Here is a 144,179-nt window from a genome sequence, read left to right as displayed (position 1 = left end):
CATAGCGTTTGCGGATGTTGCTTGCATATACAGGTTCGGTGCCACTAGCAGCATTCCGGCGTACCTCCGTCCCATACGTGGTCAATGTTTCCACTAGGTCTACTTTCCACGGATAAATCCATGCCGACGGTTACTCAAAGTAAAGCGCTTTAGAAGCCATATAAAAAAGGTGACAACCACTACCCTTAACCGTGTCCTACACTTTCCTAACTACTACCTTAGATTAATAATACATGTAGATGGCACATTCCCTGGGCTAAGGATGCTAGTGATGTGAGGCAACCATGACGAGCCCGAATAGCATGTGACATTGGGCAAAAAGTGGCGGCGTTTGAAAATTGTAATGATCAATTAAACCGTTTTAGTGGATAGAAGGTGCACAAATAATAATAGCAACTGCTTATGTTTGCGTGTATGAATATGATATACGTGTGTATAAATAAGTCGACGATCCTGGGGTATTTTCCTGATCAAATATTCTTTATTTGAAAGAAGTTATTTTTTCAGTCATTTATGTGAATTCGATGGTTCCTGGTTCTACTTTGGAAATGCCCGGTCATTTAATAATTAATGTTTGTATATTTTTACTGTACTGCCAGTTTCAATGCATAGGAGATATCATCAGATATAATACAATATCTTGAGGATATTACATAAGAATCGAAACCAGTGATATAGTTTAGTTTTGAGGATTTATACAAAGGATTTTGGGATTAGTATTTTATCTCCGAATGTATAGCATTGTATTGAGTGCACCTTTTTTATTTGGTATCTATCCATTTTAACAATTAATTGATCATTACAATTTTCAAACACCGCCATCTTTCGCCTTATGTCACGTGATATTATGGCTCCTCATGTTTGCCTTCCGTCACACGGTCGACGGTATGTGCTGTCCATTCATATTTAAAAAAAAACAAAACTTGGACAAAAGGCTCACGTTAAGCGCCGCAATGCGCTAATGGAGTAATTTCAGATAAATTGCCAAGTTATACCATGCTGTGATGTACTTTATTTTGTGTTTTAATCGTGTTTTTACTGATATAATTTAGAGCACCTTGAATGTTAATTTTCAACAGTAGAGTATTAGTTCACTGCTATCGAGCAGTCTACCCGTCCCGTTTCTGGTATGAACCTAAAAGCTTTTCTCACCGAAATGGTTTTATTTGTTGAATAACATTCTCTATTTTCCCAAAAATGAGGCCAAGTAATAGTACATGGTAATTTATATGTAGCATTTATTAAAGGTTAATTTTGTTTCAGGATTTTTAGCAGATATAACAGCAGTAAAATGGTGGGTGTAAAAAGACGTGTTGATGATATTATAAAGTCGGCGGAGGATAATCGGTTGTACCGGGGACTTATTCTTGAAAACAAGATGAAGGTACTCCTTGTGAGTGACATTGGTACAGACAAATCTGCCGCTTCTATTGATGTCAACATCGGTAAGAAATCTTGTTTTGTAAATGACTCTTGATGACGTAAATTGACTCTTTGAATCGGACCTTATCTTGTTTAGAGGCGTCTTAAGTCTTAGCAAATGTTTTGTTACTTGTGCAGACCATTTGTATTGCGTGTACTGGAAGAGTATAGACTATCTGAGGTAGAAGAGTGAGGGTTTCATGATCACTTACAAAATTTATTTTTGGATACCGTATCAAGACATCTTGTTAAGAAATGAATTTCTGAAAAAGTATTTTCAATCCCTAATTTATTCTGAAGCTAAATGTAACTCGTAGTCATATAGTGTTTTGTTATTAGGAAATATATCTATATTCAGTCTTTGTTCATTGAAAACCTTGTTATTCAAAGATATATTTCTTTGTAGCAAAACAATATTTAACAGTACAACAATCCTCTCTTTATCACCGCATATTTTTCCTCCCTTCATTCTGTCCAACATCCCTATCCTTTCCCTGTCCTTTCCTCATTTGCCTAACACCTCAACCCTCTATCACTGTCTTCCACATCCCACTGCCAATCAATATGCTTTGTATCCATTTTTCCTATTTCCTAATGATTTCTCCCAACAATCCCCTCATATCTCCCACCATGCCCATTACTTGCTCACTTGTTTTTCTTTGTATCCATTGCAGCTTTTCCTTCCTTCTCCAAACCTATATTTCAAAAGACTCCAATCTACACTTATCTTCCTGTTTCAACAACCATATTTCCGCACTGTACAAAACCATGCTTCACATCAAAGTCTTAACCAATTGTTGCTAACATCCTTACTGAATTTCCCTGTCAACAAATCCCTTGTCCTGGTAAAAGCTTCTTTACGAAATTCAATTCTTCATCTTATGTCTTTACTGGATTGACATCCTCCATCTAAAACCCTGCCAAGATATGTATAATGCTCCACCCGCTGTAGTTTTTTCCCTCCTCTTTTAATGTTTAAATTAGCCTTCCTCTTTCTCGAAAACCTCATAACCATTGTCAATCCAATTCTAGAATTTCTATTTAATTTGTAGGACACATGAGTGATCCACCAGAGCTACCAGGATTGGCTCATTTTTGTGAGCACATGCTGTTTCTAGGAACTGAAAAGTACCCATCAGAGAATGAGTATAGCAAATTTCTATCAGAGCATGGTGGAAACTGTAATGCTTGTACCTCCTCTGATCACACAACATATTACTTTGATGTGGTTCCTGAACATCTCGATGGTGCTTTGGATAGGTAAGAAATTGAAATTTGTTTAGTGCATTATGTGCAAGACTATAAAAAAATTAAAATGAAAATTCTCTCCATTCAACAAATTAACCTTTATAGAGTATTGGGGCTTGCAATGAAACAAATGTTCCCAGAATGTTTAGCCTTCTTAGAAAATGAAGATAATGGAAAAAGATTGAGTTAATTAGTTCAGGGGAATGCATTATTTTTTAAAGTCTCTGGTTGAACAGTCCCTGGATATAGTTGGGTGTGCTGCCATTTATGGGATGGGTAGAAAGAGGAGCCTACTTGTGATTGAGGTGGAGGGGAAGCTGACCTTGATTTGTTTCCATAAATTGTGATCTATAAAGGTGTGGTAGTGTCTGGAAGCTGTGGGAATACTGCTAATAGCGTCATTCACCCTAATACTGCTGAATTGCTTAAGAGCAAGCAGCTCAGGGTTGCAGTGTTCTCCATCCCTTTTCTTTCAAAATTAAGGAGGGAAGTATGTGAAATCATAGCATGTTGGAAATACTTTAAAGCATTCGCCCGTAAATGATTCATCCATCTACTGGAGACATTTGATGTAGAAAGACATAAGCATGCCTAATATTGTGATTGCTAGTATTTCTGTTTGGCTCACATGGGCAATAAATGTAATTTGTGACAATTGACAATCTAATTAAATTTTTTTGTGCAATGGGATTATCCAAATCTATATCTTATAATGAATGGCATTTGGGAGCAATGACATTCCACTTTCTTATTTTTGAAGCCGATTTTACTACTTTGTTTTTCTAGTCTATCATTTTGATATGATGTTACACCTTATTTCTGCTCCACAGTAATGTATTGTTTTATTTTTAGTATATAATTTTCTATCGTGTAAGTTGATTTAGATGCTGCAATTTCTTGTGTTATGAGTCTACTTCTTCAAGATTAAAGTTTTTCTTGACTTAGCTCTTTTGAGTAATTCATATTTTTTCTATTTGTACACATTTACATCTTATTTTAATGAAGAGAGAAAAATAAAACTTTTATTGCATAAGTGATTGTTGATTGTAATGCTGATCATAATAAAAAATGAATGATAAACTTAGCTAGGGCTAATATAAAATAATTGTTAAAGGATAACTTCGAGATTTTTTAAACTTCAGGGTGCGGCACTTATCTCCGGACAAATTGAAATTTGTCCCGAGATGAGCGCCAAGGCAAGGAAGCGTCATTCAAGGAAACACTCAGGGGCTGATTTTAGAGGAATTTTGCAAAATTTCGCAAATTTGCAAAATTTGAAGAATGTCATGGAACAGTGGATGGTAACTGTGGCCTCGGGGAGACAATATGTCTTTCAACAGGATGCTGCACCAGCTCATATGGGTCATTTAGTCCAAAACTGGCTCTCAGATAGCATTGAAATTTGTTGTCTCAGGCGTAACTTTGTGGAATTTGCATAACATATTGAAATGTAATGAAATAATTGACTTTGTAATTCCACACACTTTATTTAAAAACACACGACCCAGGTTTCGACGTTGAACGTCATCATCAGGTGGTCCTCATAGAAGCACGCTGGCTATATATACCTTCTGATCATAGGAGGGGGGGGTTGGTCAGAGAGGGAGGTCGGAGGGGTAAAAAGGTTACAATGTAGCTGGGAAGAAAAGAGAATTACATTTTTGATTTAGAAGAGTGGTAGGTCTAGGAGTGGGGAGTGGGAGGGATACAAAATTTCGTTGGCAAGATCATCTTTCCAACGGACACATTTCAAAATTTCTAACTGCTCCAAAGCATCGAGCCTTTGACCTTTTTCTTCAAAATGAATAATTTTTGTCACAAAGTCACTTTTGTGATCACTTTCGATGAGGTGTTTTGCAAAGAGGGATGTTATGTTCTTATTTTTTACACATGTTTGGTGTTCTTTAATCCTTTCTTTAAATTTCCGTCCTGTTTGTCCAATATACTTTGTGCTACAATCCGAGCACTTTAACTCATACACTCCACTCCTCTCGTTTTCGGGGACTTTGTCTTTAGTGTGAGAGATCAGGTTCTTAAGGCATGAACGACTGTAAAAGGCACATTTAATTTTTTCTTTAGGTAAACTTTTAATTACTTTTTGAGAAATAGTCCCAAGATATAGTATTCTCCGCCATTTGGCAGTGGGATCTTTTACATGTTCGGGGTTGTAAATGTGGCTTAAGGCTATTTTTGTAAGTTTATTCCGGTAAAGTTTATTTATTAGATCTTCTGAATACCCATTGTTTACTGCTAACGTTTTAATTACATTAAGTTCCTTATTTACATTGAATTTTGACATAGGGATAGCGGTCAAACGGTGGATCATTGCATGAAATGCCGAAAGCTTTTGGGTGAAGCAATGCCTTGAAGAGGAATTAATTAATTGGTCTGTATACATTTCTTTCCTAAAAATGGAATACTGTAACCCATCTTTGTCTTTAGAAATGGATAGGTCGAGGAAATTCAGGGAACCTTTTTCCTCTTTTTCACACGTGAATTGTACATTAGAATTGATAGAATTTAGATGTGCTAGAAACTGATCTAGTTGCCTATCAGAACCTGTCCACACACAGAAGACATCGTCTACATATCTTAACCAACAAAATACATTATTAATGAGAGGGTAGGCTGAGGAGAACAAAACTTTTTCAAAATTGTCCATATACATATCGGCCAGGAGTGGGGACAAGGGCGAGCCCATGGCTAAACCATTGGGTTGTTGGAAATAGGTACCTGTAATGTAATGTAATGTAAAAATGTAATTCTCTTTTCTTCCCAGCTACATTGTAACCTTTTTACCCCTCCGACCTCCCTCTCTGACCAACCCCCCCCTCCTATGATCAGAAGGTATATATAGCCAGCGTGCTTCTATGAGGACCACCTGATGATGACGTTCAACGTCGAAACCTGGGTCGTGTGTTTTTAAATAAAGTGTGTGGAATTACAAAGTCAATTATTTCATTACATTTCAATAAGCATTGAAATGTTCGGGTCAAAGGAGTTCTGTACCCTGAATAGCCTGGACTTGAACCCCTTCGACTGTTATGTTTACAGCATAGTCGAAAGAGTTACCAATAAGACGAGGCACCCTAATGTTGCATCTCTACGCAATGCTATTGTAACAGCATTCACGAATATGGACAGCGCTGTTTTGAAGAGTGCGTGCGATCGATTCAGGGCAAGATTGGATGTGGTCATTACAGTTGAAGGGGGTTACATTGAGTAATGTTCCTCTTGACAGATAGCAGCACTAATTGAATGTAAAAGGATTTTCATTTGTATTTAAAAAAAATACATATACAACAAAAATATAAACAACAAAAGTTCCATTTGTCCAGATTTCACTGCCATACGCTATATATCACTATTTCATTTTTTTGTCATTATTTTAAATTAAAACAAATTTTTTCTCATGTAAGTCTAGGTGTACCATTATTTTAGCAAAGTAAGGTACATCATAAACTATCCAATGGCACCAAAATGTTCTTCTCCTATATCAATGACAAAATACTCCTCTTCCGATAGCAGTGATCCTTTTTTCTGAGGAAACTGAATTCATGCAGAGGGATAACTTACAAAAATGATGCAAGTACTCAATAGTATCAATTCAATTTCTTGTAATTGCTAATATTCAGGGGGTACTTTACCATTTCTATATTAAGAAGTTCTGTGCCCACCAGTAAAAATCTCTGTAGTTTTAAAGCGGTTTTGGGAAATTTGACTTATGGTAACCTTCACAGAATTGCAGGAGATGTCGTGAAAGTAACTTTTTTATGGAGTCATCTGCTAACATGCATTCAAACACAGGATTTTCAAGATGTAAAAATCATTTGCCTTGACGAGGATCTCTCTTATTAATTTCTGAAAATTCTGCATTTTATGGTAGCCATGATAAATATTTATGAGATGCTGCCTAAAAAACAGAAAGTTAGAACAATGTGGGCTCATGTTGAACAGTAAATGAGTCTATAACATTTATAGTGTCAAATATAGCTAAATTGGGAGTATATAATGTGTTTCAAAAGGAAATCAATAGCCTGACAAGAACTAGTTCCCCGAAGCTGTCCAGAACTGATGGAGATGTTACATGCAAATAATAATAGGAGATTTTATAAGGTTATATACTTATGTTGTACTACTAGAAACTTAAAGAAATTGGTAAAATCATATTGAATGAATGTTCAATTTGCTTGGGAGTCAGGGGTGGTAGGAGGCCAGAATGGAATAAATGTTTTCTGCTGCTGAGACTGCAAGATATGTCATACGTATACTACAGTCCTAATAAATGAAAAAGAAAAACTTTGTTCCAATCCACCACTTTATTTCAGGTACAACTAGTTTCGACGCTACGGCGTCATCCTCAGGTACAAAGTTTAAAGTCACAATCATTGTATATATACCCTCTTCAAGAAAGGGTGGGGGAGTTGTGGGAAGAGGGGGCGGGGAGGGGAGTACGGGGGTAGGTACGAAGGAATGTGGGAGAGGGTAGGAAAAACCAGGAAAAGCGTTAGTGAGCGGGGGGGATCGGAAGGTGGGTTAAGAAAGGGGAAAATTTCGTTGGTCGGTTTACTTTGAGTCAGTGGCTAATGGGGATAAAGGTACGGGATAGGAGTCAATGGGAGTTTTGGGAAAGTCAATGGGGGAAGGGATTAGAGGTTCTGTTTTTCTGTTATTGCTAGGAGGCTTCCAGGAGAGGTGATACGTTCTCAAACAGAATGTCATTGAGTAAAGGATGTTTCTTCATTGTTCTCCGGATCTCCAACTCTTCCTTCTTGTCCATCCTCCTCCCTTTTTCTTCACGATGTAGAATTTTGGGGATGAAAACACTGGTGTGATTTTCCTCCCACAGGTGTTTGGCAAAGTCGGATTGGGTCTATTCAGTAGGAAGTGGAATGCGGATAATCTACTTAATATTCCCCTCTCGATAGGAAAATTTAACGAGGAATTGGTGACAATCAAATCTATAGCAACTACAAATGGCTACAGTGAAAAAATGGTGGACAAAATGCTCGGCAATAAACGCTCCATAAGAGCCCAACGGCTACTTTACAATTCAGGGAAAACTGTTAAGGAAAAACTTAAGTGGGTAAAATTGCCCTATTATGGTGTCCCGTCGGAAAAAATTAGCAAATTGTTCCCGAAAGACAAATTCAGAGTTGCTTTCTTCAACAAACAAAATATAAAAATGTTCATAAATAAAACTAAAGATAAAGTTGAGCCACTGGAAAATAGTGGGATATATGAAATGGTTTGCGGGGATGGCAGTGCGAGGTACATCGGGCAGAGTGGTCGAGCGGTGTGGACAAGAGCGGAGGAACACAAGAGGTGCTACAAGTAGTGTAACCTCGCCCAATCCCACTTTGCCAAACACCTGTGGGAGGAAAATCACACCAGTGATTTCATCCCCAAAATTCTACATCGTGAAGAAAAAGGGAGGAGGATGGACAAGAAGGAAGAGTTGGAGATCCGGAGAACAATGAAGAAACATCCTTTACTCAATGACATTCTGTTTGAGAACGTATCACCTCTCCTGGAAGCCTCCCTAGCAATAACAGAAAAACAGAACCTCTAATCCCTTCCCCCATTGACTTTCACAAAACTCCCATTGACTCCTAACCCGTACCTTTATCCCCATTAGCCACTGACTCAAAGTAAACCGACCAACGAAATTTTCTCTTTCTTAACCCACCTTCCAATCCCCTCCGCTCACTAACGCTTTTCCTAGTTTTTCCTACCCTCTCCCACATTCCTTCGTACCTACCCCCGTACTCCCCTCCCCGCCCCCTCTTCCCACAACTCCCCCACCCTTTCTTGAAGAGGGTATAGATGCAATGATTGTGACTTTAAACTTTGTACCTGAGGATGACGCCGTAGCATCAAAACTAGTTGTACCTGAAATAAAGTGATGGATTGGAACAAAGTTTTTCTTTTTCATTTATTAAAATGAACTTCCACAAAGTTGAGGCTGAAACTATTGAGATAACTACAGTCCTATTTAAATATGCCATACAGTGTCAATGTACGTAAGTGTCAGCATACATACATGTGCATAGATATGTGTGCATACATACTTAAGTGCCATTATTGATATGAGTAGCAGAAGGATTGTTCTTTGATGGTAATACGGGAAACTTATAAATTCTAATCCCAGACTTCACTATGCCCTTCAAAACCTGAAACAGAATGTTTCCATGTTTTTTAAACAAACAACACTCAATGGTAATTTTTTCCACTAGTGTCAAACAGTGATGCTTACAATGCAAAAACAGGAGAGTGTGGCATTACCTGACATGTTAAAGCCGCAATTATGTTATGGAAGAGTTTTCATGGATGTTTTATGACAAGGTGTTCACAACTCATAAGATGAGAAGCACACCATAGTGTCCGCAGGCATTAAAAACTTGGAAAACTCCTTGAAAAATGTCAGAAATCTCTTTCATTTTAAGATTCTTTTGGTTTATTTCTAGATTTTACCTAATTTTTTGTTGTAGTATGGAGTGATGCTGGGGCTATCATTGTAGAAATTGTAAACTCAATGAGTCCTGTTATGTTTTGTCGAGACATCATATTTCTGCCCTTAAAATTAAGAAGGTAAATATTTTTGGATATGAGCTCCATGTTACGAGAAAAGAAAGCATTCAACGTCTGTTGGATAATATACCACGTTGACATTGTGTGATACTTTTCCATCTACCCATGAGCGAATCCATTCTCCAACTCTTTTGAATTCAAATTCTCCCTTTTGTTCTTGAGGATTGGCTCAGACTGACTGCATTGGGAAAACCATTAGGAGCCACAGTGCCGCTCCTGATAAACTGATGCCAAGGAAGAAGGGGAACTCCTCTATGGTCTCACTTTTAGATAGGGCTGGGCAGTCAGTGCACAAACCTCCAATGCCTCTTATCATTTTCCTGCCCTACTCTTGGTCTCTGATTCATACTCATATTTTTTTTACTATCTAACTCATTTAAATGGAGTGATTAATTACAGAAATGTAGGATGTATTAACAAATAATAAATCAAAGAAATGGAAAAATTCTATTGTGAAAGTATGTTCAAAGTGAGAAATTTTTGTTCAATGCCAGTGGATGAAAATATAGAATAAGCTGTTGCGCACTCACTCTTTGTGATGAGCATATGAAGAATTTGCCCTCAGGCAGAGAATAGCTTAAATCAGATCCCTCTTGATGATGCCCTCAAGTATGTGGTTGGCATAATTGCCCTAGGCTGCAATCTGTGGGAGAAGAAAGGGCAAAGGAATGTGAACAAGGATAAAAAATCACAGAAAAATTGTATGCACACCACCCTTTGGGTTTGTGGAACACAGTGACCCTTGTGAGTCAAAATCACAGATGCACTCTGGGCTTGCAAAGAGGAACACCTACATAAGTAACCTGTTGATCATATTTAATGAATATAAAAGGGGAAGATAAAAGTGTTTGAAAAAGTTGTATGTATTCTCTCACTCATGTTTTTGTAGCATAGTGACCCCTCTGAGTCGCAATCACGTATGCACTTAGGGTTTGCTAAGAGAAATTTGTATGCTAGTGACCAACCAATCATATATAAATCAATTAGAAAATGAAAGTAATAAACAAAACACTAATGTAGATGTGTGCACATGCTCCATCTGCACTAACAATTTCCAGTCACACACATAAACTAGGTTTGCAAGGACTACTCTCTTGGCAGTGACCCACCAAGTAGTCCATCAGTCACATCAAAACACTTAAATGCACAAGAACACCCCAAAGAAGGGGAAATATGGCTACACTCATCAAGTTATCTTTCTATAGTTCCTCTTTATTCTGAGGTATCTATGACCTTACCTTTGCCAACTGCCTGGTGTCCACCTCCAAAGACCCTTTCTCCTTTCCTGTGCCTAACAGTTTCCTCCTTCCATTACCTCTGGGCTACCAAAGACCTCTCACACGTACATGTACATAATACCCTGCAAGGGCATGGGGTGTTAGGTCACTACCCATGAACTAAATGAGAACCCCAGGTGTAATCTATTTGCCATTCCGAATTGATGTCACAATGGAATACTATGATTAGTAATTTTACTAATTTAAATGATACAATTATCAGCATTTATCAATATAAATTAAATTAATTAGTTTAGCAAAAGTTGGTAGTGTACATGGCAAGAAAATAATGAAATGCCTGATAAAATTACATATTTGAAAATAGAAATCCCTTTTTATTACCATAAGTTTGTCTTAATAAATTTTTAGCGTTAAATTTTTTTTAGGTGATCACTTGTAAATTGGGATAAACAATTTGTATGAATTACTACAGTAAAAATAATAATGTAAGCCCAAAAAATAGATACTCAAATCACCTCTTTTAATAATTCTGCAAACTTAAAAGGTAGTTGCAAATTTCCTGGACAATATGCAATGGTGCGCTAAAATAACTGTACTTACCATAAGAGCAGGTTAAGTTATCAAATATTAAAATAGCTATTATTAAATTTTGAAATTAGAGCAACTTGAGTACTAACTATATACATCTACGCCCTTCTCTACACCCTTTGTTCCATACTTGTCTTTCCAAATATCTTGTGGTCTTCCAGCTATGGGTCCACCCTTCAGCTTAAGCGGTTAGGAAGGAGGGCGGTGGGTAACATCTGATTACTGCAAAGATGCCCCTAAATGGAGGGCATTGGGAATAGGACAGGCTGATGAGCATACAAGGAACTGCATTTGTAACAATTACGCAAGCATTTCAGCAGTGTTAAGGGAAAACTATAAAATTCAAAGTTGGCCTAGTGGGAATTCCTAAGATGTACATATACTTTACCAAACATGGAATGTAACTCATTCATTTCCATAAGACTAGTAATTCCTCAAATTTTGTTTGTGCAAGGTTGTACCATGGTGGAATCAAACCCCCATGTTCAGGGAAATGTTACTCTGTTTATAATGGTTCAAAGAGTAACTATCTTTTTATATTTTTCTCAATATTTGATTTAACTATGTATTAAATTGATGAATTGAAAATATTTTATTGTAAACAATTAATCAATTACAGCAGATTTAAAACAAATAATTTAATATTAATGCATTTTATAATAAATTTTTTCAACAAAAATTTACCAATATTTAATTTTACTAACAACTTACCCGACTCTTGGATAATTCAACTAAAAGACAAGAAATAGCTCTTGCTTTGGTCAGACCCATCACCACAGCCTACATGCTAAAAATTATCCTACCATCTTGAGTGTTAATGGGTTTTCTAGAGAAGAGATTACTGTTTGATGAAACATCTGTCTCTCCTCTGCGTATATGTATATACAGTTGCATATTGTTTAGAATTCAAGGTATGATTTTACATTGAATTATTATTTTCATGAAGAATTATTGTTCTCTTTTACAGGTTTGCCCAATTTTTTCTTGCACCATTATTCACTGAAAGTGCCACTGATCGGGAAGTGAATGCTGTTCATTCAGAGCATGAAAAGAATCTCCCAAATGACTCCTGGAGGCTTGACCAATTAGAAAAATCCACATCCAAAAAGGATCACGATTTCAACAAGTTTGGAATTGGTTAGTCACTTCATTGCTCTATTTATTTCATTTTCCTAATGTAAGAAAGTTTGGTGGATTATAATTTTGGAGAATGTCAGTTATTACAATCTGTTCCTTTCTCGTATACAGGCAACAAACAAACTTTGGACACAATACCCAAAGCTAAAGGTATCAATGTTCGTGAAGAACTGTTAAAGTTTCATGAAAAATGGTACTCATCCAATATAATGGCATTAGCTGTGTTAGGTAAAGGTAGGTTCAAGGCTTGTATAGACTTAATGTATGCATATTGCTTTATGTGTGATGACTTATGCTGTTTTTTTATCTGGCAGAAAGTTTGGATGAACTGGAGAAAATGGTGGTACCCCTTTTCTCCAATGTGAAAAACAAGAATGTTGTGTCTCCATCCTGGACAGAGCATCCTTTGGGACCAGAGCAACTTAAAATGAAGGGATATGTTGTGCCTGTCAAAGATTTCCGTAATTTAAGCATCTCATTTCCTATACCAGACCTACATGAATACTACAAATCTGGGGTAATTAGTGTGATGCCTTGCCTCGTTATAGTTTTAAAAAATCACATACTTAAGAAGGAGCTGAGGGTGATGAAAGAGGGTGGCTCGGGACTCAAACCCGGGCCCTCTGATCATTAGTCAAATGCTCTACCTCTGGACTACCGCAACCCCTGTTTTAGATATCTAGGTCCAGAAATTATTGCATTTTCACATGCAATTTAAGGTGGTGATTGTCAGATAATGTATTCAATTATTCTATGTTCCAATAGAAAAAATGTCTCGAATGTCCTCCTACAAATCACAATCAATGATACCATCTCATCTGTATGTTTTCAAAGCACCTGATCGTCAAGCATTAGTCTTCTTCTCCAAAAACTGCCAAATAATGTTGTTAAAACAGCCATGTTTACAACCTGCAATGATTAGCAGCTAGGGTAGAGTAAAATATGTAGCTAAGTCACTGAAGCATAAAGAAACAATTTTACTTCCGTGATATTGGATTTCCACAAAGTTAAGCCTGAAACCATAGGTTGCATGTAGCTAAGTATTTGATTTTGAGGAAAATTAATCAAAGGCATTATTTTTTGTCCGTTCTCAGCATGATAAGATTTTCTTGCAAATGAAAAGAAAATCTTCAATTTATTTCAAAATATTTTACAGTCATGAAACTAGCCATTATGAGTATAGAACTTCAGTGAAAAAATTCATTGTGGTCCTCATTTCATGAAAAATAAATAAATTAAGACTTTCAGGTGTCTTAATGGAAGGGTATTAATCACCTTGAAATGTGCATTTATCCGTTAAATAAGTAATGCATGAGTGGAGGAGTATCCAATGCCCAAGAAACCCGGCAGTGTTGAATATTTTTCAGAGGTATCTCGATCCCTACTTGAGGTGCTTTGTGGAGGGCACTTTGAGTGAGTACGCCGTCCGTCGGATGGGACGTTAAACTGCGGACCCCTTGGCGCCTTTTGTAAAGAGTAGGCTAATGCCGACGCCGGGTTTCTCTCCACCCTTCTTCCTTTCCTGTCCATCCCCTATGGTGCAAATGACCTTAGCTGTCGGTCGCCTCCCCTCAAAACTACTACTACTACTTGTGAATAAATGTCAACTTGGGACAATTTCTCTGGACAACCCTCTGCCTGTATTAGCTGGTGTAAATTTCTATGGTGAAACCTCACCATGAAAATATTGGCAACCAAGACATTCCTATTGTTTTAGTGACCATGGCATTGGCTCGTTGACTTGTATGTAACTCTTCATACGATTCATTGGTTTATTTTCTCGCAAGATTTTCCTGGAATGTTATGAAGTATAAAGGTAATCAAGGGGTGATCTCATCCACCATTTGCATCAGTAAATTGGTACAGTTGGCAACGTTGAGAATGATCTGTTGGTCATAGCAGCATCACTCCCACCTCCTGGCAGCAGAGCCATCCGATTGGTTTTTAGCATGAACCAGAGATATTTGAAGCAATAATAATAGACCTTATCAGTCATTGAATAAAAAAAATACGTGTTGCTATTGCAATGCAGACTATTTCAGCATCAGTAATATTAGAATACACTGGCATGTGTTAAGATGAAATTGAGTTATAAACATATTAGTTATTGTTTGGATACTTGCAGTTAATAAAGTGTTTACCATATTAACTTCAGATTGAAGGTTATTATAACAATTTCGTAGGTCACATTTCCTTAAATAAAATCCTCTGCCATGGTCACATATATCTTATGCATATTGTCCAAGGTTGCTCTAACAAAATGAGAAGCTAAAGCCTTTTAAATCTCTTAGTGAAATGATTTGACAAAATTTATAACAGTTGACAAATGGAAATACAATCCCTAACACATCATCAAAATGGCTGCTGGAAGCCTGGCAGTGAAAATTGACTGTTTAAATTCACTTTAAAATAAAAACTTAGCTTTCTTGTTTTCCATTATTTCTATTCATTTCCAAATTGCTAGCCTTATGTTCTAACTATTCCAAAAAATCCAGTTCAATGCTCTTTGAAGTGGGAAACTACCTTATTTTTAATTTTTTTATGAACTTAGTGGTACTACTTAATATTATTCAATAATGTACGTTTGGTATTTTGAATTCTTCACACTCATTTTTGTTTTTTTTATCATGATCTGATTGCTAGTTCTTAAAACCTGATGCAGTGCTATGAGCATTATTGAGAACTTTATTGTAATATCTTATTCCTTTAATAACAGCTATATTTTTTTCAATTTAATCTGCATTTTTAACACATAAATGTGAGATAGATATTAAATAGGACCCTTAATTGAATACAATTTAAAATGCCCTTGCTTCATCAAAATCCTTCAGATAGTCCGCTGTAGACCAAGAAGGGCAATGATTTCTTGTGTGCTTACAAATTTTTAAATTCATGTATATTGCCTCCTGTTGTACCAAGGTAACAATTAGCTGTGCATATTTTTCTATGTGCAAATTTTCCTCTTCTTCATTACAGCCTGGGCACTATCTCAGCCATCTCTTTGGACATGAAGGACCAGGAAGCCTATTGTCTGCGCTGCGTGCTCAAGGATGGTGCAATAGTCTTATTGGTGGGACGCGTACAGCTGCTCGTGGATTTGGTTTCTTTGGTATCAATGTTGATCTCACAGAAGAAGGAATTGACCATGTTGATGACATTGTGAAATTAGTTTTTCAGGTTGGTGATGTTATTATTAGGTGTAGTCTATTAGGGTAGATTTTTGTTGAACCCAGGTATTACTCATTACTGCACTTAAAGAACTTTGCCTAGCAACCCACTAAGTACCCTTAGTGTTCATGATACATTTTAAATTAATTCATTTTCTCTGCCTTGTGTATGGTAAATCTCCTTCAATTTCAACGTAGTCTTTACCTTCTCCCCTATGCCTGGCTTTCCCAGCATTCTCCCCATAAATGCTGTAGAGATAACTATTCTACATTGTACTTATGTAAAGTCTTACACTTTTTTCGAATTGTTTTAGTCCCACAACCATTTTCATGTTTTATAATCATTAAACTTTTCCCAAGCCACAGTCTTTTTAATGAAAATATGTACTCAGTTACTGGAGAGCATGATAATTGGATAGTTGCACCAAAATATTACGCTTACCAATTATGTTATCAACATTTAAGTGGCAGAGCTCAGCTAATATATTTATTTTTTAATCCTTTTGAATTAACACTACATCATAGTGAAGTCATAAACAAAATTGATTGGTTTCACAGCAATGGCCCACCAAACTGAGCTGTAATGGAAATTGTTTCTTACAAATTTTGCCTGCTTAGTCCATGATTATCTCTTGGAGATACCAATGTTCTTACTGATTATACTTTAAGTTGCTCTGACTGATGGCATTCAATGATTTCATCAGTGCAAATATGATACGTTCCTTTAATTCCATTTTTGCCTTCCTTTTTCAATCTGCATATTTTATGAATATCAAATTGTCTAATACATTACAAAATCAGGTGATTAGTTGACAATGAACAAAATTTAGGCCTAGGTGTGTCAAATCTTATCATTTCTCATTTCAGTTGATAATAGAAACAAAAGTGCAAGATTTACTACATCAATACCTGTTATCACATTGACTCATTTACATGTACATGATGTGTAATCGTAGAGTCCCTTCACAAATGCATGGGTCGTTGAATAAGTACTTGGGGAAAAGAGAACAACTATTTTTGGTAGTTTTTTTATTTTTCAATTTAATCCCCTTTTAGCTTTGTGCACTTTTCCTGGTGATTTTCCAACTTTTTTTTAAGCTATCCAAAATGAAGGATTTGGGAAGTCTTAAAATAGGCCTCCGTGTTGATGATGACTTCCTCATCAACATGAATCGTTTTCTGTCTAGGCTTTTCTTTCAAATTTAGAAATTAAAACAAATCACTAAGGACCATGTCTGATGAATATGGTAGATTTTATAATAATTTCAAATGCAATTCCACAATTTATGCCATCAAAACTGCACAGCTGTACACTGGTACATTGTCGTGATGGAATAGAATATTTTTCTTGATTTCTTTGATCAAGCTGTGCAATAAAGATGCATACTACTCTCCATTTATCGTTTTTCCTCATTGCAAGTAATTGATATTGATAATTCCGCATGAATCCCAAAAAAACTGTGGTCATTACTTTGTCAGCTAATTTCATTGTCTTTGCCTTCTTTTCCACTGGATCGCCTTTAGAAACCCACATGTTCTGACTGTTCCTTTGTTAAGGAGTGTAAGTGTGTTCATGTTTTGTCCACAGTAAGAATGCAGAAAGTCATTAGGATTGTGATGGAAAAGTGCCAAACCAGTCTCCGAATCAACCAGGCGAATGTATTTATTCTCCAGTGAGAGTATACATGGCGCCATGTTGTTGAGATTTTTTTCACACCCATTTTTGCATGAAAAATTGAAGACTCTGTGCCTTACAATATGGCCTTAACAGTTTTCTGAACTTTTATTTGTCGATCACTCAAAACTATCTTTGATTTTGTCAATCGTTTTGGAGGTTGTAACTTCCACTGTACGTCCTGATCTATGCTCATCATTTGTGGATGTGCGGCCACGTTTAAACTTATTTACCCAATTGTATTCATGCAAATTGGGAGTATATGCGCCATGAACTTCATCCTAATTGGCTTTGATCTCTTTCTGCATTAACCCTTTAAAATAGACGTGTTAAATCACTCCACGAAACTAATTTTTTTCATTTTTCTAAATAAGCAGAAGTTTGTTGCTTAAATTGGCTATGAAAGTGAAACCACTAGATGGATATAGCTGAAACTTTATCAGTAGTCTAGTGCGAGATAAGGCTTACTAAAAGAAAACTTTTCCGATTCTATGAGCAATATCTCTTGGATTTTCTTTTATTGATCAACCTGTATAATAAATGAGAAAAAAAGGTACTGAAAAAGGAAATTCATTAAAACTGTTGGAGTCATAAATTTTGAGCAATATATGTTGCTATGTGCCATCTGGCACTCAAATTGCTGCTTCTTTTCTTACCAGCTATGAAAAGCGTCCTTAAAAAGAGAACATCACCCAAGGATTCCGAGTTAATCCTGAACATAGATATACTTAAGACTCTATTTAATATCAGTTATTAAAGACTGTATTAAGTGTTCTTACGTATTGTATGTAGTTAGAAAAATTGTTTCATCTGTTATCGTTTGTTTTGAACCACGAAACATTTTTTATAATAGTTTTTGAGATTCAACCCATATTTTATTTCATCCCTGTTACTGATTATTATGCGAGTTGGAATTTGAAGGGAGGGAGTTGATTTATGATGAGAACATTATGATTAAAAATTCATCAATAATTTCTTAAATTTTTTATTTCAGTATGTAAATTTGCTGAAAAAAGAAGGGCCAAAGCAATGGATTTTTGAAGAATATAGAGACATCATCACCATGCACTTTCGCTTCAATGATAAAGAAACACCAAGAAGCTATGTTTCAAGTTTGGTTCACAGCCTTCAGGTAAGAAGTTAGAAAACATTTTAATTATTGTAATTTTTCTCTTATCCCTGAATTCTCCAAAGATCAGAATGTAGCTAGAGAAAGTAGGTAGCAAATTTGTCTTTGTATTGATTTGCTGATGATAAGATTTAGAGATGTATATGTTTTGAATTTTGTGTTTCTGTACTGTGTCTTTAATTGATTAAACTATAGTTTGGGTACTGCCATCACATGATGGTTCCTGAATCAGTTAATCTACAATGTTGGGGAAGTTGTTTTGATAACCAGTCACAGTAATCATCCTGATGGCTGGTCATAAGGGGTGAATTCCTTTGTCTGTACCACCTGTGGTTTCCTAGGAATATAAGGTCCCCAAAAATCACAGAGCCTGGGATTGGAATGGTGCGGTGGCTAACGTACTGGCTTCCCACCCACAGGGCAGGGGTTTGAACCCCAGAGGTGGCAGATATTTTTCAGTGGTACCTCGATCCCCACTTGAGGTGCTTTGTGGAGGGCACTTTGAGTGAGTACGCCGTCCATTGGATGGAACGTTAAGCTGCGGACCCCTTGGTGGCTTGCTTTCGTTAAGAGTAGGCTAATGTGGATGCTGGGTTTCTCTCCTCCGTTCATCCTTTCCTGTCAATCCCTAATGGTGCAAATGACCTTAGCTCTTGGATACCTCCCCTAAAAACTACTAATTGGGTGGGTTTCCAGGTGGATCAACTGGAATCAAACCCTCCAGTCAGCTCCACTCCCTGGACTACCATGTCCCTCATGTTTTGATAAAACATGAAAAAATCATGAGTAATTGAGGTTTTTTTAGCATTGAGTTAGAATTCTGTATTTCATGATATTGTAGATAAACATTCCATCACGTTTCTCTTGCAGGATTATCCTCTGGAAGAAGTGCTCTCAGGAGGCTACCTTATCAGTAGGTGGCGTCCACACCTTATTGAGATGGTTCTTGGTTACATCAATCCAGAAAACATTAGGTAAATATCAAATCTACTACATCTCTACACTGTATCCTCAGCAGTTTCGCTGTGATTGTACCCTAATGCAATGCTCTGATTCAAGTGGCAATCAAACTTCATAGTTATTGCTGATGTGTAACTGAATAAGTGTAATGATACACGTACAACTAAAAATTGTTGTAGAATATCAATGAGGAAAGCTGGACAGTGAAGATTAAAATAATTGTTTGGCCTCTTGTTGATGCAGTCAAAAATGCTTTTTATTTCGTAATGATGAAAAATTGCTCTTTGACTTCTTCTCTGAAAAACTGTTAAAGAACCTGAAGGGACACAAATTGATTATTTATTCATGAAAAAATAAATGCATGTGAAAAAGGCCTCTATATTTCTTTCCAAGTGTGAGTACTTTCAACTTGCATTGTAATGGAAAATTAGCATTTTGCTCTGTATTTTGTTTGCGCTTGAAATTATGTTCCTTTATTTGATTTTAGATAGGTTATGGTGGCCTGTGTCTAGCCTTATCATGTCCCTTCACCCAAAATGGAATTATTTTGGACATAATTTTTTACTGCATGCTATTACAGCTTTTTTCTATAGGGTAAATTTTTGATCAACAGAGCTGAAATAATTGCTCTTATGTTAAAGTGAGTTAAGGGATTGTTTTTGTTACTTCTTTTTGTTTGGGTTAATGTTTAAACAATGGAGAATAAATGCATTTATTCAAAGTAGGATGACTATAATTGTTGTGTACCCCTTTACAAATATTTAATTGCCTATTATTGAACAGGGTTGCTGTTGTTGGCAAAAAATTTGAATCGATTGCCACCGAAGAGGAAAAGTGGTACGGAACAAAGTACAAGCTTGAAAAAATTCCTGAAGAAACTATCCAGGTAAATTAACTATTTAGGTTGTAATAAGTGTTAATTTGAACTCTTGAGACTTACATGAGGTTACCACTTCAGCTCAGAAATCCAGGCTGATTTATCCAATTATGGTATTTGAGCAGTTGAGTCAACATTTTTTTTCCTTAACGCAAGGGAGAAAATTCTGTGTTGGGAGATAAATCTTGAGTATGAGTACATACTACAATTATTTACAGGAAATGAAAGAATGCTAACTGTTAGAGTGTAATGTAAAGTATTAACAATTGGCTTAAACCAAATTCCCCCTACAAATGTAATGATCAAATTGTAGAGTATCATAATAGTTAAAATGAGAAAGGGAATAATTAAATGATCTATGAATTTTTCAAAATTACCATAATGACATATTCTGGGGTGAGACTAATGAAAGGAAAATTGCCCATCCAGATTTGAGAAGTGATTATTTCAAGCTGTTAGTTTCATTACAGGTTTGCTGCAGGGAAACTTATATTTCAAAGTCAACAAATAAGATGACCATAGTTCTCTTACAAAATGAGGAAAAAAGAATATGTGATTACATTGGGTGGATTATTGGCAAATAATAAACATGCATACGAGGGTAATCCCAGAAGTACCCGACCCAACAAAGAAAACACAAACAGTTTGGAAAAAATGTATTTATTTTTCAACATCTCATTTCAGCTCTACACACTTTTCCCTGTAATGTTCAATAAGTTTGATAGCCTTTTTATAATAAGAACTGTGTTGCTCCTCAAAATAGCCATTAACTGCCGACATCACTTCTTCAAAGTAGGAATATCTTTGACCACTGAGCCATTTTTTCAAGTTTGCGAGTGGAAAATAATCGGAGGGGGCTAAATCTGGCGAATAGAGTGCTTGAGGCAGCAATTCAAACTTTAATTCATGACTTTTGGCCATTGTAATAATAGATTTTTGAGCTGGTGCATTGTTTTGATGGAACAACACTTTCTTCTTAGTCAAATGCGGCCGTGTTTGCTTGATTTCTTTGCTCAAACGTTGCAATAAGTTCGCCTAATACTCACCCTTGATAGTTTTTCCTTTTTAAAGATAGTCAATGAAAATTATCCCACCTGCATCCCAAAAAACCGATGCCTTGAACTTGCCAGCAGATGAAACAGCCTTCGCCTTCTTAGGACCCACTTCTCCCTTTTGAATCCATTGTTTTGGTTATTCTTTTGTCTCGGGTGTGAAGTAATGGACCCATGTTTCATCCATGGTTATGAATTCAAAATGCAAAAATTCAGCTTAGTTGCTCTGAAACTTATTAAACACTCAACTGAAACATCTTCACGACACTGGTTTTGCTCGAGTGTGAGCAAACGCGGCACCCATCTTGCGCACAGCTTTCTCATGTCCAAATGTTCAGTTAATATGCGATGTGCTGCACTTTTTGAAATGCCTTCTATGTCTGCTAACTCTTGCTTTTTCAGTTGACCATCATCCAATATCACTTTGTGGATTTTCGTCACCTCATTTGGTCGACCAATGCGATTCTCGTCTTGACAGCTCATATGGCCTTGTTTAAACTCTAGTACCCAATATTTTACTGTTGCAGAGAGGCTGTTCGATCTATGGTCAACTGAGTATATAGAAGCTACTGAATTAACTTGCAAGTTGAAATTTGCCACTCCACATTGTTATGTATATACCTTCTGCCACTTAATGGCATGATTTGATACTGTTTTGCATTCCCATTATATGGCATTAGCCTGAGAACTTTTGGATTGCACCTTGCATAGCATTGATATTATTTCAGAAATTTATGGTTAGCTATATTAAACACTTAGCCTAGATCTATGAATAACCCAGCAGCATCATTATTATCATCCAAAGTATTTCATACATATCCTATCATCAATATCATACAGTTGCCCTGTATATCCCTTGTTAATGAGAAAAATGAATCATTGATAGACTTACATTTCCGGGAGCCCAATTGATGGTTGTTTGGTATGGATGAATTAAAAAAAAAACAATTTGACCTTGAATGTGTTGCTATCTCCAGCATTTTTGAGGTCCTGATAGTAGAGTAAATATGTAGACCTATGGTTTTATAGTGTTTAGTAAAATCGAAAATTCTCTTCCTCATGGCCTGTCTCATGTGGCAGTTGAAGAAAATGTTATTTGTACTACAGTTAATAGCAATTAAAAATTCCAGGGCCTTTCAAAATATATTACAACTGTAATATTATTGTGATAATTGGCCTACAATTGTGAGGTCATCAAATGCTACTTTTGAGTTTAATGACGTACAGTAAACTCTCGATTATCGCTGTGAGGAGTATCCATTTTGTGGATTATCTCTACTCCTAGCACATGTAAATTTAAATTAAATTACTGTCATAAAGATAATTAAATGCTTTGAAACTTAAATATACTCTTTTTAAAATGCAAGTTTTTACTGCCTTTCCTCTGCTTTCTCAAAAGTTTTTCATTTTACAAAATCAAAAGTTTTCAATAGTATTTAATTCTTAAATTGAAATATTTTTGGACACTCCACACTTTCCCATTATTGTTTCACTTGCATTCATTAGCCCTGAGCATTCCATATTCTCCTTGAAAGTGAGCAAATACTTAGTTTTATTATGCAACATGAAAGTCATTAACTACTGCACTGGATTATTTAAATCAGTATATCATATGACGAATATGAAATATGTTAACAATCCTTTTTTTTTTATTCGTCCTTTGCCAGTCATTTGTTTTTTCCTGGCTATGGGGTTGGTTTATATTTCTGAGGAAAATACGTTCTACTATTTTCACGTTATAATATTTCTACACTCTTGTAATACTATAATTGCACCCTTATAGAAATGGCTGAAAATAGAATACTTCCCAATTGCTAAAACACTGGAATAAATCATCCAGAATGTCAGGGGAGAGTTTCTGTATAAATATCACACCCAGATTTTCTTTGTATTTCTGTTTCCTTGTCATTCAATTATCTGTGCTTCATCGTGCATCTATTAGCACAGATAATTGAGAGTTTACTGTGTATCTCAACACACTAATTTTATTTGTGTAAATATGTAAAGATATTTTCCTTGAAAATTGTGTCTGTATTGAAAAAGATAAATTTACAGTCTAAATAACAAAGTGTTTCCTTATAGTAAGCATATTTGGTATAGTATTAATCATTGTCATTTTTCATTACAGGAATGGTCTCGGGATGATTTATGTGAGAAGCTGAAATTGCCTCCAAAAAATGAATTCATTCCTACTGGCTTTGACCTCTTGTCTAGGGATATAAATGTAAGTTGTACCAGTAGAGAGCAGATTATCTTGTTGAAAGTTCTATTTCTACCACTTAAATCATTATTTATGATCACAACCTGTATGTATGTATTGCAAATTTATTCAATTTTTTTTACCCAAGTAATGTGCATGATGATTTTCCTTTTATTATAAATGAAATATAGTGGAAGCCTGATATAATGAGAGTCTTTGTATTAGTAATAACCAAGGTATAGTTTATTGCCTCAGGATTTATGTGTGAAATAAATTGAGCATAGCAAGGCCTATGTATTGCATCGCTAGTGGTCCTTAATTATTTAGTGATTCAAACTCTGTCTGAACCTGGAAATCATAAAATTCTTCTATCTTTATTTTAGGGGTAAGCGCACATTTTTAACTCTCTACTGCTACCAGTTTGTATTTTCTGGGATAAAATACTTTTATGGCTTGTTTGTTTTCTTCAGAACAGTATTTCATTTAGTCTGTGGCACTGTTAATGCTATGCTATTACCCAAAGGCCAAGTGTCTAATTTCTGAATTAGTATGAAGCCTATAACATAAAAAGTAAGCCATAATATAATTAAGGCTAGTTTGAAAATGGTGCTAAATGTCCTTGGCAGAATTAATTGTCCATTTTCAATGTTTCTTATCTGAATACTTTCGTAGCTAACATGTCTCTTGGAAAAGAAAATTGAGTGATTTCTCAATTGAAACAAAAATTCATATGAAAAAAATTGTAATCCACCTGATCACTTGTGAAATAATGTATAATTTGTTTTTCAGGATCCTTCAACCCCTTTCATTATTCAAGATACACCACTGTCGAGAGTATGGTTCAAGCAAGACGATGAATTTCTCTTGCCCAAGGCAAATATTAGTTTTGAATTTGCAAGGTAACTTTAATTTGTTACATAATTGTAACAATAATAATAATAATAAAAGTAATAATAATAATAATAATTGTTGGTTTAACTCTTATTGGCATTTATATTTCTATTTTTAAGATCCTTAATAGGTTCTACTGACTTATTTATATTAGGTGCTCAAAAGCTATTTTATTGTAATTCGGAAGGCTTTATCTCACAGTGGAGGAAATATGACATTGATTAAATATTCCGACAAAATGGCTTTAGGTGTCTTTTCCATTTAAGTGTTTTTGCGAAATTACATTACAAGAATTATGGTAACCACCGTAAGAAACAAATAATTAATAGCAATATAAACTAAAACAAAACAGACACATCTTACAATGCTTCTTATTGGAAATTGATGTATCCCAACAAAAACTAATGTAAAGTTATAGACTCCTTAGAAACACCATTGATCGGATAAATCCAAATTAAGTTTCACTAATTACCTTTCATTCAAGTCAAAAACCCTTCAGAACCTTGGCTTATGATGAAATAAAACATCAGTTTTACTTGCTGTAATTGATATTTGATAGAAAAAAGTATTTTAAATTAATGTATTGATAGTTTGTTGAAAACAAATGAACTGTTTCTACTAAAATGCACTTGTCAAAGAGCCAAACTAAACTTTTACTAATATGCATTCCTGTGATGATGACTTCTTTACATCATTCAAACATAAATATTCCTTTTTATTTTTCAATCTATATAACTCCCGTCTTCAGTAGTAGTTATTGACACTCATTGGCATATGTTGAACCTAGTGATATATGAAAGGCTAATCCACAGTATGGCTGGGAGTAGCAATACAGATCACTCTTGTGAATCTTCTTAGTATATCTATTACTTGAGAGGTGATATCCTTACGATTACTCGTTATCGTAGGTAAATGTTGAAACTACCTTTCCATCCAAATATTTTTCCGTGTACTAATGAAACTGAGAAAATAATCTATAAATTTTGCAAGTAGGTCATTTTTCTCTGCTTCATTTCTGAGGTTCAGAGGTCAATAGGAAAAATATTTTGGATTCAAGCATGAAAAGATCCTTATCATTTCCAAAAGACAACATTTCCCATAGTGTGTATTTCCCATATGAATAGTGAAATTAGTGACATCATTATCGCTGCCTTTGCTTTTGGTAATGAGAATTTCTTTCATCGTTTGTACTTTCTCCACTCCTCCAGTTATTCTTTTTGTCCTCTCATTGCTGAGGAGTTGGCATCAAATAGAGAGGGTATAACTACAGGTAAAACTAAGTGGGAATTAGGCCAGGAGTTTTTCTGAAAGGGGCCATTGCACTGCCCTTAAATTGGGTCAATTGAATTTTTCTCTCTGCCTATGTGACAGACACCTTGACCTTTCATGTCAGCCTATTCATGGATGGGCTTCCATATGCTTCACAAATTGTCTCCATCTGAGGGTGGGATGGCTACAAGGGTTGAAGGAACATTTTAGGATCCCAGGTGGTTGAATGGGTTGACAGAATTTGTTGACAGAAGTTGATGGTGAGGTGGGTTCACGGAATTAAAAAGTATGTAATCTTTTCCATGCTGGCATATAAAAATTGTGAATTGTGAATGAGGACTAAATCTACCGTATGAAATATTTTTTTCTTCAACATGGCATCTCCTCTACAATGATATCTGATACTCTCCATCTTGGGCACCCTTTCCTAGTTGATGGCATGAGGTGGAACTATGTAGAAAGATTGTTAAATTGAAGAATTTAAAAGTTGTGGAATAGCCTTGTTATTATTGTGTATTGGAGACAAAGGGTAATTGACTTAATACATGTCAATCGAGACTCCTGTCCAAGGTTAGAACTCGAGGAAAATTTAGTAATAAAAAGTTGATATCAATTCGCAAGAGAAAACTTATATGTATTTTGTCGAGAAAACAACAGCTCCTTCATGTTGACAGGCTGAGGTCGTATTGTTGATTGATGATTCTTTTTTATGAGTATTTGAAATGAGAAAAAGTAAATTGGGCCATGATTTATGTTTGCACGGAAAGATACCTCCTCAAATTTTTAGTTTGAATCACAATTTTTTATTGAGTTCAAAATGTGTTTTATGCTAATGTTCACCCTGCCCTAATTGAAATACCATAAATAGTATGAACTGGGGGGTGAGAAACTCAGATAGGAGTTTCTGCATAGCGGATAATCACGTTAGAGGTATTTGATGGAGTGCCATTTTGATTTGCCAGCAAATTTTATTTCTCAGGTGAGTAATAAGTATAACAGTTTTGTGTTGAAAATTGCATCATTTCACATCATGATAGCCTCCTGAAAGGAATTTTTTCATAATATGCCTCAATGATGGCTTGAGTCTGCTGGTCTGTACTTATAATTATCTTCCAAATTGATGATACATTTCATATTTGCCCGCAGGTGTTGATATTTTGATACTCCTTTCTATTAACAAAAGTTGTTTTTGATTTATGAAGCGATTCTTGAATCTGCAACACACAAAAAATTCCAAAAAGTATTTTGAGTTATTCCAAGCTAGAAATTATTCTTCCCTAAAAGTGTTGACTGTTGTTTGTCTGGCCCTTAATTCAAGTTCAATTCTGGTGGCATAGACTCATGTAAACATTAACTTGCCCTAATTGATATTGAGTGCATTTTTGAATGTATGAAAGCTAATAAGTCTACTTCAGCCATTTTAAAAGTTCACAATTTGTGGATCCTGATCTGTTAAAACTGCATTCAGCCTTTCATAGGTCATATAATACTGTGCCATGCAGGCCAATTTTCCATTGGTAACAGTGGGATTTACATAATGACTATCCTCATGAATTCCAGAAAGTAATTAAAAATAAATCGTTGAAAGACTAATCAAAAGTCTTTTATGACAGGATCAGATGTAAACAAAAGAATTTTTTCTCTGTTCATGAATTAGTTTCATTTAAAGTTATTTTTCATCCATTATTGCCAATATAGAGCATGTGAGAAATTGAACTCAAAATATCTCGAGTATCCATCCACCAGAGAAGAAATTTCTTTGTTTTTAAAATAATGAGGATGATCTTTTGGTACTTTTTGCAGAGGAAAATGTCTCCTTCAAATAATGTGAGATGTGACTCTTGATCTGTGAATAATTTGCATTTGACTGACTGAACATGTGTTTTTTCTGCGTCTGCCCTCTCAGTCCCCTGGCCTACTTGGATCCATTGCACAGCAACATGATGCATATGTTTGTCCACTTGTTCAAAGATGCTCTGAATGAGTATGCGTATGCTGCAGAGTTGGCAGGTCTCAAGTGGGAACTCAACAACACAAAATATGGAATGATTGTAAGTATGACTGTCTCTGGATTTATTAAGACGAAGTTGCTGGTTGAAAGAATGTTTGGATACAAATCAAATATCTTCAAATGATGATGCTCCAGTGCTGCAATATCAGAAATAGGCAATTTTCATTAATTCTCCTTGCAGTAGTGCTCTATAATTGATGTGTGTCTATTCTTGCTGTTATATATTATTCATTAATTTTGTCAACTACAAAATATGTCTGCTGTATGTATCATTTAAAACAAACAGATGTTTGATCTTTTAATACAGTGAAAGGATTTGAAAAAATTGGTGGCACCTCTCGGATGGTTTTTCTACGTTATTATACACATTAAAAATAGCTTTGATCCCACCAGTTCTTAATATTAGAACTGAAAACAATATCAAAATGAAAAACATTGGTTGGGGAATTGATATATGTGTTAAGTTTGGTGGTTTTCACCTCTTAATGACTTGCAGGAGATCATATGCAGAGCATCAAAGATGTAAGGAATGAGCTCTCCTGTCTGCCCTCCTCAGCCCTTGCCCACCCTCCCTCCCACCCACTCCTCTCCTTTCACTGATGATTTTGGCTATTTCATAAAACCTGATAATATCTGAGTAAATTCTAACTGTAAGGTACATGACAAAATATCTTACAGATGCATATAGTAGTAATATTATAGTCTAGTAACTATATACATAAGCATCCTTACTCATCATTGCAACTTTTGATAAACATTTATTGGTGAGCTTTCTAGGCCAAGTTACAAGCATTAAACAGCAGGTAGGTACCATTTTTATTATGCAATGGTTTAACAAAGATTTAGAAGCATTGTCATATCTTCCTAGGTTGGGTGCACATTTGGATTATAATTTACTTGTCATGAGATGTAACTTAAAATCCAAAGGATTTGGAGGGTTAGGAGAGAACCAAAATGGATTCATGAGGGTTTACCCGGAGTATATAAAGAGGAAGGAGTACAATAAAATACTTCATAAATACATGGCCTCTTCAATAAGTCCTTAAGAAAATATAGAAAACAAATTATTTGGATAGATTTATTTTATTTTAAAATTTAATTTACTTTTAGATTGATACTTATCCCAGCATTTTCTCCAACTTGTTTGAGCTATCCAAATAGTAGGATTTAGAAAGTCCTCAAATTAAGAATCTGAGTTTATGATGACCTCCTTATTTGAAGTGAATATTTTTCCCCTGAGCTATTTTTTCAAGTTAAGCATTTTAGAGAATTCACTGGGGGTCAAATCTGGTGGGATATCTGGTGAGCAAACTCTTTCTCACTTCGACTTGTGTTGTCGTGACAATTCACCTTCAGTACACTGAAGAGGGCTACTTTGTGGCTGAAATATGCATATTCGTAGTAGCCTTCCTTATCCCTTTCCTTATCACCTTTTACTCCATCCTTGAATTGTGACGTTAGCCAACTAATCTCATTTGTACTTTGTTTAGAAAGGTTAACTGTTTATGACTATTGGAGTTTTTTATTTATTCAATGAGTACACTGTGCCTTGCAGTATGCCTGTGGCCTCAACTATTTTGTGAACTTTTATTCGTCAATCACTCAAAATCATATCATGGATTTCAATCATTGCTCATGTCCAAGATGAGCATCATTCAAGACATGAACAATGCTCATAATTTGCGGATATTTGGCCATGTTTAAACTTATTTACCTAATTTTATGCATGCAAATTGGGAGCATATAGTATGTGCCATGAACTTCATCCAAATAGGCTTTGATCTCTTTCTGCGTTAAACCTTCAAAATAAAAGTGTTAAATTGCTCCACGAAACTCATTTTTTTCATTTTTCTAAATAAACAAACGTTTTTTGCTTCAATTGACCATGAAAACGAAACCATATGATGGATATAGCTGAAACTTTAACAGCAGTCTAGCAAGAGATGAGACTCTCTAAAAGCATACATTTTCTGATACTATTGAGTTTGGATTTTCTAAGGTATTATTGAACAACCCATGTATCATGGAGCTAACACATTGTGTATTTGATAGGTTTTTATGTATTTTTGTGCTATTATTAGTACAAATTTAGGAACATAGCTTAGTTTCAGAGTCTTAATCATTTAATTGATGTCCTTATTTTGCAGCTAGGTATTGTGGGTTACAACAGCAAGCAGCATGTATTGTTGGACAAAATAATGGAAAAAATGACAAATTTCCAAATTGATCCTAAGAGATTTACTATCATGAAGGAGAATGTAAGTATATTGGTATAATTAAGATTTAAAGTAAACTTAGTGAAATTAAAGTGCACCCAAATTTTTTGTTGTTTTTGTTAATGACATTGATTTATTTAATAGTAAAATCCTTAATAAATTCAATTTTCAAATGAAGAAGTATGAATTTTTGAATGAATCAGATGCAGAAATACCTTAAGACCAATAGTGGTTTCTTGTTATGACATTTTTGAAGGGACCTGAAATTCTAAATGTACTTTCCAAGAAAACATGTCACCTATGTTTGACCTTCCATGGCAAGATGCAATCATAATCTAGGTATCATAACTTAAGAATATGCAATTTATGATGTACTAGTTTATTACTGTTCATTAAAACATGTATAGTCCATCTGAAACCTGCATTTAATAGGTAGGATGCCTAGAATGAATTAAGATGCCCAAAAAATATCATTGAATATAATTCACTTAGCAGAACACATTTGGTGTTGACAGGAGCTTTAAGAAGTAGCAGAACTTCCTGCAGGTTTTATGTTTGTATTCAACTAAAAAAAAATAATAACATCACACTGTACTGTTGTATGTATTGCTCTGAGGAGATAATACTCTACTGCTGCTGTCAGTATGTTTCAAATGGCAATTTTTGTACTTTTCTCAAAGGGGTTAATTTTTTCTTTAGATCAGGAGGATTTTCTTCAGTATATATTTGTCTTGTAGCAATGTATTTCTTCCTGGTTGATATTATTCACTTGTCTCACTTCCAACAACAAATTCTTGTGTTCACATTTCTTCGATAACACTGTCTCCAAAATCTTCGAAGCAATAATTACTATAATGCATATTAAGTTGGCATTACCAAAAAAAATAGGGAATTTATATGTTAGTGATTTTTCCTTTTTCTTTTCATACCCTAACTGTTTTTCACACTTTTTGCATCTCTTTACGAAATGAAATATCGTTTGATGAAATTTTGATTTTTTTATGCATAAAAGTTTCTTACTTATGCTCATCATTGATTTTACTGCTGGGTTGTTAACTTATGCATGGTCAGCTTTTAACGTAGGTCTTTCATCGAATGTATGAAAGAGGTAACCGAAGCATGATAGTTGTAATTATGTACATGCTGAGACAGACTCTAAAAGAATGAGAATGAATGGTGCTGGCCAAGAATGTCCTTTGATCGTCCACTGTTGTAGTAAAAAGTCATTATGGTAAAGACTCCGTGGAGAATTGCTCAAAGGTTAACCCTGAAAAGTTAGACAAATATGGGTTGAAATATATATGTATGTTTTTGATTCCTTTAGCCAGACTTAGCAGTATGTCCATTTATTTTATTTTGGAAAAATATGATTTCACTGAGTTATATGTGGGTTGTATTAATTTGTTATGTAGTTTGTTATTTTATGAATCCTTCACTAATTGTATCTATCATGCTGACAATTATCTTGTTATACAGTATATCAGGAGTTTGAAAAATTTTGAAGCTGAGCAACCCTATCAGCATGCTGTGTATTACCTGGCAGTACTTTTGGTGGAGCAAGCCTGGACAAAAATGGAGTTATTGGCTGCAACTGAAGGTATATATATCTCTATCTTGAGAATAAAATTGATATGCATATATAGTAATATCATGATTCTGTCTTGCTGATTGGGGTGTGTAAAAAGCAGTTTAAAAAAAACATATTTTGATTAAAATTGATGAGAAGTGTAAGATTTTAATGGAAATTGTGGTCCCATAATGGCATCTTTTGCCAAAGAGAGAAAATTGATTCATAAATGCATTATTTGCAGCTAAAATTATATTTTGGACATTATCCGTTCTCTCTCTCCACCTAGCATCACCCTTAACAAAAAGTTTCATCCATCCTAATGTCATTACCACTAGCTGGATAGACACTAGTTTTAAATGGTTGAATCAACATTATGTACCAGTGTCACTGTTAAATATCATCACCAGTATCATGTGTGAAGGTATGAGCATCAAGTGTTTACTAGTGATTAGCTTCTGTCTTGTATATCATAAAAAATGTTGGTCTCTGTCACATGAAGGCAGTGACATCCTAGTTCCAAGATCAAAGTTCTGTGTATACAACTTCCTCTTTCCCTCACTTTTTCAGGGGTGCAGTATGATGTAGACATGCCCCCCCTCCCCTTGGGGGCTTTAGTCTAATTTTTGACATCTCCCCAACTACTTAGTCTACTTCTTTAGATTTCATGGCCCATGAAAAAATGGACAATTAATTAAGTAATGGATATCATCTCAAAGCAGAAAAAATTTCCCACATTGTGTGTTAACTACTATTATCAATTCCATTTAACTTAAGCGCCTGGTATAGTTTTTGTGTCTGATGGACTTTTTGAGGTGGTGATGGAAGCCTTACTGGAGCTTCACCCGGCCAGTCAGAGGGAGGATGGCTAATTTGTAGGGTGGTGCTAATTTGTAGGGTGGTTTCCCATGGTCTTGTCAGACCCTTGTAGTGTCACGTGTCTCCAAGGCTCTAGTAGTGAGTGCTTAGGATTGTGTGGGTCAGGATACTGAGGTGTCTTCCATGTTATTCTACGAGGTATTTAAAGTTTGACACTTTGGATGAGTGTGAGATGAACATCAGAATGTTTCAGACTATGCTGTCACCCTATGGTCCCAAGTTCAAACTATTAATGAAGAACCAAGAAAATTAGTAAGCACTTGTATGATAGCTAAGCACAATATTTTTACCACCTCATGTTAAAATGTTTACCGTTTCATCTTCAAGGATAATGTCACTCTTGGGTGCCTGTAAATTATTTGCCTCCACCACTCTCTAAAAGTGTGCCTCTCTAGGAAAATTATGTGCAATTAAGTGTTCGATTCCTAAATGTTTTGTCTTCTGCTGCATTTTGAATTTACTGAGCTTAGCAAATAACATTTACTAAATATTTGGACCTGTGGAAAATTTGCATATTGGCACTCGGTTGTAAGGTCACTTTTAACGAGGAAATGATAAGGTAAAACAAAGATGTGTCGAACAAATAAAGGAGGAATTTGATAAAATATGAGGATATCCACATTGCCTTTTAGATTTTTTATAATATATAGAATAGACAACAGGAATCATTGTAATCATTACTTACTGAAATAATCAATCTTGTAATTTGTTGCGTAAAAAGATTGTGGGAAGGATAGATAAACTAGTTTTTCCTCAAAATTCTTGAATTTATTACTGAAAACTAAAACTCTTCATTACGAATGTTTAACTTCCTGTTTTAATGGCGTTTTCCTTCCTTTTCTCCATTGTGGAATATTGTGTAGCGTTAGAAAGCCATTCCATTTTAATCTGCTATTCCCCTGGTTGATTACCTCTGTTCATTGCAAAAGGAAGTATGAACTCCCGAATATCCATCTTCAAGATCTAGTGAAAAATGCAAAATATGTCCTCCATTGTTCATGATTACAGCATTACTCAGTGAGATAACTTGTTGGTAACTGTTTCAGTTAACAAATAAAGGTGTGATGGTTTTGAATTTTCTTGTGGGATTTGCGTCAATCCAGTGGACTTTGAAATATAATAATTTTTTGCAATGTTAAGCTGCTGATATCTTGACTTAAAAGTTATTGCCGTAACACAATTGTCCTGCAAGGTTTGACCTTTAATACAAATTATTATGATAAAAACATACATTATTTATCTTCTTTAATGCAGCAGTGGGGTAAATCACAGAGCCTGCTGCATTTTTTTCTAGTCAGGTATTATGGTGCCCTTAAGGATATTCATGATACTGATTGATACTGCATAGAGCACCTGCACTCTAAAGATGTTGAACTTCATTTCATTGTTTCTCTATTATCCTGTATCATACATTTTCAAGAACCGCTCACTCACTCTCTTGCCCATAAAGTCTTCTCTGCACACACACTTACTGAGCTGGGAAAAACTAGACACTTTGAAATAGAAATAACTGGATTTTCAATAAAATAGAAATTAATTCATTTGATTCTAATTTTCAAAGAATGAAAAAGTAGTAATTTGAAGGAACAAAAAGTGTTGGCATAATGAAACTCGACTCTGCTCACAAGTGTATGTATATTTGATTCCATATATGTGTGCTTGCATTTCAGCTGGCTAGGTTTATGATAGCACATGATGGTAATCAGGAAATTTTTTTTTGCTTTCCATTTAATTAAATGGAAGTAATCTCTGCTAATTTTTAATCTGTTAAATGCTCGTTTTCATACACTTTTCAATGAATCATGATAACAGTTATGGTAACATTTGATAAAAACATTAATTTTTATAATTCATAGTAATTCTAGCATTGCTTTTATGAGCAGCTTTTTCCATTAAGTTATTAAGTACTTAATACGTTTTTAAGTTGTTGAATCAGCACAAACATTGAATGAGCTCTTTTGAATGTTTTTTGATTGATCCTTGACTGATCTAATAATAATCTCAGTACTTATGACTGCTGGTGAAGTTTCTGTCTGAAAATCAACTCTCTATCAAAATGATTATTAAGCACAGAACCGGTACCTGTTATTTAAACTTAACTCATTAACTTAAAGGAAAATTTAACCTGATGTAAAATAGTGCTTGGTATGCAATACTACGCCAAATATATTTCTTCATTCAATAAAAAATTAATGGTATGAGTTAGAGACATTAAAAAATGGAAAATGTATAATTTAAGATACACCTGAATTGATCTGCTTCTGTTGAGATTTTTGAAAGAACCATTATTTACATTTGTATAGTTGAATCCATGTTTCCTTGAAGAGTCAAAATTGCATTATATGAAATTATTTTAGCAAATTATATGACTTCAAATGAGACATTCATGCAATACCATAAAAGATAGCTGGGACGACTATTACACTTGTGTAATTTTAAATTTTATGCTGAATCAGGCTAATGATAAGATAAAATTCAGGATTGTTTGTATTGTGTGAGGCATTGTAAATTATGGTTCGTTATGATTTTTTCATCTGTGCATAAAAATATTTCTCTTTTCTAGAGCTCACCATGGAAAGGGTCGAGGCATTCATTCCACAGATATTATCCAACATGCACATTGAGTGTTTCATTCATGGGAATGTTGACAAGACAGTAAGTTTATGGTCATGAGTGATGGGATAAATGATAAATTCCATGGGTGTGGAATATATTGGCTCAAATAATTTGATGTTAATTTCCTCAATATGGACCATGAACAGTGACATTGACACTATATTTTATGTGAAAAATTGGTATTGGCATGTCTCATGGAGCATTTCGGTGAATTTATTTATAAATATTACACGATGGGTGGGTTTGGCAATTAATTTACGTCAGTAAGTTGCAGGTGTTGTGTCTGTTTGTATAGTTATAATAGTAATCATTTTATTTGTCCAGCGATTTGTGTACAGTATACACCAGAAAATTTCAAATCCAATAGATTTTTAGTTCTTTTATATGCTGATAAAACATTTCCAAACATATAACTTGAGAAGAAATCATTTTTAAAAAAATTTTAATTTGCACGAGAATGCATATAAGAAACTTGAGAGAGTAGCTCCTTTCTTTTCATGGAAAGGGAGGACTGCTTAGTCTTCAAATTGCAATATTTTGCTTGGGTAACACCCTTGTATATACAAAGAGCTAACAACAGATTAACCCTAGTTGTCCTTGAAGCTCTCAAGACTCTGTGAGGTAATGGAATGATAGATGCATGGGAAACTAAGACTATAGTTTCAAATTTTTTAATGCACTTGCATCTGTTAAACTTTAATTGATTGTTCATTCACCAGGCCAGGGAAATTCTATTTTTAAAGTGGACTACACCGATGATAACAGAGAATTAAGGCTGCTGTATGTGACCAATGGGTTATCATTTGTGGCCCAATTGGCCCAATGCACACCACAGAGAGGGTAGAGGCCTGGTGGGAGACATTTTAGAGCTTGATATATTTATAGTTTTGAGGTCCCTCCATCACTGACTGGACAGGTATAGAGATGCAATTCCAAGTTGAAAATAATAGACTGTGGCAGAAGTTCCCCTACATATATTCTGTCACTGTCCATACTCATGTTTTGAAATACATGCACTGAAGATGTTGCTGAATGGGTAATGCCATTGATACAAACCTGTTCTTAATGCATTTCATAATATTTGGGATTGTACTATATTTGAGTCAATGTGGTATCAGTGATTGATATAGTAAATCTTGCGTTTTTCTTTCTATTACAAATTGAAGTTGGAAATGGCTTACTTTTGTTGATTGTTAACTATTCACCTGATTTTGTGATGTTAGAGACCATTTGGTATTCATAAAATATGTAGATTGAAAAGGGAATGCAAAAATGCAACTAAAGGAATGTAGCAATATTGCTACTATTATTATAGCTGTACTATCATATTAATACTATTCAGCCATATTTTGAGATGATTTCTGGTCCCATCTTAATAAATAAATTAATAGGTTTAAATTAAGCTTTTAGTTCAAGTGGTCAAAGTAGTACCATTCACCAACTGGAAAGACTTTTAATAATGACTGAATATGACTATTGTGTAAGTTTTATTAGTAATGATTCCAAATTTTAGTCCTCTTCTCTGACTAATTGGGTGTTCTTATATTTTTAATAGAAAGCCTTGAACCTGATCCACCTTGTGGAGGAACGGCTGAGTTCTTCTGTGACCATATGACCATTACTGCCCCGCCAGCTGCTTCGAAATAGAGAGCTCCAGCTGGTGGATGGTGAGACAACATTTAATCTCTTTACTATGCTGCCTTTGTCCCATCAGTTTTGTTCGGTAACGATGGGGTTGTGTTCATAATCATTATGCTGTTTTTATGTATTTCATTTTGAATGACTCCCCTGAAAAAAGTAATGCCGATTTTAGTAATATAAGGATATACAGTAAGGTTAAGTCACCACCTAAATAGCTCTTTGGGTACGATATCATAAAACCATTTTGTGAGGAATATTTTTTTTATAAATTAAGATTTTTAGAATTCCCCATTTTACTGTAAATCAATGTATCAAATCATATTTTTGCATATAACTCCACCACTGTATAATATGGAGCCATGAATTATGGCTCATGTTGAAGCTTTGACCCTGAGTTAATAAAATTAATAATAAACAATTGAGAACATTTAAATTTTTTATGAAAATTAATGTTTTACTTTTTTTAAGTAAAATTTCTCAAGTGCTCCACTGTCAATTAATTGAAGCATTTTTTGAAGAATTAGTTTACTTTAAACTGAAAAAAGATATATCTTGGAAATTCTTATATAAAAGGGTAAAAAAATATTTCAAATAATTTTTAACCTATCCAACATGCCTGGCTTCACCCTGGCATACTCGTCAGTGCTCATGGGTTAGGGGCATTACTAAATATTGTTTGACCCTAGTATTCCAAAGAAACTGTGGGAGTTGCCGCAACATTGTTGCATTGACCCTAGTATATTTTGGGAAGTATTATGAGGTATGAAACAGGAGGGTCAAGAGAAAATTTGGTACAAATTTGTCAAATGAGTTGGAATGACCCATCTGTAACCTGATCTGCTGCCACAATTTCATGACTTTTTGGATTTTGAGAATTGCATAATGTAAATCAACATCTCTGATATATGATAATGTCTCACATATTCTGATTTATGATAATGTCTCCCTTTCTAATATGCATCAATTGAAGATTAATGCATTATTTTATTTTTTGTTTTCTAGATTGCCATTTTGTGTATGAAGTTGAAAACAGCTTGCACTTGAGCTCGTGCACAGAAGTGTATTACCAATGCACCTTGCAGTCCACGGAAACAAACATGCTGCTTGAATTGTTGGTGCAGATCATCAGTGAGCCTTGCTTTAATATTCTTCGGACAAAAGTGAGCTCATCTGTGCTTTTTTCATTTCCTTTTATTCCTTGGTTGTGTTGAATTCTGCTGTCACAGATTTACCTAGCAAGTGAAGAGCTGGGTGTTGTCATTCATAGGCTTTTTCTTAAAACCCCTGACTACTGGAAATCCCTGATTTACGCATTTAATTTGTTCAGCATAGGCTGCATTAGTTGAAATTTGTGTCAAAAGTCAAAAATTACTCTTGTTATAATGGTAGAGGCAGAGAAATTTGGGGAATATTTTGTGGCAAAGTTGATGCAGAACACTGTCTAATTCAAGAACTCTCATGCATCTCCTTTATTTGTGAATAAACAATTTAATTGCTCATAGAAATGCTGTTTATTCATTGCTATTCATGGTATGTAGCCTGTAAATGAAATCCAAGAGAGGTATCTGTCAGCATGGTATTTCCAAATTCACAGGCAGTAGTAATTATCATATATCACAGTATGTCATGTGACTTTTACACAGCAAGATGGCCACCCACCCTTGGTATCAGCTGCTGAAGTAGTGAAAGGTTGTAATGCGCTCTTGGCCTTCCATTGATCCTAGATAATCATATCGTTATCTATACACTTGGCTAGTTGTGGATGGATGGATCCTGGCACTACACATACTGTGCTCTAAAGCCCCGGCTTAAAAAGCAAAATATCTTTAAACTTCATACTACAGCAACTACATTTAACTCTGCATACTTTCTGCCTTCCTTAAAGTCATGCACCCCTATTTTTTTCCTCCTCCTACTTTGCTTGCCCAACATTTTTGTCCTCTAAAACTGTCTTTATCACCCCATCTCCTCTTACATTGTCTGTATCCATTAATTCTGCCTTATTTGAATTTCTTCCCACGACTATCTCCCTTCTCCTGTACCATGTCTAGAACTATATTTGTATTCCTTTCCATCCATTTCTCTCCACATTCTTATCTCAGATGCCTCCAGTCTATTCCTATTCTCTTGCCTCAATGACCTAGCTTTCAAACTGTACAAAACTATACTCTACCTAATATCTTTCACCAGCCTTTTCTTTTAGTCTTTACTCAAAGCTCATGTTATAAACTTCTACCTCTGTAAATGCATCTTTACATAATGCAATCCTTCTTCTAATTTCCATACTACTCAACCTACCCTCTGCTCCATATTCTGGATGGTTCCAAACGAAGACTATAAAAGGTGACTCATGTTCTGAAAAGCAATTTTCATGATGCAGATGATGCTGTGTTTTCATAGAATAGTAAGACTTCTGAGTAATAATGATTTTTACTTTTCATAGAATAGTAAAAATCATTATTGCTCAGAAGTCTTACACATTGCCTTATAGCCCTGATACCATTCATTGTATTTCCCTAATTGATGAAAACCAATGGAAGTTATGAATTTTTTAAATTGTTGTCATCTGCCAGTCCATTAGTTAAGTTTCACAGATCTTGATTAATTTTCAGGAGCAGCTTGGTTATATTGTCTTTAGTGGGCTAAGAAGATCAAATGGTGTGCAAGGACTGCGTGTTATTGTCCAATCTGTGAGGCACCCTAAGTATGTGGATCAAAGAGTTGAGGCTTTCCTTGCTGCGATGGGCGTAAGTGGTGGAGATGTCATTATGATTTTCTGGCCATTATATTAATGTACTAGACGGAATGAGTGGCTTCATCTTAAGAATCATCATATTTTCAGTGTCTCCTGAAAGATATGGCTGAGGATGAGTTTGAGCGCCACAAGGAGGCATTGGCAGCACAGAGGCTTGAGAAACCAAAAAAACTGGTTGCCTTAACAGCTCGATATTGGTCAGAAATACTTTCACAACAATACAACTTTAACAGGGCTGAAATAGAAGTTGCATACCTTAAGACTCTCACCAAAGATGATGTCATCAAATTCTTTGAGGTATGTTTCAATTCATGTACCATGTGGGATTAACTTATTAAGAATTCCTGAAGATGAATGGATGGAATTTCTAGAATCAGTAAACTATGCATCCATATTGTTGAATATAAAGTTTTTGTATTTGGTAAACCATTGGCTTTATCTGATTTTTAACTCAAAGAGGCTAAAGAATACTCATTCATGCCATGGAAAAAAGGTACTCAATCAGTAGTATCAACTGCCTTCTTATTAATTATTGTTAAAATTCACATGTTATGTTTTATATTTCAGGAGTATGTGTGCATTCATGCTCCACATCGCCATAAGATAGCCGTGCATGTCTTATCAACAGCTGAAGGTGGTGCTGGAAAGGATCCAGAGGCAGAAAATTATAAGGATCCATCGGATGGGTTGATGCCTCCTCCAAAAACAAAATCTGTTAGTATAACTTTTCTTGTTCACCGTGGGGAAACAAATAACATGCATTCTTAATATTGTTTTACCAAATCTGCTATACCCTTAGTCTTGCTGATGAGACTTGTCACAATGTGCAATAGAAGTTTAATGATAGCGTGCTCATTAACATTAGGTGTTCAGTTTTTCCTTTCACTAGGATATAAGGAAAGCATTACTACTCTTCTCGATCTTGTTTATCTTTTGCTGCTTTATTTAAAATAGTCGCTGAGGAAAAATGTATAGTCCACAATGTATTTTAAACCATTATTTTTGGTTAATCAAAGATATGATTACTAGTATTGATTTTATAATCTTGAGATGGTGTTGTAACATTTGGGAAGTAAATTATCGGATATGGTGTTTAAAAGTATGCATAATAATAATGCATTTATTTGCCAGGAGATTTGGTGCATATTCACATGTACACAAATATAGGACCTGTCAGATCATTAATTATGGTTTTTTCATGTGCAATTGAAAAGAGTGTCTTGTTTCTTGGTAAAGTTGCATTTGAATAGCTGTTGGAGAGACCTTGACAATTACTTTAACGGAGTCAAATTAAATTGCAAGATTGCATCTACTACAATCAATCAATGTGATGGATTAATGTTTTTGATATTCAACTTTATAAAAATACATATCTGTAAGATAGTACCTGGATAATCATTGTCAGTTATTACTCTAAACATTATTAATGTCATAGCCATTGGTTTTACATAAGTGAACAACAGTACTAGTGGAATCTTAACGTGTATTTTAAATTTGTGTGCTTCTTTCATGGCCTGATGCACTTTTATATGAATATTCATTAGTATTTCTAATAGTGTAATACAAAATTTAATATTGCCTAGATTATGGTTAAATGTGCATGTTGTATGTTAGAAATTTCTTAAGGCTTAAGAGTGTGGAACTCTCAATCTGCTGTTCCAACTTTGATTTTTCAGAGAGAAAAAAATGATGCACCATGGTGACATTAAATTTACCATTTCCGTTAACTCAGTAACTAAAACAAATGCGATGCTTATTTATTAACTGTATATATTTACAAAATATGCTGAAAAATAATCCTAGATTGACTAAGCAATATATTGCCAAAAAAACTAGTTTTTGTTGTGACTGTCATCATTGAAGCTCAGTTGTGTCAAATATGGAATTCCTCCATTTATTGGAGCTTTTACAAACCTTAGTAAAAAAAATTACTTGATCTGGGCATCCTCATGCCCTTGATAATGCATCAAAATCTTTGTGACTTTTTACATTGTGGTTTGTAAATGTGTCAAGTAATTAATTTTAATGGATGATCATTAAGTTGCAAAGGAGCCAGTCTTATATTTTCAAAATTCTACTGCTCACCAAGTTGAATGACCCATTCCACTTAAAAGGAGAATAATTGAATTAATTTTGCATCTACTGCGTAAAGATGGGGTAGTCCAGTGGGTAGTGCTGGACTACTTACCGGAAGGCCTGGGTTTGATTCCCAGAAATGCCTCTGGGCACCCTCAGCTTCTTCCATGCTGTTTGATATTTTCGGGTATCTAATCTTCCTGGGAAACCATTAGTATCCCAGGAAAAGGAACTGGCTGCCCTTATAACGGTGATGTGTAAAATTCCAAGAAACTGCAGGCAATGCCAAATCAGTAACTTTTAAAGGAGTCATCCGCTAATATGCATTTCAATGCAACAATTTCAGTGTAAAAATCATTCGCCTTGACCAGGATCCCAGTCAAGGTGAATGATTTTTACCCTATGAAATTGTTGCATTGAAATGTATATTAGCGAATGAAATGCACATTAGTGGATGACTCTTATAAGTTACTGTTGTGGCATCTCCCACAGTTTGGAATTTATCAAAGGTAAACTTTACACCCGATTGGGCTTAGTATTAGGTGAGCTCAACCCTCACCTATCAAACCAACCTTTGGGTTGATAACTGTTGTTGGTTAGGACAGTTCGGTAGATTTAATAAAGTAAAGGAAATATTCGTATTTCTTTCTCTTCTCAATCTTTCCTTATAATTATGTTCGCTATTATGAATTATAATAAATTCATCTGTAATACATGCAAGTGCTCATAAACAAATCTATCTCACTATTCCAATGGTAATTTTTTTTCTAATGATTATTTTATAAAGCCATATAAATCAAATACTTGAAATATAAAATGAACGAGGTAGAAATACTACCGTTGTTCTGCAATACTTTATTGAAACCTTCTAATGGTAATATTTCCTCTCTTTCTTTCAGGCTTCGGTCATTGAAAACATAACAAATTTCAAAAGTAGCCAAGGGATGTTTCCATTGGTGCAACCATATATTAATATTAGTCCAAAAGGTGCCAAGTCAAAACTATGAAAATATTTGCACTAGCCACACAGCTAATATTAATTATGAGACAGTAATGAAAATGGTAGTGCATTGGTTTTAAAAGTTTTTATCACCTGAAGTTGGACTTCCAGGTGCTCTGTTGAGGTAAGACAGTCATCTTGTATGGATGAAACATTTGATGCTGAGTGTATCACGTTCATGGTGTGTTGTGTTTGCCCAATGTTACTTGGGAGGTGGAACTATTCCATATCCAACATATGGAAAATACAAAGTGACTACAAATTCACAAATGCAGGATTAATTTTAAAGCTTCATTTTTTAAGAAGTAGTATGAAAATGTATGTTTTTCTGGATGAGTGCATGCGTAAGACTTTGGAGGTGTGCATATTTTTAAAGCAATAACTATAATCCAGGAATGAAGATTCGTCAATCAAAAATCATCAATTCATCATTAAAAAATTGGTCTCAAAACTTCATTGCAGCTCTAAATTATAAATTGAGCATCCTAAAAGTCTATAAGCCTCAAGGTCTATGTCAGGGACTTGTCATTTTAGGTTCAATGATATTTAAAAAGAAGAATGCCTTGAATGTTTTATTTAGAAATCAAGTATTATGTTGTGTGATAAATTTTGCATCAATCAAGAGTGAAGTAGCGGCTAATCTCTTTCATTTTACAAAATAAAATCATTTGCAAATGTATATTTCTTGAGTTTGACATGATACCTGTGGCTGTAGAAAATGTCCCAATGATTTAGAAATGAGCAACTGTTTATGTAATTGAATAACTGCTGAATTTTTGTTATAATGATTTACATTAGCTTTTAGTGGGATTGGTGAAGGAGATCAGTATTGAAATTGAATTAATTGTACCAAATGCACTAGGTAATTAGTTTTATTGGAATGTGAAAATTGAAATGTGATTGTGATGAATTTACTCTAAAATACACATAATTGAAAGCTAGGTGCCTGTGATTTCATGCCACCAATAAATTCAGGGTTAAAATATTATTAAGAAAGATGTGCTAAGCTTACTGTTTTAAAACATTAATATTTAGTTTAATTTTATTGATGTGGTGTGGTTAACAATGATTTTGATAAATTAATTGAAATTCAAGGGTTGGATTTGCCAACTTGGCTGTTTTATTTTTGTTCAGAGCAGTCCTTTGGGTATTCTTGTGTATAACTGAATCAACTGATTTATTTAAAGTGTTAATAAAGTTGGCTGTTTTTGTTCAAGCTGGTTATTTAATCTGAACCTTAGTTCAGTTGACTAATGAATAGTATAATAGAAATTACAGTGACCTTCAAAAGATCGTACAAAAAGGGAGTATTGCCTTGTATGTTTCATATTATTACTTTCTATTTTTACGTAGGTATTCATCATTGCTAGAAAGAGTTTCATGCGGACAACATGTAAGGCAATGCCTTTTTAATTTCTGGTTCTTTGACTGGATTTGTGTGTACACAGTTCCTGCCTATTCATCAGGTTATGTTCTTGAAAATTACAAAAAATAGAGAACTGCGGCAAAGAAAACCAATCAGAGAGGAGTTGGATTATGTTTAAATTTGACAAGGCTCTCCTGATGACAGAAATATCCCTCTTCCCACGTTCAACATCCTGACTGTTTTTAGATGTGCGATCTTAAGCAAATTATATTTGATGTTCCAAAAACATGTACAGAAGGTTTGTCTGTTTCTATGTCTCATTATTTCATTTGAAATATATTGGCTGTTTGGAAAACAACATTTAGCCCCAGTCATCTTAGGGTATGTTTTTCAAATCCATTTATTAGCTTTTTTTATATTAATTTTGCACAAATTAAAAGGTTTTCCCAAAATTAATAATAACAGAGATTCTACAAGGAACCTAAAAAATTAATTTTAATTATCATTTTTCATTTTATTGCTTTAATTTTGAATTTTTTGCTTCTGATGGATGGTAAATCTTGACTAAGTTTTTTTTGTTATACTTCCTGTGATAATTTTTTTTGTCTTTAGACTATTATGTTTCATTTTTGTTCTTGCTTCCCAGAGATGATCACTGAAACTACAATGAATGACTAGCCTTATTATCTATCTAGGTAATTCAGCTGGCTAACTGCTAACTGAAAATTCACAGATTCGAGCCCTGCATTAGGCATTAAAACTATAGAAGCATGCGCATATAGCTAAAGTTTAAATGTCTTTGGGAAATGAGTGTAAAAATACAAAGCCTAAATAATTCAACAAGGTCTTTTACCATTCAGATTGGATGTGACGAGTCGGAGGATTGGATTGAAGAGTGAGGAGTCAGGGAGGTGGGGACTAAGCGGGGAACTATTAAAAGCCCATAGAAACAGAGAAATTAAAGAAATGGAGAGGTAATAATAGGGAGGGGAATTTGAGAGGATGGTGGCAGGTAGCTCGTATCCTGGTGGTGGGAAGAAGGGAAGATAGAAGGGTGAAGTGGGTGAGGGACATGGAGGGGATTGAGGCAGGTTGAGGAATGAGTTATAAGTTATTCTTAGAAGAACATTATCATATTATCAGGGAAGGGTTGTTCGACACAAACTGAGAGTTGAGGGTAGGGCATGGTGAGATGGGAAATATGCAAAGGGTGGAGCCAGTAGGAGAGAGGGAGTTTTACTGTTTGCTGTAGATGCTTAGCTAAGAGTGATGTTTCATCAGAAGTCCTCCAGCATCTTTCATGTTCTTTTATTTTAGTCTTGAAACTTCTTCCAGTCTGGCCAATATAGCACATATCACAAGAATTGCACTTTACTTGGTTAATGCCAGATTGTAAAGGGGTTTTCGTTTGTATTTGTTGCGGCAAAGGATTTTTCCCAGAGTATGCGGATTATAAAATGATATATTAAACTTTCTTTGATTACTCTTCTTGGCAATCTTATTGGTAAGATCACCTACAAACAATAGACGACACCACTTTTTGGGGCTTTACTTGTGTGGGAGCAAGGAAGTATAACTGTGAAAAAGCCTTAAATTTTAATTTTTTCTTTAAGAGATTTTTTTTCTTTAAGAGACTGGTGACAATGTTTACACAATAGCCATTGGATACTGCTATTGATTTTATGGTGTCCAGCTCATGGTTGAAATATTTATAGGCAGGGGTAAATTAACAACTCATTGTATCACTGAATGGAAGACTTGACAGTTTCTGGATGGTAGGGTGGCAGGAATCGGCTGGGATGATCACATCACTGTAGCATGGTTTCCTGGTTATGCCAAAAGTATGTTTATCATCTATGATAGTTATGGCAAAGTCAAGAAAGTCCAACTCTTTCCTGGATTCGATTTCCATGTTGAACTTAATTTTGGGGTGTTGGGCATTAAAAGATTGAGTAAACCATCTAGTTGTCTTATACTTCCAGTTCAGTGGCAGATGATGTCATCCACAGAGCGATACCAGTAGAAAATATTAGTTAGGATATGATGGCCAGAATTGAATAATTGTGATTCTAAAGTGTCCATAAATATTTCTGCTAATAGTGGGGACAGAGGAGATCCCATTGCTAAGCTGTCCATTTGATGATAGAACACATTGAATAAAAAATTATTCTGGTATGCACACAGTGCCATGAGTGGATGGAGTTGTTTTCTAAACACCGGGTTCATGCTGAAGTCTCTCAGCAAATCCTTTGTGAGTAAAAAATTTTTTTGAATAGGCACAGTAGTAAATAAAATTTTTACGTTTAAGGGAACTAGTTTGGAGTTGGAAGGCAAAGAGAGATGGTGAAGATTACCTGTTAAGTTAATGAATTCTTAAAGCTATATTTTGCTGAAAAACTATTGGATTGTCTAAAGATGGTATTCAGTTTGGAGGCTAATTTTTTATGATGGTCAGCCTATGCATGATACCACTGGGCGAACAGGTGTTCCATCTTTATGAATTTTTGGGAGGCCATAAAATATAAGAGGTAGAGGATTCATTTGTTGTAACTTCCTCTTTTCACTTTCTGAGAACAATTTAGAGCAGTCAGATAAAGCTGTTTTTACACTTTTTTGGAACCTAGCAGTTGGGTCACGAGGTAGGATTGCAAAGAATCTGTCAACACATTGTCACATTTTTCAATATAGGAAGATTTGTTTAAGATTATTATGCTGTTCCCTTTATCTGCTTTAGAGATGATCAGGTTTTCTTTTCCTATTATCTGCTTGATAGATGTTAACACATTGTTATATTGTAGGTCTGCTTTCTTGAGATGGGACATGTCTCGGTTGTCAAGATAGGAGGAGATAATATCTGCAATATTTTGTTTAATGCCTGCATGTTCACCATGGAGGGCGACTTCACAGTCCACTATTAAAGATTTTAAAGGGCATTGTGTCCGAGGCTGAGTATGGTCAAACTTCAAGCCTTTTTGTAGTAGTTCAAACTCAGAGCTGTTAAAGGAAGAATCAGATAAGTTGACTACTTTAGGATGAAACTTATATAACTTTTGAGATCACACTTGGGAGAATGAGTTGCGCTTTCCTGCTCAGACTGAAAATATTGTAGTTTTTTCTATATAACGGAACTTTTTTTGGAGGAGGCAGTACTTAACAAAGATTTAACATGGTCATAAAGAGAGTGCAACTGAGTGATGTGGAGAGAGGAAGGTATACATTATTCTTTTGTCTGAAACTGTAAAGGCACTGTTCCAAGACCCTTTGTAATGAATCCTTCTTAGATAAAAATGAGCAGCTGATGAGCAATTGTAAAGACCTTCACTGAAATCCATGTCATTGTGAGAGCTATTTAAAGATTATTTTTGGCATCAGGTACAATACTTCATTTCAAATCTTAGGAACGCAATTTATTAATACCATAAAATCAAAGTTTTACCAGTTGCGGGAACATGAATTAAATTCTTTCACTGATCCACAATTGATTATTTTTGTTCATATTTCCATAAGGTGAACAGCAAAACAGCTTACAAACTGGAGGAGAGCCAATTTGGGGAAATAAAAACAAAATCCCACTGTCCAAGATGTTAATGGAAAGACACTAATGGAAGATGAAATGCTGTGCAGATATGGAAGAAATGCATTCAAGTATTCTACCAAGGCCCCAAACCACTTGAAAGTGACTTAATTAAAGAAGAAATTGTGATAGGAGAAGGCAAACGAAAACCATAGACACTGGGAAGCGAATTTGACAGAGCCATGAAAGACTTGAAGAACAACAAGCTACCAGAAGTTGACAGAATAAATGGAGAAATAATCAGACATTTGGGGTCAAAGCAAATGAATACCCTTTTTGGAATAATCAAAGATGGCAATGACAGAAAGGACTTTATGAAGAGTGTGAAGATTGCTGTACTGAAGAAGCCACAAACAGATGAATGCAAAGAACACAGAGAATTGGAGCCTGATGTCTCCCATATTGTAAATACTTACTCGGATAATTAGCTGAAGAATAGAATGAAAGATAGAAGAAAACCATTTGGAAAACCAATTTGGAATCAGGAAAAGCTGGTAAGTAAGAGAGGTAATTTTATTGATTTATAAGACAGTTGATTGGAGAATGGTTTCTTAATTTTGACCCATGGCTGTGAGTATTACAGTGAATTAGTCAAAGGTGTATCAGGAGCAACATCTCTATTTACTGCCATAACATTTTAACACGATTGATCATAATGAAAAGGTGAAGGAATGGCATGCTTTAATTTATAGGTTGAGCCACATTTTAAGCCATACGAGTAATGTCGAGGGATTAAACTAATAATAATATATCATCGCTGGGAGAATAAAATTCCTTAAAAATAGTTATTACAACTACCAAACAACATTACATTTATGTTGCTGAATTCAATGGCAGGAGAGTCTGAGACCAAATTAAGATGAAATAACCTAAAAATAACTTAAGCATTTATATGAAGTAGCCAAAAGTTGATTAATGAGTGGCATTGTTCAGCTGAAGTACCTTCAATTTTCTTTTGATGTCTGTTCCAATGAAGTTTTAGGTAAAGTTATGTAATCATTTTTACATCAAACTGTACCCGCAAAGCATGTGAAAGGCCTGAAAAGCAGGTACAAAGAATGCTCTTGCTCTATCTACTCATGGTGTAGGCTTTGGTTTACAAGGCATAGGAAAAACTATAAATCCAGGAAACTTTGGACCATATCATCATCATCTTTTTTCCTGTAGGTCTTATAGAATGTTTTTAAAACAGGCCATTTTTGTATGATCGTGTCCAGCTTTCAAATTATTGTTTAGGTAGAATTCTTTATTCATTTTAGTATTCTATTTATTTCTTTGCTGTTTTGTCGTATAGTATAACATCTTTCCTTGAATCGTACTCAGTATTTTCATTTAATTTGAATTCAATAAATGTTTTGTCACTATATTTTCTGTCATACCTTCTGGGGTATATTTAACCACTAGCCCTATTACTGGTGCATAGATTCTCCCTCTGCAATATGCCTACAAACTGCCAGTCTTTGAATGAGAGTAAGTTTCCTGAAATGACTTGCAATGAAGCTTGTTGGACTTTGCACATGTTGAAAGGGAACTGATTGAAGTGCATGCATGCATGTATGATATTTGCCTTTAGTTGTTGTTGGAGATGGCTTTTCTTAATGCAGTCTTATTTCTTGTATAATTAAAACGATATCCTCAAACACCCAAACTCTGAAGTTTACTGAAGTGCAAATACTACAGGGCATGTAAGTTAATTTTGAAACACGATAGGCACCTGCATTTTGTGGTGAAGACTTTTTTATAATCCCACATAGACCATGACTACATTTTTACTAAAGGGAAATCATGAGCTACAGTGTGTCAGTTTGATTTTATATCATTTAAATCTTAAAATAAACAAGAACGACCTTAAACAATGCGGTTCAAGAACCTAGCCATTCAAAACCTTCTCGGGGTCCTCGATCTTGGCTTGTTTTCTTCCGGACCACTCTTTCTTTCCGCGGGGCCATTAATTTACGTCTCCCTCTACACTTCCGCAAGCGTTCATTTGCCCTTGTTTCTCAACGAATGGTCTACTTTTAGTTTTTGGCTCTGTTCCCTTCCGGAAGTAATGCCGACGTGGGGATCAGCTTAAGATCTTAGCGCGCAAAGGGGAGCCTACCGCGTTTTTCGTGAACGACCAGGCTCACGCTGCGAGGGGTTTCCCGTTAACAGGGATCGCCGGAGGAGATTGACTAAAATATTCAGGTGGTATTTTCTAAGTCTTTCTCATGCATAACGCAATCATCCCGTTTTCGTTCTTTCGGCTATGCATAATTTCGATGGTATTGTACATCGTGGATTGTTGGAGTATTCCGCCGACAACAGCTCAGCTCCCGAAAGTAGAGGTGAAACCGGCGATTCCCCGAGGCATCAACCTACCAGCGAACGAAAGTGCGGGTCACGTCTTAGAAACTCACCATACCACGTGCCAGATAACTACGGAGGAGTTAGTGGCTACCGCACAAGCGACGGCGACCAGAGTTCTTACCGGCTTATGCAACTCAAGTGAGTTTCCATCATTTCCCTTGCTAAGCCACTATTTTCCGTAGTGCTATTGAAAGTATTTGCTGTAGTCATCCTTTAAAGTGCGGCACACGAGTGATACATAATATTAATGTTTTTAAAACAATTATTTAATAATATTTTACTACGTGAAATTCTTGACTAATTCCAACTTGCTCATGAAATTCCGCAATTGTTACAACAATCCCAATTTACTGACGAACAATTTATTTTATTTTAAAATTTTGCATATGAAGGATTTTCCTTAAAATGCAAAACATGAATCAATTCCCTTCCCTTCCTCATGGGGAGTAGCTCATGGAATATATAAACCATCTGCCACTGACTCTGTATCAGTTCTGTGAATCCAATTATAAAACAATCGGATGGAAAAGGTTAATTTATTTTGTCACCCTGAAAAAAAATCCTTTAATTCTGGAGATATCCAGTGTTGCACTTATGTGGTGGAATACTTATAATGCACTTGTCCCAATAATTAATGGAAAACGTAGTCTAAGTATACAATGACCTTACACTATTTATGCTTCCAGATGAACTCCTATCAAACAAAATAAATTTGAGCATTCAGTGTTTATAGTAAGGGCAGTAAATAAATATATATCTAAAATTTGAAAGTATTAGAATTTTAAGTGGTAACTTAACTAGAAAGGAAAACGCTATGCCTTTCATAAATTTTACAGTACCTAAAACAAATTGATAATTAAAGTGTACAGTGGGATTTTTATTTATTATTCATGTAAGAGGTTCGCGGTGTCCCTAAAGTTGTATTTCTAGCCGAAGGGATCGGGTTCGATTTCCGTACACGCTTCTCTGCTCCACCCAAGCGTGATTGTTCGGGTAACGGATCTTCTTGGGAAACTATAGGAGACACAGTGAAAGGGACTGGCCCCCTTCTTACTCTGATGTATGAATTTCACACCCCGTTGGGCGTAGTATTGGGTGAACTCTACCATCACCTACCAAACCGACTTTCGGGGTGATTGCAGTGTTTATAGTTTTTATTTAATCATGGAACTCCTTTAATGACAATTCTATGATAACTGCAAATGGTTTACGCTAAATGTTTTGAGGTTTTTAACGATAGTCGAATGCGTTCAATGATATTACTCCCTCATCTTTTAAGTTTCACTGAAAGGGAAGGAATCTCTTTGCTAAAAGTGTTTCGAAATAATTTATGAGTCCACGTTTGGTCGAAGACAGGTATAAAAAAATGCTTATCACTACTGCATTAGGACTACATAATTACAATATTAACACACATGGGTCAACGTTTAATTTGTTTTTTCACATTATTTTATTTTTTTTCTGCAAATATGTATGTTTTCGTTCCATGAATAATCGCCTTTGTCAATTTTAGTGATGCTTTGAATGATAGAACAGAAGAGAACATTACTTGGACAGGTGACTATTAATGAACTCCGCCTTCATTAAAACCTAATCTCAGGAAAGTTCTCCAGTTCAATAAATTATTGAACCTGAAATACGCGTGGGCATGCGAACATTGCAAAAAATGGAGCCCTAGGTTAATAAAATCGACATTTCAGGAAACCCATAATTATAAATCAAACATCTTGCCGACATTTTATAGGAAAAAATAGTCAAAGAGTTTTCCGTGGAAAATAAAGAGTTACATTAATGATACGGTACTTAATTAATCACGATTTACGGCCTTAAAAAATTGAACATTTACCAATTATAAGATAATTATGCCAAAGTTAATTTCAGTGGACAAGATATGTAATCAAAACAGAAAGCAGGAAGAGACAGGAAAAAGTTCTTTTTCGAAATATCGAATAATAGAAATCATGATGACTCGTCGTAAATAGAATTTTTCAGGATACCCGTAGAAAACAATTTGTTTAACAATACATATATTTTCTTGTTTTTTTCTCCTTCAGGAGAGATGGAAGACAGGTTCAAGGCCCTCGAGGTGCAGATATCAAATCTTTTGAATGTTCTTAAGGCAACGCTTGCCGACCTGGAAGGAAAAATTTCGAATCAAAATGAAGTCCTCCGTGTTCGACCGAGAAGAGTTCAAGTCCAGCCGAGAGCTGGTGACTACATCGCTTCCTGCGCCACCGGGGGTCAGTGTCCAATGGAAGGAGGCGGGACCTCTCAGGAGTTCTTACTCAACACCGAGAAAGGAAAAGCCTCAGGCCATGAAAGTGAAGGTGTGTCGATTGATTCAGAAGTAGGACCTCGAGAAGAAGAAATATCACGGTTCAACAACACCGTCCACATGGAACCTTTTCCTGATACACCGATCAAAAATGCTGCTATTTTACCGTTGAGGGTGTTCAGTTACTATTGGCGCATCCATGGAATAGCAGCGAAGATCAACAGCTGGGAATCGCGTCGATCGTTGCGTTCTCCCTCTTTTTATACCACCCCTGGTGGTTACAGAATGTACCTTCTAGCGTTTCCTAGACAAAACTACGAGAACTTGTACGTTCACGTGGGGATAACTTCGGGAATGAACGATGGAAGTCTCCAATGGCCCTTCCCACTGAAACATAGGATACAGTTACTCGATCAAGTTAAGGTGATGAGCAACAGTAGTAAAAAGAGATTTCCATTTCCGTCCAGGCCCGTAACTCCCGTGGACTTGTCTTCCCGCTTATGGAACCCTGCGCTAATGTGTAGTGCTTCGGTTTGGAGAAGACCCATTGCGGGTGACAGTACGGAATGCGTCGGCCTGGGCTTTCCGCACGACGTCCTCAAATCACGTAACTATATCCACGACGACAGCATTGTAGTCAAACTTACGGTTTACTTAGGGTAGACTGAGGAGTATCAACAAATAATGGAAAAGTGTGAAATTCATTTGCGAACAGAATGTATCCTACGTTTCAAATATCGTAAGGCATTTTTTTGTGTGAACTTAATCGTGAATTGTAATCTGTGATGACTTTGAGGATCAGGAGTTCGTTTCCGTGGCAGCCAAAAATGCGGAAATCAGCGGAATCCGGACCCTAGTAGAAAGAAGGAAATTAGTTCGTTCACAACTGTCCAAGGTCAATGTACTCGCTCTTTTCATTTCATAATCACTGTTGTTATTGTGAGGGATAATTTTTTGTATTTGCATTTTTCGCGCTTTTAAGCCTGAGCAGATGAAAAAAATTCAAATTGAGAAAATGTTTGAAATTATTCTTGGAATTACTCCGTCGGTGGTTAAGAGATTTATCCTATATTCATAACTCAAGCAGAATGCTTTAGTGCTTAGAATACTCCGAAGAAGAAGAGTGTAAACCCAAGATACCTTGTTAATACTATTATATAGATCTCGTAGACTTGGCAGTTTTACTTATGCAGGTATTCGCCTCTCGAAATTCCAAAATTATATTAGTGTATGGTAAAGGTGCATTTTATTCATAAAGATCGACGAATAGAGAAAAAACAGCTTTCCTAAACATCTAACCATAGTAATTTATGGCGTAGTAAAAAAGAAATGTTGCATGAGCTAGGTCATTAGAAATAATTGTAGGCATAATGATAAAATATATCTTCTAATGACTACCCAAATGTCATCATATTTCATACTATCCAAACAAACTGAAGTCACCCAGCCATGAATATATATACATAAAGAATATCGATGAATTAAAGAGAATTAATAATTCTGCGGTTACATGCAGAATGAAATCAGCCGCTCTTAGATATTAAAATCGAAACGAAGATATTTACGGGGCCTATTAAAGTCTTCCAACTGAAAATCGGTATTGAAATAGATGTACTGGTTATGGAATCGTAAAAAGCTGGATGGTCGCAGAACTGACCTTGGTTTTGTTGCGCGTTATCTTCTCGTCTTATCATATCTGTAACCCGGTGAATGCAATTATATTTCTTTTAATTACTATATACATTCACAAAAAATGCAGTAATCAATCCTATGATGAGGTAAGTATTCTCAAAGTCATGTCATTATGTTTCCTGTTGTCATTGTTTCGTCTCGATGTTGAATAAATTTATTTTCTACGGAAATGAAAGGATATAATTAATCCAATCATGCAAACTCATTATTATTACTTTGGTTTTTGGCCCATTCTCCTCGAATTCAAACCGCACGTTGGTTACTGTAGTGGTAGTAGATGTCCAAGTTGTGAAATGAAAGCTAACTACTTCTGTTTCGAGTGATAAGCAACGGATAGGGTTTATAAGGGATTCTAAAGAATTTGGAGCAGCTGTTTTCTATAATAATACAATTAGTAACAGCTTTTCAGCCTAAAGTACCGTTATTCAATTTAAATATCAACGGAGTAGGAAAGTACGCATCGTTGTTACAAGTGCTAAGGATACGGCTGTCCCACCTTCTCATTCGTGGTTGCCTCGATAAGGGGAAGCCCTAAAAAATTGCAGCATTGCATAGTAAGAAGGGTCATAAAATTGCAAATCGTGAAGACCCTTTAAACCCAAATGGTCACAGCACCTAAATCGTAATAGGATATGGATACGACTTTTTATCAAGGTAAATTACTGTGACAATTTTGAATGATGGTATTGTATTTGTTTATAGATCGCACTATAAAATAGATGACGGCCGTACAAGAAAGAGTAAAATGACATTTAAATGGCCATTTTCAAGACTACTGGCATTTTAAAAAATTATCAGCTTGTAGTATGGCACTAAAAACTCAATAAAGTTGCGTGCTTCGCTGAATATACTTTCCGTGCTTGCCAGAAGGTAAATATCAATCACGCTTAACTTCCAGAAATCTCACTTTTGATGAAATTAGAGTTAATTGCATGGTAAATGCATATTAGATTGAATATATGCATCTTACTAGTAACAGCTTTGGAACGCCTACAGTATCAATGTAAGTTTCGACCTTTCGCTTTACGGGTCAAATTCATCCTTCACTTCGGAATCACATTAAAAATCTCGCTGTGCTTCTTATCTCCCTCCTAGGGTCATCGCGTGAACTCATATTCCATTCAAACGGTCTTTACTAATAAGTCTGTAGTAATTATAGGTCCTAATAGTGAAGGAATACTAGATTGCTGTTACAAATACATGAAAAAATTGACGATGTACTAATGTTTCAAGTCGAAAAAGCACGCATATTATATTAAACTAAGAAAGTGAAAATTTGAGTACTTCCATCCATGATGCTTGCCTGATTCCGGGCGAATGATTCCCAACTTATTCTTAAGCAAGCAGAGAGATGGCCATGCATTGGGGGAGTTGTCGATTCCCGATGTTACTAGTGACTTTGGCAATGACTGGTTTCTTCGGGGATGTTTTTGGCAACCCCATGCCCAAACATGTGCAGCAAATTCGGGCCACAAACCAGACGCATTCGTCGATCAATGACCCGCAAGGCGGGAAGTTGGATCCAGCCGCTCGGGAAAATACACACGTGAAGTCGAGGGCGGATATTCTCGGTGGGACTCTGAAAAGGTTGCTGAGGAAGCTTAAGGAAGCCGATGACCCCAGACTGGAATTAGTGTTCCTCGTTGACTCCTCTGCCAGTGTTGGAGCCGAACATTTTTTCAACGAAATACGGTAAGATGTCATACAAAATGGGACGAATTTCCCAAATATGCCAATGATGATAGCTCGCAGTTCTTCTGATTTTTTCCTCCATTGTACCGATTCCATTTATTATATAAAACGAGCATTTTTTGAAATAAACATTGTGCGATATAAGCTCGAAAAATGGCAAAAATTGTCAACGTTCTCAGAAAATATAGAATAAGAATTCAAGCAAGAATCTGGTGTTTTACACTGGTTGAAAAGAAAAATTAATAGCAGGTATATATCGAAATCAAGTCAAAATTAATTCAGCAGGAAAATGTAATACAGTCAAAATGATGGCAGTACCATATTAGTAATCAGGGAATTTATTAATGAACTTATATCCTTTTTATTAAGCGTGAAACAAAAAGGAAACCTAAAAGAGCACAGGTGCCTTTTCACATTTCAGAAAAGTTTTAAGCAATTTTACCAGAAGAACAATCTTAGAAATAATTGTCTTACAGGCCTGGAATTACGGACATGCAGAATAAAACAAATTGACAAAATCTTCAGGGTTAGGGTTAATCAGATATCCCACTTACCCAAAAAACTTTCCCATTCCCTAGCTAAGATATATCAATGCTAAATTTATTCCCTGGGAAATAAGGGCTCTTGATAAGGGAGGTGAAGTTACAAGTGGGTGCCACTGCCATTGTTAACAAATAAAAAACCACTACTTTTTCCCAATTTTTCTATTCCAAAATCATAGCTGTTTTCACACTGAGGATGGATCATTACCATAATTAATATATATTAAAAAGTTCCACCCAATGACAAGACTGCCATTATTCCATAAACCCACTGGCTACACTAACTACAATTTGGCAAATATGAGTTTCAATGTCTGGCTGTTATAAATCTTAGTTAAAGCACCGTTTAGTTTCAGGCTTAACTTTATGGAAACTTTCCATTTTGTAGAAAAATGACAATAAACAATTGTGATTTCCCCTATAGTATACGTTAAGCATTTTTAATGCCAATAGATTCTGTCAAAAGTTGTTCCACAACTACAGGAATGCTCCTGCATAAGAGGTTGTCTGAATTGAAGCTAGTTTCAATGGATATAAAAAAATATTGGGTGATATGCTTAAAATGGACAATTGGATAGTAAACTCAAGTGTGTAGCTCTAGTGAGAATCAGCAGAGCATGAGAGCCCTTGCTGAAGTTGACCCTTTTCAAATATTCATAATAGCCACACACAAATGGTAGGTACCCGTATATTGAGGACACTCAAAAGTAAAAATTATTTGAAAATAACACCTCTTAAATGTATTAAATATAGATATCTCTATTAATTTATACTAATGGGTTTCGGACATTCCATTTTGTCTTTTCAATGTGGCATAATTTTGGTATCAGAGGTATTTATTTTGGTGGTTTATGTACTGAATGCCAAAAATATCAAATCAATAGAGATTGCATCAATCATGTTCCTATTTGTATTAAAATTGATTTTATCTACTAACAGAAATGTTATTCATAATAATTAAGTGACACACTTAAACAACAAGGCTATATTTGGTCATCTACGAAACAATTAACTTCATGTCTTTAAGTTTAATTAATAGCAATGGTCTTTGGTACATATAAGCACAAAAGGAACTTGAACGTAAAATAATATGTTATTGGTAATAATGTAAATAAATTGTACACGGATGATAAATGATGCACAGTGATGTTTGGATTTATCAATTGCAGCCTTCGTCTTCCCAGAGTAAGGTGTCATACAAATTATATTAGAGTTTAATTTGAAAAGTGAAGTAAAAAAGGTTTATATAGTGTCCAATCAATAGGTAAAATTGATTTTGCTTCCTTTTGTAATAATAAAGAGTATCAAATACATGTATTCAGCTTAAAGCCCTCAAACAAAACTTAAAATGTTTTCTGATTTACCAGACATTTGATATATCTGGCAAGGGATCCAGGTCTGCAGAGCTGGATAAGAGGATATCTTCTGCTGTATATGTGTAAAAAATAATTTCCACATGTTAACCCTAAATATAAAATATGCATCAAAATTATGCTGGTACTGAAGATAATTCACTTTTAAACAGGTTCGTAAGGAAACTATTATCTGATTTCACTGTCAGCAACAATGCAGTCCGTGTTGCATTGGTGACCTTTTCTTCTCGTAACCGTGTTATTCGCCATATTGATCATTTGAGTCCACATTCATCCAGACATAAAAACAACAAATGCAATTTAATGCAGGAAGAATTCCCTCGAATCACCTACACAGGAGGTGGCACTTACACCCTGGGAGCTATGCTGGAAGCAGAGGTAAGTTCTCAAATAATTCCCATTCAAATACCAAGCTCACACATGCAATTTAAGTTCCCATCTATGTTATAACTTATGAAAAAGAAATAATGCAGCCAAAGAATGATTAGAAAACCATTCAACAGCCACAAATGGCATTAATAAATGATAAATAGACTTTTTATCTACCCTAGGGAAACTAGTCTGTTGATACAACAAATGGAAGCAATCCTTTTTCCCATGAACAATATCCGTGACCACTACAGTAGAGAGCATTAGACTAAGTAATCTGTTCATTTATTGTGGAATATTTCCAAAAAGTGAAGCCAAAGACAATTCTTTGCATAAGGCTAAACTAATACATAAATTCAACAGATTCAAGCAGGATGTAGTGGAAGTTCGTCATTATTAGAAAAAAAAATTTGTCTTGTACCTGAGGAGGGTTCTGTGAACTGTAATGCATTGTGCATTACCAATAAACCCGTGGAAAAGTGAAAATTTTTTTTCTCATAATAAATTTAAATAAATGAGCACCTGAATGCCTCCCATATTTCATGACTGATTCACAATATTTTCTCAATGGCTGGTATCCCAACACCCCTTGCAATGTGTTCCTGGGGCTTCTGTCTGGGTAAAATGTAAGTGGGGTTAAGTGTAACATTGCTCAAGATATAGAGGGATGAATAGAAACAAAAGACTGAAGTAAAAATATCAATGCATCTACCCATTCAAAGTTATTTGGTACAACTAGTTTCGACGCATCAGCATCATCCTCAGGTACCTGAGGATGACGCTGATGGGTCGAAACTAGTTGCACCGAATAAATTTGAGTGGGAAGATACATTGGTATTTTTACTACAGTCTTTCAATGGATTTTCACAATGTGAAGCCTGAAAACATCGAATGTAGAAATAAAAGAATTGGTATGAGCCTGTTCATAGCAAAATGATCAAAGGACTCCATTCAAGACAATGCAGATATTTAATGATCATCATAAAAACTACATAATCACTTCATAAACGCTACATAATCACTTCAGGATATAATAAATTGATATGATGCTAATTGAACTTCTACACCATTGGCTCTCAATAAATCATGTTCATGTAACATGTGGTTTTTTTGGTAATAAATCACTTATTTGTTTTAGGGTCCATCAGCATTACTTTCTACGGAGACTTTTATTCTACCACACTTTAGAGGTCCACGGTAAAGTGTAGGTTAACTGACAGATTTTATCCATACATGTTGGGGTGAGGATCTCTTTAACATAAATATTTAAATAATAAAATATGCTGAATAACGTCAAAGCATTTAACTCAACCAATTAGAAAGTATTATCTTAAGCCAAGTTTTTCATTTTTATATCCCAAACATACTGTTTTGCACATATATATTTATATATATATATATAAACACAGATGTAGATTTTTAGAATATAGAGACACAAAGAAAGGACAATCACAATTTGTTATTTGACGTTTCAACAGCACGGCTGTCGTCTTCAGAAGATTCTGAAGACGACAGCCGTGCTGTCGAAACGTCAAATAACAAATTGTGAGTGTCCTTTCTTTGTGTCTCTATATTCTAAAAATCTACATCTGTGTTTTTATATATTTGTGCGTCGCCAAAGAGCGTTCCATTTCGAAGATATTATATATATATATATATATATATATATATATATATGTGTGTGTGTGTGTGAATGTATATGTATGTATATATATATATGTAAATGTATATGTATGTATATATATTTCTATATATATATAAAATGGGACGGCACAATAGAACACAAATAAAATAGTAGCATTTAAAAGGACACTCACTCACTCCTTTTAAATGTTACTATTTTATTTGTGTTCTATTGTGCTGTCTCAATATTATACTGCTCGTGTGAGTGTTTCTGTAAATGTGTGTGTGTGTACATATTTATATGTATGCATATATTTATACATACATACATTATATATACATATACATACACACTGATATATAAATTAGTTATTGAGTGCTAATTAAATTTTCCTCAGGCAATTCTTCGACATGCTCGTCGAGGAGTAAGGAGAGCAGTATTTTTGATCACGGACGGCTATTCAAATGGTGGCGATCCAAGGCCAGTAGCCCAAAGGCTGAAGGAAATGAGATCATCTAGAGGGTCACGGAGAAATCATGAGGATGGAGCAGATAAAGAAGAAGGAAGTGATGGAAGAAAGAGTTCCAAAAATAACCAGCATGGCGTAGAAATTTTTACATTTGGCATTAAAAATGGAAATACGGAAGAGCTCCTAGCAATGGCAACAGATAAAGAACACACATTTATTGTTGGAAGCTTCAAGGAGTTTGAAGCCTTAGGGAGGAGGGCCTTTCACCAAGGTCAGATATGAAGGGAGTGAGGCACCCATGTATTTATAACCATGCATGCACATGGCTGTAAGCAGGGCCGATTTAATCATTGAACTATGCAGCCATCCAGGTTAGAAAAATGAGTCCTACGTTGTTATCCAATGAAGATTTTATAAACCAAAGTTTCATTCTATGAACTGCAATTCGCTGTAATCATGAATTTTGTCAATGGATAAATAAATTAGCATGAATAAAATAGATGGAATGGTAAGCTAAAGAGAAAACTTAATCAGCACTCTTGCTGATAAGTCTTCATAATATGTACATATGTATTTTGAATCCATAGATTCATTTTCACGTTCCCATCAGTTGGATCAAAATGGGAAAAAACTATAATTAATGCCCTAGAATCACTTGATTACTACCCCTGGTGAAATGCATTTTACAGACTTGCATGCATTCACAGTTTCAGTAATTATCAATGGCAAAATTTCAACTCATAAATAGGTTGGATAATTTTGCATGCATGACTTCTTTATTAACTATTTATCTCATCCTGAGACCTCAATCCAACTGTTTCATTTCAGATCTTCAAACTGGCAGCTTCTTACCAGTAAACGCGACATTGTGCAATAACTTATGCACACTAGGAAATTATACCAATGGCAGTGGAGATTCACATCAAAATCATTGTTGTGACATAATGGGGGAGTGTGCATGCGGTACAGTCTCTGGGCACTATTCTTGCATTTGCCCACCAGGTCATTATGGAACTGGTCTGATAAATGACTGTCATCGTAAGTAGAAATGTGGCATATGGCATGCAACTCTACACATGAAGAGAATTAATCAATACTATTAAAATCCTCAATCAGTATTTAAAGAAATACCAAATGAATATCCAGAAAGTTGTATACATAAGTACGTAAATAAAAATAAACACACATGAATGCACAGATACACATCCTTGTAAACTGCTCTAAAAATCCATTAGTCAAGGAAATTTTTGTAACATATGTAACACAGATACCAAAGGTATACCTTAGAGTTAGAGATAAATGTCTCACACTAAGCCAAAAAAGTGAAAATATGATCAATCTAATTAGAACCAAAGTTTTAGTATAATAAAAATTCATAACTACAAGCATATATGACCACCCAGGTATCAGATAAAATTCTATAAAGGGGTGGCATTACAACGAAAATAGGCAATATATATTACAAGAATTTATTCATAGATATTTCTTGTAAATATTTTAATTATGCCTCATAGTTGACAATCTGAAGAAAGTTCTATCATAAATATGTCATTGGACTTAGATTAGATTGTTTGAATTAACTTGTTGAATAATGATTGATAGAACTGAGTGACAGTTTTACAAAACCTTTTCCAGATGCATTTGTTGGGTATTGCAACAAATAATAATACTGAATAAAAATGACTTTCCCTGAGATAGTCAGATAGATTATTAGTAAAAGCTAAACATGAAGAAAATAATCAAGAATTGAGCCTTGGTGTTCACAACAATTTAGATGAAGGGGATCTGGGACCACTGTATATATTTCTACCATTTGTTTTACACCTTTTATATAAGAATGATATTGTTAGTTACCTACTCTCTTACAGTGGTTGGCATTTCTTGGAGTAACTCTTTTCTTATTGGCATCATTCAAAACATTCTAAACTTCCACTGATAAATGAACACATATTTTCAATTTTATTGAAGCATATACAATAAAAAATGTAAATTCAAGGTAGTGATTGATAATTATGGTACATCCTCAACTCTCCTATTTTATCTGATTTGAGTAATTTTGGCTAGACTAAAAACATTTGGAATACAGTTAACTACTACAATTAAGAATAAAATTTATTTAACTTTTCAAGAAGTATAAAATGATTTACTACATAAAAAGCTTCTGAGATCAATAAATAAACCAAGGACAAATTCTCTTTCGTCCATAGCCTCTAAAATACTATCAGAAAAGGTACATGTGGTATCAATGATAAATTTCCTTTGATGGATTGGATTTGCTCCTAGATCCAAATTTGATTTTTAGATACCACTGCTTTTTCTAAAAGGCTAAAATGAGGATATAGATCTATAGTTCATTATTTTTGCCTTTTTAAAATAGTAATGTAACCTTAGCATTTTTAACAATTCTGGAAATTTTCCTTTGGTAAAAGATAGGTTGCATATATATTCAAGATTGGCATTAAAATTGAATAGACATAGTGTTGCATAATCTGGTATTCCATCAAAGTCAGTGGAAAATTCAAACTCATAGTTTTAGTGGGGATTTATTTTCCTTAACTAGACTTTGGAAAAATGAATGTGGGTTGATTAGTAAAACTGAATTTAAGTATGTAGGATTATTACTATTTTCTGTATCATAATTTGCACTGAAATGTCAGCAATTTCATTTGGGTTAGTTTTTAAAGGATCGAAGGATTTCCAATGAGTCAACTGCATTTAAAGTAACTTTTTTAATTTAATCTTAAACCTGGAATGCATAACTTCACTTCTTCTTTCAGATTTTTGTATTACTGGGAGATGTTGCATATTACTTGGGCTTTTATAATCCTCTCTTATTACAACAGTGCTTATTTTAAAATTTTGTACTTTGATCATTTGATATGATTGCTATAGCTCTCTTTTATGTTTAAATCTGTATATTTCCTGTTAGTAATCCTAGAACATTGATTTAAGAGATAATTAGCGGAATGAGCTTTTTCCATTGGGAAAGACATGTCGAAATGAAATGTAAAGATATCCTAGACTGTTTGAGTTTTTATATTGAAGTCCGGTATAGATATCGCTTCCACCCAATTACATATGACAAGGGTATGTTAAAGCAGGAGAATGAGAGGGATATAAAATTGTTTCCGAGTTAGATTTAAGCATGGTGGCTAATACTTATTTGTTGATATGTTTAGTGTTACATGAATAGTGTTATGGTTAGTACTGATGATGTTAATGTTTGAACTGGAGAAGTTTAAATAGTCATCTAGGTATACAAGGCCTCTTTGGAAAGGATCCAGCCAAGCAATATTTTGCAAAAAATAGCCTACCTAGAACAATGAGGCCATAGTTCTCTTCAAAGTATACCCCCTGGGACTTCACACATTTATCCTAAGGGCCTTTTCCACTATTCAAAGCAATCAGCAAAATCCTTTTTTCGGAATGGTCATCAGTAGCCTTGTCACATTCTCCTTTATCTTGTCAGCATCAAGAATTTTGTGCTGCAGTTGCAGGGGACTTGCTCCGAGCTACAAAGATGACCCAAGTTTTCTAAAAAAGGTCATTACTCAGTCATGGGTCTACAGCTAAGACCCTGAAATAAAACCCCAGTCTTCCCAAAAGTTAACAACTCCTATATGAATCAAGGCGATGCAAGCAGGAAAAGGAAAATACAGTAAAAATAGATATAGGGAACAGATATTACAAATTATTGAAGACTTCTGTTTGTGTGGGGGATCAAACAATAAAATACAGTTTATGTGGTGAAGCAAACAGATATGTGGTGAGTTGGTATTGTCCATTTTCCTCTAAATATTGAATAATATTTTCTAACGTCTTTGTCTCCCTAACAGGCAGCTGTGCTGCTACTAACCTCCCATTTTAATGACCAGAAGAATTATTTGTGGGTAAAAAAGATAAGACATGAGTTGGCTCACAGAAAATTTTGCAATTTTTTAAAGTATGATATGGTAGTAGGCATCAAACATCACTAGTGGATTGTCATCCTGTTTTCATTGGTGAAGAATTGAGCACTGAATTAAATTTTTTAAAAGTGAAATGGGCCACATGAGGTGTGGTTATGGTACTGAGTCATGATGTATATTTAAGGCTATCTACTCAATCCTTTTCAAATTAAAGCCATTCACTGAAACTTATGTTGTTTATTAGGCATTAACTAGCTAATTTAGAATAATGTTACCAGAAAACAACATTCTGCTTCTACCTCTAACATTGACTGACTTAGGATAAATTTGATGCAGGAATGAATATAGGTAATGGTATAACTTTTATAATCAAACAGCTTGCCCTATGGGAACGTACAATCCTGGTGGATTTCCTGGTGACATGCATCTGCTATGCAGACGCTGTCCTGATCCTAATCATATAACAAAGAAAACTGGAGCAACATCTGCTGATCAATGCACTTGTGGAGAAGGATATGTTTCATCTAATGAAAGACCACTGAGGTGTATAGGTAATGATCTTTCCTTCTTTCTCATCCTTATGAAACAACCTATTTTCATTTAAGTCATGATGAATGGAAACTCATTTCAGTCCATTTGTAATTTACCGAACAATTATCATAAAACTTCTCAATATGCATATTTAAAAAAATATCATTATTGATGTATTTGGGTGTGATTATCACAAGAGTGATATCATTTAATATAATATTTGTGAGAATGCCAAACAGACATTGAGATATTTTAGCAATGTGTTAACACATTTTCTAAAATATGAAAATTAGCATGTTTTGAAAAGCAATGATTCAAGGGTAAACGGTTAATTCCTCCATATAAAAATATGTTTGTGTGATTATTATTTTGAAATGTATTTATTGGCTGAAAAGCTAATATATGTTTTAATTGAAATACAGCCAGCTGATTTATGCACATATTGCTTTACCAAATGAAGTATGACTGCCTTTGATATCACTCTTAAAATGAATTAACCAGGTCTACAACAAAGTGTTGCTAGAGGATTACTTAAGAAACAGCCTAAGCATGGAGTTAACAAAACATTATATTTAATAAATAAACATGAATAAAAAATTGGACCAATTAACCATGGCTCTCATATCAATAAATTGGAAGACTTAAGGTAAAAGATGTCCAACTAGTACCGAAAAAGGCCAAAACAAACACTATATGTATGTCTATACCCATACGTTTACAGTTGTCTCTAACCTCAAGGACTGTGGTGCTTTGCACATATTATTATTGCTTCATGGTAAAATATGTAACATGATTTTTATGTACATTTTTCTTACTTTAAGAGCCCTTAGAACTTTGGCCTGATATCAGGGACCCAGATCCAAACCTTGTTTAGGCCACTTATTTTTCAACTGTGCAATTTCTCACAATTGTTTTCAACAGCAAGATTTGGAGTTTTGTGCAGAACTAAAGAAAAATATCTGCTGACATCCTGACGAATCAGCAAGTGAAAATATTTTACTTTCAGTACCATATATCAAAAAAACATTTCATTCATTGATACACTCATACATGTACGTGTCATATGTCCAATGTGTTTGGTTTGATGAGGTTTATAGCATGCCTACTTAATAATAAATAAAATTATTAACATTTACATAAGGTCATTTCCTAGGGTGGTCAGGTAGGTAAGGTCAGTAATGCATCAGCTATTAACCTATATTTTGTGGGCCTCAATCCCACCATAGTCATGGGTCCTGAGTTAACGCAGGTGGCTTGGTGGCTGGGAAACCTGACAAAAAGCCCAGATTTACTTGTCAGGATCCCCGGGACTCATGAACCACCAGACGCTTTCAGAGAGCAAAATCAAAAGAAAGAACAATACACTAGTTACATATTTTTGAATAGGGGACCATGCAACTTCTGGAATAATTTCAAAGGAACTTAAAGAGGGGTGTGATAGATGACAAATCCAAGGAAGGGTAACAGAGTCTAATCTCCCTCAACTCTGTGAGCAATTGTAAGGTAAAAGCAATCAAAATAATTCATAATCCATGAAAACCGTCAGTTACCCCCTACGAATATTTAAACAGATACTGAAAGAAAAAGAACAGTACAACAGTGGGAAGAATTAGATTCTCAAACACCCAGTGTAAAGAAGTGCCTATGATGCAGAGGGTCATTAAATGTCCAAGGGGATTAATTTTATTGTTTATTTATTTTTGAAGGCCAGTGAGGCCAGTCTCAAGAGGATACAGGAATTTGCAGGAAACCACTCTTATTAGTACACAATGTTTACTGAGTATGCTCTCTTGAATCTACAAAAGTAGGGAAAAATTCATTCACTAGGTTTCGATGTATTACATCATCGTCAGGACCTGATGATGATGTAATACATCAAAACCCGGTCTTAAAATAAAAAATATTTTATCAAGTCGAAAAGTGCATTGAAATTATGAATGTTATGGTTGGTTCCTAAGAACAATCGCCACTACGAGGTGTGCTCACCAAATCCCTGGAGAAGGCACCTAAGAAATCAATGCTTTAGTTATCCTCCTAGTTTTCTTTTACGTGAACCATTACTCTTAGGTTGATTGAGTGATCTGTGAATTTGCTATGGCATAACATGATTGTCATTAACAGCACTGAATAACTATTAACAAATTTCTTTTTTCAGCAATCACATGCCCACCACTGACACCTCCTCTAAATGGGTATTTCACACGAATGATAAGTGGAAAGAGGAGTGGCGGACGAAGACTTGGTAGGGCAAACAGAGAGAGGAAAAATGGAATCAACAGAAGAATGCAGTCGGGAAGCAGAGATGCATGTCCAAATTTGACATTTAAGTCAACATGTGGAGTTCGGTGCAAAACAGGCTTTGTCCTCATTGGATCCCACATTCGAACTTGTGGTCCCAATGGAAATTGGACTGGCCATGATGCATCATGTGTCAGTGAGTAACCAATAATCACTTGATTAAAAATTTTCGGTAGCAGTGAAGACTTAGAGTGACATTTGACATCATGCCAGATGAGCAGTAATGATTCGGTTTTGTTCTAGGTTCTTTATTACAGCATCAATGAAATATTATCACCTATATTGCAGCAAAGACTACATGAATTAGCCTACATTCTTGGGTCGGGAGCATACAACTGCTGAAAACGGTGATAACACTGTAGTACACCAGTTCTGTAAAAAACACAGTAATAAAATAAAAAAGCTGAATATAAACAGTGGTAGGCCTTTCTTGTAGTAACTATTTTCTTATTTGCATCTTTCAAAACATTTTAGACTTCCACTGAATAATGAACGCACATTTTCAATTTTATTGAAGCATATGCAATAAAAAATGTAAATTCAAGGTAGAGATCGATAATTATGGAACATCCTCAACACCCTTATTTTATCTAATTTTGTCTTTATAAATACATTTTACAGTTTGTTCCCCCTTAAATTGTTCCGGTTTTTTATTATCTCATTTTGATGTGATATTATTATCATCAATCCACACCTTTATGTCACAATTCAGGACAGCTCTCTCCAATAAATAATAAAGTTAATATTTTAAATTTGTAATACTTTATTCAATCCAAAAAAAATATGAACCAGCAATTTCGGCAAGACTAAAAACATTTTGAATGCAGCTAACTACTACAATAATATAAAGTCTGGTTCCATCAAAAATAGTATCACTTTACATTGAATGAACCCATGATATTCATGAATTTGTCATCATATTTCTAAGTACTCATGGAATAATACTTATTTATGTCCTTTCCTTTTAAGTAAAGAGATGCCCACCACTGCAACACCCCAAGGATGGAACAATTCAATGTGAACAAAAGTTGGGTTCCCTCAAGGGAAATGCCTCCATGCAACTTGGACCTAAAGATGGCTTTTTGCCTAACACTGTTTGTCGATTTGACTGCAACTCTGGTTATCACTTGGTTGGCTCAACAAAAAGAACATGCTTACCAAATGGCATATGGGATGGGCTGCAAGTTTACTGCAAAGGTGTGGATCATTAATGTAATAATCTGTATGAGGTTTATCAATTTTATATATGTCTGCATGTAAAATTCCATCGATAAATTACTAATTGAGAGTTTTGTATTTGCAAAATCAATTCCTGGGTTGTTTTAATATTTACTTCCCATTTTCAGCTAAGTCTTGTCCATCACTTCAGTCCCTACCCCATGGGAAAGTCTTTCCACCAATTTGTGTTGGACGCCAACATCATTCACTTATAATCACCAGTTGTTTATTAGTTTGCAATCCTGGATACGTTCTGTGGGGAGTGAGGGATAGATTGGAGTGGGAGACTAACCAAGGCAAACTTATTTGTGGACCAGACGGTAACTGGGAATTGACAACTACAGAAATTGCAAGCACAAAGGAAGCATTGGCATGGCAAAGGGGAAAGTGGAATGGTGGAAGATGTGTTGGTAAGTTTTCACTTGCTTTAGTGCATAGGTGGGAAGACATTTCTGGAATGAACAAAGAGCATTACAAATAAAATGAAATAAGTCATTACGATTACTTGACAGGTAAAAATCAATTGTCATTATCATTAGGGAGTTCTTGTTTACCATGTCTGTATTCCATATGATGAACTTGGCAAATCTGGAACCACTTTAATTTTTTTCTGGTTGAATCAAGTTCTCTAAACAAGATCATGAAATGCTTATAAAAAAACTCAACTTCGCAGATTCACGGGAAAGCATAGACTTACCATTGACTTTGGTGAATACCAATGGCTAACCAAATGTTTTTCTTTTTAGACATTGAGCCACCTACTCTTAATTGTCCAGATAATGTTTCTGTCGAAACTGATGAGAACAAAAAGTTTGCGACAGTTTACTGGGACCAGCCAATTGCAAATGGTCAGTACAATCATTATTACTGTTCATTACTATGTCATGTCATATGCCCGGATCTTAAGATCATTTATGAGAGAGATTCATTAGAGTAATCACAATTTGTTTTATTTACATGCTTTATTCTGCAAAAACTTAATTTAGCATTATATTATTTGCCTACTATAGTGTGTATATGTGGTACAAGTTTCATCAAGTTACTCCCAAGACCATCTCTCAGACCTAAGCCCAATCTTAGTTCCTTAATGGGTCGTCTTATCAGAAGAGCATATGTGTCAGTAGTTTTGTATGGGTAGAAACTTGGGTAGGTACCCTTCTATTATCTAGTGAAGAATCAGGGAAGAGGAGAGCGGAATTAGACTTTCCATTATCTCTCAATCCATTCTCTCAAGACTGGATGATGTAATATACTTTATGGATATCACTTCCCTTGTTAGCAAACTAATTTTTTTGGTTAAAACTTACAATGCCACTGGAGCCATCTCAGAAAAAGCAGAGGAAAAACAAAAGTTGAAAAAATTGGTGCACTGCAATCTATCCATGAAACATTGCCTGTCTAGAGAAATTCATGTATAACATAAATAAACAGTGGGAATGACAAAAGATGGAATTTCTCTGTCTCCAATTTAATACACACAAAATATGCACAGAAACAAAGATGGACAGGAAGGGGAGGTTCCCTCACACCACACAGTGTCAAAACCAGTGGTAATATAATAATTAAGAGTGAAAACGTAAAAGGTTTACCATTCAGTGCCATTTTTGACACTGAACCCTCAAGCTTTCTGTTTAATTTACTCTCTCATTTCCTCATAAATTCTTCTTTCCATGGCACTGTTTGATTGGTGGCCCATATTCAATTTGAATGCATTTCAAGTATTATGGATAAAATGATGGATAGTAGTAGATCTGAAGTAACATGAATAATTCCAGGTTAATATTCCAAAAATCAATATTTTACCATTTGGAACATGAAAATTAAATTTATTTATAATAAACATGGGGTTAGAATTCCTGCATTCATATTACTGCTGTTGGAAAACCTCAGTTGCTGCAAAAATGGGTTTTGCAAATGCTTCGAGTTCCACCACTGGGTTTTGCTGGGCCCCCAGATTTGGACCTGCATTTGTATGGAGATTTCCAAAGAGGCTTCCACCTGCCCTTTTGTATTGGGGCATTCCTGATGGGTGGGGAGGGGATTGATACTTGGGAGGATGACATGGAATATGGGGGACTCACTGGATCACTAGGGAGGAGGGGTTTAGTAGTGGGTGGCGGAGAATGAGATGCAGCGTACTGAAACCAAAACATGGAGGGGTTGGGGAAGTATCGCTTGGGGGGCAGTTTGATGGAATGGATTTCTTTGCAGTAGAGTCTCAGGGGGTCTAGGAGAAGGGGGTGGAAAGGGTGGAGAATATTTAGTTTTCCTCATATTTTCAGGGGCTTGTCTCTTTTTTCTCTCTTCTGCATTGGCCATTTCTAGTTTTCATCTTACCCCTTTTCCTTTACCAATCCCACACCTTCATTTGTTTATAAATTTTTGATCAGGTCGTCACAGTTTTCCACTCGAATATGCTATAGCTATATGATATATCACTGATGGAGATTTGGGTGGCACTCACGTTTCTTGTACATTTCAAGATACTCAAAAACATGGGTCTCTTAAAACCTGTCCACCTGGGTTAAAAAAACATTTTGACAGCACTAATCCATATGGCTTATTTTACTGCATTAGGTCTACTTGTATGGTAAAAAACTCAATGCTAGTTTGGTACATGTTCAATCATGCATGCATGATTAGAGTTTTGTGCATATTTCAATTTCACAATTCATTCAAATGAATGCCTTTCAGATAACTCTGGGATTCCAGTTACCCTAACAGCCATTCCAGCAATTTCATGGCCAGCCAAACTTCCTATAGGTGACAATGAAGTGACGATTGTTGCGCGGGATGCTAATCGAAACAAGGCAGAGTGCAAATTCATCATTTCAGTAAGAGGTAGAGTAAATATTTACTCGTTACTATTTAATTTAAACAACTCAACATATCTGATCAAATAATAAATATGTATGCAAGTGTATCTTTTCTTATATTTGAAAGTCATTTGGAATCGTAAAGGTCAGAGCAAACGGGTAATAAGTGATATTAAATTTTGGGCAATAACAAAAGTTCATTTCCCTTCTTTTAAATGTGAGTTCTTACCAAATTAAATACAATATAGCTAATTTAATAATTTTCACTTAACACAAAATTGAAGCATATTGAGGAGACCATCACTTTTAGTGAGTATGTGATTTGTACATTTTATTACTATTTATTAGTACCTTGGTAGCCACAGCTAGGGTGTGTGGCAGGAGGTGAATACACACTAGACTACCCTTGACTCAAAATACTTTTCTCTCCTAGGGCAGTCGGACAACATTATTCCAATCCCTTATCATTCTTGGGAAATATTACTCCTTCAATCTATGTGTACTACACTTAATCTCTCTCATTTTATTTACATGAGACAATTTTATTGCTCCATACATATGTAATAGATGGAAAAGAAAAATAATCAAAGAAGTTCTAAGCATGGTGGGGAATAGGAGATCATTGTTGGGAGAACATATAAGAAGACAGGAAATGTGGTTGAAGGGCATATTGGGGAGCAATGAAATATTGAAAATGATTTAGTGTAGAACGTCAGGTCAGGAAGCTAGCTGTGTGAAAAAATAGGCATGTTGGACAGACAGAATGGAGTCTGGAAGTATATGGAGTTAAGTTGTGGATTATATTAATGCTGTTGTAATCCTGTTGGTCCTTCATCCACTCTCTCTAATCCTCTGTCCATGCGCTTATCATATATTGGAAAATGGATGTTAATATCATAAGAAGCTCCATTAAGTTCATTTCATGGTGATATAACTATAATCTTCCTTTCATAGATATGCAGCCACCCACTGTTCATGCATGTGAGACTCCACCACCATTTATACTCCCATCAGAACCAATTACTCAAAGCCTGGAACCTAAAAGTAGCATGGCTGTAATGGCACATGGTTTGACCTGGGATAAACCTGTGTTTGAAGACAACTCAGGGGATGATGTGAGTGTGCAGGTAAAAGCACAGATAAGTGGAAGGGCAGAAGCCTTGGTGTGGCAAGGCATAGATGGGGGTCAAGGAGAAGTATTTCCTGTTGGAGACACAACTATTCAATATACTGCTTTTGACAGTCATGGCAACAATAACACCTGTGAAATCACCATTACAATTAAAGGTGAGTTTCAGAAAATTATATTATAAATACATATTTAATTATACATTTTATTATTTATACATAAAGCTAGGCACTGACTTGCTGACAAAAATTCCTGGGCACTTACACTAAGTTAGAGGCTTCAAATTTTAAGGTAACGCTCCCGTTAAATAGAAGATAGTGGAAAGAATAAAAAAATATCACAAAAGTGACCTGTGTTCAAGCCTAGAAGCGATTATATTTTTCAATGCAAATAAATGAAAAAAAAGAAAGTTTGTCTATGCAGGTCAATTTTCTTTCACTCGTCAAAATATAAAAAAATAGACCTACAGCCATGGAATTTGAACTAAATTGAGGAAAAAAATTAGGAAACGTAAAACGAGAGATAGGAAGAGGAAATGTAGATATTTTAGGTTTATGCGAGGTGAGATGGAAGGATACACTTGTATTAATGGAAAGATAGCTATAGAGTAATGTACAGCGGAGGGGACGAGAGCCAATTAGGGGTTGCCGTAATATCAAATACAAAGGTTGGAAGAAGCATAGTCAACAAAGAGCAAGCAACAGATAGAATATTATTAGTAGAGATAAAAGCAGAACTGAAGAACTCTGTCATTATTCAGGTACACATGCCACCAAGGAATCACACAAGTAGGAAGAAGGCGATAGAATAGATGATCATTCAGAGGACATAATTGCATGTGTTCCTGCAGGGAAACATTTAATAGTGATGGGGGATTAGAATGTGATGGTAGGCGAAGGAAGAGATGGTGAAGAGGTGGGAGACTACGGTTAAGGCAGGAGGAATGACCGTGGGGAGAAAGCAATTCTGCAAGAGTTCTGCAGGAGACAGGGATTAGTCATCACCAACACTTGGTTTAGACACCACAAAAGGCATAAGAATACTACATGGAAAATACCAGGTGACTCAGAAAGGTATCAGTTATATTATAGAATAGTTATGGTTAGGCTCAGATTTGGGAACAGCATGTTCAATTCGCACAGTTTCCTGGGAGCGGATGTGAACTCTGATCGCAATTAGGTCATTATGAAGTGTAGCTTCCATTTCATAAAGATAAGGCAGGAGTATAGGTTTAGGAAATGGGGTATGGGAAGAACTGGAGGTAGGAATGAAAGTCGGTGGGGAATTCCTAAAATCAGTTAGGCTTGCTGATGACCAAGCTCTAGTTTGCCAGGTAGGCAAGAGGTTGAAAGCATTGCTGAGTGAATTGCAAATTCAGTGCTATAGATATGGGATGAGAATCCATATAAATGAAACAAAGGTGGGCGAGGAGAGGGGTTTTTAGGGAGAAATCATATGGAGGCAGGAAAAATGGATGAAGGACATATTGATTGGCAGTAGGATGTTGAAGACTGCAATAGAGGGGAGAATGCTAAGCAAATGAGAAAGGGGCAGGAATAGGATAGGGATGTTGGACGGGATGAAGGAAGTACATAGAGATGAAGAAGGGCTTGATGTAGAGAAGGTTGCTGGATTGTGTTTTGCTAGGAGTCACAAAAAATTCATTTGGAAGTGGTGTCCATCCAAATCCTACCTTAACTGGTAGATTACTTAATAATAATTATGAAATATTGACGTATTTTAAATAAATCATGATTTACAAATAGAAGTTTGCATGCTTATAAACAAGAAAATAATTAATTTTTGAAAATGCTGAAACACTTACAAGTACGATGCAGTAAAGGAACGGTACCGTTGCGGTGGTTTGATAGATGAATCTGATGATTGAATTGTCCACAACGGTCATAAATTAAAGAGAAAAATGTCTGCATTGTTTGAACTGCTCGCAAAAATTGTGAAAATAAGTTATCTGGTAGGAGAATGTTGAAAACCATTAAAATGTACTAAAACAGCAAAAAAGAGAAAAAAATGAATGCCGACAGCACCCAGTGTTCCCAGGCACCCATCAAAGTACTATCTGGGCCCGATTATGCAAAACTTCGTTGATCGGACGAGAATCGGTGTATTCATCGTGGTATAATATATACCTTCATTTTGAGGGCACTAAGCCCATACTTTTCACTTACATTGTGATCCCTTCACAGTCATAAGTTATTAAATGCAATATGCACCATCTTAAGTGCCCATAAAACCATACTGTTAACAAAATTCTAGACCTAATGATCAATATAAATATAAACACATGAACAATAACCATTTAGATAATGTTCACACTTATATCACATTAGTGAACATTTGAAAATACTGGAAAGTAAAATACATAGTCACACATACTAATGAGAATGCTTACAATGATATGAAGGCTATTACAGCCTATTATTAGACAGTCATATTCTTTAACCCCCCCTTTAGGCTGGTGTTACACAGTAAAACATTTATAATGTATATTTTATCGGGCCATCAAGAGCCATCCAATGTTGCATCAAAGAAACTTTATAACTTAGTAACAATTCACATTCAGGGATATACAGTGGAAGTATAATGCAGAAAAGTTGGAAAAATTCTTAAATCCAATTCATAATGTGATAGTCCCCAGGGTCAGAAAAAGTATGTTATTAAAGTTCATAGTATGACCTTACTATTTCCTGAATACATGGCTTATGCATATAAGCTGTTAATTTAAAAATGGAGCCTCATACCTGTTGGTGAACTTTTTTATTTAGCACATCCATGTTTAAATATATCAAATTAAGGCACAATTTCTTGTGTCTATTTCTTGTTAACAACTGAAATATATCCTACATCATTACCATAGATTCCGTGTTACGACTGAGCAACCCCCAGTGCTTGTAAAACTCTGTTTATTTTTGTCATAAAAAAGCAGTATTAGATGATTTGTTAGCAATGGAACCTAATAATTTCAGAAAATATATCAGACTTCACCAGAGGAACTACAATATATTATTCAGTCTTCAAATGACATAATGCCAGATCGATCCAGTACATATTATTCAGTCACAATTGAACACCTACTTGATGTAGCCTAAGTATTATTTGTTATGGAATGGCTATGAGATGCATAGTTTGGAATATCTTCAAGTGGTCATTCTACTTCTTTCTTTCAGAGCATGCATGTCCAGAGTTCCCAGGCCCAATTAATGGCAACTCTAACTGCAGCAGGGGACGGAAAAAGGATTCAACCAGTTTCCTCTGCACTTTGACTTGTTCTGATGGCTACGCTTTTCCAGTGTCAACCCCACAAGAATATTTCTGCTCTTCTACGACTGATACAACAGCGAGGAAGACCATATCCACAAACCAATTCAAATTGGAACAAGGTCCTATACATGATCTGCTATCTCATGATTCTCTCAATGCTGCAATGGCATTCCATGAGGATAATAATGCTGAATTTATAAGTTGGGAGCCCAGAGATTTACTGCCATTTTCTGACTGCATGGGTAAGGTTATATTAAATCTTTTACTTTGAAAGCATAACTGCATGTATGGAATACTGGCTAATCATTGCATGGCTACCAGGGGAAAAATAATGGAAACCTTTTCATTTATAAACACCTGCACTTCTATTCCTCCAATAAGTACACTCATGTTTAAAAACATATGCATGCATGCGGAGCCATGCGAGAGTGAGTTGTGCTCTCTGATGGGGACTCTTATTTTTGGCAAAATTTGGCATATGGTACATGAAGTTGAACAGCAGGGGTTTTGGTGTTTGGTGTGGTCTTGACAGTTGAAACATTTAAAAAAACTAGAGATGTAAACCAATTACAGCAGAGCACTGAGTTTTGAAATTTGGTAATCAGAGGTACAGAATATTCATTGGTTCCAGCATGATGCATTCCCTCCCCTCCTGTTCCTTCCCCTTCCACCTAAAGGTTACTTGCTAATGGCATTTAATCCATTGGAAAAGTTTTCCCTTTAACAATTAAGTAATTTACTCACAAACCTACCCTAACCGGTAGATTACTTAAAAAAATATATAAAACTCATACAATCACACTATAATGAATCTATTCTAAAGCACTGTCATGCATTAGTAAGACCTGAGCTACTCTTTGAGTATCTTTACTCAAGATTTCTTTAAAATTGACAAATTTTCTGGAAATAAAAGATCAAATTCCAAAATACATTGTGTCATCTAGAACAATTCTTAGTCAGGAGTTTCATTATGCTATTCCATCATACTTCACCTCAGTCTCACCCTTTTACTTCGTAAATGCGATATCTACTGTGGTTGCTATTAGGAAAAATTAGGATACACTTAGAGTATGCATACACAATGTTAAAGAGAGATCAGCATATTGTCAAGAAATCTGCACCCTTTACACTTGGATTAATAAGAGAAACCTAAAGTAGGCACTTGACAAATATATATTTGAACAGCCATGAAACTCATTAACAGAGTAAAAGAGTCTGGCCTGTGACATCAATTTCACTTTTCTCTTAAAAACTACATTTCTGACTTATTTTATTTGCTCATAAAGTATGCTAAATAGGATAATGCCCATGGTCTTAATTATGCTACCTTGTAGAATAGTGGTGAACATTCAGATTTTTACTGAGTGGATCATGGTAACACATATATATGAGTAGAATGAATGGGAAAGATATGTATTCAGTTTCTGAAACCAAGATTGGTCAGAGATGTGATAAGAAATATGGGAAATAATGTCACCAATCCTCTTTAAAATTTTGAAAATTGTATCAACATCCCAGACCAAAATGCATAACTTAAGTTGAGAATGAAATTCACCGCCATAGGTGACAACATCAAGGGACACCATGTTTTTGATAGGAAAATAAATACTATGGACTTCGTGTCACATACTAGCAAAGTCACCCCAAGAGAGATGGTATTTCGCATAACTCCCAGCAGTTTCAAAATAAATGTGATATTTACCCTGATTCCCATTTGAACAAAATGGGATTGAGGAATTAAAGAATCACATATATCAGTGCACAGATTCACCAAGTTAAAATTCAAATTACAAATCATAACAATCATAATTTGTCCAAATTCGACTCAAGAAAATTGTCCCATGGTCTAAACTGATCACTTACTATCCTAGCTACCAGTTTAGCAATGATAGTCCACTGAATAATGGCCCACCTGAATATGAATTGGTAAAAATTCATCACATATTTACAACTGATTCATTTTTAACTATTGAAAAATATGGAATAATAGGTGGGCTTTTTTTCTTTCAAATTCATGCATATTTAACTCTGTAATAGATCGATTTCCCTAATTTTCTGAAACTACATGACCGAAATGGTCTTCTCTGTTCACACACTGATGATTTTTAATCCTTGATTTTGTCATTCTCTGCTTTTGAGCTCAGCTCTATCAGCAGTCCTGCCTTCTATTTTTATGACTGCACTTAATTTGTGAACTATAATGCACTTGTATTAAAATGCAAATCTGTGAAAAACTTTTACTTTGGTCCTTTTTAAATTTCTCCTAGTGGCTGCCATTCCAAACACCCTTCAACAAGATGGATTAATTTTCATGGATGGAGACAATTCAATATGCAGTGACTCAGTCTCCTTCCAGCAGGTAAGTTATTCAGCAATTCAATGTGAACTGCATTATCATTTAGTAATATCTCAGTTAAGGTAGGTTTTGGATGGACAACTACCAAATAAATATTTTGTTACTCTTAACAAAACACAATCTAGCAACCTACTCTACATCAAGCCCTTCTTCATCTCTGTGTACTTCCTTCCTCCCTTCATCCCGTCCAACATCCCTATCCTATTCCTGCCCCTTTCTCATTTGACTATCATTCTCCCCTCTAATGCAGTCTTCAACATCCCACTGCTGATCAATACACCCTTCATCCATTTTTCCTGCCTCCTCATGATTTCTCCTAACAAGCCACTCTCCTCACTTACCATACCTTTCCTTTTGGTCCATTTCACCTTCTCCACACCCACAGTTTCAAAAGCCTCCAAGCTAAGTCTATCTTACTGCTTCAGTGACCATTTTTCCATGTGATATATATAAATATGCTTCATATCAAAGTGTTGAGGAGTATTTTCTTAACATCCTTACTCAACGTCCCCGTCACCAACTCCCTCCTCGTGAAAGCCTCTTTGCCTAGCACAATTCTTCTCTTTACTACTACTTTGACCATGTAGGTCCAAAACACTTCCGAGATACGTACACTGTTCCACCTGCTCTAGTTTTTCTGTTTAGCTAAGCCTTTTTCTTTTTGGAAAATCACATAACCTTTGTTTCATTTATATTGATTCTCATGCCGTATCTTTTGCATTGAATATCCAATTCACTCAGCAATGCTTGCAACCCCTTGGCTGACTGAAAAACTAAAGCTTGGTCATCAGCGAACCTAACTGATTTTATGAATTCCCCGCCCACTTTCATTCCTACCTCGAGTTCTTCCCATGCCTCTTTGATCATTTCCTCTGCATACAGGTTGAACAGCAACGGTGATAATGGGCAACCCTGCCTTACACCTCTACCTAACACTGCCCATCCGGACTCCCCGTTCCCCACTTGCTCCTGAGCAGTCTACGACATGTACAGGTCGCAGCTTAGCCTCCTGTCCCTCCAATCTATTCCTATTTTCTGCAATATACTCAAGAGCTTTTCCCAATACATTGTATCATATGCTTTTTTGAAATCTACGAAACAGGCAAATACTTCCTGGTTGTATTCTATATTCCTCTCGATTAATAATCTCATTACTGCAATGGCATCGTGTGTGCCTCTCACCTTCCTATACCCAAACTGATCATCCCCTAATTAATCATGTCTTGCTATCCATCCTTTTGTTCATGATCCTGAGAACAATTTTAGCTACATGGGAAATCATTCTTATTATTGGGAAATCAAACTGTCAACTGTATATATCCTGCTAAAGTTCAAACCTCTTTAGCTGATTTGCATGCCTAAACCCTTTTCCTGCATATTTTTCTGGTAATACCCTGTAATTTAATTAGCCACATTATCATCTTTTTTTATGCATGTTCATTATTGATTGATCTGATGAAAATTTTATTTTATGATAATCTCATTTTATGATTTATCCAACAGAATTTAAAAAATGTTTAACTTTTTTAATTTGATATGTGTTTCTAGTTTTTTTAGATAACAATTGTTTACCTATGTCTCAGTAAATAATATAAATCTATGTATTAAAAAAAATATGAATGTTTGCACGGATCCCTGAGCTATAATTAAGGAGATGCATATGCTATACCATATGAAAATTTAAGAAAAAAAAGCATTTCAAAATGCTGTAATTTAAAATTTTCCTATGATTTGCAAAGATCTTAACTCTAAAAAATGCAGGTAGAGGACACAATAAGGAAAGAGATCTCAGAAAAGCTAGCGGAGATATGTGGCACTGGTTCAACTGGGCTTCAGTGTGAAATAGTGGGAGATATAGAGAAGGTCTGTGACAACTTTCCACCAACACCAGAAAAAGAGGTAAACATTGCGATGGCAAGTTCTGTTTCAAGGAAGAGTGAGACTCATGAAGGGAAAGAACGGGAAGGTGGAAGAGCTCGACATGGTCGTAGGAGTGGCTCGGGAAGGGGAACAAGAAAAAGGAAGCTGAGGGATGAAGTTCAAGGAAAGAGGAGGAGAGGAGGGGCCGAGGAAGGAGGGAAAGAGAGAGGGGAAGAGAGGAGGAGGGGAGGGAAAAGGAGGGATCAGAAGGGGGGCCGGAGGGAAGGCAAGAGGAAAAATGCTGGAGAGGGTGGTGGAGGTAGGAGGGATGGTGAGGAGCAGCCGAGGCGCACTAAAACACCTGCAGGTACCAAGGCACCACCTGTATTCTCAGCAACAGAGGTTTTGCCTCACATTAACAGGACAAGGCGGAGTGTAAATGAAGATTCAACTGAGGTGAGTGAGTTTTCAAAGCACAGGGTTATCTATCAATGAATATCTGCTATTGGTATATTATTCAGACTTCAAGTGGATATTAAACTAAACCCCTTTCTTTTTGGCTCAAATGATTAAAAATGATCATTTTGCAGCATTGATTGCTATTTCATTCATTTTTTGTCAACTTAATTTGCACATTCAAGTTACAAAAATGTTTCATTGGAAGCACTTCCTGGAATAGAATACACGAGAACAAAGTGTTCTGCTGCATGTGGAATATTTTCACAGATAATGAGAAAATTTTGATCAAAAGGTGTTACTAACTACTTCTGAAATATGGGTGGTCCATTAAGTTATGGATGAGATTCATCCCTGAGTACACCTTTAGGTCAGATTTGTAGTTACTTCTCATTCTTGAAGAAAAGTTCATACATAAATGGTGTTGCAATAATGATAACATAAATGCAATTGCCCTCATGAGGTTATCCAGGCTTAAGGGCAATCACATAACAAAATAAAAAAAATAAGAAAAGTGATGGAGTGTCTGAGAAGTCTTATATATAGTAGAGAGAGGTTCCATTGATGAACAATTTACACCAAGCACGTTTTTCACTTGCAAGAAAGAAACCATGTACAGAATGGTGTATTTATTGAAATAGGATTTACAGTAGAGTGTCTAATACCTGATGTTTGCTCACGTAATAGATTATCGCATTGGTTTGAGCCAGAGGCTTTCTCTGCCTCTTCTCCCAGTCCCTCCTCCACTGCCTTGATGTAAATGCCTAACCACAATTAACTAGCTATGCTGCCTTCAAATAATTTACTTGCACAACCTAAAAGCAAATAAAAGACCTATGATGAGTCATTTTGAGCATTGCTCTGCAATAGTACAATCAGTTGTGTATGATGATGCAACTCACATTGGATGTGTTTAAATGTTTCTTTTCCATGTTTACTTCAGAATGATTGAAAAAAAAGTCAGTGCCTAATTTGGGTATAAAAATTATTCAGAAAACATTGTATTCTCATTTTGTACACAAAATGTTCTGGATGGAGAAGTAGATGAGGCAAACTGTACTGAATATGTGGAAGTAAGATAGATCAATTGCCTTGATTTTTTTAGCTCTCTCCAATGCGAGTTGGTCATGGCAGAGCGTATAAACGACTAGGGCTACTGGGATCACTGAAAGGCCATCTCACAGTGGACCATATGCCACTGTCTACTTGTACCAGAAGACCTATCTCTGCTACCGTGTTCTCCCTTGATTATCCACTTTTCAGAGGGAGGAGGTGGATGCCGATGGAGAGCATCAATGAGACCAAATCAGTGATGCTACTTTTCTGATTTATAAATGTTGTGCAATTAGAATAATTTTAAAATAAAAGATTTAAGACGACTATCTATCTATGATCCTAACAAACAGTGTTTCTGCTAAAACATAATTTTTTCCCACAATGATATTGGTACTTAATCATGTTGTTACAAACTCTGCACTTGCTTTGTGTATCAAGTATGCAGCATTTTTAGGAAAAAGACAAAGGCAAGAAATAAAAACACAGAAATATTTAAATTCAGTGACTTAGGGTATTAACCTTGGCATATGTCCTCATGATGAAGAAACAACTGTAATTGGGCAAATAATGCCAAAGTGAGTTATGCACTGTCAAAAATATGACAATATAATTCATCTTCATATTGATGGCTTCAGAAATTACTAAAGTATGAATGCATATGGCATGCCAGAGCACATATTAATGGCAATTAAAAAAAATATGGATGTCATGTTAAAGTTTTGGACTAATTTTCAAGCATGTTGTAAAATTCCAGCAGGAGGTGATCAACCTCCCTCTGACCTCAATGGTTCTTTAGTATTTCTGAACTATCAAAAGTTATAACAAGAAATTTGGCATAGTGTCTGGTATTTTGCAAATAAATTGTTTAATTGTGAGCAAATATAATTTTAGACAATTATGAAGGTACAAAGTACTCCGAAGCTTTGAAGTTAGGCATCAACTTGGCCAATCAACTTCTCCGTTATCTGAACTTTTGCTTAGTCTCTCCCATACCTAACCTCAATTCCTTTTTTCTATGGAATTAGCCCGACTCCTTTGAAAGCTCAACGAGAGATGGTGAAAAAAGGGATGATGAGGATGATTATGAATATGAGGAGTCAGAAGAATCAGACAACCAAGGAAAATCCCAGGGGATTGGAATCTACTTCAAGATGGTTGGTCAGTTCCTTTGTTAACTCAAATTAAGGCAAAAAACCAAGGAGAACTATAATAATAGATAATGCATAATAGACAGATATCAATATTAATAGTAAGGATATATCCATTATGATACTACTAATATCATGAATATATGCTCTACAGCTTAGCACATCTTTTGCATACGATCAGGATTTTGTTCCTTTATGTCATTAATATTTACATTTGACAACACATATTTATTCCCACATATTCAAAAACCTAAAGACTATGCATTAAGTTACCGCCACTTCTTTAGAGTGGTGTTTTCATCATTTTAAAATGGCATGCACGTAGAAAACTTCATGATTATTGATGACTACTCAACACAATATCCACTCATCAATTAAATTAAGACTTACAGTTGTACATTCTGTGCATCAGTGTATAAATGATATATTTCTATTCAGAATTTCATCTGCATATAATGTTCATAAAAATATGAGCATAAACTCTCTCCATTTCCATGTCGAGATCTCAAATACAATTGACTTTCCCAACAAAAATACATCTCATATTAATAATTTTACATCAATAGTGGTGGACTTATCCCACAAAATACAATTGTGTTTCCTGTGTATTTACATCTGTATTTACGACTTACTGTGTAAGTCGTGTGTCTTGGGATTTTCACATTTAAAACCACTGTATTAAAATGAGTTCTGCGTGTTTTATACTGGCATTCTGCCTCCAAAGATGTATTACAGGCAATCTATTATGGTGAGTTCCATTCTAATGCCATTTTCAGCATTTGCTTCTGGGGCTCCTCATCCAATGATAAAACAGTATTTAAAATGTAATAGAGTATGTTAAGACTCATGTTTAATGCATCTCTCTTTGCTCCATGTTGTTTCTTCATTAAAAAACTTTTCATTCTACCTCTCTCTTGTGCATACATGTATGCTGTAATTTCACATGTTAATCCCAGTCTTTCAAATGATGTAACTAATGACAGTTATCAGTGTCGCTATACAATAAGTTCTAATGACCTTCAACAAATGCAGGTAAGAACTAGAAATTCTTCCCATATACTTCAACATATGGGCTTAATTCTACATAGAAAGATTCCTCGTTAAGTTAAAATGTAAATCAAATGGCTGTTTTTAAGTGTAAATTCCAGGGTTATTTTCAGAGTAAATAATTCTACTCTGTTGTTGAAATTCATTTATCTTATCAATTATATTATCATAATGACTATTTTTTGCATCCTTCATTTACACACAAATAAATACTGCTATAATAAGAATAAACACGATATGTAGATGAAATCTGGAATAGAATATATTTTTCAACATATTTCTGCAGAAGACTTCTCAAAGATGGTAATGGAAATTGAATTCATGTAGGTTGTATTTATAATTTAAAAATGCACAGTTAATCAATAACATATTGAATAACTATAAAATTAAGTAGTGTAACTACTGTTATTATTGTGCATACCTATGTTTCTCATACCAAACCTGGGAACTCTAAAGTTTCAGTAAGAATTCCTATAAATGCAATCATCTGTAAAAGTTGTTCACAGTAATCAAACCAAATAAAGAACACATAATTTTTCATGCTAATTGTAATGATGATTTTTCTATTAAGTTTGACCATAACTTGAATGAAATAATTTCTTGTGCGCAGGGAAACTTGCAAATGGAACGCAAAAAAATCAAATGGGGAACATGACTGCTTTGAGGTCTTTGATGGAAAAGGTTCAGCAGACCCTTGAGAAGGCAGTGAATAGAGGAGATTTTGATATCAAAGTCCCCATTGCCATCAATGCTTCAAGTGACAGAGAGTCTACTATGGTCATGAAAGAACTGACCAGCAGTATTGGGTTTGATGACCCTCAAAATGGATGTGATAAAGGAAGTGCAATGGTTAATGATTTATGTGGTAAGTGTAGTGATGATGAAGATGGGAGTTATAATTTAAAATAAACTCAATTAATTCCTTGATTACTTTCACAATCAGTTAAATGCCCTCCTGGAACTTATTGGGATGACTTCAATGAAGACTGTGTGGTGTGTGAAAAGGGAAGTTACCAGCCTCTAGAAGGTCAATCCTTTTGTCACAGGTGCCCTGACGGTTACTCCACAAATTTTGGAATCAGGAGTAGAAACAGAAGAAAGGCTATATCCATAAAGGACTGCATTGGTATGTACCTGGAACCACAATGATTGAAGCGCTTTCAATGATAATGTGCATATGCACACATATTAGTAAACACCATTGAGAGGAATAAAGGATTAAAATTTGACTATGCAAGGAATATAGCATAAAAAGTTTGATATCACACACAGCATAGATACTACTATGGATATTCACAATGTACGGACAGGAGAGCTAATGAGTCCTTGGGTGAAGATCAGTATAAAGAAAATGGGTACACATGATCCATAGCAATAATGAGGTCATTAATAGAGAGGAATATAGAGTATAATCAGCATGTACCAGTATGTTTGGTTGATTTTGAGAGGGCATTTGACCAAAGAAACTGAGGAAAATCAATGAAAATTTTGGAGAAGATAAGAGTAGAATGGAGAGAAAGATGATTTATCAGGACCCTACACATCTCCGACTGCAAAGGTGCTTAAATAAAATACAAAGCCGGGATGGGCAGGGGAGTACGACAGTGAAGTCCATGCCACTTGTTCTTTTCAATGCATATATAAACAAATAACAAGGTGAGGGAGGCATGGAAAGGGTTGGAGGATGGAGAGAAAGTAGATGGCCAACTCTTAAAATCAATCAGATTCATAGATGATTAAGCATTAGCTACACCGTCAGTCAAAAGATTACAATCATTACTTAGGCATTTCAGAATCAGTGCAATAGATAAGACATGAAAATCCGTGATCAGAAAATAAAAATACTGAGACCCTGAAGAAATATGAAGACTAAGATAAACATTCAAGTTGGGGGATATAAAATAAAACAGATAGAACAGTCCACTTATTTGGAATGTGTTTTAAATGAAGGTGGACAGACTGGAGGGGAAATCAAAAGAAGAAATGCATTATTTAAAGAAGCATTCATAAATATCTGATGACAGACACGTTAAGTAAAAATGTAAATAAAAGACTAGCAAAAAACCTTAACATGGAGCATAATTTTTGGGTCAGAAACTTGAGTCACTGATGCAGACAGATAAGTGTTGACTGGAGGAATTCGGTATTTGGGCATGGGGAAGAATTGAATTAATAAAATAGATGGAAAGGAAAACCAACCATGAAGTTCTTTGTAAGGGAATTTTGTTGGGAGAAATTTCAATAAGGCAGAACAAATGAATGCATGAGATACCGTGAAGAAACAGGATGCTGAAGACAGTCATAGTAGGGAAAAAGCTGGAAAATCAAGGTAAAGGGAGGAAAAGAATAGGCTCTTTGCATGAGTTACTTAAGGGAAAGCATGCATGGGCAGAAAATAAGTCATGGTACTATTTAGTACAAAGAGTTGAATAATAAACTGAGGCAGGAAACTAATAGGGCAAAAAGAGCATGGTAAAGGATTCAGTGCAAGGATATTGAAAGTTTATAGAGGAAGGATGAAATTGGTTTGCTGTACATGAAGGTGAAGATACTAACAGGAAGTAAGAACAGATGGTCCATCCACACTGCCAAGGATATAACAGAAAAAATGATTAATTGACCTAAATAAATGATAAAATAGCTGGGCAAAAACTAGAGCAGGGAGGGCAGTTTACCTATCGTTGTGTTTGGACTAACAAAGTAGTAGGGACAAAAGAAGAATTACATTAGGCAAAGAAGCTTTCACAAGGAGAGGGGAATTGATGACAGGGACATTGAGTAAGTAGGTAAAGAAAAGGCTCGTCAAAACTTTGATACAGAGCATGGGTTTGCACAGCTTGGACGCATGGCTGTTGAAGCAAGATGATAGGCATAGATTACAGACTTTTAAAATATTGATGCGGAAAAGATTGGGAAAGGTGTAATGGACTGAAAGGAAAACAAGCGAAGAAGTGGTAGGTATAGTGGGGGAGTATAGGGACTTGCATATTGGATAGGATTAAGGGAGGAAGAAAGTATGTGGAATTGAAGGAAGGTTTATTGCAGTGTCAGATGTCAGGTTGTGTTTTGTTAGAAGAGGCAACAAATTTTATCAATGTTCAGTATTGGTTCATCTAAAACCTACCTTAAATGGTAGAATATCAATTATAATAATATCATAAGAAAAATACAGCTATGTGATAAATATACTCACAGTAATGTAAACATATATTTGCATATATCCTGGCACAAGGGTTAGTATTGTGTTATGCATAATATTATAATAATATATTGCTACCCTTGGAAAAATTTACATTTCTTGTGTCTTTCAAATGAAAAAAAGTTACTTTGCATTTTATTTACTTACACATATTAGGGAATGATGAACTGATTAGCACTTAAAACCAATGTATCATATTTGGAAAAATATTGTTTCCACAGCTGAATGTAAACCTGGAACTCACTCAGTGGATGGCCTGCTCCCTTGTTCCACATGTCCTAAAGGGTATTATACACCTCAAAGGGGTTCATTAAACTGCACCAAGTGCCCAGAGAATAAGACAACAACAGCCCGTGGGGCTACTAAAGAAGATGAATGTAAAGGTAAAATATATCCTGAACCAAAGTGAAACTCAAAAACCCAGTAGTGGCCATCAGGCTAGATTACTATAATTTGGATTGATTATGCACCACATTACTTTACCAATCATAAATACTCTCTACCTGATCTGAATAATAGAAAAAATCTTCAGGGCCAGGCACATCTTTGTTTTTCAGATTATTTTCTGTTTAAAATCGACTGACATACTGTATTTGATTGCATCAACTAATTTCCAGGTGAAAAAAAAATGCCTGCAGTAGGATAGTGAGTCTTAGATAAGACAGCATTGGTCTGACTGTGATCTCTTTCTTCCCTCTCCTTGAGGAGCAACGTTACATACTGAAAGCACTTGCAAAAATTTATAGCGAATCTCAACAATTAGATGTTCAAATGCTGAATGTCGTATTATATCTGATAATACATCACATTGATGATTTAATTAGTAACAAGAACTTGAGTTTTTGAGACAACACAGAGTTTTTGTGATTATCGAGTAGCAGAAGCATAATGCCATCATAACGAATACACGATTTTCAATATTTTGGTGAAAATTATGAAATGAATGTCATTTATGCCTCTTGAGATCAGATCATGAATTTGTATTTCATTGTGGACATAGACTGAAAAGCATGACAAGCCATTTGTTCAATACTTATCAACTTTTTTTTCAGATGTTTGCCATTCAGGAACAGTTTCTGAAACTGGAGCAACACCTTGTTATGCATGCCCAAGTGGTTACTTTCAAAATAGTCCAGGAAAAACATTTTGTGTAAAAGGTTCATGCATTGATGAGAACTGTGCAGAAAATTCTTCCTCAGTCGCAAAGGTAAAAAAATTAACAAACTAAATGAACTACTGTTTTGATGGTGTATTTTTCTCTCAATAAATAAGGATGTTCTACTGGAGTCCAGTCCATAAATAATACTTCATATTAGGCAAATATTTTTCAATTGAATGACGAAATTAACCTTTGATGCAATGATAATTTAGCAAGATAAACTATTATTTATCTGAAAAGTTAATTTGTTAAGTGAATAGGCTGGGAAAAATAATACGGCAAGATTTATCAAAAAATAATTTTTAAATTGACTATATTTATGTTTTAATATCTAAGTCAATAAATATGTCTGCACATATGAGACTTATGGGGCTTCAATTTTCTTCTGAGGCTTTCGCAATGGTCACTTGTGTAGCCAACACCTCATTCTTAGAATCTTTTTCCTCAGTGAACTCATAATGCTCTCAGGATAATATTAAAAAACATGGCAACCATCATTATCCTTCAAGTTTTTCTGCAGTATACCTACGGGCATTCTTAAACCCCTGAAGATGACTCTTGTAACTGAGAATAGTTTTTAAGTTGTCTAATAAAATAACCAATGCAAAGCTATCAGATTTTAGTGCTCAGTGGCAACTACAGATGTATATGTATAGGTATTGAATAGTATAGCATGTAAAAAGAAAAATTTAATTGTAATTTATAGCATTCCATTTTCTATGAAAAGGAGAAAATGATGAAATCACTAAAAGTAAATAAATACGAAATAATTGCACGCTATAATTAAATGAGGATGGTGAAGTAGGTTAATTTAAACTGAAAGCTAAATCTGGCATATAATACACCAAGTTTCAAACATTAATTTATTTACTCCATAGTTACAGTAAACTGCCATCATCAGCTTTGCTAAAATTTTTAGCTTTGAGCAAAAGTTAAATCACATCATGAACTTACCAAAGCTCATTTTTTTCATAAAAATGTTTAAATTTTTTGCTGTATTGTCCCTAGATGTTATTTGCTAAATTTCTGGATTCTAACTTTCTGCTCCACTCTTCTGGAATACAGCTCATTAAAGATGGTGAGGATGGTCATGAAGAAATTCTTCCATTCAACGACTGCTTTACATTGCCCTGCGTCAATGGGGGAACATGCATAACTCTTGCCAATTCTGGAGTTTTCTGTAGCTGTGCTGCAGGTTTTATGGGTAAAAATCTTTGATTGATGTTTTTCAATTGTATGTCATATTGAATGAATTTTAAAACATTTAAAATAATTTTTATCAGGAAAATTTGATATTAATATTATCTCAGCAATAACAATTACAATTCATAATTAGGTGAATGCATGAAATATCCCCATCAATACGGTGAATAAAGTTTTTAATTGTAATCATGTTTCATGTTGTACAACTTGATTTCTCAGGGTCATTCTGCGAGTCACAAGAGGACATGTGTGCATCTGAACCTTGCTTAAATGATGGGGAGTGCTCTTCCAATGGCATAACATTCCACTGTTCATGCCCCAAAGGCTTTACAGGCCTGAACTGTGAGGTATTAACAAGTGTCTTTCTAAATAAATAAAACATATGCCATTGTTATGGTTTTTTTTGGGTGGTTTATGATTGCAAGAAAGGGGGATGTGGAGGTTTTTCTAATTGTAGAACATCTGAGTTTCCGCAAATTTGCGACCCAAATACTCCAAAAATGAATGGATAATTTTCTACTACACGGCAGGAGTTCTTGAGGTATTTGGAGACCAAATAAATTAAATTGAAAGCCAATTAAATACTATCTATCAAAGTTACTGATAAAATCCTTTACAATTACATAATTTTCAAGGCAAAATTAAAAATATTTCATAACCAATATGAATTAAAATTTCTTCAGACACATTATTCTCAATCACTGGTCTTCTTCATTAGTAAAATTGAAAGTATACAATTATAGATGTACAGGGTGCAGCCCTTAAATCGGTACAAATATCAATTTAAATTTCCTGCCATATCATTGTTCCACTGGAGGTTACGATTGACGCTCTTGAAAGCTATAGGCATCTAGTAAACAGTCATAATCTCAAAATGGCCAAGATGTTACATATAAGTGGGGAGTACAATCGAAGAGCCGCTATTATTGAAAGTGTTTGCGCTGGGCGGTTTATTTCAAAATAATTCGATTCTTCTGGTATCCCAGATCAACTATTTACGATATTGTGACTGAGTACAATGCTTCAGCGAAGCCTGCATAAGGTTTTACTAACCCGATGAGAAAATCTCATTTCAAGGAAACGCATGCTTGTCCAGATATAAGCGCCGCACCCTGTACATAATAACAATAATGAACTATTTACTTTCCCTAGGATAAAGTTAGAGTTAATATTTTTATTATTTAGCTTTAACCTGAAAACAGCTTTCAAGTTTTGGCCTTTAAAATTGCATTATAAATATGAAATAGAAATGAACTATCAAAAACAACCAAACCCTACGTGAAGGAAAACCTATATAGGCAGGAATTGACATGTGCTCACAAGGAGGAAAGGAGGAGGGCGTCGATGACAGGGATGTTTAGTAAGGAGGTTGAGAAAATGCTTGTCAAAACTTTGATATGGAATGTAGTTTTGTACCGTGTGGAAGCATGATCGTTGAAGCAAGATGATATGCATATATTGTTGGCTTTCGGAATTTGGATGAGGAGATGGAGAAAAAGGATAAAGTGGGCAGAAAAGAGATTGAACTAGGAAGTGCTAGGCATGGTGGGGGTGAGGGGATGATTGTGGCAAATCATAAAGAGACAGGAAAGATGGATGCTGAGCATTTTGATTAGGAATGGGATTTTGAAGCCTTTGATAGAGGGGAGAATGATTGGCAAAAAAGGAAGGGGCAGGAATAGGATAGGGATGTTGGATGGGATGAAGGAGGAAAGAAGTATGCAGAAACTAAGATGGACCTACTGCAGTGTCACATGTCAGGTTGTGTTTTGTAAGGAGGGGAAAGTAAATGTCACAGAACAGTCTTATTGGCAAGGTCCATTCAAAACCTACCTTAACTGGTAGAATATCAATAATAGTAATAATGGTATACTTCTTGCAAATCATGAGGCATTTAAGTGGCTAACTGGCAAAAATGACCACCAAAAGGTAAAATAGTTACACTAAAAGTATTAGCTGGAGAAATTTACAGATTGCGTCACCTGGGGACATAACATTTGCATATAAGTTTGCAAGGAAAATGCTTTTCATTGAGGAAAAGGATATTTAGATGAAATCAATTTAAAGTTACATCACAAAAACAAATCATATTAACTTAAATATGTACCACATATTTTTAATTGATAATCATTTTCATATTTTCAGTTGATGATTAGCAATCGTCTTCTTATCTACACTCATTATCAAAGCAGGGCCATAAACTTTACATGAAGTGACCCCCTCTCTTCCTAGGAACCGACTGACAAAAATGGTTTCAGCATCAGTGAAAAGGTTAAAGTTAACTGTCTACCAATGACCAAAGAATAATTACAAAGAAATGGAATGATCCAAAGCCTGCTCTATACTATGTTTATGCTATCACTGGGTTAACTGTATTACCCCACCTCAGAAGGCAATTCAACTTAAAATGTCAATATAAGGAACACATTTGCTAGAGTCATATGAGATTTGACCAAAAATGACATAATTTATTCAACATTATTATTTCACCTGAGGCTTTTATAAGTTCAATTATTTTTATTTTATCCTATTTAGTATGCACAAGGGTGTGCACATTTACTTACAATAATTAATTACAAGTATGTAGTATGCACACTGTATCTATTGAAGTAAATGGAAGAACAAAAAATAAAAAAATAGGTGCTGCTTGTTCATAACTCATTAGAATTAAGAATATTTCTTTAAAACATTTTTCCTCAGACGATGACCGACCCATGCAGTTCAAATTTTTGCTTGAATAATGGAATTTGTGTGGCCAATGACACCAGTTTTGAATGCCTCTGCCATGCAGATTTTGAAGGTATGCAGTTATTTATTTTATTCAATGAAGGAATAATATAATTTTGTTAAAACTGAAAATGAATGTACATTAAAAAATATACTATTTACAGTGATTGATAAATAACTGCCCTCAGTTTCTTTGAAGTCCTATAATATAGGAATGTATAATAAATTTCCTGATTCAGTGTAACTAGCATTTAAATCGCTGCAAGGCAACACAATTCTTCTTTAACGTTTATCAATAATTAAGTTTCTTCCAACACAATGCTTTAATTATATTATAGGTATTTATTGTGAGAGAGAAGTTTGCCATTCTCCGCCTTGTAACCTAAATGACTCCTGCGTATTTAATGGTGAAGACTGGGAGTGCATGTGTGGGGATGACTCTTCTGAAGATGAGTGCACAGCAGAGGAAGTTCAAAGATTGGAGGCACAAATGTTGGCAGAAATTGAGGAACCAATTGATATACTTCCCAATTCTGTACTTCATTTTCCAAAATCAAGCACAAACAACTACATACTTGTAACAGGAAACATGGATAAAAATTATACAAGGGTGAGTATCCATATTTTATCACCATGTTTCTTACAAGAGCATGTAGCAATACAATTTTAGCAATTACTGATAATTGAATATAAATCAACAATCATAACAATTCATTGGTATGGCACAAAATAGTTTTCTGAGGCTACCCGCCAGTGTCCACCATTGCTCTTCCATAAAAAGATAATAATCAATGTAGAACATGGGAGATCAAGAGAATGGGGTCGTCTAGCTCCCATGAACAGTGGTGGCATGTGAACCACTTGAGATGGTCTTTCAGAGGACCCAGTCACTAATCCCCCAGCCACAACCCTCTTTAATACCACGGAGCAAACAAATCACTCTCAATGACCCCCCCTGATGCTCTCAAATATTGGCTTGATGCAGATGGACTTCATACACTAACACTATTATGTAATGGACATTGTCATTACTTTCTATATATTTTTTACAGTTGCATTAGGAACTGTCTCCCTTCTTACTTAAATTTTCTCACGGATGTGAAAATAACAATGTTGGTTAAAGAAGAATATGCAATCATTCTCTCAAATCATATAAATATGTATGAGCATCTTAGATGGCTCATCAAAGGACACTGTATGCTAATAAGTTGAGTAAATTATTCAAATGTGGGAGGAACAACTTTACCAACAGATTCAATGTCACTAGCAGCTAAAACTGAGGAGAAGGAATGGGATTGAAGAGGAGGAAATAACTTCTGCTGGTATCAATGGATTACCCTCCTATTGGATAATTGTCCATAAGACAACAGAAGTAATCCACTTAATTATCAAGATGACAACTTTTAAGGCTGAAAACTTTTAAGTTACTCATTTCCATATAGGGATTGAACAAGATCTAAATAATTGCACTAAATTGTACACTTGTAATGATTTCTTCCTGGTATCCACTCAACTGAACTGATTAGTATCTCAGCTCACTGAAATTGCACATGTGAGGGATGACTTAATTTCATCTGGCATACAAGACAGCCAAGTGGGAGGTCAATCTCACTTTCATCATGCCATTTCAATTCAAATAAGATAATTTCAAATCAAAGACATTATTCACTCTGACAAATAGCATCCTTAGGACTACCCAAAAATATTTTCAAAATTTAATTTATTTTAGTACCTTGCAAGCCACCACTAGGATGTAGGGCAGGTAGTGAATACACGCCAGACTAATTTTGACCTGAATATGACCTTATGGCGGTCGGACAATGTTATTCTGATCCCTTATCGCCCATGGAAAAAATGACAGCTTAAATCTATCTGTTCTACACTTGGTATGAGGAGCAGATATATGCGGGGCAGTCAAATGAAAACGGAACACCCCTACAAAAACCAGTCCATGCACCAACTAGGACATAACCCAACACCTGCGTGCGTCTGTGATTCGTCACTCTGCAGTTCTCCTGCCACAGCGATCGCAGTATCAATGCGCAAAAAGCTAACTTCTAGGTTTTATCGGACTGTGTTATGGCGGGTGTTTGGTTTACATCTGACTGCCCCAACTAGCATGATAGACACATTGGCTATTTTTGAATTATGTAACTTGAAATTGTTGCATTGTAATGCTCACTTAAGGGATGACTCCACTAAAAGTTACTGCAGCAGCATCTCCTGCAGTTTCTTGGAATACGTAACTTGAAGTGTCTTCCATGGCTCAGCCCCTTCTCTCACCTCATTTTTCATATAAGAGCATTTTTTAAGTTAGGCTAAGACAACAGAAGAATACAAAAGCTGCCTCATTATAAAACTGCATAATGAGGAATTATGTGATTTCCCATCATTATTGTTAACTCCTTTGGAAACTAATTTTCACTGTTTATTAATTTTTAGAATGAATCCTCCTAAAAGTTAGTATAGAATATTATAATTGAATATAAACCATAAACACAGTAATCAACCATAAGGTCGGTTTGGTAGAGTTCACCCTGTGCTAAGCCCTAATAGTTTTAAACATCATGATAGTTTTACAGCAAATATTTATATACTTGGTGAATACTAAACTTATTATTTCTTAATTTGTCACTTTGGTATCAGGAGAGTCATTTATTATCATAATTCAAAATAAAATAGCAATTTCATGAATTAGGAATAAAAACTTAACATAGAAAAGTGTTACACCATGATATTTATGCAAATTCTTTTATAATCCTTAGGCTTCCACGACGTCTATTTGATGAATCAATTCTTCTTCCAGGAATTATCATCACGTAGGTGAGTTGATGGACGTGATGATGGATGGGATGGATGTCTATCAACTCACCTATACAACGGTAATTCCCATAAGAAGAATCAATTCAGCAAATTCTTTTATACTTCACAGGTCACTCTTTGTGGTTGGATTAATACCAAAGATCGTTCTAACTATGGGACAGTGTTTTCACTGGCTACACAAGATTCAGCAAATGCCTTTGTTCTCACAGACTACAGTGGGTGAGTTTTTTTTTATAAATACAGAGTAACTAATAACAATTTCTACTTGTCTTACATACTACTTAAGCAAGCAAATAATTCAGATCAAAAACATGCTTTCATGACACTGGGACTCTGCTGCTAAAGACTGCAAGATTTGAAATATTTTTGCACTCAATACATAGTGGTAACAGCCACTCTATTTCCCTAATTTGAATGGTCACAATTCAAGGTGGTCTCTACAATAGGTGGATGTTTTCCAAGTGCTGTATCTTGCTTAAATATAGTGTATCGGGTATGACCTTATGGTACTTTTCAAAGCAAAGTTTGTTCAACACATGCATACACACTGTAAAATATTCTTCACTTACCATTGAGGTAATACACATAGAAGTCTTCAGAAAAGAAGGAAGTTTATAGTACAAACTAAATACTATGGGCTTGGGCCCTTGATGCACCCTGTGCACACAAAAGTGACATGTAGCTTGAGTATATTGTATTGTGATTGTCAGCATTTGTAAAGAAATTCTTTAGATTTGTATCTATGTGCGATACAGTCCTAAAATATAAATACAAAAATCTCTTCTATTAATACCTTAAAATTGGTAACCATTCTAATATTCACTACTATGTTTTTCAAGGCATAATCCTACGTAGTAATTCAAGAGCTGCCACTAGAGAATTCTAGTTTAAAGGACTATATGCATACATTATTAGTTGATGACAAACTGTAAATGTACTTTCCACAATAAAAATATCTAATTTTGATTTCTTCTTCATCTTTGTGTGTTAACCCTTGCAATTTTTATTTCTATTTTGCATCTATTTAACTTAACTTGGAGACCCACATCAGTTAGATCTGTAATAAACGGAGTAAAGCTGTTTATTTGTTGAGAAAGCTCAACTTTCTCATTTCAGATAAGTATCGTTTAACATGTTACCATGCCTTCTCCCCATGTCATTTGAATCATGGTGTTCAGCTATGGGTTCATTCCCGACATGTTAAACAAATCTTGCAACTGCAAAAGAGAGCTATTTGCTCTCTTGCTAATATACCACTACCTGATTTCTGCAAGCGTTTTTTATTATGCATGGAATCATGGCTGAATTTAGTTTATACATCTTTAAGGTTCTGATTCATGTGAACATTAATCTAGAAAACTACCATTTAAGATCTCGCACACATAACTGCACATTTAGGGGGAAAGCAAATTTGAATGCTGCTTATTGTGGACTGTCCTCAACTTACAACTCATTTCATAGCATGAGCATTTGTCTGAATAACTGGCTGCCAACTGAGTTGAAATCGAACTGCATCCCGATTTTCAACAATAGGGTATATACCTGGTCACTTTCTAACCCCCTTTACTCAATTGATAAACTCTTTCGTGACTATCTTTTTATGTTTGTGTATTAAGCAAGATTTATATTGATGACATTTAAAAAAGTTGTACCATTTATCAAAATGAATAAAGTATAATAATAATAATACAAAATTGTCCATTGCTAACTCTTCTTATCTTTTCAATAAAAGCAATTATTATTACTATTTAGAACCAGCTCATCACAGGCAACTTCTCATTTGAATTTTAGGTTTGTTCTATATGTCGGTGGAAATTCAGCAGTGACTGATGTGTCAGCAAATGATGGGAAGTGGCATCACTTTTGCCTCACATGGGCATCTCAAAATGGGAAATGGCAGTTATTCTTTGATGGAATTTTGGCTGCCAATGGAGAGAACCTTTCATCAAACTATGCAATTTCTGGTATGTAGCATTCAATTCAAAATTCACAAGTGAATTGTACATGCAAACTATGTTTATACTGTTGTTTATTCATTTTTATAAATATCAATAAAATTATACAATTCTATGTTTTCATATTCTATATGGTCCTGAATTCAATTACAAGATAAATATGAACTTGCACAACTCTTAGCAAAGCTTGTGAACGAATTCTTTTTACAGTAGGTTTTTTCTACATGTATATCAAGGAAAAAACTAATTTTGAGAAAAATTTTCCCAAGATATTTCTAATCGACTTACACAATTGAGAAAAAATTATCAATTGTAGAAGTTACAATTACTTATATAAATAAACTAAATGGCAGAAGAATTCATCTCTGACATTTCATACAGATCCTCCATTGAATTAAATATTTCACTCAGAAAATGATAATTCAAAAATGTGAAGTACTACTTATTTTGTACACTGTGATTGCTAGGACTTCAAAAGAGAGTGATCAATCATTTTTTATTTGCATAATTTATTCTACAAAAATTGAATTTGACGTTATATTGTCCGATTAATGTTTATGAGTTTCATGAATTTTCTCAAGCATTACGTCAGTGGCAGCGGCGAAGGTGTTGCAACTTATATTAAGTTACGTTCACCCACAGCAACAATAGAGGTACCTATCACTTAACACTGATTTTAAATTTTGTTTACATCTGAACAAACTGTCAACAGAGGCATATGTTATACTACAGGGAGGCTTATGGAGAGTATGTTCTTGCCATTACCACATCTAGAAAATAGTGTGAAGTCTTTTAAGCAGAATGACAATCAATTTAAAAGAAAGATGGCCCTAGAGCCCCAATCATGGCATTTAGGGAAGTAAACATGAACACTACTGCAGCCATTCTATGAGAAGATCCTTGAGTAACATTGCGAGCACTATCAGAAATATTGCACAATACATGGGTGCCATCCATATATCAGTAATAGAAAAATTGTAGTTATTTTTGTGCATAGGAGATTCTGTGAAACCTGCATCTATGTGTTTCTCATCTTCTCTTAGGTCTATAACTAATCCCATGTAACTTTTCCTGTTCCGCGAAGTGATAAGTCGCCTTTGACGAAATCGCTTTTCATCATCAGAAACAGGTGTAGGTAATCTAAACATGTTTCAACTTGCAATGGCTGCCGCTGATGTAATACACAAGTCAATTCAATGAAACTTGTACCACATATAAATTAAATATTAAGCAAACAATATAAAATAAAATTCATTTTTTTACAATAAATTATGCAAATAAAACAATATATTATCACTCTTTCTTAAACAGCCTTTGTACTATATAAATTCTAGCTAATCATTATACATCTTCATAAATAATTGTCAACCATCTCTGTTGGTAAATATTTTTAAGGCAAAAGTAGTAGACTTTGGCATAAATGTAGCCATATGAATATATTTATTTGCTCCTTTAAACAAAATCGATAAAATGAACAGTAAAATTGGATAATCTTGCACAGGTTGCTTTCTCTCTGGAAGGCTATTCCAGTTTCTGCTTTATATGAAGAGCGTTCATCTTGGTGAAACTCAAAAACGAACTAGGAATTTGAAATTTTAACAATTGCTGCCCTTATGACAATTACTACTGATGTGAAAAACTAATGAGGTTGTTTAAACCCCAATTTTAACCCCAAAGGCACTCTTCTCTTCTTTTACAAGGGGAATTGTATTCCTTGGGGAACATCTTTTAGCAGCTGTTACATTTTAAGCAGCTTTGCTCGCATAGCATATATATATCTCAAAAAGGTATCAGATACATCTAAAAAGTCCCATAAAATATCACAGAGACATCTGCATTAGTCTCTGACCAAGTCTATTACCAAGCTACCTAGAAGACATTGCTCTCTCCAGAAAAGGGACTCAGATACATCTTGTATTATATCTATCAGGACAAGTAAGCTCTCATGCATAGTACATGAGCGGACTGGTTTCTGAAATCACATTTATAAAAAATATAAGTATAACTTAAGGGTTAAGAATTGGGTTATTTTGCCACATTTCCCCAATATTCTTTTAATAAATCCTAATTTTTTGTTCCCTGGTCCATATATTCACATCCTATTCTCTCACTGTAATTCTCACAATATTTTCCTTGTAATCTGTCAACAGAGTGCACTTTCAGGGGGGTCCATATATTCACATCCTATTCTCTCACTGTAATTCTCACAATATTTTCCTTGTAATCTGTCAACAGAGTGCACTTTCAGGGGTGAGGAACACTTAAAAATGAACTAATGATTATGCTATTTTACCTTAAGGATAAAATAGTTCTTATTCCTATTTGCTTTTATCATAGATTTTTTATTCCAACTTGGGAGAGTACACTTTCAAGCATTCATCATTAGACCTTTCTTCAATTTAAATATATAGCTCCCACTCTTAGGAACAAATTTTGGTTTTTATGCTCTTTTACTATTACCATCCAATGAAAAAATTCAATTATAAAACATTAAAGTTAATATTTTCCTCCAAACCTTAATGCTAAATATTTATTCAACTTTCTATTAAAAATGTTAAATCAAGATTTCATCATATTCTTATCAATCCCAGAAAGCACTTAACATTAATATACCAGACTGTGTATGATCAGTCTTGTAAATGTTTAGTTCAGCTCCTCTGCACATGAAGTTGATAATGTATTAATGAAGAACTGATAGCAGGAACACAAAGTAATTACAGGATGGAAATTTAATACCTGTGTGCTATACTTGACACTTTCAGGCTTCACTTCGTGGAATTGTGTGATATCCATATTAAATGAATTAGCAATTTTCCACAGACTTTATTTCACAGGACAATTTGCTTCACCGACTTATGGCATCATCAGGAACCAGAGTTGGTAAAACACTTTGTACTGTGAAATAAAGTCTGTGGATAATTGCAAACTCATTTAATATGGACCTGTGTGTTAATTTATCACCAAAGACTACTTATGTGATATCCACTTGTTTGACACACCCATTACACTAAAAAATATTTTAATAGGTATTTTTTGCTTTGTTTCCCACAAAAAATATTAACCAGACCTTCTTTTAAGTCCTTAGCAAATATTTTTGTCGGTATAATAGTATCAAAAAATTATTTGGAACAAAATCTCTGAATAAAAAACCTAATATTTGAGCCATTGTAATACTTTGTCAAGGGTTGATTCTCCCATGGAAGACTGATTTCTATAGGTAAGATTAAAATCTGTGATTTCATTTAGAATTGTACTCAATACTTGATATCCCAAATTTGTTCATCCAAGGGCAATCAACCATTGTGATTGGACAAGAGCAAGACTGGATTGGAGGAGGATTCAGTGAAACAGAATCATTTGTAGGACGCATGGCAATGATTACCCTAGAGAATAACATAATCACACCTGAGGAGGCATTTCAACGAGCAGCTTTGTGCAAGTCAGGAGACCGAAGGTTTCTAATTTGGGATTGGGCTGATTTCTTAGCTGAAATTCATGGAAACATTGAGGTAAGCTACATAACCAAGATGCTGCAGAAACTAACAGCAAATATAAAATACCCACGAGACAATCTTTCTGTCTTCATCTTTCCAAAATTAGCCGGTTAGAGAATGATATTTCTAGGCTGCAAGTGCACAGAAAGGGTACAAATACAATGGGAATGAAAAGTGTCATGGAATACGGGATTGGATAATAATAGGGCCGAATTTCCTCAAAAATGCTATTCTTCATTAAATAAATGTAGAAACTGTTTGATAAGCCTTTTGGTGAAAGATAAACATAAAAAATACAATTTTGGAAAAATGAATATTTTTAAATTTAAAACTGAAACATTGCAATGGTAAGACAATGCAATTGGGACCTGGGAATGTCAGGAAGTAGCCCGCAAGTTATTACAGCGGCTGAATACTTTGGCATGCTGTTAAGTTTTAGCCTATCACTCCAGTAAAACGCACCAAAGATTCCCATAAACCCACAAGTATGTCTGTGATATTTATTTTTCCTTGACTTGGCTTAGTTGGTAGACAACAGAGTAGATTGGAGAGTTTTGAAATGTGGGTGTGGAGAAAGATGGAAAAGGTGAAGTGGGCAGGAAGGAAAATGAACAAGGAGGTGCAAGGTAAGGTGGGTAACAGGAGAGGGGATTGTTGGGAGTTATCCACAGGAAGCAGAAAAGATGGATGCAGAACATTTTTATTGGCAATGAGAGCTTGAAGACTGTGATAGAGGGGAGAACGTTAGACATGTGAGGAAGAGGTAGAAGAAAGATAGGGATATTGGATGAAATGAAAGTAATATGTGGAATTGAAGAAGGGTTAATTTTAGTGATGGTTGCCAGTTAGTGATTTGTTAGGAGAGGCACAAAAAAGTATCAATGCATACTCTGTGACCATCAAAAACAAACCTTTAAATACTAGAATACCAAAATTAAAAATGTTAATACACTCGTTAGTATTTCCTTTCTGTAAGATTGCTTTACTGCAACCCTCCATTCTTCTCTACTTACTGTTAATTACCTCATCTCCTGATAGCTTGACTGTTTTATGTCGTTCTTAATGTGTCCTGTGCACTCATCTCTTGGTTTTCCGCATGCGATTTTTCCCTTCTATTGTTTTTAACTATTCCATTGTGCCTCAAGATGTGTGCTCTCCATCTATTTTTTCTTTGCCCTAGAGTTTGCCATATTGTCCTTTTCTCTTCTGCTCTTCTATACACTAGTTCCTTGTTCCTCACTCTGTCCCTTTAACCATCAGGACTTAACATTTGTTCAATATCCTACAGGACCATGCTTCAAGGGTTCTATTCTTAGGTGGTCCAATTTTCCAATGTTTCATGTCTCTGTACTCTATAGAGTGACGTGCTCCACGCAAACGTTCTGATGAACTACTTCCTTGGTTGCTACATTAGGTTCATTGAACATAGTAGTTGCCTCATCTTCATGAACACCTTCTTAGCTTGAGCTATTCTTCACTTGATATCCATCTAATTTCTTCCAATCCAAGTTATACTGCTGCCCTGTTAGCTGAAGGATTGCCTTACTCTAGTTTCACTCCTTGAATTGTGTTATCTGTCTTCTTCAGCTTTTCTCTTCCACACACAACGATTTTAGTTTTCTTCTTGCTGATACTCATATTCCTGAAGTGCTGGGTCCATAGTGTTCAGAGTTGCTGGCTGGTCCTCTCACATTTCCACAATTACTTCAATGCCAACTGAAAACTGGAGTATTTCATTTCTTCGCCATCCACCTTGACTCCTTTGATGCCCAACTCTTGCACTTCTACTAATGCCTCTTCTGGATACATTTTAAAAAGTGCTAGAAAGAGGTTGCATCCTTGTCTCATTGCTTACTTTGGCTTCTATTTTCCTTCCATTTTTCATTTGCATGGTTGTAACCTGATTCTTGTAGAGATGATGGATTATTTAATATTGAAGTCCATTCCAAGCACTTCTAGTATCTTGAACATCTTGTTCCATTTGACATTGTTGAAGGTCTTCTCCAAGCATACACATGTCCACCTAATGGCTTGCTTATGCGCTATATATTTTGCAAGTACCCTCAAGTTGAGCGCTGCCCATCTCGTTTTTTAGTTTTTTCTGAATCCAAATTAGTTATCCATAAGGCTTTCTTCTATCATTCGTTCTATTCTTCAGCTAATTGTGAGGCCCCAGACTCAATGCTTCATGTTCTTACTATCTGTGTGTTCTTGGTTTCTTTGGTACTGCCATCATCACTCTCTTCTCAAAGCCCTGTGGTAGTTTTCCACTTTTACAGTTATCTTTGATTGGCCAAAAGAGGATATCTTTGCTTTGACCTTAAGCACCTTGATTATTTCTCTATTTGTTTTACACTTTAATAATATTTGTATTCTAACAATAATAATAAAATAAACTTACAAACAAACCTAAAACAACATATACCTAAGCACTCACACAGTCACCCCTCCCAAAGGGCCTTTGAGAAAAGGTTTTACCCATCCACACTGGGTGGGCATTTAGGTGGCATAACTTATATATTCACCTCCCCCTAAAAATCTGACTGATCTGCCTTTGTACTCACATGTATGCACTTGATCATTTTTGTATGTAGAAATAATAAATTGATGGTAAATTACAACTAGTGTCTTGTAATAATTACCTGCTTTTTACAACAGGATAATCTAATACAACAGTAAAGTTAATAAAATGACTGTTCATCTTGTTCACTCTTTATGCTGGGATAAATTTAAAAGTGGCTAATTAACAAGTTTAACCAGAAGTTTTCCAATATACATGTAATATATATTCTTTTGAGGTTATTCTTATGGAAAAATTACAGGCCGACGTAATGGGTCAATGATAATGTGTAGATAAGAGGAGAGTACCTCTTAAGGAAACGGAAGGAAGGGTACAAAACTGAAAGGATGCAACTATTCGATAAATTCATAATGTAAGAGGGGAGTATCTATTGCCCAAGATCATAAACCCTATCTCCCACTGATGGGCTAATTTTGTAGCAGATACATTTGGCAGAAAAAGTACACATGGGAAAGCCTGTAGGCCAACCCTTGGCAACCTAGTATTTTCCATCTTCACTTTGTACCACATGGGTCTGTTATATCATTGTTATTAGTGCCAGTCACCTTCTTCTGCAATGATGAAGAAGTTACAAAGTTCATTAATACTATTTTGTTTAATTTGGGATATTTATATATATAATTATGCATGTATTGTCAATATGGTTTCACTTGAAAAAATGAAAGCATGACAGCACCTTGTGCTCTTGGGATTGTGTTTTACGGAAGTCAGTGGCTGACGCTTGGCAGTGTACTGCAGGGTGAAAATAAGAAGCTTTCTAGGGTACAAGAAATGAAGATTTTTTTAAACATTCATTTAGTACAACAATTTACTAAGTTTATTTGGGGAAATGTCTAAGTAAGCATGCCATATTTAATTGTGACCTGTTATAATCCCTTAAATTGTGGAAATGGTTTGAGTACAACAAAAGCTTATTCCAAATTTTAACAGAGAGAATTTCTATATCATTGAATGTGCTGGTTTAAAAGCCTTTATTATATGAATTGCCTATCTTAATGCCTAATTATGATTATAACTAATTGATATCAATCAAGAGGATATGATAACTGGGGAATAACAGTTGTATTTCCCGTGAACCAAATTTTCTTAAACAGTGTAGAAACTATGAAATGGCATTCTCTGCTATAAAGTATAAAATTATTTCTCTGAATACCGAAACAGGTTGAATCATCAAATCTGTGCCAAAAGTGTACCACACCCTCTCCACCAAAGAATGGTAAAGTTGTTTTACTGGAGAACGAAAATAATTCTATTGAAGATGGAACAAATGGAGGACTAATTATAAAATACATCTGCCATACTGGATTTACAATTAGCAAAGGACATGAAATGAGATGGTGTCTCAGCAATGGTACATGGGACGGCAAGCAACCTTCCTGCAAACGTTAGTAAGCTCATAAATAAATAATAATAGCTAAATTAAATTATTAGTAAGCATAGATAGCAAGTAGAGGGACTAGACCAAGCATAGTGAAACCATTTTTTTTCAGAGGGGACCAACAAAAAGTGTAAAATCGATGTTTAAATAAAACAATATGGGAGGGGGAAATGTTTTAAAACATAGTTTGATGCTTTCCAAAAGAAATATTCCAATAGATTTAAATGAAATAAGGATAGAACAGCATCTAATGGTTAATTCAAACAGATTAAATACATTATTTACTCATGATACAATTTAAATGGTAATTTCTCAAATATAAATCAGGCATTATGTTTTAATAAAATAGAAACAACAATGACTTCATCCTTATGTGTTTTTTTTGCTACTTGCAATTCAAATTTTACGAATATTGATAATTCCAAACCATTCAGGTCTGCAAGAATTAAAATTCTTTACTTTTTTTAAACCATGCTTATTATTTCCTGCATATTAGGATTTATGTGATTGCCAATGTCTGTTGACTCTTCAATGGTCTATAATTTTTTGAGCAAGATAAATTCTTCTAATATATAAATATCATGTATAATTATGTGCATAAACTAATTTATGCTAATCAAGAAGTTGTGATTACAGGAGAATAATGGTTTTATTACCAGTGAACATTGGTTTTAATATATTATGTGCAAGTGACCATTTATTATTTCACACAGTCACACACACCCATACATGCACTCCTATGACAACACAAATATACATCCGTATGCCTGATATTCACTGTCAGGTCTGCCTGTCCACCTGCACCTACCCCTTCATGCATTAGCATTTTTTATCAGTAATTTCATACATAACCAATACATTAACTTTATCAATAAATGCTTCAAATTAGTACACTCCCTCATAAACACAACATCTCTCTCTACAGTGCATCTTCTTTTTAAAAATCACCAAATTTTTAGCTAGGCTCTCCATTCCCTCGAGCTTCACTGATCTTAATCTTTCAAAAAACTGTCCTGGCTTTTCATTTCTCACTTATGTCTCCTCTTGCCACTTTGGTTGGATCCACCACCCCTACACCATCCCACATCTGACCTGGCGACTCTCTTCCACCTTCCTCCCACACCCCAAATACAGCCTCAGGTTCTTCTGAAGTGCATTAGAACTTTCATTCTTTTATCTCCCGAAGGGTTATTGCAACTGTAGGCTGAGGTATGTGTTGTATATGTGTAATCAAGTTGCTGTTGTTTTGTACAAGGTTGGTAACATTGTCTCTTTTGGGCTGGCTTGAGCGATGTTTGTATGTGTTTGCTTTTGTTTTTGTAGAATAAAAGTAGGAAGTCGTTTTTTTTAAACGTCACTTCCGGCCCCACGTTAAGTTGAACATGTCGTCTCAATAATTGCTAAAGATCCTAAATCCTGTTTCGTCACCACGCTGCAAGAAGATCACAACAGTATGCAGGAAAATTCAAATGAAATTGTGATTAATTCAAGTTACGATATTTTCCCCTTTGTGAGATTAAATCCATGAAGGATTTTTGGCACCTTAGGATTTAAATGCCATTAGCTACACTGCAAGTGCTTCACCACAGTGTATTTAGTCAATATTTACCTACATTAATTAAGCAAGTAACTACATTCAACATATGTAAGAGGGTCATTCATTCATAAATCATTTGTCAATCATGTAAAATTTGATTTTTTTAAAGTTATGTGTTGATGAAGTTTTGTTACTCCTGTATTATACCCTACTCAAATAGTCAAAACATGGGTAAAATTTCCCCAAAATGTAAAATTCATTGTTATGTAATCATAAATGATGCATCACTTTCTCCTCAATTAGGTGCTTCCTGTGAGGCCTTGGAAGTAGACTTACAAACTGAAGCCAACAAAGTAATAGACAGCACTTTGTCAATCAAGTGTAAAGGAAGAAAGAAAGCTAACGAATTCAAAGAAGTAAATAAAACAGATGGTGATGGCCAGTTTCATAATCAGAACGGCAACATTGATGGCGGTCCATCATATATAGAAGAAACTTCTCCTTCAATTACTAATGAAACATTTCTGACAGAAAATACCAATGATTCTTCCATTACACAGGATAAAAAAGAAACAGATTTAGACACTGAAGACTCGGTTGCCTCAAGTGAGGACACTGTAATTAGTGAAATCAAAACAAAATGCCTAGGACCTTTTGGAATAGGAAAGCTGAATAATGACTGGACAAGTTACAGTGAAGCCCATAACCTTCTAAATGGGCAAGAAAACAACTACAGCAACCAGAAACAATTTCTGTTTACTTATGGGACTAAATTAGATATTTCATGTGACTTTGGTTTTGAGTTAAATGGTGCTAATCACATTGTTTGTAGCCTCAATGGACTTTGGAGGAAAAGAACAAATTATGCAGCATCAGACATAAATGACACAATCTCCCACAGAGAAAAAAGTCTTGAAGAAGGCGAAATAGTATCGGTGCCATCATGCAACCCAGTCAAATGTGGTTCCCCACCTGATATACATCAAGGAGAGTGGGAGTTGATGGAAAGGAAACGATGGAATAAAGGAGAAGGACTTAAATGGCAGAGGGTTAGCGGAGGGCTTGGGTATGAAGAGATTGATGTCCCTAATACTTTTCCAAACACTAGTAAAGATATTAATCAACCCTCAAACCCTGAGTATGCTGAAGAAGAATTTAAGTTTGGAGATGTGGCAGAATATGATTGTGAATATGGTTATGCTTTGATAGGACCACAGTCTCTTCACTGTTCTGGGGATGGATCTTGGACATGGTCAAACCGGAACTCAAGGTGGCCAGGCCTGGAATACGCACCGCGATATTACCCACCACATAAATGGCCTCATAATAATGACAATCCGCACGCACAACAACCAAAGAACAAGGCACCACGCCCTCCCGTTTGTTTACCGGTAAGATGCCCCACTCCTCCTCCCCCATTAAATGGAGGTTTTGTTTACAGGAAGGACACGACCAAACCAAGAGCTAGAAATAATCATTCAGATAACTCTGAACCTTCCGAAGCGTATTACGTAGGGGAAGAAGTTCTTAATACCTGTAAGGATGAAGATCAACTCTTTAAGGCTTCTTTAAAGAGACGCCAACTGGTAGGTCCTCGATTACGGCGGTGCCTTCCTTCTGGCCAGTGGTCATCATATCGTCCCAGGTGCAGAGACCTTTAAAAACTGCATTACTTGGCCGGCATTCATTAATTTATTCAGCGGATTAATTTAAATAAATATGCTGCTTATTTCTCCCAAATTTTATTCTACGGATAATTTCTTACCTTCAATCCTTTATTACGATTATTCTGTTCACTCTCCTGACAATCACCTTCAGTAAGCCCGCCTCTTCTCAGGAAAATTAGTTAACAAATGTATCCACAGAAGCGCAGTAACTCACGGGAATGGAATGCAAAACAAATACGCGTGGTGGCCGGTGAATCCGTGAAGTTTTCTTTGCAAGTAAGTGGTCATTGCTCTTTATATGAGTGAATGGGTTTACTTAATCTCAATTTTCTGTGCTTAATTTTTTGGCACTACTTGTTTATATCTCGCACCTCTAAATTAAAATGCAAATACCATGTGACCTGAAATAATGAAATACAGTAATATACGTGCTTGCTTGTATTATCATGATAAAAGCATGGATATATATTCATGGGGAATCCTTACGCTGTGTATTTTTGTAAATAAAGTTATTACATTTGGCTTGTAAATGCGTTTAATTTTCATTTTGAAAACCCAAGTAGTAATACACTTATCTTTTACAGGTAGTAAAAGTTTGGAGTTGTTGTTGATGTGAACTTTTGACATATGTATGCAATGCAGTCATCGTTAATGTTTGAAGTTCTTTTATATCTCAACTCCTTTTACTTTGGGATGCTGGCACTCTGTGAACTAGGCCTGGTGGCTTTTAAGGTGGCCAACTTGCCTTATCCAGAAAGTGCCCTTGCGACTGATATTACAGTTCTTCTTCTGTTGTTTATGGTGGAAGCGCTGAGGATTACTCTCGGCCGCAACGGCAATTTGACCGAAAGGAACGGTCCCCTTTTAGCGTCTCTCGGTCTCCTTATACCGTCTCTTCTAGGAGTACTTCATATCTTACTTTGGCAAACTTATGTTCTTCGTCTGGAGGTAAGCCGTGATAGACGCAAAGCAAATGCATGGGTACCCATTTCGTTGGAATAGTTATGAAAAGATGATTTTGAAATAGAAACATTTTAATTTACAGTGTTAGTGCTCAGCATGCAATTGTTTCTTTCCAGATAATAGCACAAATTTTATTATATTTAACACCGCACCAATTTTTCAATTGGAGTTTGTGCAAGTCGTGAACACCCCCATTTTAATAGCTTTATTCTTGTGCATGATCATAAATTAATTACGTGCACGTACTTTGCTTATCATAGTAATAATCTTCATTGGTTTCTAAGTTTTGACATAAAGCAGGCCATAGTTAACAACATGGAGATTCACACGAATCTGGTGAGACAAAATAGTCTTTTAAGTCCTAGAAATTTCCAGGAGGAAGGATATCAGCCTTTTTTGTGGAGATGTTTGCTCAAGGAGAATATTTCCCAATTAGTGGGGGTGTATTAAAATTTTTTGATGTTGAATTAAATACACGGTGTTGACAGGTCGTCAGTCTGTAATCGTCCCCAAATGTATGTACATCACTTTTATGACCAGTGTCGTAGTCATATCGACGTTCATTAGTCACAAATTGGGTGTTGTTTAATCTGACAAAAATTGCAGTGCAATATATGGTACTCGCAATGACTACCCAATCTTGAATGGAAAATACCTTTTGTAAATGGCCCCAAAAGATGATGTCATACACTAAGTAGTTAACATGTTACACGTTCGCAAAATAAATAATTTTTAATACATCTTGACTGAGAATGTTATGGAGATAACGGAGCATGGAAACAAACAAGGTGAATTTTTTTGTCTCGGTGTGTTTCCGACAGGTCCTTAGCCTAAGGAATTTAGTAATCTGTGGCCCTTCAACATGTGAGTCCTCTAACTTTATCATCGGACCTTGCCATTATGGGCATTTCTGTATGTGATATTGAAGGTATGATGTCTACTTTTTATTTAACAATAAATCATTAGAAGAATACCACCTAGCCATATTTTCAACTGAAGTTCTGATATCATAGTAAAATTAATTCTCTGATATGGAATTTACTAGGCATGGCATTCACTTACAGTATAGGCTTACTTCTTGATAAATGATATGTAAACAACTGTTTTTACTCCTGGTGTGGGATTTCATAAGAGCCACATGAGCATTTGCTACTGAGGTCCTATTATTTCATTTGATTCTGTTGGCTGTAGAAAGAATGTTTTTTCTCCTGAAACAACTGTTTTTACTTCTGGTGTGGGACTTCTATTATTTCATTTGATTCTGTTGGCTGTAGAAAGAATGTTTTTTCTCCTGAAACAACTGTTAGAAACAACTGTTTTTACTTCTGGTGTGGGACTTCATCTGAGCCACATGAGCATTTGTTACTGAGGTCCTATTATTTCATTTGATTCTGTTGGCTGTAGAAAGAATGTTTGGATCCAGGAGTGTATGATATGTAAACGACTGTTTTTACTCCTGGTGTGGGATTTCATAAGAGCCACATGAGCATTTGCTACTGAGGTCCTATTATTTCATTTGATTCTGTTGGCTGTAGAAAGAATGTTTTTTCTCCTGAAACAACTGTTAGAAACAACTGTTTTTACTTCTGGTGTGGGACTTCATCTGAGCCACATGAGCATTTGTTACTGAGGTCCTATTATTTCATTTGATTCTGTTGGCTGTAGAAAGAATGTTTTTTCTCCTGAAACAACTGTTAGAAACAACTGTTTTACTTCTGGTGTGGGACTTCATCTGAGCCACATGAGCATTTGTTACTGAGGTCCTATTATTTCATTTGATTCTGTTGGCTGTAGAAAGAATGTTTGGATCCAGGAGTGTAACACTACAAATTTATAATTCCTGTAGGATGTCCCACAACAAGGAGTTAAAGAGTAAACAGTACTGAATTTCTCAGCAGTTTTCAGTGTGTCATGCTCTCATCTCATCATCAAAGAGAACATTTTTACTTCACTCATTACTAAAGAGGCCAGATTTACCACCGAGGGAGTTCTTATTTTGTTTTATCTTTTCCTAAGCTGATATGTTTTTTGAAGTTGCAACGTAGTTCTTGGCTGAAAGGCTTTTGACTGCAGTTACCCTTTTCTTGAATTGCTTAAGCATTCTGTTATATTCTTCATGAAGTTAGAATCATGGAACTCAACTGTTTATGCATATCACACAGCCTGAATTTGTTATTTAAGCAATAGGAAACAATTTTTGTCTACTTTTTGTGACTCTCTGTATTACCAATTTCTTAGGAAAAGCTGCATTGAAATGTACTTGTAATGTAAATGTAAAGTATCTATAAAGCTATTGAATTTACTATCAGTGCTTCAGGCTTGATCAACTTCTTCCCATGGCTTGGATCACCGAAAATTTGAAACCTAGTGAGTTTTTTCTTTTTTGTCTGTGTCCACTAGTGCTAACTTTTATACATTGTGGGGTGGCCATTGAGTGGTGTCACGTTAAAAACACTATTGAGGAAGGCAACAGGAAACCAGCTCAATTATCATTTTCAAGATTAATATGCTGGACCGTAAAGAGAAAATGAGTCCTGGCAACAATGTGACTCGGCCCAATTGGCCATGTGTCGTGCCATGCAGTGGGGGAGGCAAGGCTTCTGCGGTTGTAATCTCAAAAAGCCCTTGCAAAGGAAAACCGACAGCTGCAGGACAGAAGACGGAGAATAAGAAAACTAAATTAGTTAGAATAGGAACTGGGAATGTTAGGACAATGTTGAGGACAGGAAAATTAGAGAATGTTAAGCGAGATATGGAAAGGGGAAACATAGATATGCTAGGTGAGATAGAAGGATAGTAGAGAGATAGATGGAGGTATTTATTTGGGCAAAATTGAGACCAAATGCTCCCTTCTTCCATTAAACCAATCGTCAATTACTTATTATATTAGGCATTAAACTTATAGTTACATTCATATGTGCACATAAAACATATAGACAGACATGAATTCATATTTATAAACCATATATGCATACATATACATAAAATTATATATATACATAATTACGCACACATACAACCATACATATACATGTATAAAATAAGGAAAGTCTAAGCAAAGAATGAGGTCTGTGGGAAAAGCTAGGGAGAGCGTAGTAGTGATGACCGGAATGATTATTATAGAATAATATACAGCGGCAGGGACGAGAGCCCACGAGGGGTTGCCATAATATTAAATAAAGAGGTATGAAGAAGCATAGCCAACATTGAACAAGCAAGTGATAGAATATTGCTAGTCAATATAAAAGCAGAACCAACGAATTTGGTCATTGTTCAGGTATACATACCACCAAGCAACCATAAGGAGGAAGAGGTCGATGGGATATACGATCAGTTAGAGGACATAATTGCCTGTGTTCCTGCAGGGAAACATTTTATAGTGATGGGGGATCAGAACGTGATCGTAGGCGAAGGAAGAGATGGTGATGAGGTGGGGGACTAGGGTTTAGGCAAAAGGAATGACCGCGGGGAGAAAGCAGTTGAGTTTTGCAGGAGACAGGGGTTAGTCATCACCAACACTTGGTTTAGACAACACAAAAAACACAGGTACACATGGAAAATGCCAGGTGACTCAGAAAGGTATCAGCTAGATTATATTCTGGTTAGACACAGGTTTAGGAACAGTGCGGTAAATTCCCACAGCTTCCTGGGAGCGGATGCGGACTCTGACCACAATTTAGTTGTTATGAAATGTAGCGTCCATTTCAAAAAGATAAGATAGGCGGCAGGTTAGAAAATGGAATATAGAAACATTAAATGGATTGAAAAGGAAGGAGTTCCAGCAGGCTGTAGAGAAAATCATGGAGGACTGTAAAGAGCTGAGTGCTAATGGAGAAAAATGCAAATATATCAAGAAAGGGATATCAAAAGCCATAAAATACCCATCCTATAGGAACTGTTAACGGGAAAAGGGCAAGGAAACCATGGATCACGGATGAGATGATTACAAAGATGGATAAGAGAAGAAAATGGAAGAATGTAAACACAGAGTTAGGCAAAATGAAGTACCAATAGTTAAATAATAAATTGAGACAGGAAACAAATAAAGCAAAAGAAGCATGGTGGTAAAAGCAGTGCAAGGATATGGAAAGCTTGCAGAGATAGGGTGAAATTGGTGCGCTATGCAGCAAGGTTAAATCATTATCGGGAAGTAAGAAGGGAAGATCTATCTTAAAGTTAGAGATAAGGTAGGTAAGATAATAGTTGACACAGGAAAGATCCAAGAGGGATGGAAGGAATATATAGAAGAATTGTATAGTAAAGAACTTGTACCAAAAAAGTTAGACATAAAAAGGAACATGGCGTAGAGAAAGATAACTTAGGTCCAGGCATATTCGAACGATGAGATAGAAAGGGCATTAAGGGAGACGAAACTAAATAAGGCTGTGGGGGTGGATAACATTCCTGCACAACTAGTGATATGTTTAGGAAAATGTGGGAAGAAGAGGCAATATGGGCTTATTCGTAGTATCTAAGTATCTATTGAGAAGGAATCTGGCTGGGAGACTTTGTGAGATAAATGTTAGCTCCTATTCCGATAAGGTCAATGCTACATCATATGAAGACTACAGGACAATAAGTTTGATATCCTATGCAGCTAAAGTTGTTCTCAGGATCATCAACAAAAGGATAGAGAGTAGGGCAAATGATTACTTAGGGGATGATCAGTTCGGGTTTAGGAAGGAGAGTGGTACGCGTGATGCCATTGCAGTAATGAGATTATTAATCGAGAGGAATATAGAATAGAACCAGAAGGTATTTGCCTGTTTTGTAGATTTCGAAAAAGCGTTTGATAGAGTGAATTGGGAAAAACTAATGAGTATATTGAAGAAAATAGGAATAGATTGGAGGGAAAGGAGGCTAATCTGCAACCTGTATATGCCTCAGACTGCTCAGGTGCGAGTGAGGAACGGGCAGTACGGATGGGCAGTGTTACGAAGAGGTGTAAGGCAGGGTTGCCCATTATCACCGTTGCTGTTCAACCTGTATGTAGGGGAAATGATTAAAGAGGCATGGGAAGAACTGGAGGTAGGAATGAAAGTGGGTGAGGAATTTGTAAAATCAGTTAGGTTTGCTGATGACCAAGCTTTAGTTTGTCAGTCAGCCAAGGGGTTGCAAGCATTGCTGAGTGAATTGGAAAGTCAGTGCTACGGATATGGGATGAGAATGAATACAAATGAAATGAAGGTCACACAATTTTCCAGAGAGACAAAGGCTAAGCTAAACATTAAAATAGGAGGGCAAAAACTAGAGCAGGTAGAACAGACTCAAAAACTTTGATATGGAGCGTAGCTATGTATGAGTACGGTGCGGAAACGTGGCCTTTGAAGCAGAGGGATAGACGTAAATTGGAGGCATTGAATTGTGGGTGTGGAGAAGAATGGAGAAGGTGAAATGGACCAAGAAGAAACCAATTGAGGAAGTACTTGGTATGGTGGGCGAAGAAAGGGGTTTGTTGGGAGAAATCCTATGGAGGCAGGAAAAATGGATGAGGCGCGTATTGATCGGCAATGGGATGTTGGAGACTGTAAAAGAGGGGAGAATGTTAGGCAAACAAGGAAAGGGAAGGAACAGGATAGGGATGTTGGACGGGATGAAGGGAGGAAGAAAGTACTCTGAGATGAAGAGGGACCTGATGTAGAGTAGGTTGCTGGATTGTGTTTTTTTAGGAATTTATTTGGTAGTTGTGTCCATCCAAAAACTTACCTTAACCGGTAAATTACCTTGTAATAATAATAATGATAATAATATATTTATATGACATAGGTTTAGGTTTATATGCATAACTTTACCATCAAGGGTACGAACTTCTGAAAAATTGAGTGTGTTGTAAAGGTAAATTAATTTGTTTAAAAGATTACCACTTGAGGGAATTTTTAGAACCAGCAATTAGTGTTAACCCTAGCTGGTATGAGATGCTCAATTTTATGTTCGAGTCCCTAGTTTTCATTGATGTTTCGTTTATAGGCTGGTGAAAGTCCTTAAAAGAAGACAAATAGAAGTTGATTCAGGCAAAATGCATGTAAATCAGGTGAATGAGAATAGTATTCACTCCTTCCAGAAAGGTTGGTGGACATCAATCAACCCACTCCCTGTGTGAGCATGTGCTGGGTTGATTCAGATGTACCCAGATGTGGCTGCAGTTATATTAACTTTCCCACCAACAAAAATTCAAATCCTGTTTATTCTCTCAACTCTAAGACAGAAATAAATTGTTCGTGTTACACTAAAGGCATTGAAAATCAATATCTCATGGGTGAAAACTTAATGATTGTTTATTTATCCCTTTTTATAGAAACTAGCTGGCCCTAGAGGGTTTTGGTGCTTAATAATGTACCTTGCTCCTGGGCTGTATAGCCTATCGAAGACATTTTTCGTATAACTAGGAATGTTTACCCCCAGAGAAAGACAATTCTCTCTTTTATTTTAATTATAGTGGTAGTATTTAGGGGAGGCGACCAACAGCTAAGGTCATTTGCACCATTAGGGATGGACAGGAAAGGATGAAGGGTGGAGAGAAACTTAATGTCGGCATTAGCCAACAAAGAGAGGTGCTAAGGGGTCTGCAGCTTAACGTCCCATATGTCCAAAACTATAGGACCCTATGAAAAAAATGTGATATGAAAACAAGTCATCATTGCATAGGTCACTGAAATATTAGTTTTAAGTTAAATAGTTTGTTCACATGTACTAAGTTTAAAAAGAAGGAAGCTCTTGTGGTTGAAATCTTTGAATTTCAAGTTATGACTTGTTTTTTCTGGAAGCTCTTGGAGAAGTGAGATACTTCCCTTTGAATACTTTGTGATGCTATTCTTTTTAAGAGCACACAAGCAGATCTAGAGTATTATCTAAACAGTATCATCCAAAGAGCATGTACAAAATTTGTGACTACAAAATCAATTCCAGAGAGAACTGGGTCATACAGATGGTTTCCTAGCATGTTTGATTTTTATATTTTCAAGAAAATGTGCACACCTTCCAAGCATGAATTTGTGATGAGTTATAGTAAGAGAACAGCCACTGTATCTACCATTTTTCTTTACATGCAGAAGGCAGGGTGCAGCAAAAAGCTAAATTCAATACTGGTCTTGCATAAACATGTATTGCACATGTTTTGAACAGCAATCTTTTGCTTTGATATAAACACTATGAAGGAAACTAAACACTAACATACTGAGGCTGAGATAATGCTCAACATACAACAAGAAAATTTTAGTTTTTGAATTTTTATGTCTGACAAAGGTGTCATATCATGGCAGACTATTACTATTACATCCAGAAGACCACCAGTATGAGGTTAAGGGAGGATGCTGCCCCCCCCCCCCTCCTTGGCATATGTCACTACTTGTGGTATGCTGTGCCATTTAGCATTTATTGCCAGTCAATGATCAGCAAAGATGCATTTTATGACTTACTTGAACAATATTAATTCAGAATTGGTGATCGAAGTATCTTTATTTATGGAATCAAGTTTGGTTTTATGAATTTTTGTCCTTATCTACTATCTTAATTTCTAGGCATTAGAGCCAGAGTTCAGCCTTCAATGCTCATGCAGTAATGCTTTTGGATAATGATAATATTTATTGATCATTAAGCATATAAAATACAATGGACCTTGTCAAGACAATACAAAAAACACAAGTGAACAATAGTTACATCAAAAGACAAGATCAGAAACAGTAAGAGAGAAATATTCACCCACTAAATATAAAGCTTTAGATACTTCCAAGTAAGTCGATAATCAGAATTTGGCAAAGCTTGCTATTCTTTTCATTACTAGTAGATAATTAATTAATTAAATTCCCATATTTGAACAGGATTGTTGCGATGTAATTAACCTATATTGATATACTGATAGGAGATTTTGTTTTCATGTATTGTGATAATGAGTTTCACATGTTGCCGGGTATGCATGGAGGTTATCTTTTACACGCAAGAGTATTTTGAAAATATACACACTAAGAACTCAAAATTTAATACCTGATGAGAAGTAGTCTGCAGTGCATCAAAGGTGATGAGTGGGTTATCATCCTAATAGCCTTTTTCTACAGGATGAAAAATGCTTTATTATCTGGGGATTGCTCCCAGATTTCCAGGCCATGACTGAGATGACTATGGAAAAAGATAAATATATAGATTTCAAATGTTAAGATGGAATAAATATGCTTAGCTTTCTAGGGATATGGAGAGCCGTAGATAATTTTTGATGACATCGGAGCTCCTTTTCAGTTTTGAGTCAAGATAGAATCCTAATTGTTTAGCAAGTTAAACTTCTTTTGGTGAGAATTTTAGGATACAAGTAATTTGTTGAGTTTTGGCCAAGTTTGGTGAAAACCATTCACCTGAAACATTTGATTGGCCTGAGTTAGACTATCATCTGCCTACGTACAAGAATGATGCATTATTGGCATAAGGGATAGAATTGGTGAAGTGAAAGGATGATGAGCATAATAGTGATAGAAAACAGGCTACTACCATTTACAAATAAATTCATGTAATTCTCTTGTATATTGTTTGTCATGTAATCGTTGAAATCATCAAAATTGAGATAGGTGAAACCAGAGTACCTGGCAAGTCAAATTTCACCCAAGCTCATTTCATTCAATGGTTTAAGGATTTTGTTCAGATTCTATTAGTTTCTTTTTGTCTGATGCTTTAAACAACTATACTATCTCAAAATAAACTGGTCACCATAGCGATCTTATGACAGTTGTTTTTTTATTAAAAACTTGAACTCCGAGGCATTGCATTGGTCGACCCATGCAATGCTCGTCTTGACAGCTCGTACGGCCTCGTTTAAACCCTGCTACCCAATATTTTACTGTTGTAAACAAAGGAGCAGACTCACCCAGAGTAGAATCCAGTTCAGCTTTTATATTGTTGGGCTGAGGCCTTTCATATAAAAGTATGGTATCACATAACGATGACCAATTTTCTCCATTTTCACAAATTCACTGAAAACGTTCACTATTGACGGCTGCCAAAGAAATACTAAACAACATGGCATCTTCAAACTTAAAACATATGCTTCTTAGATTGCATAATTTCTAATGCAGTGTTACTTTTCAAACAACTACCACAATCTCTAGGTCAGGTCCTCCTGGGACCGCCCTTGTTGGCATTCATGTGATCCCTAACCTCCACACATTTCGACAACCCAACTTCCCCCTGTCCCCAACTTATGATTCTCACTAACCTTGCAATCCCTCTCCTTTCTCTTATATCCAATTGAACCTCTATAACCTCCTATGGATAACCAACTAGGATTGGTACAAGTGATCCATAGTAACTATGAAGTCATCAGTTGATAGGAATAAAAAGGATGAAATATGGATTATGAATCATAATAAGGATGTACTTATACACTTCAAGGAATTTGAGAAGACATTTGACAGAGTAAACTGGAAGGATAGAAAACTTACCCAGAACTCTTGCATGACTTAGACCACACAAGTGAAGATAGTGAATGAGAGTCGTGATGGGCAGTGCTAGTCAGGACTGGGATGTCTGTTATCGCCTGTTCTTCCGCATTTTGAAAAAAATAAAAATGAAAGGGTATTATGTTTGCTAATTCTTTAAATGGAAATTTAATGATTCAATATATTTCAAAATCAGGTGGTCCTTGCATCCTTGCAGCTGGCAATTATGGCATGTGAAGTGACTGCAGCTTTTATGTGTGTGATCTCATTTTCACGCTCTCACAGATCTCTCTAAAAATACCACATCTAGTCAATGAAGTAAGTACTAATGATTCTCTTTAGTTTCAAAATTTCTCTCAAAAACTCCCTCTCAAGATTTTTCAGAATTTGGAAATATGTAAAAATTAAAACGAATAATTTCCTTATGAATTCCTTTGAAGATGTTTTCACGTGCATCATTTTAACTTTAACGAACATCTAATAAAGTATCTGTTGCACAATTCAGTTGTATTAGTTATGTACTTTTCTATTTTTTCAAATTGGAGCTCCATTAATAACAATATCCCTTGGCCACATTTGGTGGCTTTTGTTTTGATCGCATTAGTTTAAGTACAAGTCAGCTATTTAGGGAAACCAGGTTGCAAAAATAAAAAATGCTGATGGAAATTAATTGTATGTACTATGTCATTTCTATCAATTGTAAATAATTTCTCCTGTGTTATGACCCAACATGTTTCTTATTTTTGATTGAGACAAAAGAAGAGGAAGAATGTGGTTCCATTCAGATATGTTTTTCTTGGTTTCACTTCAGTTGGGATTTAGGTTAGCATTGAGGTATTTTGGGGGTGGCGGTAGTCCAGGGGGTAGAGTTGGACTACTGACCTGAGGGTCCTGGGTTTGAATCCCGGGCAAGTCTCTGGGCACCTGTAGTTCCACCCAAGCTATGTGATTTTTTGGGTACCAGATCTTCCTGGGACACCATAACGGACAAAGGGAAAGGAACTGGCCCCTTTGCTCTGATGTGTGAATTTCACACGCCATCAGGCTTAGTACTGGGTGAACTCTACCATCACCTACCAGACTGACCTTCGGGTTGATTTATTTTTTTTTATTGAGGTATTTATATATTCCAAGAGACCCCATTCTCATTTTGATGAATGTAAGGTATTAAATTGAGTAAAATATTTTGCATTGTGCATTTTAATTGATTTTATAATGTCAAAAAACTTTTAAAAATTTTGAATGATACATTTTGTTGATTCTTTGAATCACAAATGTAAATTTTAAACAGCTCTACAGCAGTGGTGCATTTTAATTGTTTGTTTTGGGCAACTAAACATCGAGACTGTAGTAAAACCCAAACAGGACTGATATAAGGAAATTGTCCGTTTCCCTTGATTTTTCTCCCTGCCCAAAGTTTGCATACATACTTTCTATCTTTTTAGTGAAAGCTTATCCAGATTCACTTGAGTCTCTGTGAATTACAGGAAGTGCTACTGCCTCTAGTGAATGCATCTCAATGTAGCTGATGTGGGGTGGTATGCTGAATCACACATCTTTTCACCAGTAATAAAGCTTATGATTTTGCTTGTATATATACATTGTATTCATTAAAAACAGTTTTGTACAAAAATAACTTGTTAGTAATTCAAGTTGGGTTCAGAGTTGTTGCATGATGGACCTGGCTCGTTGATGTATTTCCTTCTTATCCTCTTCACTGTCCCCACCTTCCAAACATTCCAATATCTCCTTTTCCTCACTATTCTCAACTTCTTCTGTGGAAGCTTTTTCCTCCAGCCTCTTTATTATTTTTACTGCAGCTTCGTATGTCTTTGTGCGAGCTCCTCCTTTGCAAGTGGAAATGTATTCCACTAAAATTGGAAACATGGATTTTGGCACCTGTTTGATCAAAGAGAAAATATTCAAGTTGTACAGCAAACCAAACTGTTATCCAATCATTGGCTACTTGCAAGGGCACATATTTAGTTACTTAATACTCCCTAAGCCACCAAGCGGGGGTGTGTGGCAGGTGTTATTAGGACACCAGCTATTCATGCATGAATATGAGTTGATACATCCATATGAATAGACATTTCTTTATATTTGCAAACACATGTAAACATACATTCCTATACATATAATGCAACAATCAGTATATGTCTAAATCATTAAAGGTTGCCCTATAAATAAAAATATCTGAGCATTTTAGTTCGCCTTTGTTATAACTGTGAATCGTCCATGGGAAGAGGAATACTTGAACCTGTTGGTGAGTGTGGCTATCACTACTGATGTAATTTGGGTGCATGATAAATTTCCTGGTGCCACAATATCGTATTTGATAGGGGTTCCCGCTGAAAATTCTATGTCTCCTAGCCTGCCAAATGGTCTGTTTTCACTAGCAATTTTCCCACTAAACTTAGTGAATCTATCAATATTTTTATAAATAAGCAAAAATAGGAATTTAAGAAAAAATCAAGAGCTTGATATAATGATGCAAATGAAATGAAAGCAGTTATGGAAGTGGATGTATACAAACCTTAAACATTGAGCTTGGAAAATTTCTAAAGGAACAGGCTAGGTTTAATGTGTTTAGAATGTACTAGATATTGTTTCTTGTTGACAAGCATATCATTTGACAATGTAAACACACAAGTAGATAAAATTTTTTTGGACAAAATTTTCTGTATAGTATTATAACCAATTATTTACATTTTAGGTGTGAGACTGACATTGAAATTTTACTGAGATGTAGAGAAGGATACTTATTTTGACATATTCCCAAGGAGCTTCACAAAAGCTAATAAGAACATAGTGGTTCGCCTATCTGCGAGTAAATGCATGATTCCACCAATTATTTTTATTTTATTTCTTCTACTCTACCAAATCTATATGCCAAGAAAAAAATACCCAATGTTTTTATAAAGCTGAATTGAATAGAAGGAAAAGCATAACATTTCACTATAATTACCACACTGGGCACACAGTTTTCAGTGTATTTAAATTGAAAATTAAGTCCTTACATAAAAATTTGATGCATTTTAAAATTATGAATTTATTAAATTATTTGTAAACAAACGCCCTTTCTAACTCAATGCATCAATTATGATACTAATTATTTAACTATGATAATTAAGTAATTATATTAAAGACCTATGTAAAAAGGTGGTCTGATTCACCTATGCTATGTTGAGCCAACGCAAGAATGAGTTTATGCGACTGACTCTGACTATATACATAATAGTATGACTAAGTAATTTTCACGGTTATTAATCAATACATGGCCAATTTCATCACAAGGCAATGAATAATGATAATCATAAATAATTTTAAAAATATGACAGTTGTGGTATTTGGTGGGCATTGAGTTTTACAATGATGTTCCACCAAGTTGTAATCAACCGTATATCAAGTCGCAAAAAAATGTACAAGTATTTCAAATGAAATGGAGACAGATTTTTCTTAGCATTAGTTAGCCTGTAAATAAGATTCTTTTGAATGTGTAGAACGATTCTCCAGTAGTGTTGGTGATCCATGTCACTCGGGAAACAAAGCAATTTCTGCAGTCTCACCACAACGTTACATGAATGCCCGCAGAGTGGGGACTCCTATTGACACTAGCTATTTTTAAAACTTGGCATTCAATACATATTATATTGATACTAAAATTACTTTTCTAAAACCCAAATGATTAAATTGAATGAAAAAGCAACCCAATTACGTTTTCGGGCAACTTGTTTTAGGAAATACTTGAATGGAGTGGTACGAGAATTAACATTCGTCTAATCGAATATATTAACTATATATTACCTTTTTCAGATCAAATGCGTGTTTAAGCAGCCATGTCTGCTTCCCCTTGGAAAACTTCCAACTGCCTCGATCATACTGCCAATGTTGAAGATATTGCAGAGCTGATGTAGACATGCCAGATGTGGCATCGACTATAGCCGGTTTGAATTTTTTCTTAGACTTCTTTTTCTTTTTAGGTTGATGTGCTTCGGCCTGGTTTGTAGAGCCTTCTTCTGATCTCCGTTTTCTTTCATCATCTTTCCGCTCTTCACTCCATCTGGGCTTTCGGACTTTCTTTTTATCTTTTGGTGCCTCTTGCCCATCATCGTTACTACTTCTACATGGCAACTCTTCTTCTTCAACGTTGAACCTTACTTTCTTTTCTGGCAGACTATCATCAGTTTTCAATTCCTCGTCAGTACATGCATTTTCTATTCCCTTATTTTTTCTCTTCTTTTTGGTGGAGTTTACAAACTCCACGATGTTTTCATTTACACTAAGGTCCTCCTGATGCTCACGTTTTCTGCTTTTCGTGTCTTGATCTGCAGATAAATTTGCTTTCTTACGAGTCATCTCTTGATTTTCAGTCTATACACGAAAGCGTATGTTATGTCCAGGGTTTGAAATCGAAGATAAGTAGGGACCAAGTACCTTTTTCACAGTGATATGAAGTACTACCGGTTTTGATTATAATTCCTTTGACCACACGCATGGAGTACAATGTTTTTCATCATGTTGCGCTTCGCATTTGGAACCAAATGAATGCGGCAAAGCGTTGTTTGTTTGGGACTGGGTTTAAATATTTTGTTTGTCTTTCGTTCGATGTTATCTTATCGAGGCGAGTACGATTGTTCGTACCAATAATTGTGTAGGTTTTCCTTGACCCTAAACAAGTAGTTAAAACTATGTGGGCTTTATGGTGTAATAATGCTTTCCCGTAAATGAGAAAGAAAGAAGAGAGGTGCAAAGGGGAGGATTTGAAAAGAGTGGGGAATATCCCAGAGTGGCGTGAATATTGCTCGAGGAAATAGAACAAACAGCATATGGTTACACAACACCTAAGGTTCAGCTGATGCTTTGGTCCAATTTGGACGGCAGCTATTCAACTTAGGATAACATTTTGCTGTAAACCATGGGTGGTATTGAAAGTAAAGAACCTAAGAATGAACTTAGTTTAAGTTCTGATGAAAAGCTGAGTGTGCAATCATCTTTTGATACAATGGTGACCGATTCCACTCGAAAATGCTCTAAAAAGAACCTGCAGGCAAGTCAGTTATGTTTGTGCTTGGGGTCCTAGGTTTTATTTAACGGTTATACCTTGCAAATTTTATACTTATTTAAAATTTTTCTAGGGTCAGTGGTCTGTTAAACTGGATAATCAATTAGCTGCTTGGTTGAGCGATTATTTATGCTCAAAGAATCCTGATGGAGTTACTTTCCCAACCTACGCGTCTTTGTACAACAAACTTGTCAAAGGCTCGCTTCAAGATCAAGTTGAAGTAATTAATTCTTTATTTCGGTCGAAAGAAGAGCAGCACCCTTTGGATACTTCGGATATGCAACAGGTTGGTGAAACAATGCTTTCTCGTTAGCATTATTTATTCTAACATGAAAACATAACCGTATAACATTCCGTCAAGCCTACGTCCAATTTTGTTTCTCCCCCAAACACTCATTCTGCGTTTTAGCTCATTTCATGTTTGCCGGTGGGCATAATTATCTGGCATTTTGCTATTTTTTCTTATATTTTTATTAGATTGCTGGTTTCTTTGCGACGTGGTTACCCAGTGCTTAGAACGCTACGAACGTTCGTATACTAACCTCAGATTCTTGGATTGAAATGTGGAATTAAATAATCGATTAAATTGTGGTGTTCTTAAGTTGTACCAAGGAGAATTCAAACAATTTTATTCAAAGGATATATTGTCAATTGTTAATATTTTCGAATATTAAAGGCCATGTGTCATGAAAGGAAAAAACCATTACCCTTTTGTCAATAGGCACAAGTTGGACGACTATATGCCAATATAGCGATCAAAGTAAAAAACTGAAGCATTTTAAGGAAGAAGATATGTTTTTTCAATTGAAGTCATCTAGTTTACAGTCTCAAGATACTCCTCGAATATATGTATATTGCGCATTAGGTATCGAAATGGGACTTATTTGACTTTTTCTAACAAGGTACTTAATTTTGTAGTGTAAGTTACAGTTGCATTCTGAAGTTAGCGAATCACACAATTAAAGATATTTAGACGTTACATCAGAAATCTCAAATCTATCGGTTTGTATGTTAAATCATTAACTATTAAGACAATTTTGCAGTTTTTGTGGTTAGCATGGAATGGACGGATGTAGGATATCCACTTTGTATAAGATACTGTCATTAATTAATTAATACACAGTTTTCATTGCTGATTAATTTTATTTTCAAAATGCAGCCTGGGTGCGTACATTGGTTTGCCCCATTATTAATTTTCCTCTATTTGGTGTATTTATGGTGTTGCACAGTCAGCATCTTTATTTTGGATGATCCTGGTGGAACCCTACCGTTTTACCCTCCCCATGCAGTCTGTTGCTGCTGGCAGATTTCTCCCATCTGTTCTACTATCTGCATTATTCTCTCTAATATTAACTGTTAATTAAATATAACTCCCCACTACAGTGTGAGCCCTTAATAATTCTTCTCAATATTACCAAAGTGACAGTGTGGTACCAATTGATACAGCTCTATGATGAAAATCCACTCTCCTTCCCAATACACTCTATAGCTGAACTTTTCCATGCTCATTTTTGCCTTCAAAGGATACTGATGATTTTTCATACCTTCCATATATCATGTAAACTGATGATCTGTCTACATAAAATGCTGTTTTGTCTTTTGCCAATGGGATATTTGAACATACTCTCTAGCTCTTCCTTTTTGGTCGGCACAGTCCTGATACCATCCAGTATCATTCTCAAGCCTGGGATGAGCATGGCCAGTCTTCTGCTATGTGTATTCTGAAGGTGGTGAAGTTGCTCCAGTTGCTACTATGCAACCACAATCGGTGGCTTATCTTTCCCGTTTGCCGTGGTCTGTTGATCTTATGGATGGTGCATGCTGCCACCATTTTTCAGTCAACAGAAAGCACAATTTTCCTCTGGTCAGACTTTGTTTAGTTGTTAACAATATGCTCCAGTACGTTCCTCAAAACCTCCCCTTTTGACTTGACTGAGAAAGGATCCAAGAGATCCTTTCTTGGGGATCTGGGGAGGGATTGGGCAGGAAGGGAAAAATGGGTCATTCCAACATAAACACCCAACATACACTCAAATTTCCATGTGAAAATAAGGTCAAATGTGGACATGTATTTAGTTGGTTTTCATCAAAAGTGGTTGTTGAATTTTTTTTCTCGCCTTCATCATATAAATATTTAAAAAAATAATATGTGGATTAGAAAGAATTGCAAAACTAGGACTCGATCAATATTCTGGCATTGGCTTCAGATTTAATATGTCAGGAAGAGTTACAACTCAACATGGTATTTCAAAATGACAGGTGTATTGAAGTGAAGGAATTTGTTTTGAATGTCTCATCCCCTTCCCCTAGCTTATTTTAATAATTAATCAGCAACAAATGTGATTTTATGCTTGTAGGAGGTACAGGGTGTGGCTACGCAATTTCCTTTTTTGTAAACCAAAGCCCCTTTAAAAGAGGAAGTTATGTTTCTGCACCCTTTATAACCTTAATGTAGAGGTTTGCAACAGAGTTCAGCTAGCACCGTTGTCATTGCACTTGTGCATATGCTGAATAACACATTCATGAAATGCCCTCTCAGTTACATATTGTCCATTACTCTTAAGGTTAACCAAAGACTGACTTTTATCCTTGAACTTAGTAGTGAATATGTCGAAAAAACTCCCTCCTGGACATTTTTTGGGGGAGGTTAGACCCCTATAATTTTCCCCTGAGTTCCATTTCACAAAGCCAACAATGCTATGAATTGCAAGTCCCATGAATACAGTCTTTATTGGTTTATAAAACTTTCAAATTTGAACGCTTGTGTAATGTAGATGAGTGTGTGATATTGCTGTGCTATTTATTCTATCAGCAGACTCCATATGTGCAAGTTTAAAGAGCTTGTAGACTGGCTGGTAGCTTTGAGAAATGGAACTCAGGTGATTAAGACTGGGGAAACAGATTAGGTGAACATGGCATTAGGAGGAAGTGACAGGCTGCCCTCCTGATATCTAGTTTCTACTTGTTTTTTATTCTGACCATCCCTTGTCAATTTCTGCAAAAAAATACTCCCAAGTAGTAGTAGTTATTAGGGGATGCGACTGACAGCTCATGTCATTTGCATCATTAAGGATGGATGGAAATGGGGGAAGGGTGGAGAGAAACCCGGCATCAGCATTAGGACTGTTTTAGGAATTGTTGCATTGATCAGCATTAGCTTACTCTTAATTAAAGGTGCAAAGGGATTCACTGTTTAATGATACATCCAACAAGGAAAAGGTTTAAAGTATTCCTTACAATTTCCAGTGTATTACTCATAGTAATTATAATGTTGAAGGCTTGTTATAAAATATTGATGTAGGATGTTTAGTTGTGTATTCACAGTGTGGTATCATCAAGATTTTTGTTACTCACTGAAGCATTGAATGTGACTGAATATTTTAAAGCAATACACGCTGGGGAGCTAGGTCATTTAGTGATATGATTATAGCAGGGCTGCCACCTATCTGGCAAATCTGAAAAGCTGAAGCCTGGAAGATATGGGGAGTTTATTTGGGGGCATGATAAACCTGGAACAGCCTGGAAATAAAAGACATTATTATTAAGGGGAAGAAGGAGGTGAACTGTGTGTTATTAAAGAGGGGGGTTGTTCTCCTTTACCCGTTGGGCAATTTCCAATTGTTCCATTTCATCTAATTTCTTTCCTTTATTAAGGACATATAGCACTTGCGATTGGTAGTCGCAGGCTCCATTGGTTTCCAGCAAGTGTTGGGCGATCATTGATTTGGTATTCCCTAGGATCGTGCACTTCTCATGTTTTTTTGATTGGGGTGCCAAAATTCCTTCCCGTTCGGCCCACATAGGCAGCCTTGCGCTCACAATGAATCAAGTAAACACAACTCTTCCATGTATTTTCGAAAGTGACTTTGCTTGTAAAAATCATTTTGACACGTTGTAGGAGGTATAAAAACAGCCCCTAAATTTGTCCTTCAGGATTGCATTGGCTATCTTGTACGAAATGTTGTTGATGAAGGGGATTTTGCACCATTAACAACATATTATTTTGCAATATCATATATATATGTTGCTTCATTTTCCCTCTTTCTTCAACATGTTTCAAACTGTATTTCACATCCTATTGGTTTGTCGGCCAACCTTCCTCTCCTCTGTCACTCCTACTTCCACATCCACACACCCCCCCCTGCCGGGATGCAAAAATGCATACAAGACTGGCACTTGAATTCATTTTGTTACCTGAATATGATGTAATACATCAAAACCTGGTCGTACTATTAAACTTATTTAGTGGAAAATTGTTACTATCTTTTCTTTATGTTATTCTATTACATTGATTGTGATAGATATATTCCCTTTCTTCATTAAATTGTTACTTCTATTAGCTTAAATCTTACTTTGTAATCAGTGCTGTATGCTATTTTAGGTTTTATGCATATGCGCTGCATTTTGGACTTGTCATGACTTGGAAGTTTTAATCTGACTAATTAATTCAGCTGATCAATTAATTATACTTATTCCTGTTTATATTTCAGTACGTGGAAACTGTTGTATCTTCGTATGTAAAGTGTCATAATCACAATCCAAAATTCCTTAGTTGGCAATCCAAGTTGGCCAGTACAACAGCTGAACAACTAAAGAATGTGACACAATCCTTGCTGCGTGATCTCCTTTATGATTCTTCATGTTCTGGGAAGGACACCTTTTCTTTGAAAGAACCACAAGTAAAAAGTGTTTCGCAGGATGAAGTGGAGAGATGGCTAAATAAATCTTCAGAGGTGTTATACATGCAAAAGGATTTGTTTTTACACATTTTTCGAACTGTGGGTAAAATACTTAATGCCGCTGTTATGTTGTTTCTCCTCTCTCAATCAATTAGAAATTAATGTTAAACATATTTTCACCTTACAGGAAGAAGACTTGTATTGCAAGAAGGGTTTTCTTGTACCATCATGCTTGAGTGTCCCGAGCCATTTGCAGTTCAAATCAGTGCTTGATATAACAGCTCTGATCCTCCTCAACAGTGCTTTACTTCCTGAATTCCGAAATGAATGGCGTTTTCTCTTCTCTACCTCTGTGCATGGAGAGAGTTTCTCTAAAATGCTGGGCTGCATTATCAAAAAAGGACCTACAATTATCATTGTGGTAGACACACAAGGAAATATGTTTGGTGGATTTGCCCCAGCTTGCTGGGATCTGGGGCCTAAGTTTTATGGTAAGTGCAGAACTGTGAAAGAACCTTATGGGTAGAGCATTCCCCTAATAACTGAAGGCTTCTGGGTTCAAATCCATTGAAATTTCTGTTGACAAATCCATCTATAGTTCAAGTGATGTACTTTTATCAGAACCTACTCCCTAATGGGAAACTAATCATTGTTCTGGGAACAGAACTGGAACCCATACCCTTTCAGTGTGTAGATTTCACTTCAGTTTGTTAATTTTATTCTTTCTTATGAAATACTATTACACATTTTGTTACCATGGTTGTGGTGAAGAGCTCTCTATTTGGGGTCTCAAATCTTGATTTACTTTTATCTGTTATCTTTATCAACTTTATTTGTTATTTTTAGAATGTCAAATGAAATTTTTATATAGTCCATTAGTATTCCAATTAGCATACAGGATTAATGCTTTTCATTATCTTTGGGGCTTAATGGGTAACTGAAGTTATCTGGTACTTGGAAAACTTAGCACATAACTTTGTGGGAACCAATTAAAATGTAATAGGTGAGATCTAGCCTCTAGAAAATTAGGTTTCTCCCAGAGGATTTGGCTACCATTTGGCGTCAAATAAACCAGGTTAATTCAAGGAACATAATTACGAAGTTATTTTGTAGTCATTGTTTAACTGAGAAATGTTATCTTTTTTTTCAAATGTCTACATGGGAATCAATGAGATAGTTTCTCTGGACAACCCCATACCTGTTTTTATTTCGAAGATAAGTCCCCTATGTGGAAACAATGCCAACCAAGGCCCCCTCTATTGTTTTGCCCCCGTGGTGTCTACCTGGCAATGGCAGCTGATTATTCTTAAGAGCCACAAGTGTTCTTCCTTGTGTAAATTCCTTGGATTGTTTCAGGGCAATAATAATTGAGTGGCTTGATCTTGTAAATCTGAAAGAGTTAACGTGGCAATGTTGAGTTTGATCTCTCAATCTTAGAAGCATGTCCTCCCAGCAGCAGGGTTGCCTGATTGGTTAGGAGGGCACGGGAAGGGCCAATACTCTAGATATTTGAAACCCATATTAATATTTGGAGCCTTAATCTAAAAAGTTAAACTGGAAAAAGATTATAGACGCTATTAATGTAAATTTATTTAATGACTCCAGAAATGTAGATAATGTTTGCAGGTTCAGATTCAAAAGTGAACAAAATGTGCTTTTTTTCACAATTAATAATGCAGCTGTAGTAATGTAAACATAATGTGCAATAAAATATATAGATACATAGTATTAACGGAAAATGCTTTAGTAAATGTATTGCTGGGCCATCAGGACTATCAAAACACCCTATTATATCATGTTACACATGCATCTTGCAGCATCTGGTTCAAAAAGATAAAACAGAGAAGATGGTTCAGGAAGTGGAACATAGAAGCATTTACAGGAATAACAAGAAAGGAGTATCAGCGGGCTATAGAGAAAATTATGAGTGAGGACAGGGAGCTGTGTACCATGGAGGAAGGATGGGAATATATATCTAAAGGAAGTATGCGGAATTGAAGGGGAACTTATCGCAGGGTTGGATGTTGGGTTTTGTTTTGTTAGGAGAGGCAAGGGAATTATCATTGTATTGTTGCGTAGCCTGTGTCCATCCAAAACCTATTTTAACTCGTGCATTATTGATAATAATCTACATCTACGTACATATCCCACAATAATAAGTGGTTTGGCTGAGGGTGAAAACATCAGGAGGAATGGTTAAAGGTGTAGTGGAAATGAAGGGCTTCTAAGGTATAAAGGAAGGAAAAAATTCTATGAAAAATCCCCAAAAGTCATTTGTGAGGTTGACCCCTGAATAAGAATTGACCCCCACATGCACACATACTGCCCACAAACAGGATTAGTGCTGAATCCCGTTTGAATCAAGAATAACTTCTAGCCATCAGAGAAGATTGCAGATTACATCAGAGGGGACAAAAATGAACACATCCTACCATATAAGAAACCTAAAGATCGTGGTATTTTTTATAGACGTCTTCGTGGGCCATGGTAGTCCAGGGGTAGAGCGTTAGACTACTAACTGGAGGGCCTGGGTTTGATATCCGGGCAACCTCAGCTTCACCCAGGCTGAAAGACTCTCCATTCTCGGGATGTCACCGTGTAGGTTGTTTTTCTGACAACAGTTTCACCTGTGTTTCAACGAACGTCTTCAGGTCGAAGTGCCGGGACATTGTTTTGGCCGTGTTTATATATGTTTCGCCTCTCCCTCCCTGCTCTGTGATTGGTCGGGGGTTTCCCACCAAATCCTTTTCCAGGCTCCTGATAGGCGGTAGCCATCTTCTCTGTTGAAATTCTCTTTTTCTTTGAGTATCTTGATTGATTCTCTTATTAGCGTGGGATAATATCTTCTCTCTTTGGATATTATCTTGGTCTCGTCAAATTTGATTTCATGGCCAGGTCTGCTCCAAGCGTATTCTGCAATGGCTGATAAACTGAACTGCTTGTTCCTAGTAGCCCTTTTGTACTCTTTTAGGCGTGTTTTCACTGGTCGGCATGTCTCGCCTATGTATGAACTTCCACATGAACACGGCACCTGATAGACTCCCTTGTGCAATTCCTTGGGAATTCTATCTTTTGGCCGTGGAAGTAGATGGGATACCTTAGTGAGACAGTTGTATCTCGTGGCAATGTTGTGCTTTCTCAGTACCCAAGATATCTTTTCACTTGTGCCGGCGATATAGGTTATCGTGGCGTAGATCTTGGTCGTTTCCGCGTCGCTCCGTATTTCACTATGGTTGAGGCGGCGTTTCTCTTCCTTGGCGGTCCTTTTTAGGACCACGGACCTCTTACCAGTTTTTCTGCAAGGCTGTCATTATATGTTTCTTCTCTGCAGATAACGACTCAGCATCAGAAAGTTCGTAGGCACGGTGTACTAGAGTGGCTACAAGAGAAGCCTTTTGCGCTGGATGGTGGTGTGATAATGAATTTAAATAGCGATCGGTATGAGTCACTTTCCTGTACACTGCGTGGCCTAGGCTACCGTCTTCCTTCCTCTTTACCAAAACGTCTAGGAAGGGTGTCTGTTTGTTCTTCTCCAACTCCATCGTGAATTGTATTGCCCGATGCTGATTATTCAAATGACTCAGGAAATCACTCAGCTCTTGTATGCCATGCTGCCAGATAACGAATGTGTCATCCACGTACCTGAGCCATAGTTTTGGTTTCTTCGAATACGTCTCTATCGCTGATTTCTTGAATTTCTCCAGGTGTACATCCCGAGAATGGAGAGTCTTTCATCTGAACGCCGCGAAAATCTACGATCCCATATTTCACCCAGGCTATTTGATTTTTCGGGTACCAGATCTTCCTGGGAAATCATAGCCAGCACAGGGAAAGAAACTGGCCCCCCTACCCTGATGTGTGAATTTTCACATGCCGTTGGGTTAAGATCTGGGTAAACTATACCAGTCACCTACCCAACTGACCTTTGGGTTAATTACTGTTTATGGTTTTTTTAATGTCTTCTTTATAATAATAGTACATTTAATTTGCCTGAAGATCATATTACAAAAATACCAGGTGAATGGTGTATGTACGTGAAATAAGGCACGTCAAAATATACATATGTAGTGTGAAACAAATCACTGCATTCATGCATGCTTTTGATAAACCTTCATTGCTTTTTTCTAAAATGTGAAAATATATCTCTGCAACTTAAAGTCTCATTTGAGTGGATGTTTGTCCATTAGTTGAAGCAGTTAATGCACTTGTTCATCAGTTTCATTTTCAAATGATTTGAATGTTGAAATTTTTCTACTCTAGCTGTGCATTGGTACCAGTTGCTAATCCTAATGATACCATACACATGATTAGTAAAATCTATGGATCATTTTCATGAATTAGCCCTGCTTAGCTCTATTTTTTTAAATTCTCATTAATCATTCTTTCTGCCCCCCCCTCCCCAGTATGCTAATGGCTGCGCACGTTTCTGGCCTTGGTATGAATTTTAAGGATATTTTTCGCAGAATCTTTGAAATAAAATTGATAGAATCAGGTGAAATATCATGAAAGTGTTTGTATGCATTCAAAACCTGTTTCACTGCACTGTTGCATACTCACATGCAAACTTTGCACGTGCGTCTTCTGTTTAAAAATATAATATACTTAAAATCAGCTGTATCACTCACAAGATCAGTATCATAGTTAAGTGAATTAATAATTTTTTACTGCTCTTATACGGTGTCATTAGTATAAGATATAGGTTGGAGCATTTATTAGTCAGTTGAATCCTTCTGATGGAAGTTTTCAGTCCTTAGTCTCCTAATATCGTTTTGCTCAGGCATAGCCAGATAGTTACATTTCTTATGTCACATGCATTTTTACATCAGCATGCCTAACTGAAATTATTCACCGTTTCCATTAATATGTATGGTAACCATTGATTTAAAGTTTATTTGCACAATTGGTTTGAAGTTCCTGAAATAGTGTGAAGTGTTTATACTTGCCCTGCACTTCAATATAATATGATCCAGGGCCAGCATAATACCCCTTTATCAAAACTTGGGCCTTCCTTAATATCAGTGGAGTATGATACCAGAAGCAGCCTACTGGTCTAAAAGAAAGAAGAATCCTCCCCTTTTATTGCCATCTCAATTATCTTTTCTCATCGCCCCTGCCATCTCTCATTCTCCATCCTCACTGATAACCAGAAAAACATGTAATTTAATGTACAATGAGGTCCTAATTGATGAACAACTGAAAAAATGATAAACAGTGAAAATAATAGGTTGTGTTCTTGTACTTGAATATAAAAGGTTACTCTGGATTAGTGTTCCTTACACTTTTGAAGTAATTTTTTTACTGTGTATTCTTCAGATTTCATTTAAGGTACTTTAAATTGTTTGCATTAGTGTGGCGTTTCTCACATTTGTTAGTATACTGTATTTCATAAATTTTGTTGTTTTTAACCACAGGTGATGACAGGAGTTTCCTCTTTAGTCTCAGTCCTAAAATGGGAATTTATCGTCCAACTGGATATAATGATCATTTTATGTATTTGGATGTTCAACAACAAACATTACCAAATGGATTGGTAAGCATCATTTATGGAACAACATTTTCAATGGAAGATTTTAATCTGATCATCTACATGCTTAGTTAATAGTGTCATACCGAACATAAATCCTATTATAAAATGTACATACTTTGTTTAATTATAGTTGATTAATTCCATATCAATGTTCATAAGTTGTCAAAAACTTAATTATTCAGGGAATGGGTGGACAGTTTAATTACTTTGGGATGTGGCTCGATGCTGACTTTGGCTCTGGACACTGCAGTAAATCATGTACTACATATGATTGCCCTCAACTGTCAAAGGAGACTGAATTCAAAATACAGCATGTTGAGGTCTGGGCTGTAGGAAAGCCTCCCCCTACCCCCCAAGAATTGGTAAGTGTGCAATACTGCAGAATGGAGGGACCTATTTGTAGTACTTTGCTAAATTCTTTTTCTTCCTTATTATTACGGTGATAAATTTAATATTTTCATACTTCTTGGAATCTGTTATTCTTGAATTCTCCCCTCTCAGCCTTGTCTTTACTTCAGTCCCTCTTTCTTTTTAATATTTGCTTTTCCTTTCGTTGTATTTTATTGTGCTCTTATTTCACTCGTATTACTATTATATTGTGTGCTTAAAACAATACATAATTAATTATTGAGATGCTTGAGATATTTACAGTTATGGAACTCAAGATTTACAATTAATTTTTATTGGTAAAGCCAAGTTTCTTGTGGTATGGCAAGTAGTAATTCAATCCAATCTTTCATAACAAAGCACTTTTTTCTTATATTTTCTTTGGTAAGAACTTTATTAGTTGAAAACAGAAAAAAACATTCTTAATTTGACTTGAGAAGTGCATTTCTTAAGAATTAAATGTTCATTTATGAATGAAGAACCAGATTTTGTGGTTGAGTAAGTTGGATAATTGTTACTCTGCCAGACTTGATTGCATTGCTACTTGTTGTTCTACAGCTTTATAACTCCTAACTCTCATGTGTAAATAGATTGGTAGTGAGCCTTCAATGCTTGGCATTTGGTTCTCTGATGATTTTTACAAGGACATTATTGTGAGTTACCCGGTGATATTTTCCACTCCAATGTTTATGCTCTAATGTAGAGTAATTGAAAGTACTTTTGGAGTATCGTGATAACAATGCTTAGGAAATTAGTTTGTAGCATTCTACCTTTTCTCTCCCCCCACTCCCTGCCTGTTCCTTACTAACTTTAACTCCATGGACTTCAGTGCAAAGGGCACGAAAGCTTTTAGGTTGTTTTAGCTTTTTATAGGAAAAGGAAAAGAAAAAAATGTTTTGCTTCAGCGTTATTGCGGGCTTACCCTATATAGTTTTACCTAGATATTTATTTTAAAACCATACACTTTTTATTGGATTGTCAGTAAAGCTACATTTATGTTGGTAATAGGATATTTTGTTTGACAAAGACTACATATCGACAAAGATTCATACAGGAGTTAACATCTTATGGCAAATGAAAAACTGTCGTCATGGCATATACTTTTGTTACAAGGTTTGTATAAAAAGTAGCAGTAACCATTTTTTTCCTGATGTCTGCGTGAAGTGCTGAGCAGACAGTCTGTTAACTGTGTCCATGATCACAGATCGTATTGGCATTGATAAGATGACAGTTCACACCATCATCACTGAAAATTAGGTGTTGCAAATGATCTGCATTAAACTCAACCCTAAGGTCTTGACGGACAAACAAAAGCAGAGTCGAGTGCTGCTTACTAAGACCTTCTACGAAGCATTGAAGAAGAAGACCAACTTTTCCTGAAGTCCTGACGTGGCACCAAGAGATTATTTCCTATTCCCAAAAGTGAAATCCTCCCTCAAAGGACACCACCATGGAACTCTAAAGTGCCATCAAAGAAGCTTGCTTGTGTACTCATGAGGACCTTCCAGAATCCACCTATCAAGGAGCCTTCAAGTCATGGAAAAGTCATGGGTTAAAGTGTTTGGCACTCAAGGGATATGCTTTGAAAAATTTTGAGGCATAATAGTAATATCTGAAATAAATCAATTTTTCCAAAAATTTTCCTGATACATTTGAAGAAACCATGTAGATCTATATGATTCATAGTGCTTTCTTTTGATGCAAGAGTATATATAATTTCAGTAGGTAGGGAGTTCAGTACCAGAATAAAATATCTCAATGCAGATTAATGTGTATAGGGCCATAATCAAAATTGTACCATTTGTTGAGAACCATCACCTAGAAACTATAATACAAAAATAAATGTATGTTATCATTGGCATTCTAGAATGTGTACATGAGCATTGGGGTACCTGTACTGTATTACTTTGGCTTTTATTGTGTTCCTTGAATGAAAATACATGTTATGTATTTATTTAAGTCTTATACCTTGTACCATTTTCAAGCAAAAGTGATGTGCTCACTTTTAATAAGCATGATACATATTTAACACAATGGGAAGTGAATTATTGCTTTGGTTCAATTTTGTGCGCTTCATGATTATGACCTCTAATATGCGCATGCATTGACTTGAAAATAATTAAAGTAATTTAATAAATATGAGAGTTCTACCACATTTGAAAATATACAACACTTCTTTTAATTTTGTCGCAGGGAGAGCGGTCGAGTGTGCTGGATGGTAACTATGAAGCTAAAGCTTTATTAAGCATGGCTGGTAGAGAGGAGCACAGCGCTGGATACAGAGAGAAAAAAGACTTGGATCTATGAATAGTATCTTCTAATGGTGATCTGATATGGTATGAAAATTGGGTAATATTTTTCATGCAAAATTACTGAAAAATATTTGGATTTTTGCATGATGCATGCCTGTTCCTTGTGATTTATGGACTAAACTATTTACAAATAAGACTGCATTTTTAGAGAAATAGTATTTGAAGGAGATGTGTTCATTGTATGTATTCATAACAGCAATTGTTGACATTTTTGAGGTCACTTATTGCCCATACTCTGTGTGAGGTTAGTTGGCCGTGACCTGCATTCTATGCATTCATGAGGAACACCAGGTAAACCTCCACTCCTGAGAGTTATGTTTTACTATATGTGATTGGATTCTGGTAGTGTTCCCAGGGCTGTTAATTGATTGATAGAGATATTAATTAGTATCATTCATTAGAGGAGGGGGACCTCCTGAATTATTTTGAGTTTCTACTGGTTGCACTTCAGAATTTGTTATAGCTGTGAGTCAGATGGGTAACAGTACAGTAATAGTTTTATTATACATTATTTTCTTAGATTATTGTGGTATGTTTCAATATTTTTATTATTTTGTTGATATATCATTCTATATTTTATATAAACTTTGTATAAGCATAGAACATTTCACGCATATTATTTGTGTGCAGTATTTGTGTACTTTATTTATGCAATTTATTGCATCTCTGTTGTTTTGGACTTATTATAGTCTTTTGCAGTACAGGGGTGTCATAGTTTCACTATTGTACTGCAAACATATTTTCTGTGATAAATTTTATTTGGACCATCATTGTAAATTCTGCTGGCTTACATGTAATCCATCTGTTAATCAATATGTGCTTTCAGTAAATTGATGAGGAGTAATTCTAATGTCATAGAAATTGTTCATAAATTTCATTTGAGGAAAGTTGGCTCTATGATTAAATACGCTAATTCAGGAAAGATCAACGTGACATTTTCAGGGCAACTATTTTAAATGACTGAGTACATATTTTGAAGTCAAAAGAATAATGTTATTACTGATATGAGGAATTAATATGAAACTCACATTCATTAAAAACTAATATATATTACAGTACTGAGGCTAAGAAATTACCATATCATGATCTCAAACTCTCCTAAATAGGCATGACATCTCCACCCAGGACCAGATACCAAAATTTGCAGATGAAATCTTCTTGATAAACTTTGATAAATTCATACATAAGATTAATGTGTGAATATTGTTACAAATGTTCCCTTCTTATGCTTAAAGGTGAAATTATGCCCCCGTAGATGTGTTTATGTGCATAAATTGAGAAATTCATTGTTTTTTCAGGCTTATGGAAACCAAAATTTGAGTATGAGTTACTAAAAGATGTGAATACAAATTTTTGTGGGTCAAGAAAACAAATTACGGCTAAAAAAACTTGTATGATTCCAATTTACTTATACATTACAAAAAACATTTGTTTCTTGGCATTTTTAGTTTCATTGAATGGCTTGCTAAACATTTTTATTTATTAAAGTGCATATTCTTTCTTTGAGAAATGAGTATATTATGAAATAAGTAAATTTTAGGTTAACAAGTTTTCCATCTTATTCTATGAAATTTCTTAATGGAAGTCACGACTGTTACTGGGAAGTTCATGCAATTAATCTCTATACGATGCTCGTAATTATGTAAATGGAATGCTGAAATATGTATTTAGTTGACAAAATATGCCAAATGTGTAGAAGATCATAACCAAATTGCATATTCCATGTCTATTTAACTGCTGAAATTACAAATAATTGTCGAAGTACACCAATAATATAAAAGATTTAATTACATAGTATGGCACTGTTTTTGCCATTACTCAGAGGAATTTCTCTAATATATAGGTAGTAGAAACAGCAATTCCACTATTAATATTTATTGCCACCAATAGTTTCAGCACTGTGTGGAATCGTCACTTGAAGATACAAAGTCAGTCAAAGTATATATTTACTCGCTAAGAAGGGGTAGAAAGAAGTGAAGTGAAATGAGTGATGGCTTGAAGGAGTGACACATTTGGATGAAAGGTGAAAGAGGGTGGGGTGGAGGAAGGGTTTATGGGTAGTTCACGGGGGCTTGACTGCACTGAGGTCGAGGGAGATAGGTGTGGTAATGGTAAATATATTAGGGGAGAGTGGGAAGGGTACAATAATCCGTTAACCTGGGCAGTTTTCTTAGAATGCACGCAGGTCTATACCTCTAATTCTTCAAGTGCATCTAATCTTGGACCCTTCTTCTCCATGTGTAGGATCTTGGGTTGAAAAGAACTGTTGATGGTGGTGTGTAAATAGGTGCTTAGCGAATAGTAACAACAATAAATATTAACTGTGGAAAGGCTATGCATCTATTTTCTATATGCTTAGTTTGCATTGAACAGTATTCAGTAACAATGTTCCTTTAATTCTCTAATCTCAAAGAATGCCTCTTATCAGATAAGCCATTTTGTACACATAAAATGGTCTCTTAACATCATGTACAAGTATATCCTTATTATTATCCTTATTGGTACAAATATATTGTAATTTACATTTGTCATGGTGAATTATGATGTTATGAGCTCATTTATCGATCATATTATGCATCAATTATGGTAGTAAAGTCTGAAGACCAGTCTTTTCCAGTGCCTGATCCAATTATTTTCTGTATTTGTAAATCTCTCTCTCACCAAGAACTGCTGTGCATTGTCTCACTTCATTGGCAAATGTATAGGCTAAAGACTGCTGAACATTAGTATAAAAGGGCAACAGAGTACATTGCAAGTAGTCTCATGCATGGTTATGACTTCATACACTTAAGTTGGGATTCACTATTAAAAAATCATGAGGAGACCAGGAATATGTTTGAGTAAAATGCATACATTAAATGGTGTAGATGTAAGCATTTAGTTATGACATAAGAATCAATAAATTGCTGTTTTTGATTTGTATAGTTCTCCATGAAGACTTTATATTTCATTATCAGCACTATTACTAGCTATATTTACAGAAATCACTCATGTGCTCATTGAATATATTCTTCCTGGAAAATATACATTAATTCATGCTTGTTAATATAGTTTGTTTATTTCTATCCATCATTTCTTTTTGCTGCAATAGAAAAAGCCTGTAAGGTGCTCATCATCTTACTTTTATTCACATTTACCTGTAAGTATCAAATGTCTACGTTGAAAGTCTCCATAGTAATTCAATTAGAATTTTACTTTCTCACATAAAATAAAATGGAAGATTTAAAAAATTGTACCCCTTTTCCACAAGCTCGACAAAGTCTAACTTCTTCTTCAATAAAATTGGTGATTTTCTAAGAAGTTTCAATCCAGTTAAAAAATTGTTTTTCTATCTTTGAAAAAATATCCTGTTGCATTTGTGTTGCCATCATATTGCTTTGAAAATCAAGCAGTCATATAAACAAGTTAAAAGCTGAGAACACACTCGGTGATTCATGAAGGCACCTCGCTCATAGTGGAAGGATATCTAGGTAGGCAGTAGGATAATTTTATACATCTCAGCATTCTATGATGAGAACTTAATGTTAGCACTAAAGCTTATGTCATCACTTAGGCAGCATGAAAATTTGTGAGTTTAAGTACCTCTAAACCTGCTTCCAAGTTGGTGTATGACAGGGCCAGACTACTTCTATTTTCTAGTAGACAAAAAAATACCCGTGACATCAGGGTTTTCAGGTTACTCCCATGTTGTTCCATCTGGCTGTATGACATTGCCATTGGCATTACGGCCTTCCACATCAGGTCTGAAATCAGCTTCAGACCTGGAGATGTTGACTCTTAACATCAAACTTAACTGACATGTGACTCTAGAGAATCTGTCACCCAGCCAGATGAAACATTGTGATAGTAACCTGAAAACCCTGGTGTTATTACTGCAGAAACCTTTGTGACAAAAAATAAGTTAAAGAAATATTTTCACTGGCTTTACTTTGTGAAATTAGATTTTTAAACTCCATGAAATATTCCATGATAAATATTCACCCACCAAAGTCCATTCAATGCTAAATTGCGTTGCGTACACAATAGCATATACTTCCTAACTTCAGTCATGATAAATGGTTGAAAAAAGGGGTAGTATCCTACGAGGCTAATCATTATGTACCTCGTGGACAATTTTATTCCTTTGCTAATATTTCACTTTCATTAATTATTAGGTATATTAGTATTCTTTAATTTTTATGCACCTGTTATTTTGAATTTGTTTATTTCAAGTGAAAGCTTGAATTTGCATTTGTGAAGGGATTAGTGAAAAAATATAAAATTAGGTTGGGTTTAATATATTTTAAAAGTTGGTGTCCTTGTTTTGTAAATCAAATGCTCACAGGATAAATAATACAGGCAACATTTTGCCGTATAATCAGGAGTAATAAATATAAATAAATCAGGACAAAAATTAACTTTTTTGTAATCATTAAATACACTCTGCTCTTTCACATTTACTGTACATTTGTTGACTTAACATAAGCCTCTACCTACAGTATTTACTATATTATGCTAACAGTACACTGGTCCATCAATGTTATGCCTCTTTAGCTTAATTTTATGCTCTTGTTTGTAGACAATTTCTTCTTTTGCCTAGGCTGTGATAAATTTTGACCTTGACCAAGAATACCTCTTATTTTTATTGATGTTGTGGTTTTGTTGTTTGCAACTGATCCACAACATTAGTATTTTTATAGCTTGCTATTAATTTTACCATGCTGGTTTGTTTCCTTGGTTTCCCTCTAATTATGCAGCCATTTACTATGCATGGATTATAGAGCTGTAACATGCTACGTTATATGCTGTTAACAAAACATAAACGTCGGTCTGGTATATGAGTATTTTGTGTTTTGTGCCCTTTCTCCTGCTGAAAATCAGTTGGAAAAATGGTGTATAAATTTATACTCGTAATTATGTATGATGCAAAAAAAAACTAGTTTTAAGATCTTTGACAGTCTCGGGTATTCTATAGGTGCACAATAGACACATAATAGCTTGGCCTTGTAACATTGAAAAAGAATTTTGTAGAGAAGGTTGTCTAGGAGGAAGATAAAAATTTGATAATTTTTCATCATACTTCTGATGTCAATTAGTGAAATTTCATGATGACATAACTATATAAACATGTAATAACTTTCGTCGTCTTGATTCCTGGGCTTCATAAAACCAAAATAACTGATTTGTCTATTCATTCATGAAGCCACTACAGAAGATCTATCTGAGGGAAATATTTTGTTATTTTGGTGTTTGTATCAGTCTAAATGTAATTGTTGAACTTGCTCACTGATTCTGAACTATTTCTGGAGGCCCCTTCTTGTAGGTGTGAATGATTTGAATCATTCACGTCAGTTTTATAACATTTCTATCTTGCATAGCATGGAAAATCTGAAACCAAGGAGGCAGAAATGCAGTTTTTGCCAAACAGATATCATCTAAAGAGAATTTTAGCCATAGTGTTATGTATTTATGTGTGCTTATGCAAATTGTAAATTTTTATGGAAAATATTTCTTTTCATCATTGTACCTGTTGTTAAAAAAAATCATCCTTTTTTTGTCATCATTTTCAGCAATTGCAAAAGAATTTCTTGATTTTATGGTAGATTTTAGTCTTTATTGAAGGCTTCATTTTTTAAGTACCCGAATTAAAGTTTGTGGTTGAACTTCCATTTCTTACACTCATGCCTTACAGTTGTGAAAATGAGTGAGCAGATTCCAAAAGCCATTTTTGGACCAGATGTGTAATATATTAAAGTAGGTGTGGAAATTGTAATACAAGGTTGAAAAAATAATAGTGACAGTGTCTCTTTGTAAAACAAAGTTTTATTAAAAACTATAAGACTGGTAAAAATCTTCATTTAATTTTTTTCATCTGCTTTATCAGTCCTACCTAATGACAACTCTTCTTGTCACGCAGTAGGGCTGTTGTAAAACTCGTATGTTGGCCGTTAAATCTATGTTGGATTGTAACTTCTCTTCTATTTGTACATTTTCTCTCAAATAATTCGTAGCATATGATGAATCTTCACTTTGAGCGATTTGTATGGCCTAAAACTTAGAATTTGGTACGAGTTGCTGGTAATGGGTGCCTATGTATGTTATTCTGCCTGTTTTTATGACCAAATAGAGGTTTTACGTTGAAGATTTAGAATATATCTGCATTTGCCAAAGAAAAGGCTCGTAAGTTTTTCTATTTATGGTCTTCTAATCAAATTCAGTTATACAAAACCTTGCACTAACCATTTTTCTATGCAGTTGCATCTAGGTTGAAGAACAAAGTTTTTTAAAATTAAAAAATGTAGGTATTTAGTAACAATGTTCAATAAACCACTTTTTATTATTCAAATTATCAACATCACCTAGTGTTTGTTACAAATCAGTTTTTCCATAAATATTAATTTACTTGTTTATGATAACTATGCTGCTAACTTTTAGAGGAAAATTATAATTTTATTTAGCTCCATATTGATAAACATAACAGTTTCAGGTTTAACTTTGTGGAATTCATTCATTATGCCTTGGTAAACGCCAAAGCCGGATATTAAATCCATTGCCCATGCACACCGCAAAGCTAAGATGACCGATTCCGAATACCAGCAGCTCTTCAGTGCCGTCCTCGGCTCGCTTTCTGACTTTGTCCCCGTCTACACCGATGGGTCAAAGTCAGAATCTGCATGTGCCTATGCGGTCGTGTGCCATTACCATGGAGTCGTGAGGAAAAAACTGCACGCATCCTGCAGTAATTCACAGCCGAGCTGTCAGCCATAAGGACGGCCCTAGGAGAAATAAAAGAAAGCAATGGCTCTTTCCTCATCTGCACAGACTCGTTGAGCGCCCTGAAATCTATATCGGTCTTTGCACCTGTGCATCCGATAGTTCAGGAGATCCATTATACCCTCTTGTCCCTTCAGAGAAAGGGGAACAGGGTATCTTTTATATGGACTCCTGGTCACGTCGGAATAAGAGGTAACGAAAAAGCTGACCAGGCAGCAAAGGAAGAAGCCCTGCGCAAACCCGAGACCGACTCCACCTTGGTTCCTATGGAGGACGCAAAGGCTGCTTTGCGGAATTTGGTTCTGCATCAGTGGAGGGAGGCTTGGCGGTCTTTGGAAAATAATAAACTCAGGGCAATAAAATCAGTCGTTTCACCATGGTCCTCTTCCATCCGGAACATTCGGAGGGAAGAGGTCATGATTACACGCCTCAGAATAGGGCACTCTGCCCTCAATCACTTGTGCCTCTTTGCGGAGGTAAAGGAACAGCCCCGCTGCAATGAGTGCCTCGCTCTTCTGACAATAAAGCATATCCTAACGGAATGTAGAAAATACCAAAGGGCCAGAGACATGCTTCCTATAAGGGGAGACTTAAGTGATATTTTAGGGGATGACTCTGGGTTTATAAATTGAGTCTTAACTTTTTTAAGGGCAACTGGTTTAATGAGGCAGCTATAGTTTTGGATCTCATAATTTTAATGCCTTTTGATTTTAACAATTATTTATTTATTTATATATTTAATCGTATTCATTTATTCCTAATTAAAAAGGAATTATAGTTTTAGTTTTAATGAGTGGTGCAAAATGACCTTAGCCGTCGACGCACCCTAAAACGCTCAAAACTACTACTACTAGGATTTAATATTTCACTACCATGGTTTCGTTGCTATGCAGCATCAAAACCATGGTCGTGAAATATTAAATCCTTAGGTGGAAATGTTAAGTTTTTACCCCTATATTGATGCTAAGACAATTATAATTGATATCATATTAACATGCTTTTATTTTTCCGGATTGATGATCAATATAGTTGTATGCATGTGATGCCTAGTTTCTTTACATAAAATATAATTAAGAGCAGACATTGCAATCCATGTGTCAAAATCTTGCAAATATGTATTTGTCACCTACTCCTGGTGGAGAGATTGGCATTGTAAGGTAAGTACAATTATGCCAATCTAATCACAATGGTATTTGGCAGACATCTTTATGAGCCATTTGACTATTCCTCATAGCGTCTGATTCTAAATTCTGATAAAGGTAAAAATAATTATATTTACCATACCTAGGATGTGAAATTTAATTGTGTTCAATTATTTTTTTTTCAAATAGTTCATTAACTAATTTTTTCTTTGCCACTTGACAATTTTCTTTCAAGCCAATGGAATTGTTTCAGACCTAAGGGGATGGCCAGTTTTTACTAGTACTTCCGTGGAATTGTCTAAAGATGTCAACTGGAGAAATAATTATCAAAATGAAATAGTTATCTATGTGTAATATGTTGAACAAATTTCTAAAACAATGCACAGTTTCAGGAAAATGTCTTTTGTGCGTCATCTTAAACATGTTCACAAAATTTGTGTAAGGTGAACTGATTTTGAATTACTGACATGAAATGAGTTATTTTGACTTCTTTCTCATGTTTCCAGGCTTCAGACTACATGAAAAATTGTCTTATTAAAAATAATTAGCTAATATTTAAAAATGGGTGAAATAGAGGTATTTCGACATGTAAAAGATGTTTTACTTCACAAATGAAAAAAGCTATTTTAACTGCTAGAAGGAATATTCCACTTTTGTAAAATGTCTATATTTGGTGCAGTATTGGTCAATCTTGACATTTACTCATCTAAAGGCAGAATTAGTGGTTAATAAATACCTCTGCATTTGTTTACTAGTTTGCCTCCTGGTTTGTCTTTGTTCATTTGAATGGTAAAAGTAGCATTTATGGTTATTAAAAGAACTCAGTTCTCCTAAATTTAAAGGCAATCTTTTGAAAACACATGCATCTGACATGTTATGTGTGTCCTGTTGTTTAACTTAATTGAACACACTTTTCATTATCTCTTTATGTATTGAATGCTTCATGGTGAATGATAGGCATTTCTTTGAGCACTTCTCAATGAAACTCTGAATTTATTCCATTAAAAAATATAATTCTGAAGACAAATATTCATGGAGATGACCACTCGCGAAGGCAATCAGAAGGTGGGAATACTAGTGTAAACAAGTGCCATTGGGAACTCTCCTGGTATGGATTAAAAAGCCGTGTTTTTGGAATCACTTGAAAAACCTGTCCCTTGGCAAGTAACTTGTTACACATTCCAGATTGAATGACCAGTAAGTGAATGATAGTCAAAATGTTTCAATGCACATTTGTATGGAAATGAAAATGTCAACACTTGTTGCGCATGCACCAATATCATTGTTGTTTTTCAGAGTTGTGACTTTTAATATTTTAGGACTATCTTTGATGTCTAAAAAAACTAGACAACCCCCTCAGGATGAAAAATATGGTGACCCTCTTGAATGCTCTATGACATGTTTTTATGCCATCTTGTCGAAATGTTCACCAATATTTTTTTGCCTCATTCACGTGTTAACTCTTTTCCTCTTTCACTGATTTGGGGTTTTTATTGACCAGCCATTTACTTTGCCTTTCCACATCCCTTCCCTATCCACTTCTGCTCCCCTCTTTTGCCTCATCTCCTCTACCCCCA

General features: G+C 35.5%; 6 protein-coding genes across 6 annotated transcripts; 5 read left to right on the top strand and 1 right to left on the bottom strand.

Annotated features, from left to right (window-relative positions):
* Positions 1-945: 945 nt before the first annotated feature.
* Ide (Insulin degrading metalloproteinase) lies at positions 946-43,421 on the top strand. Its single transcript, XM_071592931.1, is given in 22 exon segments — positions 946-1,127; positions 1,264-1,445; positions 2,475-2,682; positions 12,055-12,224; positions 12,336-12,458; positions 12,539-12,741; positions 15,201-15,401; positions 18,061-18,198; positions 19,066-19,169; positions 19,939-20,041; positions 23,213-23,308; positions 24,074-24,183; positions 27,351-27,495; positions 29,603-29,713; positions 31,148-31,268; positions 34,681-34,772; positions 36,289-36,400; positions 37,377-37,534; positions 38,987-39,121; positions 39,217-39,426; positions 39,697-39,843; positions 42,105-43,421. Coding segments are annotated over 22 exon segments (3,042 nt in total). The 5' UTR covers positions 946-1,062; the 3' UTR covers positions 42,213-43,421.
* Positions 43,422-49,314: 5,893 nt separating this feature from the next.
* Positions 49,315-53,562, top strand: LOC139693508 (uncharacterized). Its single transcript, XM_071591696.1, has 2 exons — positions 49,315-49,632; positions 51,549-53,562. The coding sequence occupies exons 1-2, from the start codon at positions 49,356-49,358 to the stop codon at positions 52,430-52,432; spliced, it is 1,161 nt and encodes a 386-aa protein (XP_071447797.1). The 5' UTR covers positions 49,315-49,355; the 3' UTR covers positions 52,433-53,562.
* A 1,217-nt stretch (positions 53,563-54,779) lies between these two features.
* Positions 54,780-106,352, top strand: LOC139693507 (sushi, von Willebrand factor type A, EGF and pentraxin domain-containing protein 1-like). Its single transcript, XM_071591695.1, has 26 exons — positions 54,780-55,153; positions 57,221-57,446; positions 59,459-59,801; positions 60,359-60,568; positions 63,816-63,989; positions 66,125-66,403; positions 67,719-67,895; positions 71,256-71,588; positions 74,616-74,951; positions 76,977-77,068; positions 78,827-78,964; positions 79,148-79,381; positions 81,463-81,595; positions 83,243-83,497; positions 83,576-83,758; positions 86,053-86,214; positions 86,884-87,038; positions 88,056-88,194; positions 88,413-88,540; positions 90,894-90,993; positions 91,259-91,530; positions 93,853-93,962; positions 95,535-95,707; positions 98,987-99,207; positions 102,935-103,157; positions 104,992-106,352. The coding sequence occupies exons 1-26, from the start codon at positions 54,813-54,815 to the stop codon at positions 106,347-106,349; spliced, it is 6,495 nt and encodes a 2,164-aa protein (XP_071447796.1). The 5' UTR covers positions 54,780-54,812; the 3' UTR covers positions 106,350-106,352.
* A 62-nt stretch (positions 106,353-106,414) lies between these two features.
* LOC139694339 (transmembrane protein 216-like) lies at positions 106,415-118,338 on the top strand. Its single transcript, XM_071592841.1, has 4 exons — positions 106,415-106,631; positions 106,940-107,303; positions 116,934-117,055; positions 118,225-118,338. The coding sequence occupies exons 2-3, from the start codon at positions 106,983-106,985 to the stop codon at positions 117,030-117,032; spliced, it is 420 nt and encodes a 139-aa protein (XP_071448942.1). The 5' UTR covers positions 106,415-106,631; positions 106,940-106,982; the 3' UTR covers positions 117,033-117,055; positions 118,225-118,338.
* On the bottom strand, positions 118,282-121,226 carry LOC139694338 (cholesin). Its single transcript, XM_071592839.1, has 2 exons — positions 120,545-121,226; positions 118,282-118,636 (listed from the first exon to the last, which is right to left on the bottom strand). The coding sequence occupies exons 1-2, from the start codon at positions 121,094-121,096 to the stop codon at positions 118,397-118,399; spliced, it is 792 nt and encodes a 263-aa protein (XP_071448940.1). The 5' UTR covers positions 121,097-121,226; the 3' UTR covers positions 118,282-118,396.
* A 75-nt stretch (positions 121,227-121,301) lies between these two features.
* On the top strand, positions 121,302-140,525 carry LOC139694337 (MTOR-associated protein MEAK7). The gene is made up of 7 exons (XM_071592838.1): positions 121,302-121,787; positions 121,876-122,088; positions 126,293-126,580; positions 126,669-126,972; positions 131,893-132,011; positions 132,191-132,370; positions 134,589-140,525. The coding sequence occupies exons 1-7, from the start codon at positions 121,656-121,658 to the stop codon at positions 134,700-134,702; spliced, it is 1,350 nt and encodes a 449-aa protein (XP_071448939.1). The 5' UTR covers positions 121,302-121,655; the 3' UTR covers positions 134,703-140,525.
* The last annotated feature ends 3,654 nt before the right edge of the window (positions 140,526-144,179 follow it).

Source organism: Hetaerina americana, unplaced genomic scaffold (genome assembly GCF_022747635.1).
Source record: "Hetaerina americana unplaced genomic scaffold, ioHetAmer1.1.p SCAF_5, whole genome shotgun sequence".
Taxonomy (NCBI): Eukaryota; Metazoa; Arthropoda; class Insecta; order Odonata; family Calopterygidae; genus Hetaerina; species Hetaerina americana.
Note: the sequence above shows the minus strand (reverse complement) of the source record. Positions and strands in the feature narration are given on the sequence as shown.

What these genes read in the sequence shown, in the direction of transcription:
- LOC139693508 (XM_071591696.1), top strand. Translation starts at nt 49,356, where the DNA reads ATGCATAACGCAATCATCCCGTTTTCGTTCTTTCGGCTATGCATAATT. An exon ending in TACCGGCTTATGCAACTCAA is followed by an intron (nt 49,633 to 51,548) that starts GTGAGTTTCCAT and finishes TTTCTCCTTCAG; the next exon opens with GAGAGATGGAAGACAGGTTC.
- LOC139693507 (XM_071591695.1), top strand. Translation starts at nt 54,813, where the DNA reads ATGGCCATGCATTGGGGGAGTTGTCGATTCCCGATGTTACTAGTGACT. An exon ending in CATTTTTTCAACGAAATACG is followed by an intron (nt 55,154 to 57,220) that starts GTAAGATGTCAT and finishes ACTTTTAAACAG; the next exon opens with GTTCGTAAGGAAACTATTAT. An exon ending in CCATGATGCATCATGTGTCA is followed by an intron (nt 66,404 to 67,718) that starts GTGAGTAACCAA and finishes GTTGTTTATTAG; the next exon opens with TTTGCAATCCTGGATACGTT.
- LOC139694339 (XM_071592841.1), top strand. Translation starts at nt 106,983, where the DNA reads ATGTATGCAATGCAGTCATCGTTAATGTTTGAAGTTCTTTTATATCTC. An exon ending in CTTATGTTCTTCGTCTGGAG is followed by an intron (nt 107,304 to 116,933) that starts GTAAGCCGTGAT and finishes TTTCAAAATCAG; the next exon opens with GTGGTCCTTGCATCCTTGCA.
- LOC139694338 (XM_071592839.1), bottom strand. Translation starts at nt 121,096, where the DNA reads ATGACTCGTAAGAAAGCAAATTTATCTGCAGATCAAGACACGAAAAGC. An exon ending in ACGCATTTGATCTGAAAAAG is followed by an intron (nt 118,637 to 120,544) that starts GTAATATATAGT and finishes TTGATCAAACAG; the next exon opens with GTGCCAAAATCCATGTTTCC.
- LOC139694337 (XM_071592838.1), top strand. Translation starts at nt 121,656, where the DNA reads ATGGGTGGTATTGAAAGTAAAGAACCTAAGAATGAACTTAGTTTAAGT. An exon ending in ATACTTCGGATATGCAACAG is followed by an intron (nt 122,089 to 126,292) that starts GTTGGTGAAACA and finishes TTTATATTTCAG; the next exon opens with TACGTGGAAACTGTTGTATC. An exon ending in TCTGGGGCCTAAGTTTTATG is followed by an intron (nt 126,973 to 131,892) that starts GTAAGTGCAGAA and finishes TTTTAACCACAG; the next exon opens with GTGATGACAGGAGTTTCCTC.